At 43.4% G+C, this 144,179-nt stretch overlaps 2 protein-coding genes across 2 annotated transcripts in view; both read left to right on the top strand.

Annotated features, from left to right (window-relative positions):
- LOC124622773 (myrosinase 1-like) overlaps positions 1-46,078 on the top strand; it is a 47,495-nt gene extending 1,417 nt beyond the window's left edge. The window contains exons 2-11 of the mRNA XM_047148565.1: positions 4,121-4,254; positions 17,927-18,061; positions 20,105-20,227; positions 20,308-20,491; positions 23,657-23,751; positions 24,584-24,731; positions 33,482-33,597; positions 41,496-41,630; positions 41,723-41,829; positions 45,940-46,078. Of these exons, the coding sequence (XP_047004521.1) occupies positions 4,121-4,254; positions 17,927-18,061; positions 20,105-20,227; positions 20,308-20,491; positions 23,657-23,751; positions 24,584-24,731; positions 33,482-33,597; positions 41,496-41,630; positions 41,723-41,829; positions 45,940-46,078 (1,316 nt within the window). The remainder of the gene's footprint in view (positions 1-4,120; positions 4,255-17,926; positions 18,062-20,104; positions 20,228-20,307; positions 20,492-23,656; positions 23,752-24,583; positions 24,732-33,481; positions 33,598-41,495; positions 41,631-41,722; positions 41,830-45,939) is intronic.
- Positions 46,079-66,777: 20,699 nt separating this feature from the next.
- On the top strand, positions 66,778-126,861 carry LOC124622772 (myrosinase 1-like). The gene is made up of 11 exons (XM_047148564.1): positions 66,778-66,913; positions 72,442-72,575; positions 87,678-87,812; positions 89,886-90,008; positions 90,089-90,272; positions 94,753-94,847; positions 95,867-96,014; positions 109,367-109,482; positions 116,225-116,359; positions 116,452-116,558; positions 126,723-126,861. The coding sequence occupies exons 1-11, from the start codon at positions 66,778-66,780 to the stop codon at positions 126,859-126,861; spliced, it is 1,452 nt and encodes a 483-aa protein (XP_047004520.1).
- Positions 126,862-144,179: the final 17,318 nt, after the last annotated feature.

Below are 144,179 nucleotides of genomic sequence, written 5' to 3'. Positions count from 1 at the left end.
TTACCCTTCACGCTGCATCACAGACAGGAGCGCGCGCAATGGTGTACTCAATGACGAACCAGGGTGCACGAACGGCAAAACTTCATTTTTTCGGATGAATGCAGGTTCTGTTTACTGCATCATGATGGTCGCATCCGTGTTTGGCGACATCACGGTGAACGCACATTGGAAGCGCGTATTCGTCATCGCCATATTGGCGTATCACCCGGCGTGATGATATGGGGTGCCATTGGTTACACGTCTCGGTCACCTCTCGTGCGCTTTGACGGCAGTTCGAACAGTGGACGTTACATTTCAGATGTGTTACGACCCGTGGCGCTACGCTTCATTCGATCACTGCGAAAACCTACATTTCAGCAGGATAATGCACGACCGCATGTTGCAGGTCCTGTGAGCCTTTATGGATGCAGAAAATGTTCGACTGCTGCCCTGGCCAGTACATTCTCCAGATCTCTCACCAATTGAAAACGTCTGGTCAATGGTGGCCGAGCAACTGGCTCGTCACAATACGCCAGTCACTACTTTTGATGAACTGTGGTACCGTGTTGAAGCTGCATGGGCAGCTGTACCTGTACACGCCATCCAAGCTCTGTTTGACTCCATGCCCAGGCGTATCAAGGCCGTTATTACGGCCAGAAGTGGTTGTTCTGGATACTGATTTATCTATGTACCCAAATGGCGTGAAAATGTAATCACATGTCAGTTCTAGTATAATATATTTGACCAATGAATACCCGTTTAGCATCTGCATTTCTTCTCGGTGTAGCAGTTTTAATGGCCAGTAGTGTAATTTTGCAACGGCCTCACTAGAAATGTATGACAGCGCCATACCTTTAACGCACACCGTGGCGTCATGTGGAGCAGCAGGGTGGTATGTGACGTCAGCATGGATCAGTGCTGTGGACTGCACGGACTGAGCCGTCCGTCGGAGGAACAATGGCAGCATGCGACGTCTGAGGAGCCTACAGTCCGCAGCCGTATCACGAACGAAGCGGTGCATGTCAGGTGTCGACAGCTGAGCGTCGGGGCAGAGAGGGTCCTCGGAAGATGCGTAGTGTGGGGAAGTTTCCAGTCGTTATCACATACCACAGCCCCCACCGTGGTGGGAAGGAAAGGCGCGTGTATGTTACTCCACACTCGCTTCCAGCCAACCGCCGGATGTCGGCGTTTAGTCAGCAAACAGTGCTCGCCGCCGATGAGCTACCCAAGTACGACTCACGACTCTCCTCACAGCTTTACTTCCGCCAGTACTTCGTCTCCTACTTTCCAAACTTCTCAGATTTCCTGTGAAACTTGCAACACCTTCACTCATGGAAGAAAGGATTTTGCGGAGACATGGCTTAGCCATAGTCTGAAGGATGTTTCCGGAATGAAATTTTCACTCTGCAGCGGAGAGTGCGTGAACTTCCTGCCACGCTCCACCAACATACTGACACGCATATGAGTTTATCACTTCAGACAGCTGTCAATATGTCTCACGCCGTTTACGCTTTCGCACATTGGTGTAGTGGACTGTATGTAAGGTATGGAAGATGACAGAAAGGCCCACGCTGGACAAGTCACGTATGTATAACATAATGAGAGAACATGATTTTTTTTCACTTTCAATGTTCCAGTCTGAGCAAGATTTATGTGGTGTACGTACACTGATGAGCAAAAACTTTATGACCACCTTCTTAATTGCTTGTTTGTCCGTCTTTGGACCGAACTACATGACTGATTATGCGTATCACGGATCCGACGGTTCGTTGGTAGGTTTTTGCAGGTATGTGGCATTATATGTCTAAGTAAAAGTCATGTAATTGGCGTAAATAACGGGGCCGCTAATTAGCTTATGCGTGACGGGGTACGATAGCGACCAGTTGGGTTTACACCAGAGGAATTTGGTCGCCGGGACATCAACGTGACTTCACTATAATGCTCCCCAAACCATTGTAGCATGGTTCTGGCTCCGAGATATGGACAATTATACTGCTAAATGATGACATTGCCTTAGGGGAAACATCAAGCATGAAGGGATGAGGGCGCTTTGCAGCTGTTAGCGTTCCTTCGATTACTGCCACAGGCTCCATGCAAGTACAGGAGAATGTCTCCCTTAGCATAATACTGCTGCTACCAACCTGCGTCCGTGGTGCGCTGCACTTTTCGAGCCGTCGTTCACCTCGATGACGGCGTTTGTGGAAACGATCTTCGACCTAGTGTAGCAAAAATGTGATTCACCCAAAGAACCGACACGTTTCCACTGACCGACGGTCGAATTCTGATCGTCCCGTGCTCACTGTAATCGTAATTGACGATGTCGTGTTGATATGTGAACACGTAGGGGCGGTCCGCTGCGGAACTCCATGTTCAACGATGTACGATGAACGATATGCTCCAGAACACTTGTACGTGCACCAGCATTGCGCTCTTTCTGCAGAGCTACCACAGATCACCATCTATCGTACTTTAGAAAGAACACAAGTCCCCTAACTCCGCGTTCTGTGGAGGGTCGTCCAACCACTAGTGTTGTTCACTGTCCTACCTCTTTCCACGACTAAAGCACGTCAACATTAGACCAGCTTCGCCGTTTTCGAGATGCTCGTTCACAGGCTCTGTGTCACAATAATCTGATCTCTCAAATGTTTTTTATTTCAGTCTCTGACCACCATATCAATTCTTTTGACGATGGCCGGTTTCAGTCAGTAATGACCATCCTCAGATCTTTTCTACACCATGTCTGAGGATGGTCATTACTGACTGAAACCGGTCATCGTCAAAAGAAATGATATTGTGATCAAAGACTGGAATAAAAAAAAACATTTGACAGTATTGGATCACTGTTCAATTATGCGACTATGCCGCAGGTGGTGGAACATGAATTCTGTCAAACTCGCTTATCTAAATGGATTTCCCCATTTTCATTCCCACAACTTCGCTAGGGTTCCCTCCCGTCCGTGTCTGCTCCGCTTACAGAATTTTGCTATCGCGCCACATGCTCACAACACCACCAGGCGGTAACCAGCATCGCTGGACTGTGGTCATGTTTTGGCCTACCAGTGTATGTGATTGCGCACTGCAGTATTGTAACTGTAACAGGGTGATTTTGTATGATTTCTGTACTGGAAATGCAATTCCTAACAGTGGCAGATACTACGAAATCCCGCACAGGCTTTGAATTCTGCAGCCAACAGCAACTGTCAACTGAAAATGATAGCGTTAAAGGCTTACACGAAGACTGTGCTGATGTGTTCAGCATCGTTACGCATCTCTAGAAGTAGAGTTGTGTTCTGCATAAAATCCAGTGTTTTATTCCTGATACCTAAAGCATGAGAGTGGCGGCTGACATCGGAGGTGGGAAATTAAGCGCCGTGGACAGTTGCAAATTACTGTTAGTTGTGCTAAAATATAATATGCTGTATATAAGACGACTAATAGACCGTCTTCCTCTACTGCGAGCTCGTTTGCCACCTCGTTCCCCCTCTGAGACACACACTGGCTGCAATATTCGATTTCCATTCGACTGGGTACGAGCCGATAATTCTCCTTTCAGAAATTTGTTTCCTCCTTTTCTTATCACTCAGTTCTTGCTCTCTTTCTTACTGCTGTCTTCTGCAGAAAACTTCTGGACTCCCTCCGCTCTCAAGCAACTGTTCCTCATTTTCTTCTGCTCTGTGTCCATCTACTTTCTCACAGTCAGGTGACAGGCGATGTAGCGAAATGGCGGTGCCAAAACAGTTTCGTCTGCGTGAGGCGACATTTGAGCCACGTGCTAATATCCTAATGTTGCCTAGGCATCGTTCGTGGGGCGTCCGTTGGCCTGTGAAGGTCTTTGGTGACGGGTTCATACTCTGAGGTATCTTGGTGGCCGTCTGATGATAAATTCCTGTACTAATGAATCGTGTGAGAGGCGTGGGATATCAATGGTTGTCTGCTCGCAGATCATTGCAGTATGGACTCAGGTTCCTACAGCGGAGTGGAAGAGAACAGTAGCATCATTACCAAGAGCCTCCATTAGAAACTCTCTTTGTAAAACTGCTTTACACTTAACTGTACCTTAGAAATGACATATATTATAGCAATTGTTCTTTCGCTCACAAGTCTGCTACAGTTCGTGGAATTATAGTTCGTTTGTACGCAGGCAAGGGTGAGAGCATCTGGGACCGCATGCTCCACGAACACCCGGAGTACGGCACGAATGGCGACAACGGCGACGTGGCCTGCGATTCGTACCACAAGTACCAGGAGGACGTGCAGATGCTGAAGGCGATCAACGTGAGTACTCGCTGTTACGTAAATGTGGTATTCAGTGAATCTACATTTCAGTGTCGCGGTAAGCCGTGGCACAATTTGTTGATCTTCTCCCCACATACCAGAACGTACTTCCCTCATACAGTATTTAAGCGATTTAGACTTAGCAACAACGTGTCTATCCTACTTGGTGAATGATTCCTGCTGCCATGGTAGAATACATACAAGATAATGAGTTTAAACCGATGTATCTCCTTTAGGCGTAATTATGCCCTTTGTTTATTTACCTAGAGTAAAAGTAACTTACTGATACCGCGTAAAGATTGCGTGTAGTACTTTAAATGCAATCTGCTCAACAAGTATCACAAAAATGCAGATATTGCGACGGTAAACTAATCTTATCTACCATTTACGATAAATACTTAAACAGGTGATATTGTGATATTAACTCTTCCTGAAAGTTTAAAGTTCACGAAATCTGATCATTTATTCTATCTTTTGTTACTCACGAATTAAGATAACAAAGATACCTAATCGTTTAACGGGGATACTGTGAACAAGACAACGGTTCAAAAATGGTTTAAATGGCTGTGAGCACTATGGGACTTAACTTCTGAGGTCATCAGTCCCCTAGAACTCAGAACTACTTAAACCTAACTAACCTAAGGACATCACACACTTCCATGCCTGAGGCAGGATTCGAACCTGCGACTGTAGCGGTCGCGCGGTTACAGACTGTAGTGCCTAGAACCGCTCGGCTACTAGGGCGGGCAAGACAACGGTCAACTTCAGAGTATCGTTGATAGCTTTCAGAATTCCTGTTTGCATTTTCTATTTATTTTATATATTTTTTTCTTCCATTAAATTATTTTCTATCTTGTTAATAACTTTTACCTACAGTCTGTGTATTAAAACCTATATAAAAAAAGAAACAAATTTTGAATCTTTCGTATGTAAGTACGTGAAGTGTCTTATCTTTCCCTTTGCTTACTTTGTTTGATCTCTGATCCTGGAGAAATAAAAAAGAAAGTTATTTTCTTTTGAAATTAAAGCTTTATCATTCATTAAAGTATGTTCATCGTGTTCACTAATATCAACTGGCTCCTGAATCTTTAAGACAGAATTTTATTCTTTAAGGGCTGTCTGGCAGTTTCACGTTATTGTCACTTAAAATCAATTACATGTGTTGAAATCAAGTAGTGATGTCCTAATTTAGCTTTGCCTACAAAAAAGTTAGTTAGTGCCACCACCACTTGATCTCTAAAAATTTAACAATCAAGAAAATCTCTACCATTCAGACGCTGAAGAATTTGTTACATACTCGATTCTGCTGATCTTGTTGGGCGAAGAGCAAATTAACTCGCTTGAAAAATGAATTTCCCAGTTATGCGGATGTAGTCGCCGCTGCATCAACAAAATTTCCTCTTGAGCATGTACATGCACTTGAGGTAATATATAAACAGATCCTTCACCGTCCGCGAGATCACAAACACTCTCGCTTGAAATGGTTCTGTATAGGACACCCACCCGTATTTCGCACCGGAGCTAATTGGTGCTTACCCCATTCTAATACTATACATGTTATCGATAAATGTTGTGTTTACGACCTTTTGGGGCCTTATCGATCTAACATCCTTTATTATGCAGTATCCTTAAATTGACAAATGAATCGAATTCATTTACCGAATGATAAAGGAACAATATATGCATATTACTCTTTAGAACGGCATGAACTGACTATAGACAGAAAGTTTTAAATTTACTTGACAACCTTTCCGTAGCAACCTAAAGACAACTTCTCCAGTGACTTACCCATTCTCGGTCTGGCAACTTAACTACGGCAGGATCAATATATTACTGTCATCAGAGCCATATTACAGCTCAGGAACGATGAAAATTAGACAAACGCTACTAGTACTCTTAAACAATGTTGTCGCTGCATTCGTTGGCCATGAGTGAAGTGTGCAGCGGCTGACCACACGCTTGCAGTACACCCTTCGCGACCACGGAGCTGCAACATAGGTAGCTACTCTTGGCCCCAACAGTTTGCGTCATCTTTCTCCTTCTTTTTATCTACAATGTATTTGACACAAAATTTGTACATCAAGAAATTTTCAATTTTATACATCAGTTTTATATTCATGGAGCTCATTTCCCACGGTTTATAAACTAAGAATGGCCGTTAAATGTAGTTATTCCATTAGTTTTAAGCTATGTAAATGACTTTTCTCTTGCTAGATATGCAATTTCGAGACCACCACATTAGCAATACTGTAACCATACTTTTAAGCAGATCCAAATGAGGATGGAGCTTTATAACTAGACTTTTTGTGCCGCCTCTAATATAGTAAATGTTGTTGGACTAATCACTTTCTATACGTGCTCTAACATATGGGCATTTGACATTGGTATTTACAATAAAACCTGATATCCTGTATCTATCTCAGTTATGTCCAGAATTTGCCACACATCACACATTGCATTTAAAGAAATCTGTAGCCCTGTCTGCACTTCTTCAATAATTTTTTTTTCCACTAGCAGATCACATTCTTCTCGTGTAGCAACTATTTTCAGCGAATACTCGGATTTGTATTTTGGACTTCCATTTCCGCTTTCTTTTGCGTACAAGTAAGATATTAGCTAGACAGAAAGGCGTCATTTCTACAATAGGAAATTGTTTAAGTCCTTTTAGTATATTTCTCCTTTTCCTTGAGACCTGTGGAATAAGATGGTACCCAATCCTAGTTTGGCAATAAATATGTTTGACAGTATAGTGTGTAACAACGTTCTAGAATGAGAATAATACATCTTTGACTATAATAGGAAAGCTTATATTGTTGTTGTTGGAGCTTGTGTTAACAATTTTCACACAGTTCACAGGTAAATAATTAAAACTGTAGGCAATCAGAACAAAGTTAATTTTTCTCGGTCTTGATTGGAAGATTTACTTGTACACTAGTCAACGCTTATGTATTCTTCTTACCTCAGCAGGAAAATTGCAGAACACTGTTAATCACAGCAACTATTCTGTAAGCTGTCCAACTGTTTGCACCACACAGAAACGATAGTCACAGAATGCAGGGGAGCATAATGGAAATACTCTTTCTTGGCATTTAATACAAACAGACAGTCTTCCACAGAAGCAAGCACACCATCCATTCTATAATTACAAATCGTGGCCTGCAATCTGGTAACAGCATATTCTTTAGCTTAGGAAAATGTAAAAGTTTCTCATGCACACATATAAAGGACACTTCATAAAATAAATAGATGGTTTCTGATATAATTGTTCAGTTCTTGGCTATTGATTTGACGTATTAATATGATATTTATCTTTATTCTATAACTGGAACTCACCCACATTAAACTGTCTATTCAAAATGTCTAATTGTTGCTCACAATCTCACTGCTGTTTCCTTGGTAGTCGTCTTGCACACAGAGGTCATGGTTTGATGTAAGGTAATTACACATCTCCATTTTGTTAAAAATCCCAGAAAAATCTTGCGTTATATCCAGACCCACAAGGAAATAGTCATCTTACCATAATTGCTTCAGAACTGACCACTTAGATATCTCTTAAACGTACCACATATCTCGCTCTTTAACGTTATAGACCGTCCGTTCCCTAATGGTTCTTGGCAGTCCACTTGTACACAGCTGCAGGCCTCTGACAGCAACATGATACATGTGAAGCCCACATCTCCTGTAAAAGGAGACACAAGACATGTGCAAGTTTGAACACAATAACAAGTATCCACTTGCCTGAGAACTACACATCTGACCACCATCCCCTGACGTCACATACAAGAGACTGGGAGGAAGAAGTCTCTTTTGGATTTAACTTGGAGTTATCTGAAATGAGTGTACGCTTGTACGAAAGTGAAATGTGGACGATGAGCCTTTCAGACAAGAAGAAAATGGAAGGTTTTGAAATGTGGTGCTGTAGAAGAGTGTTGGAAATAAGATGGGCAGACCGAATAACTAATGGGTGAATCCAAAAGAGGAAGAATACTTTGCGGCACAACTTGACTATAAGAGCGGACAGGCTGATGAGACACATTCTGCGGGGTCAGAGAATCACCAAGTTGGTAGTGGAAAGAAGTGTGGGAAGTACAAATTACAGAGGAGACGAAAGCTGAATACAGTAGACAGATTCAGAAGAATATACGTCGCAGTAGCTGTCCAGAGATGACCGGGCTCACTCAGAACGAAAAGGAGAAATGGTTCAAATGGCTTTGAGCACTCTGGTACTTAACATCTGAGGTCATCAGTCCCCTAGAACTTAGAACTACTTAAATCTAACTAACCTAAGGACATCACACACATCCATGCCCGAAGCAGGATTCGAACCTGCGACCGTAGTGGTCGCGTGGTTCCAGACTGAAGCGCCTAGAACCGCTCGGCCACAAAGCGAATAGGAGAGCTGCATGAAAGCTTCCTACGTTTTACTTCTCCGGAGTTACAAGAAATTTTTCTGTATGTCACGTCAATTTTTGCTGCAGTTATATCTTATTCAATAAGGTTTCTATACTGTTTCCTCATCCATCCTGATACATTCTACTTTTACTTGCCATTAACTTCGTTCCCTGGCCAGCTATAGTGTTACTTTCTTACCTCATTCATAAGATTCTTGTAATGTTTTTGTTATGTTGTTAAGATTGGGTATTTCTGCGTGATACATAACTCTTTGGAGTTTTGTGTACAAACGATGTTCTGTCGTGCCTTAATTATTTTGCTTTACTACATTTTAATTCTTGTAACTACTTTCATGTCGTTATATAGATCATTGGTCGTTACCTCATATAAATTGCACTACATTTCACACTGTCCTAATTTTGCAGCTTTCTGTTTCGTCGTATACCACCTCTCCTTTATCTTATAGAGATTCAACCTACTGCTTATCGAAGCTGCACTACGTTTTGAGTCTACTTCAGCCCCTTGGCGTGCTCTGCAGTGCAGAAACTCTCTTTTTCTAACGAAGACATACTCAACTTGATATCTTCTGTTCCCTCCTACATATCCAATGTTCTAGTCGATCTATGTTTGCTTTCCAACCACATTGGACTATACTAGTTTTTCATCCCTCTTCACAGTTTCAACAATTTCTCTGCTCATACAGAATATTTTATTAAAGTGTTCGTCATTCTTACAGCGGATAGTTCTGGTAAAAAATAAAAAAATCTTATTAACATATGACCAGAAGAAACATTTTTGAGCTGTGGAACATTTTATCGACTGACAGGCATATGTCTGTTGGCACTAGAGGAGGTGTTCCATGGATTCACTACTTATCGTTACCAGTCCGGCACCCTTGGTTCTCAAAGAATGACAGATTTGTACGAATATCTGGTTGCCTTCGGATTCGGTTACAAGCGTGCCACAGACTTTCCAGTAAGGTGTGCAAGTTGTCAGTGGATCTAGAACATGACGGTGACTTTAATCGTCCTCAGCGTTATAACTGTAAGGGATTAAGATTAGGTGAAAGGGGAGGGGACCTAATCGAGCTATAGACATATCACTACACTTTTGCGTCAGGCACTGTCACACGAGGCGCAGACAGAGCAGTGGTGCACCGTAGTACAGTAAGAGGCTTTATTGCGTGTGTTACGTCTGACAACAGTATTAGTGCTAGAAGCAGAAGTACAGAGGCACACACAAAGAAGTAGAAATGTGTAATGAACGTCAACAAGGAGGCACCCTACACCACTGTGCTTGGGCCGTTCTACGCACAAGTTAAATGGCCCAATATTTGGGCCCAACCATTTGGCCAATATTAACACGCTGAGAATGTGAGGCACTCTTTTCAAATTCCTTGTATATTACTTCTATTTTCTCATCCTCGGCTTGTTTCATGCACATAAAGGCCTGTGCAGTCGTGGCTGGTGCGCTTAGTGTCAGAGCACAAAAGAATCTTTCAGTAATAACGTATCACTTTTGAATTTAAGTGTTTTAAGGCGTCCTTTGCCATGGTGGTTATATTAGAAAGGCCACACAGATATTAATATCTTTTCTGAACCAAAGAAAGCACACGAGATACAGAAAACAGTATATACCAGTACCTAGGATCATGCCGTATTGCTCAGGGAAACGGTTTTGTTAAAAAGATCCGAAGTACCCTTTACCAAAACTGTTTCACTGGGGAAGATCGTGTTGTGGTTCCTCCCTTAAACAGTCGCATGAACTTGAAAATGACAGATATCGGGAATAGTGACCAGGGGATAGAAAGGTAACCGACACCGCTCAACAGAGACAAGGACACTGGACCTAGTGAGACAACCGTACGACATAAGGGTACGCAAAATAAGTCGCTCCTCTTCTAGCGTCTGTAGGTCGCTGGAGGAGCTAAGCGTTCCTAGTAATCGGAAGAAGAGCAGCTCATTCCAGTTTCGAAGAAGGATCGTCGAGTAGACGCACAAAACCACAGGCCTATATCTCTGACGTCGGTCTGTTGCAGAGTTTTGAAACGTGTTTTATGCTCGCGTTTTATGTAATTTCTCGTGACCAAAAGTCTGCCCCGCAGGAATCAACATGAGTACCGGAAACAACGGTCGCGTAAAAACCACCCCCTCTGTTGAACCAGGCGCGCGAGATAGTAAACAACAGGAAATATCGGTGCATCTCGGCAGCGCGGCATAATGAATGAAATACGAGCGTGCGGAATGTCAGACCAGCCATGTGACTGAAGAGTTTCCAGCAAACAGAACACTGTAGGTCATTCTCAACGAAGAGGAATAATCAGACGTAAGAGTAACTTCGGACGTACAGCAACGGACTGTTATAGGACCATTTCTTTTCACAATGTATATGAATGAATTAGTGTACAATGTCGAATGTTCCGTGAGGCTTTTCGCGAACGATGCTGTTGTATACAGGGAAGTCACAATGCTTAGAAAACCCTTGTTCCACCAACACACGAATGTTTCTCATCCGTGTGCGATGTGTACCAGATAGGGTCGATAGAGGAAACTGAGAACATCCGAAGAAGAACGGCGCGTTTCGTTACAGGTTGATTTAGTAAGCGCGGAAGAGTCACTGAGATTCTTAGCTTGTTCTATAGGCGGATGGTGCAGCAGAGGCTTTCTGCATCACAGTATGGTTTACTTTTAGCGTTCCGACAGTGCACGTTCCTGGAAGAGTCAGCCAAGATATTGGTTCCTCCTACGTACGTCTCTCGAAGTCATCGTGAAGGTAAAATTATAAAGACTCCAAATTACACGGAGGCATGCCAGCAATAGTTCTTCCCGCGAACCAATCGTGACTGGAACAGGAAAGGGGGAACTGACTGTAGTGCATAAAGTACCCTACGCCACTCACCGTAAGGTGGCGTGCAAGGTGTAGTTTTTCAATGTAATGTTCTATCACCCATATTTACTCCGACATTCATTCTTTAGGTGGCGTCATTTGACTTTTATGCCTCACAAAATGTTACGATTCTGATCCCCTGCATTGCTTATCCCAGTATTCACGCCTATCCTAACATTTCTTTCAGAAAATTGGACCTCTTTCTGTTTATGAGCTCGTACTGTATACTCATTCAAAATCAGCGTCCCATTAATCTGTCTCACAGACTGGAAGATTTGCAAATCATTAACTGCAAACTGTTAACTTTAATGGCGCGATCTGCATGCAATCCACATAAAATGCATGGTTACTCTGCTATAGCACACAGGGGCGTGGACCCAAAAATAAAGCTTGCAGTTCTGCAGCATTTACTGTAGCTCAACCACCATCACCTGTCGCATGTTCCTACTCAGAGTGACGTCTGCATGTAAATGTGATACATAAATTGCACATTCATTTGAAGATGACAATGAATAAGTTCTGCACTCTATAAGACACATTACTTAAAATACATTACTCGCCATTCAAATTGCTACACCACGAAGATGACGTGCTACAGACGCGAAATTTAACCGACAGGAAGTAGATGCTGTGATATGCAAATGATCAGCTATTCAGAGCATTCACACAGGGTTAGCGCCGGTGGCGATACCTACAACGTGCTGATATGAGGAAAGTTTCCAACCTATTTCTCAAACACAAACAGCAGTTGACCGGCGTTGCCCGGTGAAACGTTGTTGTGATGGCTCCTGCAAGGAGGAGAAAGGCGTACCATCACGTTTCCAACTTTGATAAAGGTCGGATTGTAGCCTATCGCGATTGCGGTTTATCGTATCGCGACATTGCTGCTAGCGTTGGTCGAGATCCAATGACTGCTAGCAGACTAGGTTCAGGAGGGTAATACGGAACGCCGTGCTGGATCCCAACGGCCTCGTATCACTATCAGTCGAGGTGACAGGCATCTTATCCGCATGGCTGTAATGGATCGTGCAGCCACGTCTCGACCCCTGAGTCAACAGATGGGGACGTTTGGAAGACAACAACCATCTGCACGAACAGTTCGACGACGTTTGCAGCAGCATGGACTGTCAGTTCAGTGACTATGGCTGCGGTTACCCTTGACGCTGCATTACAGATAGGTCCGCCTGCAATGATGTACTCAACGACGAACCTGGGTGCACGAATGGCAAAACGTCAATTTTTTCGGATGAATCCAGGTTCTGTTTACAGCGTCGTGATGGTCGTATCCGTGTTTGGGGACATCGCGGTGAACGCACATTGGAAGCGTGTATTCGTCATCGCCATACTAGCATATCACCCGGCATGATGGTATGGGGTGCCAATGGTTACAGGTATCGGTCACCTCTTGTTCGCATTGATGGCACTTTGAACAGTGGACGTTACATTTCAGAAGTGTTACGACCAGTGGCTGTACCCTTCATTCGATCACTGCGAAACCTGACATTTCGGCAGGATAATGCACGACCGCATGTTGCAGGTGCTGTACGGGCCATTCTGGATGCAGAAAATGTTCGACTGGTGCCCTGGCCAGCACATTCTCCAGATATCTCACCAATTGAAAACGTCTGGTCAATGATGGCCGAGCAACTGGCTCGTCACAACACGCCAGTCACTACTCTTGATGAAGTGTGGTGTTGTGTTGAAGCTGCATCGGCAGCTGTACCTGTACACGCCATCCAAGCTCTATTTGACTCAATGCCCAGGCGTATCAAGGCCTTTACTACGGCCAGAGGTGGTTGTTCTGGGTACTGATTTCTCAGGATCAATGCACCCAAATTGCGTGAAAATGTAATCACATGTCAGTTCTAGTATAATATATTTGTCCAATGGATACCCGTTTGTCAGCTGCATTTCTTCTTGGTTTAGCAGTTTTAATGGCCAGTAGTGCATCATACGAAACACCAGTTGCAATCCTGTTGCCTTAAACCCTTTATTGCCATGTCATGTAATATACATTGTAAAGCTATAACGTGAACTACGTTCTCAGCTATCGACCTAGATGCTACCTCGTCGCTACGTATGAAAAATATACGCTACCAGGAAGAAGTCATGTCGCTGCTACCAAAATAGCTCTCCTCTCTCTTTAGAGTACAAACTTGAGATTCGTTTACAGTAGTATGCCATTCCTCTTTTGTCTCTTCCCTCCTCCTCACTTCCGAGTATGTTGTGCAACCCCACACCATTCATAACGTGGTGCATGTGTGACATCCTTGGGCGTCCTCGACTGTTCTTCCCCTCTATAGCTCCTGCTACATAGTTCCACTGATATTATTGTGTTTCAAAATGTGCCCTACCAGGTTGTCTCTTCTTCTTTTGAGGTGTCTCCAGAGAGATCTGGTTTCTTGTACTCTTGTCAGCACCTCTCCACGGGTAACTCGGTCTTTCCAGCTGATCTTTATCAGCCTTCTACAGCACCAGATCTCCAGAGCTTCTGGCTTTCTTCTCTCCTTTGTACATCAATAATATTTTATGAGTCGCCATTGAATGTACCTAACCACATGAACCATGGACCTTGACGTTGGTGGGAAGACTTGCGTGCCTCAGCGATACAGATGGCCGTACCGCAGGTGCAACCACAACGGAGGGGTATCTGTTGAGAGGCCAGGCAAACGTGTGGTTCCTGAAGAGGGGCAACAGCCTTTTCAGTAGTTGAAGGGGCAACAGTCTGGATGATTGACTGATCTGGCCTTGTAACACTAACCAAAACGGCCTTGCTGTGCTGGTACTGCGAACGGCTGAAAGCAAGGGGAAACTAAAGCCGTAATTTTACCCGAGGGCATGCAGCTTTACTGTATGGTTAAATGATGATGGCGTCTTCTTGGGTAAAATATTCCGGAGGTAAAATAGTCCCCCATTCGGATCTCCGGTCGGGGACTACTCAAGAGCACGTCATTATCAGGAGAAAGAAAACTGGCGTTCTACGGATCGGAGCGTGGAATGTCAGATCCCTTAATCGGGCAGGTAGGTTAGAAAATTTAAAAAGGGAAATGGATAGGTTAACGTTAGATATAGTGGGAATTAGTGAAGTTCGGTGGCAGGAGGAACGAGACTTGTGGTCATGTGAATACAGGATTATAAATACAAAATCAAATAGGGGTAATGCAGGAGTAGGTTTAATAATGATTAAAGCAATGGGAATGCGGGTAAGCTACTACAAACAGCACAGCGAACGCATTATTGCGGCCAAGATAGACACGAAGCCCATCCTACTACGGTAGTTCTAGTTTATATGCCAACTGGCTCTGCAGATGATGAAGAAATTGATGAAACGTATGATGAGATAAAAGAAATTATTCAGGTAGTGAAGGGACACGAAAATTTAATAGTCATGGGTGACTGGAATTCGAGAGTAGGAAAAGGGAGAGAAGGAAACATAGTGGGTGAATATGGATTGGGGGAGAGATATGAAAGAGGAAACCGTCTGGTAGAATTTTGCACAGAGCATAACTTAATCATAGCTAATACTTGCTCCAAGAATCATAAAAGAAGGTTGTGTACATGGAAGAATCCTGGAGATACTAGAAGGTATCAGATAGATTATATAATGGTACGACAGAGATTTAGGGACCAGGTTTTAAATTGTAAGACATTTCCAGGGGCAGATGTGGACTCTGACCACAATCTATTGGTTATGAACTGTAGATTAAAACTGAAGAAACTGCAAAAAGTTGGGAATTTAAGGAGATGGGACGTGGATAAACTGAAAGAACCAGAGGTTGTACAGAGTTTCAGGGAGAGCATAAGGGAACAATTGACAGGAATGGGGGAAAGAAATACAGTAGAAGAAGAATGGGTAGCTCTGAGGGATGAAGTAATGAAGGCAGCAGAGGATCAAGTAGGTAAAAAGGGATGGGCTAGTAGAAATCGTTGGTTAACAGAAGAAATATTGAATTTAATTGATGAAAGGAGAAAATATAAAAATGCAGTAAATGAAGCAGGCAAAAAGGAATACAAACGTCTCATAAATGAGATCGATAGGAAGTGCAAAATGGCTAAGCAGGGATGGATAAATGTAAGGATGTGGAGGCTTATCTCACTAGGGGTAAGATAGATACTGCCTACAGGAAAATTAAAGAGAGCTTTGGAGAAAAGAGAACCACTTGTATGAATATCAAGAGCTTTGATGGAAACCCAGTTCTAAGCAAAGAAGGAAAAGGAGAAAGGTGGAAGGAGTATTTAGAGGGTCTATACAAGGGCGATGTACTTGAGGACAATATTATGGGAATGGAAGCGGGTGTAGATGAAGGTGAAATGGGAGATACGATACAGCGTGAAGAGTTTGACAGAGCACTGAAAGACCTGAGTCGAAACAAGGCCCCGGGAGTAGACAACATTCCACTAGAACTACTGACGGTCTTGGGAGAGCCAGTCCTGACAAAACTCTACCATCTGGTGAGCAATATGTATGAGACAGGCGAAATACCCTCAGACTTCAAGAAGAATACAATAATTCCAATCCCAAAGAAACCAGTTGTTGACAGATGTGAAAATTACCGAACTATCAGTTTAACAAGTCACAGCTGCAAAATACTAACGCGAATTCTTTACAGACGAATGGAAAAACTGGTAGAAACCGACCTTGGGTAACATCAGTTTGGATTCCGCAGAAATGTTGGAACATGTGAGGCAATACTGACCCTACGACTTATCTTAGAAAATAGATTAAGGAAAGGCAAACCTACGTTTCTAGCATTTGTAGACTTAGAGAAAGCTTTCGACAATGTTGACTGGAATACTCTCTTTCATATTCTAAAGATGGCAGGGGTAAAATACAGGGAGCGAAAGGCTATTTACAATTTGTACAGAAACCAGATGGCAGTTATAAGAGTCGAGGGGCATGATAGGGAAGCAGCGGTTGGGAAGGGCGTGAGACAGGGTTATAGCCTGTCCCCGATGTTATTCAATCTGTATATTGAGCAAGCAGTAAAGGAAACAAAAGAAATATTCGGAGTAGGTATTAAAATTCATGGAGAAGAAATAAAAACTTTGAGGTTCGCCGATGACATTGTAATTCTGTCAGAGACAGCAAAGGACTTGGAAGAGCAGTTGAACGGAATGGACAGTGTCTTGAAAGGAGGGTATAAGATGAACATCAACAAAAGCAAAACAAGGATAATGGAATGTAGTCGAATTAAGTTGGGTGATGCTGAGGGAATTAGATTAGGAAATGAGACACTTAAAGTGGTAAAGGAGTTTTGCTATTTGGGGAGCAAAATAACTGATGATGGTCGAAGTAGAGAGGGTATAAAATGTAGACCGACAATGGCAAGGAAAGCGTTTCTGAAGAAGAGAAATTTGTTAACATCGAGATAGATTTAAGTGTCAGGAAGTCGTTTCTGAAAGTATTTGTATGGAGTGTAGCCATGTATGGAAGTGAAACATGGATGATAAATAGTTTGGACAAGAAGAGAATAGAAGCTTGTGAAATGTGGTGCTACAGAAGAATGCTGAAGATTAGACGGGTAGATCACATAACTAATGAGGAGGTATTGAACAGAATTGGGGAGAAGAGGAGTTTGTGGTACAACTTGAGAAGAAGAAAGGACCGGTTGGTAGGACATGTTCTGAGGCATCAAGGGATCACAAATTTAGCATTGGAGGGCAGCGTGGAGGGTAAAAATCGTAGAGGGAGACCAAGAGATGAATACACTAAGCAGATTCAGAAGGGTGTAGGTTGCAGTAAGTACTGGGAGATGAAGAAGCTTGCACAGGATAGAGTAGCATGGAGAGCTGCATCAAACCAGTCTCAGGACTGAAGACAACAACAACAACATTGAATGTATGCATAACGTAATCCACGGTAAGCCGTTTAAATTCGCGTACTCTCAGGTAGACGTGCTAGCAGTTCTCTGACAGAGGGTTTATAGCACCCTTTACAGCAAGACGTTTGCTGGAAATAGGGTCGTCGAACGTTTTCGGTTTGTTGATGTAATAATTTTCTCTGACAGAATGTCCGAATAAAAAAAAAATGTAAAAATGCTATTTCTTTCGGGACACTGTTCCTGTTTCGTTATAACATACCTAACCGTGATTTTTGTTATCATTGTCACATGCCTGCTCCATTCTCCATTCTCGTGAAGTGTTTCGTCCCTTTGCTCAAAGATCAAAATGTATTCTCAACTGTACTCGACTCTCACACGTAGTGTACTACACGCTCTTGTTTATTTATCTATGTCATTTGAAATTTATAGCATAACTTTTGAAAGAGACCTAGAGTATGATTAATATATTCGTACATTCTTCCCGTACTCTTAGAATGAATTGGTCAACAAGGACAGCGGAGCTGTTTTCATAAACTTACTTACGTATTTTATTCTGTTTTGTTTACGGACAGGCGGACGTGTACCGTTTCTCCATTGCCTGGACACGCATCCTGCCCACTGGAGACCTCGACGTCATCAACCAACCGGGCATCGACTACTACAACAATCTCATCAACGAGCTGCTCGCGAACGGAATCCAGCCTCTGGTAAGAGAGAAGCATACATGCAGGTGTGACCAAAGAGTCGTTATGCAATTATAGGTTTCCATATGTAGTCGAACGTTGTTATAAAGTGGTTTCTTTGTCTGTCTACACTGGTTCATTTGTCTTGTGCTAGTAATGCAATGGTACATTAGCGCAAATAATACTGGATCTAGTTTACTGGCCATAAGTATGTAAAAATTAGGGGAGAGGTGGAACTTTCGGGCACATTGTTGTCTTAGATTCAAGTGGTTCAAATGGCTCTAATAACTACGGGACTTAACATCTGAGGTCATCAGTCCCCTAGACTTAGAACCAAGTAAACCTAACTAACCTAAGACATCACACACATCCATGTCCGAGGCAGGATTCGAACCTGCGACCGTAGCAGCCGTGTGGTTCCGGACTGAAGCGCCTAGAACCGTTCGGCCACCGCGGCCGGTTTGTTAAGTCATAAGCTCAAAACTTGTCTATATAGGACACAACGTGTTCTTTCGCAATCTCGGTTACGTGCTATGCCCCATTCATGGTTCGAGTAGTGTGAATCACGTGCCCAGATTTTATTAGACGCCAGTAGAAGATGACCGCTAGGCAACATGAAATTAGGTACTCAGTGTTGTTTAGACCACGACCATGCTTGGGGTTACTCTAAAACAGTGTAACGTTCCAAGTGTACGTTACATGCGGGAATTGCTGGTATAAGAACTGATCCACAAGTAATGTAAGACTTTGGTTTCGTCACTTCAAATCACCTTTCGAAGAGTGAATTGAGGATGAGTTGTCAGTGCCATGATTTGAAGGCAGGAGTGACAGCTTCACGATTACAAGTAGTCTGCGTAAACCAGTTACGTTGGCCAGTGATGCGTTGTGTCTACGGATGGTGTTAAGCCCTTCAGCATCACTAAGGAATGAAGATAGTGCATTGTACCGCCGAAACTGCTAGCCAACAATAAATGACGTCATAAAGACGGCTGTAGGTTTTGAAGAAATCAGGTTCAGCATCAAGTTGCAGTCGTTGTAAGTATCGATCGTAGCAGGATTACCACGTGCAGAGACTATAATCAAGAGAAGTCTATAAAATCATATCATATTCTGCAGAAATATGCTCAAGTCAACAAGTAAGGTTAAGATAATGAGGTGAGCCAGCATTTAGACCCATTTCTGATTGTCTGGTCTAGTCCAGATGACTATTTTCTCTGTGAGCGTCCTGACTCAAGCTGCAATCTACACACTGGTAGGCCATACCACCTTTGCTGCGAAATCGTAATTGCTAGTACACAAAGAGAGAAAACGTGAACAACAACCTGTCTCGAAACGACCGGCCGGTGTGGCCGCGCTTCAGTCTGGAACCGCGAGACCGCTACGGTCGCAGGTTCCAATCCTGCCTCGGGCATGGAAGTTAGGTTCAAGTAGTTCGAAGTTCTAGGGGACTGATGACCACAGATGTTAAGTCCCATAGTGCTCAGAGCCAATTAAACCATTTTTTTTGTCTCGAAACATCGCAATTTCGTTGAGTTCCATGGAATGCATTTTGTCCTCCTATAATAGACATATACAAGGTGATTTTGACAAAAAAAGATAAATTGGAAGAAATGATCCTTGATACGATATAGAGCAAAATAGAATATGAACACTTCTGACGGGAAATTCGCACGAAGAGAAGTACACCCAATTGAAGCTAGAGATAAAAATATTTGACTGTGTAGGTTACAAAGACTGAAAACGTACACGACAATACATCACGGAAGTGGAAATGTTCTGTTTGTACTAGTGTTTTGGATCCACTCTCAAATACGCATTATTTCCAACTTCATGAGAGTGTCTCTCCCTTGAAACGCACTTTTGGCCATGTGTCCATATGACTTCTTGTCCTCTCAGCCATAGTTTCCTGCAGTTTGTCTCCAATTAGCAAAGCCACCCGGAACACTGAGGTAAACCTGATTTTGGAATGGACAGGTAACCACTAGATTTAAGACTGAAAAATGTAATCGATGGACAGCAAGTTATGGGATCTGGAATTTAAGTTCACGAAGCAAACTCGTTGTGCAGGTGACAATGTACCACTGGGACCTGCCGCAAGCGCTGCAGTACATCGGTGGATGGCCAAACCCAATTCTCGCTGACTACTTCGTGGAGTATGCCAGAGTGCTGTTTGAAAACTTTGGAGACAGAGTGAGTATCGATGGCTCCAGTGTTTCTCATATCGGTTCCTGCTCACTGTGATTACGCCTCTGACGGCTGTCGTCTCGCAGGTGAAGATGTGGACCACGTTCAACGAGCCGGAAGTGTTCACCATCGGCTACGCTTCCGCGGAATTTCAGGCTCCGTCACAGAACGCTCCGGGCATCGGCGACTACCTGGCTGCACACACCGTCATCAGAGCACATGGACTCGTCTACCGCCTCTATCAAGAACAGTTCAAGGCCAAGCAGAATGGTATGTTTCTCACTGTTGTTAGATCCTGCACGTATCACGCTTTCTCGAATTAATTCAGTCCGTCAACCTGATGATTACTTTTCGTGGATCATTCACGACTGTTTCCGCATCCTACCAATAGCTCATCTTCAGTGACTGTTTTCATATCGCTGGATTCGAGGAAGGCGGCCTTCACCATCACCGAATGGTTCAATAGATTTGACTCCCGTAGTTTCTCTCTGGAAAATTATAAAACTGTTTATAAGGACAAATCTACTATAGTAGATGATGTAAAGGGCCGTATTCCTACTGACTGCGCAGGAACTTCCGCTGAAGTGCTACCGTGCTTACTTCAGGCTTCCAATGACAGACTGGAGCCTTGTAATGAGGCTGGTGGTGGCGTACTGAACACCACACTCGAAGGGCAAACTTCTTTCTTCTTCAGAATCCAAAGTATTTGTTTATTCAGTTTTTTTCGTAAGTTAGTGCTGACACATGGAACAGTATTTACAATTTTCAAACTACAGTTGCTCGTGGACTGCTACCAGAGGAATCCATAACACGAGCACTGACATTCTGTTAATGTCGATGAGCAAGTTCCATTTGAAAATATATACCGTACTGGGTGAACAAGAACTCCACCAAAAAATTTTGGAAGTTGTTAGGAAATATTTTCCAAATATTTTGGTACAAGTTATCTGTGTTCTCCTTACAGGCTAACAACATTTCATTTGCTATCTTAACCGTTGTATCGGTATTATGGTGAAAATTTGCAAGGCAATGCAAATGTCGACGGTATTTCACTCACGGTACTTGCTGTTCACAACAGTAAGGTCTACTTTAATCCTGGTCCTCAGGCTTGCATTCAGTACTCCTCTGTCCAATCTGGGATTTGTTTCTCTGGTAGTGGTAGTTGTACATTAACAGCGGTACATAGCGGCCTGGGCGGGTTTACTGAGGAAGAATAGGCCAATGTGCTTATCTTCTATGGGTTCACTGAATGCAGTGGAAAAGCAGCTATGTCCAGCTGTCCCCACAGTGACAGCAAGCATATCAGAGTAGTTTTGCGTAAATTTTCGCATCCTTTCATGCTACTATGTTTTGCTGATTGTGTATTGTAGGATTTTTCAGTGTTGTGAAAGTATTTTCACGGAAACAAACATAATACTGCTCAGAAAGCTGAATAAATCATAATTATAATATTCTGAACAAGCCATCAGAAACCACAGGTGCGATTTATGTGTGGATGTATGTCCAGCAGAGGGGGTGCATTAGATGGACAGAGGGCGGGGAGGGGGAGTAGGAGATGGAAAGAGAGACAGGGGAGGAAATGTGTTGTATGGATAGTATCGGTTATCGGTATGCTTTGCACGGGCTACACATGCAGATGAGCAAGGCAGAGCAGAGACAGCGGGATTGGGGGAGGGGGGGGGGGTGGAGGAGAAGAGAAGGAGGAGGAGAAGGAGGAGCTAGAAAGTGAGAGAGGGGGAGAATGAGTAGGACAGAGGAGGTGGATAGAGGAGATGAATAGTAAAACAGGGAGGGGGAGAAGATGAACAGAGAGAGAGTGGATGAGAAGATGGACAGGCAGTGAATGAGAGGATAAGATGAACAGAGAAGGCAAGAGGAGATGTGTGTGAGGAGACTGTAAAGAGGGGACAAACAGACAGGGAGAAGGGGAGGAGAGGGAGATGCAGGAGGCAGGTGGAAGGTGTAGTGGGGTAGTGAACAGGGGATAAGAAAGACAGAGAGAAGGATGTAATAGAGTGAGGGGAGAGGGGGAGTTGGACACAATGAGGAAGGAGGAAGATAGGCTTGGAGTGAGGAGCTGAGGAGATGGAGGGGGAGGACATGGAAAGATAGAGAAAATGAAGAGGAGGATATGGACAGATAGAGCTGGGGAAATGAGGTGGACAGAGATGGGGAGAAAGAGGTGGACACAGTAAGAGGGGAGGAGGAGACATGTGAAATTATGTATCAGATGTGTATGTGGCGAGGGCAGAAGGTATACAGGATGTCTCTACCAAGGGTCGTCTTGCAAATTTTCTCAATTTCGTTTTTGCATTGTGTAGTTGGAGTCAGTCCAAACAATTGCTGCTCGTCTCGTCTTTAATACGATGCCCTTTGTCGACGGAAAGCGTCAGTTTGTTTCCCATTACAAAAAAAAATATTTTTAAACCGCAATTTTACGTGCCCGCTAGATCGGGCGCTCCCAAATTAGTCTAGTCGGATACTCGTTTTATCGACATGTATTAAGAAGGCCAGTAAAACTCTAACTGAAAACAGCAATCCAGGAGCGACTCAGTAGAGCTACGTGGTTGGCGGTGGCTGTAAGCGGGTGCCAGGGTTGTGCTGTCGCTGATGGAGAACTGGCTACAACAGCCAGTTGGAGACATGTCTGTCAAATGCCGTTCCTTCAGTTTGGCCAAAGAGGAAAATATCAGTGTCATACTTAAGAAAAATTAGCACTCCGCAATAAGCTTACTCCTTACGTTTAACTGTATTTGTATATAAACTACGAAAGGCTGCAAATTTTGCAATATTAATTTTTTTCATTCAGCAACCATCAAATAACTAGAGAATGTAATATTTTGATACTTTAACCGTTTTTTTGGAGAACCATATACGAAACCATTTTACTGTAAGTACGCTCAAATTCAATGTATAGTGAATTTTGGACTAATGAAAACAATGAAGAAAATCCCTTCACATTGCAGTCATAGTATTGCTATATTAACTTGACCTTCTAAAATACTCAGAATATCAAACTTATTACTTTCATTTGTCATTATCACTTTCTTGTTTGACGAAAGCTGGTTGCTGCGGCTGCAAACCTCTCTTGTATCATCTCCATAGAGTTCCACGTTGAACAGTTGTTCCACTTAGAAGTAATTTGTGTTGCTGTCTTACAGTGCATGCGTTTGACAGGTTATTGATAGCTTGTAGTAGCTGCTATTTAGTAAACCTACAACTGCCACTAGTTTATTTTGGCAACTTAATCCACATTTTTTGTAATTAATGGTACGATACTTGCAAACTTTCTTCACTACACTACGATGAGCTTCATCAATATGACAATGGAATAATGCACTTTACATTCGTGCACTTCTAAATAATGTATAACTTCCTTCATGCTAAGTACAAGTACTGTATTTCATTATTTTACTAAGTGGAAATCTGTTTCAGGCACCGTAGGAATTACGTTAAGTATAACGGGAAGAAAACCAGTCTCAAACTCCAGTGAAGACTTGGAAGCAGCTGAGAGGAAGTATCAGTTTGATGTAAGTATGGTAGTGTGATCGCTCCTGGGAAAAAAAACTTGAACCCTCATATCTAAATATAAATGCATGATTTCTGAAAAACTGAAACTTTTTGTGAGGGCTGCATTTCTCGTGAATAACATCTTTTCCAATCCGAACCAAGAAGAGTGGAAACGGAGCAGAGTAATCCCAGATGAATAATACTTTAAAGAAAATTTATAGCGACTACAAGCTATTGTTCAGCAACAATAAGTGAACCTTTACAATGACGTTCATGTGGGCGCCTCAGATTCTGCAGACTATTTCATATGTCGGGTACTGGCCTACTTCAATAGCTTACAAATATATCAAAAATAGTACAATTCCGAGAGGTGCCGGTATCCTTTTGCGCAGTAATGGAGTAATTTTGTAGAAGGATTTTGAACAGGCTAGTCATCATATTTCTTAATATTAAATTTTAAGTTAATTTATGATTCTTTTAAAAAAAAAACTCCAGTCGACAGTGGTAGGATCCAACCCAACGTGACAAAAACACACAAACTCAGAATAAAGTCTGTACTGGACTCTTGAGAACATTGAAGATGTCAGCCAAGGAGAGGAGTAACACGTATACAGCTCCTAGCATTAGTATATCTTTTCATTTTTCATATAGAACTTTTTGCTATGACTGAAATAGTATCTATGACGTGTAATAAGTTTATAAAACTTCTATATACATTTAAAAACTGTATAGCTACTGCGAGATTATAAGTTCATCAGTCATGTAGTCTATCTACGTTTTATTATGTGCATCAATGATACGTTTGAGGAAAGTGCGCTGGTAGTGACAACCGTTTGTCTTGATATCGACCAGGTTGGTCACTACGCACACCCTATCTTCAGCCAGGAGGGGGATTACCCGGCGGTGGTGCGTCAGAGGGTAGACGCTAACAGCGCAGCAGAGGGGCGTCCCCGCTCACGGTTGCCAACTTTCACTCAGGAAGAGATTGAGTACCTCAGAGGTAAATATGCACCCATTAGCAGCGTCATTTCCTTTAAAGCGGAATGTAGAACAACTCATGCTGTGATTTCTTCCACAGAACATAAAATTTAATGAGATTACTTTTTGCGTGTAGTTGCTCTAAGTTTGCACCTTCTTCTATATCTACATATATACTCCGCTAGCCACCAAGCGGTGTGTGGTGGAGGGTACTATTCACGCCAAAGTCATATTTCCTCCCCTCTGTTCCACTCACGGATCGCTCGAGGGAAAAACAACTGTCCGAACTCCTGAGTACGAGCGCTATTTTCCCTTATCTTTGAATGGTGATCATTGCGCGGTTTGAAAGTTAGAGGTAATAATATATGCTCTACATCCTTGGCGAAGATCGGGGTTTTGGAATTTAGTGAGCAGCCTCTTCCGTTTAACGCGTCGTCTATCTGCAAGTGTGTCCCACTTCAAACTTCCTGTTGTGTTGGCAGAAGAGCCAACACCGTGTTGCTAGAGGAGGCCGAAATGCACGCGTTTTAGCTCACGCCAGCTGGCGTGAGGAGGGAAGGACTATACTGACGTGAGGTCTGGAACAAGACAAGGAATTAGAATTCAGAAAGCGGACGTAATTACTTTGATACTTAACTTTAATCCATTAATGATGAACGTCGCGCTTGACGGCACATGATTCACAATATTATCTGTTAAGAATAGTAACTGAATATGGCGCCTTGCTGGGTCGTAGCAAATGACGTAGCTGATGGCTATGCTAAACTGTCGTCTCGGCAAATGAGAGCATATGTAGACAGTGAACCATCGCTAGCAAAGTTGGCTGTACAACTGGGGCGAGTGCTAGGGAGTCTCTAGACTAGACCTGCCGTGTGGCGGCGCTCGGTCTGCAATCACTGATAGTGACGACACTCAGGTCCGACGTATACTAACGGACCGCGGCCGATTTAAAGGCTACCACCATGGAAGTGTGGTGTCTGGCGGTGACACCACACTTTCTGTGAGATTTGCAGCGCTCTCGCGATGTCTAAATGTACCAGTCACGAATCTTGCCGCTCTTCTTTGGACCTTCTCAATCTCTTAAATCAGACCCAACTGGTAAGGTTCCCATACAGGCGAACAATAAGACTGGACGAACCAACGTATTGTATGCAATTTCCTTCGTTGAAGGACTGCATCGCTTCAGGATTCTACCAATAAACCGCAATCTAGAGTTTGCCTTACCCGTTACTTGTGTAATCTGATCGTTCCATTTGAGATCATTTCGAACAGTCACACCCAGATTCTTGACGGACGTTACCGCTTCCAAAGACTGGGCATTTATTTTGTACTCGTACATTAATGGGGATTTTCGCTTTGTTATACGCATTAGGTCACACTTAATAATATTGAGAGATAACTGCTAGTCATTACACTACGCATTTATTTTCTGCAGATCCTCATTGATTTGTTTATTATTCTTCTTCAACCTCTTCTTCTTTTTCTTCTTCTTCTTTTTCTTCTTCTCCATCTGTCTCTTTGGAATCAATAGCTATGCTTTCTCAGTATGAGTTGTTCTCAACGACAGTGTTCCACATTAATTGACTGTAGTATGACCTAAAGTATCAAAAAATAAAAGCACGTCACTGGACTGAATGTAAAACATACACTGATGAACTCGTCTAACAGCGTTTGGACCGCCTTTGCAACGTACCTCACAGCAGCAGTCCTGTGCGGTTCAAATGGCTCTGAGCACTATGGGACTTAACTTCTTAGGTAATCAGTCCCCTAGACTTAGAACTACTTAAACTTAACTAACCTAAGGACATCACACACATCCATGCCCGAGGCAGGATTCGAACCTGCGACCGTAGCAGTCTCGCGGTTGCGGACTGCAGCGCCTAGAACCGCAAGGCCACCGCGGCCGGCGTCCTGTGCGGCATGGATTGTAAAAGTTCTCCAAAGTTTTCTGGAGGTATGTGGAAGCAGAGGTGGCATGATACCTGCTGGCTCATAGGTACAGAGCTGGCGCCCAATAGCGCCCCAGAAGTGTTCCACGAGGTTCAGACTAGGTGAATTTGTTGGTCAAGACTACCAGTTCACTATCATGCTCCTCAAAACCAGATGAGCATGATTCTGGCTGCTTGTCTGTAACATTTATCCTGCTGCAAGAGGCTGGCGCCCCCTGTGGAGACATCAGGCACGAAGCGATGAAGGTGATCCACAATAATGATCATGTAGTTCACATCTGTCATGGTCCCTTCGATTACTGCTACGAGTACCACGGAAGATCAGGTGAATATCCCCTGTAGCACTAAAGGCTATTTCCCTATATTAAAAATATGGTTCGGATTGTTGTTACTTTGTAATTAAAGGCCAAAAGTCATTAAATTCCAAGACTTGGTCGCATGATCGAAAACGCACTGTTATTGCTGAAGCTCTGGTGACGTCACACGCCAGGAGTAACACGAAGCTCTATTTGTGTTACGAGAGTGTTAGCCGTAGTTACTGGTACACATGTACATGAAATGTCTTCGCAGCTGCGAATATGAACAACCGTCGGCTGCATAGTGGGATGACTTCAATGAAAATTTGAGCCGATATTTCCCACTTATCGCCAAGCGGTCGACCAACCCTCGGGCTACCTGAGCACGACTCACGGTGAGACCCAAACTTCGGTATGTCGTCAACCACACATCTACAACCTGTACTCGTACGTCCATTATGTGTACTCCTGTACAGGGGCGACATTTTACTGGAAAGTCACTTGCTCAGTGTCGGCAGGTAATTACGATACTTGACTGTTTCCCGGAAATCGTCTTAACTGGTTAATTATGTCATCGTATGTTCAGAACACGTTTATGTGATGCCGCTGACGTCACTGTCTAGTACTTCCGCTGCTTATTCACCTGTGTTACTCCGAATTATGATGCAATGTCCCTTGGAACATGCATCGTATGGAAGTTTCTAGTGTTTTTTTTTTTCGTACGTTTTTGCAAACGGTGTAGTTATTTAGTGATGGAAAATGCGTTTCCAACTTCTAAGTAAAAGTGGAAAGGAATTTTGTGAAGACTGACTGCGGAATCCTTCGGAAAGTTGATGCGTTTATGCCCTCTTCGTTCTTCTAAACAACCCAGATAATCAAGTTCCGGAAATAAGAAACATGAAAACTGCATTGCATGGTGACTGGTAAGGAAGTACTGTGACACAGCAATAAGTTGCAGAATTATGTTAAAAGTTTGGGAATCTGGAACTGTGTTATTTGTTCCGACCACGCTAAAGGTTTTCCAAGGCTGCTTGTGAAAGCCTGCTCAATAAGACACGTTGGAAACATTTTCATTCAGAGGCTAGTTCTGGCAGTTAAAATTTGTAGTTGTTGCCAGAACGACTACTGTTTTCCAGGTACCTCTTTTCTCAGTTTTCAAATTTTCTGACAGCGTCCTAACACTCGTGGGGATCCGCAGAGCACCGTCGGCTTACATACTGCCATGTTCTGTTCCTCCGTGTCATTAATTTAAATCACCGGAAAATTAGCTCTACGAAATATGCAGTTTACGCAGTAGAACCTTGAAGTATCCATTATTTTACTGCATATGTAATTGATGCTGAAACACTGCGATCTAAAGCTGCTTAAGCAGGACCGACTTTCACTTTTTTATTACATTTCCTCGTCGGTTCCAAGCAGTGTTCAATTTTTCTCTTTGACAGAATCACACAACTTTACAACAGGTTAAATGAAACCTGTTGTAAGTGACAAATTACTGTCTTCAACGACTTGTTTGGGAAGTATAACGCGGTCGGAAGATGTTAAATGGTGTTCCAGAGTCATCTGAACGAGAGATACCTCACGCACGAAATACGGTTTCTTAACTCCAACTTTGTGATGTATCTCAAACTGACCAGGTGTAAAATGTAGTAAATGACAATTTTACTGAAATGTCATATAGAATTTAAAGTTCCTACATAACTGTATTACGAATAAAGTAAACTTAAAAAGACGTCAGTGAAGAGAAGAGGAGGGGAAAAGAAAAACAAACTTTCTCCGAAGGAGAATCGGTCTTGAAAATATTGCATTAGACTTTCAGCATGCTATTTATTAAGCTACAGGCTATAATGTGTTCATACAGATGATGATGATGTTGATGATTTTTGCTTTGTGGGGCGCCCAACTGCGCGGTCATCAGCGCCCGTGTTCATACAGAGTGTCTACTTACATCAAAATGATGCTTACAGAAATAAACTCACGTACTGAGCATTTGATCTTTATGAGCGAGTTGCTACCAAATTTTACTTATCTTCTCGTTCTTTGGAACGCTCAAAAGCAGTTTTTTTCAGGAGCTTTATACTGTAGATGTATTTGTTCAATGGGGTACTACCAACTCAAAATTCCAAAACAAGGCATCACTGCGAATAAGCAGCGGAAATACTAGAGAGTGACGTCACAGACATCGCATAAGCGTGTTCTGAACGTACGATGACATAAATAACTAACCAGTTAAGACGATTTCCGGGAAACAGTCAAACACCCTATTGTGCCCACAGCGGCCAGTGTCCGTGGTATTTAACACTTTCAGTGCTAGTTTCGATGCTATTCTCAATCATTCCTTTGTAAATGCAAGTAGAGATTCAGGACTTGAGAATGCGCTTCCGACCCTGAAATTAGTCGGAAAACTTTTTGTATATGTGTTTCGTTACTATCGAACAATATGAGGCCACGTACTTCGTCCTTTGACATGCCTTCATTAGGAACGTTATTTGTAGTAGAAGAAAATGGATTCACAACGACATTCAAACTACCGCGTCAGATTTGCCACAGGGCTGAATCTCCTCTCCCCCTAAGAAATGGAAAAATGAAACTGTTAAAATATACATCATGGGAGAGGAAAAACTGGAGGCAGATCGAAGGTATGATTCTGAAGCGTGAGTAAAGTAAGGTGTAGTACTGAACCTTCAAAGAATGATTCAAGAACACAATGAGCTCATCCGTTTTGGTACATTCTTCGTGAATTGAAATGAAGGTTGCTTTCAAAACTCCTCGACTTTTCATTTAAATCCACACTCTTGAGATAATCAAAATTTAAAAATAGAAGTAATGTCAGTGAACGTCAAGAAAAGAAATGAAATACTTACAGCATCCTATTTCGAGTTTAAAAAGTGGTGTTTATTCTATTTTCACATCCAAAAAGTTGAACTATTGCCCACGATTTTTGATTAAACAATATTCAGCCTACACTGCAGTTTTCCACTGCATTCGAATGAACTTTCAGGGGAAAACCAATAAAGATGAAGATGATATATGAGCATAAATATATATGTGAAATATGTATGTCTGTATGCTGCGAAGCCACGGGCAGAAAGCTTGTTTATTCAAGCTCCTTTATATGCCACTGGTGCCCAGTGACCATGACAGGTTCCACCTTGACTGCTTGTCTGATGTAGAAGAATGGTTTGAGAATGGGTCTAAGACCTGGAAACTAGTAGTAAAGAGAGAAATATAAATATAGAAAATAAATACAACAAACTCTAGGAATGGAACTGTTACTTCCAGAAACATGAAACTGCATTTGTCGCCACGAATTCTGTAACTGAGAGTGTTGTGTCTTGGAACACCTTCCACACTTCGTCTCTAGCTAATCTTGTAGTAGAAGCCAAATATCCTTTCCCACTCCATTTTGAAATAATAGCATACAATTTATGTAAGCTATAGCTTTTTTCTGAAATTGCAAAACTTACCTCCTGGAGTAAAGTTTCGTCTAAATGTGAATAACGGATTCAATGTACAACTTGATCGTATGCCTAAGTACAAACATTCTATTTAAATTTAAAAGCGTTGCAACCGAGAAAATCTTCCCAGTACTGTCTTGCATTATTAATCTGTTACGCACCAATAATCACTTGGAGAAATCAAATTGAGGAAAATTATTATCAACATTTTGAAACGGAAGCTATTGGCAGCCAGCACAGACTTCCACTTTCAAGGCAGGAAAAATTGTTAAGACATTAGAAAGACTCATTTCATTTGCAGAAATGTTCCATGATAGTGCACCTTCTGTTTCGAGGTACAAGATGGTGCACGGTCGACGACATGCAGTGTAACAGCCGACGCGTTATTCAACTACTTTCAGAAATGTACAGAATTTTAATCGCCATGAAACTCTGTAAACAAAGAATTAACAGTATCTTCCGAACAGCACTAATACATCATACAACACTTAAACTACCTATGCAAAGGTTGCCCGAAACACAACCTCATGTCTCACAACAGCAGAAACAGTAGAGAGTGTCGGAAGCTTCTTCTGGCTGTTTCAAATGCGCATTTCTTTAACTGGTTTAAAATCAATCAGTGGATTGAAACATGGACGAGAAAACATCACGAGTTGCCTGGTACACTATCCTCCACGTACAACTGTTTCTCCCAACTTCATTTTCAGTGCTGCCTATCTTTGCAATGCGATGTTAACGTAATTATTGTATTTTACAACATTAATAACTGACAATAAAACTGCAGGCTTCATGACAGTGTGAACCATTTCATATTTTTATATGTGGAACAGTTCAAAATCAGGATGTCCAAATCACTGCAAGTGTTATTAAATTATGGCATGCCCCTCGTTCATTTTCTTCAGCGTTTACTCAGCCTATGGGAAGATGCACTAATGACGGATGTTTGGAATTTCCTGCAACTGGAAACTGTTTTCGGATTACATCTTTCGCCAGACGCCCTTCGTGGCGCCACAAACGTCAGTCACCCTAAGATAGGGACGATGTGTGTACCACTACTTTGGAAAATGTACTGATATTGTGAAGTGTGCTTTCATATTACAGCTCTTCCGGTGTCGTGTTTTGGAGGTGCAGTTAATCTTCAGAAAAGTGTGGAAAGCCGCCTGAAATCGACCGTTAGGTTTTTGGGTGTACTGGAGCAACAGCCTTTCATCAAGCGCGTGGAATACCCCTGTCCCACAAGTCAACCTCCTGCGCATTAAGTTCGACAAGGCTCTCGAATTACTCAGGTCCATTTCACAGAGTGCTGTGTGTAGCTGTATTGAGTTTTAATTCCACTGCGTTCATCAATGGAGCATAGGAGGAAAATATATACATGGCTCTGTACGAGCTGTTGTTAATATCATTTTATCTTTACTGTCATTAGGGAAGTTAAACGTTGGGTGTAGAAGATTCTGTTGTTAAATTCTACCCATATTCAAACTGCCCAGTAACTATTCACGAGACACTTTCATACATATGAATACGTTCAGCGCGACGTGTAGGTCCAAACTGGCGTGGGTCCATGACGGCGGCACACCTTCATAGCATAACACCGGCCTCCTAACGTGGACTCTGACAGCATGGAGCTGCTAGCGTGTAGCCCGGAGCGCGCGGTCAAAGTGATGTTTCAGCTTATTACCTGGCGGAATTTTGGCGTGAGAGGTATTTCCAAACGATAATTCGGAAGAGGGTAGAGTTGTGCACCTTCGCAGCAGCTGAATGGTTGCTGGTTCTCAGGATTCAAGGTATTTAGAGGATACTTCTAGCAAGCGTCGAACGGAATTACTTTTCAAAATGGTGGATTACGTTAGAGGATTTAGTGTAGGGTCTCTGTAAGCAGCACTTGAAATTCATTTTAAGACTTTGAGAAGTGATTTGTCTCATGTTGTTTTACACAGAATCAAGTCCAAAATGTGACTGCCATCCACAGTTTTACTTATAATTTAAGACTGTTAACAATTTATTTCGCCTACCAATTGAATGACGTGAGAGCTCAGCCACAAAAACAACCGCGAAACGAGGTGAAAAGTTTTGCGGTAATTTTATGAGGTAACAGCTGCGTTCCTCGTAGATTTGGTAAACTTTCAGCATAGTTTCAGGATATCTTAAAACTATTATCTTACCTCGTTTTAAGAGGGCTGAAAGTGCCATTTCAAAAGTGCTTGCATGATTTACAGAATTAAGTTAGTGTTGTGTACATACTTCCGCATAGTCAGCACGTACACAATTTTCCCACTAGAGCGCGCCCCGCTAAGCACAACAGCGCAGGCGCAGTGCTCATCCGTCTCTGCACTACGAGATGGCGCTGCCGTAGAGACGGACCAAATTCTGCTTCCGCCGATCCGCGTATTAATGTGTAACGCAGCCAATGAGATTGCTGCTAACGTAGAACCTTTTCTCCTCATGGATCACACTCGCGCAGTGATACATGAATGTGCGAGGTATTATAACGGGTGTACAGACCTCCGATTAGTCAGTCGGCATTAGTCTGTACCAGTCTGCATTAGTCTGTACCAGTCTGTAGTCAAGTTTCAGTCTGCGCCTAATAAGATTACCAAATTCCTGTACATAGCCATGAAGATAAATGTATAGACACTTTTGTCAAGTATCAGAGATATATGTGAGAATAAGATTAACGTACCAATACCAAAGGAACTTCAGATTGTCAATTGTAAATAGGGTCCAGAACCAAGTTAAGTAATTTTTATGGTTGTTATTATTTTAATAAATGTGTGGGAAAATTAATCAAGTTCTGTTTAAAGTTGGTCACCGTCAGTCTGCTACTCTAAGCGTGCAAGTGGCATTTCTATCGTCTGACCTAACGGCAGAAGATAAACACGCCACGATAAGACCACGAGACATATTGCTGACACTCACCTACTTCGTTAGAGCGACAAGTCAAATAATCTGATGGTCTGTGTACCGAAGGTCTTACAGTACGCAGACCACAGTTAGTGATTTTATTATTTGTAGATATGTTTAAAAGTCCGGAAAATGTGTTCATCTATCAGAAATGAAACTCTGTTGCAGGTGCATCTGACTTTTTTGGAGTGAATCATTATTTAACGAGCTATGTGAAACCAAGCGACTTTTGGAGTTCTCCATCCAAATGGCACGACGCTGGTGTCGTCAGTGTCAATATTGGGGTAAGTAAGCTGTAGAAGTCCGGCACAGCGTTTCCAGCCGTGGTTTGGGCGATTTGTAATTTTAAGTGGTGTTCGGTGTTGGCTCAGTTGAAATATGTTACGTACTGAAATTTCGTCTTAACACCTGTCGTCGATATGTTACGACGTCACATCTACGGAACAGTACAGACGCTGAACAGACAACACATTATGACCACGTTCTCAATAGTGCGTGGGACCACCTTCGGAACACAAAACAACAGTGGTTCTGGGTCGCCTGCTTTCGACTGGTCCTTGGACGTCTACGTACAAATCACGGAAATATCGTGAACTACGGTTTGTGGGCGCAAAGCTGGCGTCAGAAAACGTCGCAGGCGTCCTCCATTTCGATCAGACGAATTAGACGGCCAAGTTATCGACGTGTGTTGACTGTCTTGCTCCTCGAAGCACTGAAACACTGTTCTGGCCTCATGATATGGACAGTTATCTTACTGGAAGATGCCGTCGCCGTTGGGGGAAGACATCAAACGTGAAGGGATGCAGATTGTCCGCAGTAATGTTCAGGTAGTTTGCAGCAGTGACAATGGAGGAGGAGGAGGAGACTAGTGTTTAACGTCCCGTCGACAACGAGGTCATTAGAGACGGAGCGCAAGCTCGGGTGAGGGAAGGATGGGGAATGAAATCGGCCGTGCCCTTTCAAAGGAACCATCCCGGCATTTGCCTGAAGCGATTTAGGGAAAACACGGAAAACCTAAATCAGGTTGGCCGGAGACGGGATTGAACCGTCGTCCTCCCGAATGCGAGTCCAGTGTGCTAACCACTGCGCCGCCTCGCTCGGTCAGTGACAATGCTTTCGCTTACTACGACATATCGATTTGAAGCCCTGGCTGGTGCTCTCCATATCATAATACACACATCAAGAAAAGTTATACATCACCCTGGTTCCCAGAACTCCTGGAGATAGACGTTGACTGTGGATGTTGTATCACAGACACAGTCCCTTTGACTGTTCAGAATTGTCACTAAACCCGCCCAAAGATGTAAACATCCTTGAATGAGCAGCGCCTATTAGACGGAGGGGGTCCGATAGTCGGTCGGTTCTAGTCATTCCACCAGGAAGATGGTACGCGGCTCGTGTTGTCTGTAGTTCAACCATGCCTAGACGGTCAATACATGGAGGAGATACAGAGAGACAGGAACTGTTGTTGACATGCCTCGTGGAAGGCACCGTAACGGCTGTACGATACGTGAATGCCATCCTCCGACCGATAGTGCAACCATATCAGCAGCATATTAGCGAGGCATTCGTGTTCATGGACGACAATTCGCGCCCCCATCGTGCACATCTTGTGAATGACTTCCTTCAGGATAACAACATCGCTCGACTAGAATGGCCAGCACGTTCTCCAGACATGAACCCTATCAAAAATGCCTGGGATGCATTGAAAAGGCCTGTTTATGGACGACTTGACCCACCAACCACTCTGAGGGATCTACGTCGGATCGACGTTGAGGAGTGGGTCAATCTGGACCAACAGTGCCTTGATGAACTTGTGGATAGTATGCCACGACGAATACAGACATGCATCAATGCAAGAGGACGTGCTACTGGGTATTAGAGGTGCCGGTGTGTACAGCAATCTGGACCACCACCTCTGAAGATCTCGCTGTATGGTGGTACAATATGCAATGTGTGGTTTTCATGAGCAAAAAATATGGCGGAAATGATGGTTATGTTGATCTCTATTCCAATTTTCTGTACAGGTTTCGGAACTCTCGGAACCGAGGTGATGCAAAACTTTTTTTTGATGTGTGTACTACCGAAATCGGCCTACGTTAGTAGGGCGCTGTGTCTTTAGAATAGCCGTTCTCCTGCATGACAGTGAATCCAAATACGAGCGTCAATCTGTAGCCTATGAGTCATCATTTCCATCGATCCACGCTTCACTCCCGACGATACGGTGAACAAAATTTCAGAAAAATGGCTGTTCAAAAAGAAGTAATTAAAGCGCTCCAACCAAATAACATTACGCCAGAGGAAAACGATGAAAACCAGTGCATGAAGCTCACAGTTTTTATCTATTTTATTGAAAGAAAATAACCTATCAGACCGGTAAGATTTTACAGAAATGTAACATCAGATGTCAGGTCAAGCCATCAGATTGGGAAAGGATAAACGTTCTTCCTTGTCGGTATGTGGGGCATGCAAAATTACTTGTAAGTGTGATGAGTCAGCATTGGAATTAAAAAGAGAAGTGTAAATATGCCTTTGAAGTAAAACAAAAGTTTTTGTCTACTAGGGAAAGGAGAAAGATCAGCTGTAGCAGAACACGCTCTTCAGGCTGGAAACCATGATGGTAAATTTTCCGAGACAAAATTTTATCTACATTGACGAACTATAATCGACAGTTATACAAGGTGTTCATAAACTCCCGTTACAAACTTCTAGGACTTGTAGAAGAAACTGAGTACGTAATAAGAGGGTCACTCCAAAAGAAATGCACACTACTTTTTTTTAAATCCATTATTCTACATGTTTGAAAGTTTTACAGTGTGTAGATACATCCTTTAGGAACAATATTTTCATTTTTCCACATAATTTCCATCCCTCTCAACTGCCTTACGCCATCTTGGAACCAGCGCCTGTATATCCACACGGTAAAATTCTGGACCAATTTGTTGGAGCGACTGTTTGGCAGCGTGCACAAGGAAGTCATCATCTTCAAACCTTGTTGCATGAAGAGAGCCTTTCTGTTTCCCAAAGAGATGATAGTCACATGGAGCCAGGTCAGGACTATAAGGCGGGTGTTTCAGTGTTGTCCATCCCAGTTTTGTGATCGCTTCCATGGTTTTTTGACTGATATGTGGCCGTGCATTGTTGTGCAACAGCAAAACATCCTACTTTTGCCGATTTGGTCGAAAATGACTCAGTCGAGCTTGAAGTTTCTACAGTGTCATCACATATGCATCAGAATTTATGGTGGTTCCACTTGGCATGATGTCCACAAGCAAGAGTCCTTCGGAATCGAAAAACATCACAAGCAGGAATGATGTATCTACACACTGTAAAACTTTCACACATGCGGAATGAAAACAGTATTTTTACAAAAGTAGTGTGCATTTCTTTTGGAGTGACCCTCGTATTTAGAATAGGAACCCATGTCGGACACGTTATCCAACTACGCTACGGAGCGTCAAATTTATAAGCACCGGCGCCTGTAAACGTATGTATATAAAGGGTGATTCCGTGATGATGTTAAGACTTATAAGGATGATGTAGACGGATGAATGTATCAATTTGAGTTATGGGTCCCTGTACCGAAAACGAATGAGTCGACAACTACAAGCGAAAATCGTACTGATATCTCTGACAGTGGAATATATGTACCGGTGTTTTTGTTACTAAGACTGTAGGGTAGGGAACTTCCAGAGGTGGTAGTATGGACCAAAACAAGAGAAAATGTCCGTTAAACAAGGGCTCTAAGATGCACAGCTGAGAAGCCATGAGCACTTGTTCATCTTCGCTAGAGCGTAACACATCTCCTCTATAGAACAAATGCTCACAGCTCTCAACGAATGCATTTCAGAGCCCATGTTTACTGCACATTTTTTCTTGTTTTGATCCCTACTGACCCCTCTGGAAGTTGCCTATCCTACAGTCTTGGCAACAACAACACCGGTACATATATTCCACTGTCAGAGGTATCAGTACGGTTTCCGCTTATAGTTGTCGACTCATTCGTTTTCGCTGTAGGGACTCATAACTCAAAGTGATACATATATACTTCTCCCTGATACTGCAAAGCTTGTAACATCATCACGGAAATACCCCTTGTACACATACATACATTTCAAGCGCCGCGCCTGACGCTCTGTAGCGTCGCTGGATGACGTTTCCGGTCAATGGTTCATATGAGAAATACTATGTACGCACTTCCCTTCAAAAGTCCTAGAAGTCTGTAAGGGGAATTTCCGCACACCACGTGTACAGAAGCCCTCTAAAAACAGGGCGCAACGGATATAAGTGCAGATATTTTTATATGCTTTAATATGTACTCACATTATTTTGCTGGTTATTTTTTCTCTGCACCGGACAGTCTTCCCACAAACACGTCACAAACTCTACGACCCGATCTTTTCTGCACCGTCGAAATCGCATCATTAAATGGACTACAGCCGTCAGTACATACTAAAGACTAACAACTGTGCATCCACGCGTCCAACATCTCTTCTGCTGCCCAGGGGAAAATATGCGTTAATGGTCTTCTTGCCACATATACTTGGAGGTACTAACCAGCCTAAAACATAGCTATACTTATTAGTCTGCAAATAAAATAAATACCGATGTAATGTTTTTCAATACCGAGTGCTCAGTGAGCAATAAAAAGTCTGCACTTACATCCATTACACCCTGTATACAAACACGGCGACAACTCAGATTTCACAGAAAGGAAGAAGCCATGAAACTTAGTGATGTATGGACAGCGGATCTCCAGTATCTATTGATAAGTTTTATCTTTGTCAGTCCAAAGTTCCATAATTAAGTTTTATGTTTGACTAGGATTATCTTTGCCTATCATGTGTAAATCTTTACCGCAGCTCCTTCGCGTGATATTCATATAGCTCTCCATTGGCCGACTGGCCAGTCGCCAAGACTCAGGAGAACCAGGAGTACCTCTGATGATGTTCAACGTAGCTCTGTACAAATAGTGTGGAGCGAAAAAGTTTCATGGACGACGATCATACAACCCATAAGACTGCACCAACAACAAAGACAACCGCTCATGAAAGCCTCCATTGTACGGTGTTGATAAATCCAACAAGTTTCACACCGAGCAGTTCACTAGTAGAGGCTGATGCACGTGGTGAAATAGAGCGGCTGTTATTAATATATGAAAAGGTCTAGAGTGTGAGTCAAGCGGCCGGGGATGGTGATGAAGATGGGGGTGCTTGTAGTGAGGCTATGAGCATTACGTACACAAGCACCTGTCTGATATCACACCTGTGGAAAAATTTGAAGCATCCAGTGGCCTTTCCGATAAAGCCAGACGCAGAATGTGAAGGCCGTGTAAAGTTGTAGATCTGGAGGGGGACAGATATCACCCTCATTGGATAACGGAGAAGCAACGAGACACTCCTTCATATAAATTCCGAATGGTTCCCTGATGAACATTCCAGCATTCTTATTAGAATCACGTACCAAAATCATCAAGTAGGTGTATCCACACTGAAGCCCCAAAGAAACTGGTATAGGCTTGCTTATTCAAATACAGAGATATCTACACAGGCAGAATACGGCGCTGCGTTCGGCAGCGCCTATATAAGAAGATAAGTGTCTGGCGCAATTGTTAGATCGGTTACTGCTGCTGCAATGGTAGAATATCAACATTTAAGTGAGTTTGAGCGTGGTGTTATAAACGGCGCTCGAGGTAGCGATGAAGTGGGGATTTTCCCATACGATCATTTCGCGAGTGTACCGTGAATATCAGGAATCCGGGAAAACGTCAAATCTCCGACATCGCTGCGACCGGAAAAAGATCCAGCAAGAATGGGACCAACGACGACTGAAGAGAATCGTTCAACGTGACGGGAGTACAACCCTTCCTCAAACTGCTGCAGATTTCAATGCTGAGCCATCAACCATTCAACGAAACATCATTCATATTGGCTTTCGCAGCCTCTTGCTCCCTTGATGACTGCACGACACAAAGCTTTTCGCCTCGTCTGGGCCCATCAACACAGACATTGGATTGTTAATTACTGGAATCATGTCGCCTGGTCTGACGAGTCTCGTTACAAATTTGACCGAGCGGATGAACGTGTGTGGGTATGGAGGCAACCTCATTAATCCTTGGGCCTTGAATGTCAGAAGGGGACTGTTCAAGCTGGTGGAGGCTATGTAACGGTGTGGGGCGTGTGCAGTTGGAGTGATATGGGACCTCTGATACGTCTAGATACGACCCTGACAGGTGACACGTACGTAACCATCCTGTCTGATGACCTCCATCCATTCATGTCCATTGTGAATTCCGAGGGACTTGGGCAATTTAAGCAGGGCAATGCAACACCCAAACGTTCAGAATTGCTACAGAGTGGCTCCAGCAACACTCTTCTGAGTTTAAACATTGTTGTGTCCCTACACATGGACATTACTGAGCATATCTGGAATGCCTCACAATGTGCTGTTCAGAAGAGATCTCCACCCCCTCATACTCTTACGGATTTATGGACATCTGTGCAATTTCCTCCAGCACTACTTCAGACATTGGTCGAGTTCATCCCACGTCGTGTCACGGCACTTCTACGCGTTCCCGGTGGCCCTACACGATATTAGGCAGGTGTACCAGTTTCATTGGCTCCTCAGTGTATAATGCGCTAGTCGCTCGACAACTCATTAGAATATTCGTCAGCAAAGTCCATGTTCGACCAATGGCTATGGCTATCTTTACAATGGCTTTCGTATGCTATACGTTAATGGCATGTCCAGGTTCATCGCTACAGCCACGATCGCATTCGGTTCAAATCCCTCTCCTGTCACCCAGATTTAGGATCTCCTTGATTTCCCTAAATTGTTTCAGTCAAATATTGGTAGGGTTCCTTTGAAAAGGGCATGGCAGATTTGCTTCCCCATCGTTTCGTGATGTTCTCCATCTTTTATGACCGCACTGTCGACAGGACGTTAAAATCTAATCTTTCTTTCTTCTTTCCTATCTTCTGCTAGTATTTCTTTCAACAATAGTTTCCAAAAGTATTACTTAAAAACAGACAATGGGCATTAAAGGACAAGAGACTCAAGTTTAAAAATTAAGATTATTAGATACGAACTATGTAAATAATCAGACCTCCTGACAACGAAGATGTAACAAAAGAAAAAATAACTGAACTTTTATAGCTCAGGAAATAAAATTTAACAAAGCAATTTACAACACTGGATTATAACGAACTACGCTGGTAAACCGATTGGGCAGATTAACCCTTTGACTACCGCCAGGACGTATGTGTCGCACGATAGATTATCAGAAAGCCAACTGTAATTTGTTGCATGTCATTGCTATTTATGGATGTCCCACAGGTAGAGGAAAGCCTGCCAGTGGTTAGTAGAATTTCTATAATTACAGAGTGCACATGTAGCTTGTTCTGTCCTCAAGTTTCATCGTTAACCCTCGTCACCGTATTGTCACACCGAATTACTCTGCATCTGCAGATAGGCAACCCAGTTACCAGATTCGCAAAGCGGGCCTTTGTGCCTTCCCGGACGCATCGTCTTAACGACTTGCACCCACGATTTGAGGCTTGCCATATCACAAACGAAACGAATATTAAGCACCTTTAGCGTGAGCTACAATCCTGGAGAAATGGTCTGTCCTCTAATGTGTGTCTCTTCTCGGAATGTAGTTTTTGTATAGTCTTCGTCTGAAATCCTGGAGGTATTTATGAACACTGGTGTACATCCTACCCTCTCCCCTCCCCCAACCCCGCCCTCAAACCCCTTGGAAAACGAAACGGTGGGAAATACTCGTTTCATATTGTTGCTTCTGACTAAGACATTAATTAAAATAACGATACATTAATGTTTTGGAAAAAAAAATTGTAATCATAGAGATAAGACGATGATGGATGCCTGATAGTTGTGACATTATAAAATGAAGTGGAAAAACAGTGATGGGGATGTCTTTCATTTAGCCGTGCTTGGGCAGATTATCTGGTTGATTACTTTTAACGTTCCCCTGTGGATACCTGTTTCATTAAAAGGACGTATGATGTCACGGGAATGAGGAAGAGAAATTTCACACTGCGCATTCTGTGATGTTTTCTACATTCCAGTAACTGGTTTGCAAACATGGTTTCTTGTGATGTCCAATTGTTGAAAAACATTTTTCATATAATGCTAAATGTGCCTTCATTTTCTCGTGTTCCAGTACTATCCTTCGGGATTCCGCGACTTACTGAACTGGCTCGTTAAGGAATACCCTGGTTATCCAATCTTTGTGACAGAAAACGGATTGTCAAATACTGGTGGTCTTAATGACACCGACAGAATCGAGTACTTTACGGTGAGTTACGATTTTTACCTTCGGAAACAGTAAACATTAGTAGTTTACTTCCTTAAAATGAACTCCTTAATGGTTTTAAATATTCATTACAGTCGTACCTGACGGCTCTTCTACAAGCTATCCACGTTGACGGTGTTCCTGTGATTGGCTACACCTGCTGGAGTCTCATGGACGACCTCGAGTGGACGGACGGATTTACGTAAGTCCTTGTGCACGTTCAAGTTTCTTTTCGTTTCCTCTTGATCAAGGCTGAAAAATCGATAAAGCCATTAACTGATCATGGAAATGTGTTCTGAAGTTTTAAGTATTGATGACACAAACATACAAGTTATTAAAACCGTCGCCGAATTTATTATGCCATTTATTAAAGAGAACTTCAGTTTAGTTTTCGTTAGCCATAACACTTCGTTTTGACTGGAAGCAAAACCTGATTCAACGTAAGCAGACTAATAATAACCGGAAATTATTATCCTAATTATTAAAAGTTTTATATCATATTACTCATGAACGCCTACTGGAATATCTGAAGATTTATCACATCTACGATAAATGTCAATCAGGCTTCTAGAAAGCTATTAGGATAGCAGATAAATTGATCAAAGTGGCTCATGAGTTCAAACATCCCACAGATTGACGGGAGAGAGTAATTTATCTCCTTGATTTCAGTGAGGTATCTGGCACCGATGATTTTATTATCCTAATTTTGAAAACGACAGAAACGAGTTTCTCAAACACTGACTTCGGAGGTACAACCAGAAGCACAGAAAGAAACATCAAAAAATCGATTGTGGATTGTCAAAGTACGAATGTGCTCTGAGGGGTCTCTTTGGGTACATTCCTTGCCTCGTTTATTTTCCCTCTTCGTGCTACATAGTCTTTGTTATTACCACTTGCCTCCTGTCCTCGTTGGACAATCCGCTCTCAGGAGTACCCTAGAGTTCAGGATTTTCTCCGTTCATTTTGTCCTTGTGAATGAATGATCTTACCTGTTTTAATATGACTCTCCTCCTGCCGATATCCAGTATTATCGAACTGCCAATAATAAATCACCTAATAAGTCACGTTCGACTTATCACGCATGAATGGTATACTGTGTTCACCATCAATACTCCTACAACACATGGTTCTCAAATTAAACCAACTCTGTGTAACAGTGAATGCTTACCACAAACATGTAACTTCCAGCCACTGCAGTCCACCTTATGAATAATTAGCGTGGATACTATCGGAAAAGTCACAAGCATTCTTTTCTTCATTCAAACTTCTTAGTCACTGGACTCTCCCTCACTTGTTGTCGTGTATCAAATACCTACCAACATTCCGTAATTCCAGCATAAGAACTGGTACTTCCAGCATCTGTCTTGAGCGTAGGCATAGCTCCAAATCTTTCTCCATCTACCCTCTCTCATTACCAAAAGGATATAATATCTCCACAACAAAAATGGAAGTAACACTGATATGTAGATTTATTACACCACCTATCATTAACTAGGACAGAGGTGCTCTCCCAGTGAAGTACTGAGGAGAGACTTGTTCCTCGCTCTTTGAGTACACGTACGAGCGCACACGCTCTTGTTACGTGTCCCCGCTCGAAGAGCGACAACGGAACGGCCCCTCTCCACGCCAGACGTGAAGGGGTATATCTTTCAGTCTCTTCCATTACTCCTTCAGCTCAAGGTGTCAGAAACATCGTCTGCCAATCAGCATTGCTCTTCTAAAACGCGAGAATGACGTTTCGTTTAAGGCTACCAATCCAGAAATCTGTAGTATTGGCGTTTGGCGTTTGCTGTCTCCCTCTGAAAATCTCTGAAACTGCATGCTATATTTGTAAAGAATGCATAGGTTGGGCGCTCCCACACAATGTAGCGGAATTTGCTTTTAAGCCAAACACGGGGTCGTTCCCCCTTTCACTCGGGCAAACGCTGTCCGCTCCACGGGTGGCTGCCGGCCGACGTAGATAGCTCCCTGTGAGCTTCGAATAGTTGAACCACGGTGTGCTTACTTGTTATTTGCATATTGTTTACATGAATTCATACAACATTGACTTTATCTTATCGAGTTTGGGTTCGAACGAAGCGTCTTGATGTGCGGAATATGATTGTGAGGGCGGAATATGTAAGCAAGAAGGTCAGGAGACCATGACTTCTTACAAATGTAGTCACTGATCTTTTCTCTGGGACTGGTGCCATCGCATGTGCAATAAATTACAATTAGCTGAGTGCAGCACAAGCCACAGGCAAAATGTGACCAAGCAGTAAAAAAAAAGACGACCGCCAGTGGTCGAGAACGTGAGCGACATGTCGAAAGTGCAAAGTTGTTGGACATACACATAAGCCAGTGGTAGAATTGCCAGAACCAGGAGACTGTTTCTCCCACGTATGTACACGAAGATTTTGTGGGCCTGCTTGCAGTATCCAAAGAGTATCCGTGTACATTTACGTCTGTTGTTGACAGATACACTCTTTGAGTGGAAGCGACGCCAGGCAGTGGTATATCAGCAGAAACAGCAACAGGAACATTTTTAATGACTGGACTAACGGTTGCGACTGTCTAGCTCATGTCACTACGAATGAAGGGCGAAAATTTGAGTGGAGGCTATTTCTCGAACGCCACCATATGACTAGCCACCTTCTTGCAAGCAACACGGCGGTAAAGCGCGGACGTGTCACTTTAAAAGCCGCGCTTAGGCATGCACCGAGGGAACAGCTGGACCGCCGCTGTTCTACACGCCTTACTGGACCTCCGCACAGCTTTCAGATCAGACATCGATACCGGAAATGGTTTATGGGGGACACTGCACTTCCCGTCGGAGTTTTTTCGGTATAACAGCTGTCAGTTGAACCATGGCTACCGTTTTTATGGAAACAAGTCAAGATGCAAATCTCTTAGCTATGCTCTTCGCGAGCACCCAGCCACGGAAATCAGAAAGTTTTCATCCACAACGACCTTAAAACTTGCTCACATGTGATGCTAAGGATAGATGTAGTACGCCCACCGTTACGACCGCCATAATTTAGACCTTCCTTAAATGCGATGAACATATTCTGCAAATAATGTGCAACGACAAACTACTAACGGTATCGCTGGAAGCCAACACCAGACGGGAAACCTGGGACTCAACATCAACGATTTCAAACCAACCCTCCAGTTGGGCTGGTCAGTCAACCCGTGTCACGCATAAATACCCGCACAGTGTGGTCAGGAGGGGGGGGGGGGGGGGGGGGTGCGTAGGGCTACATGGGAAGGAAACATCGACTTTGGATAATAATTTAAAGTGCCGACGTTACATTTTCTCTTTGTACTTTTTGACAGTTCTTTGTTTACTTATGTTACATGCGTATTACTGAGTTATTGCCGCATGATTTACACAGGAATCTTATAAGATGTTGTAGTTCTTATACTAGTGCATATACAGGTACGTGATGCGCAGTACATCAGTTCTTATGTCATACTTCTTTACGAACTTTTTCAAACTATTTGGGTTGTGTGAGTTTTTCGTTAAATGGTTACGCTCATACTTACTACCGTTTGGAACAGAATTTCATTTTTTCTTTCCAGTGAAACCTCTTAAAACGTGGTGTGGAGTCCAATTGTATCTGTTTTTATACCACAGACGCGCTAATAACACTCAAATGAGGGTTCCTCATCATCCGGCTACCACCAAGTTATTCTGTTTTTCTTTCTTTCTTTTTTTTCGTTGTGTTGATTGCTTGGTGGTTCTTGACCGACTGCGTCTCCGTTGTGTGCACACGCGCCCACATTTTACCATACGTCCTTTCCCTCTGGCGCGTCTGCGCCTCTCTAACACAGAGCGACTTTCTCCCTGCTATCCTCGATCTATTGGTACATCATTTTCAGTATACAGGAAACCTAAGCATGGATCCGTAATTTTCTATTCGTAATAGAAGCCAATCCACGCAACTTCCAGCACTTATTAAAAAATCGCATTTACACTGTCATTTAGAAATTTCAGTAAACACAAAAGCATCGAGAAAATTGCCCGCATCTCGTGGTCGTGCGGTAGCGTTCTCGCTTCCCACGCCCGGGTTCCCGGGTTCGATTTCCGGCGGGGTCAGGGATTTTCTCTGCCTCGTGATGGCTGGGTGTTGTGTGCTGTCCTTAGGTTAGTTAGGTTTAAGTAGTTCTAAGTTCTAGGGGACTGATGACCATAGCTGTTAAGTCCCATAGTGCTCAGAGCCATTTGAACCATCGAGAAAATTATCTTATGTAAAAGTAATCTCTCACTATAAGTAGTGCTAGAATCAGTACATTTGTCTGTCAAAGCCTTACCAGTTTTAAACGTTTGCAGCAAGAAACTAGGGCTGTACGAGGTGGATTTCGACAGCCCGAACAGAACCAGGACGCCAAGGGCCTCTGCAGCTTTCATGTCGGAGATCTTCGAGACTAAGGAGCTGCCTCAGGAATACTTGCGCTACAGTCTCCCCTGAACTACAACTTATCTTGGTCTGCTCTTTATATGACCTTATGTACTGCAAAATAAAGAACTTTGGCTAAGTCTTAATCATTGACGTTCTTTCCTTGTGTGGTAGCGAATGCAATCCGCAGAATCACAGCAGTTCGTTATTGAGACCTTCACCTGGCTTTGGCATTTCCGTTTTGAGACTATCTGAATTCTGATTCCATGTTGCTCATCCGCACATAGTTCTTAAAATTTTACTACATGAAATGCTTTAAGATAACGAAATTAGAGTCCATGGGAAACGGAAAGCAGTGGATTACGTCTGTAAAGAAATTAAAATCGATAGTACTAAATTTTCCGTACGTTTACATTTCAAAAATTCCTTAGTAAGCATGAAAACCAGGTAATACATGTAGTAGTAACTGCAAGAAGCTAAACTCCCACATTACTCGTATATACCGTTCTATGTAATGACCTGATACAGGGACAGATGAAGCCTGACATATTAAAATTCCACTAAGGAATAAAACGTAAAACATATTAAACACGAATGGTACGCCACAGATTTTACCAAGAAAGTACGCTGAGAGCGTAAGATAAACTTTTACATTACATTCGTTGTACAAAAATATTCAAATGAGTAAATTTCTAAGAGACCAAACTGCTGAGGTCATCGGTCCCTAGACTTACACACTGCTTAAACTATCTTATGCTAAGAGCAACACACACACCCATGCCCGAGGGAGGACTCGAACCTCCGACGGCAGGAGCCGCGCAGTCAGTGACGTGGCGCCTCTAACCGCGTTCGTTGTACACTGATTGCACATGCATTTCAATATAATTCCATTTGCACGGTTTGTAAAATCCACGTAAACATAAGAAACTACACTAAATTGCAAGATTTCAGTAAACTTAGCACTTCGGGGTAATATTCGGAACAACGCTGATGTTCAACAAACGGACAGTGCAGATAAAGACAAGTGAAACACGAGGACTGAACAAAGCTTAACGACTAAGCGAGAAACACATGTAAACTCGTCAATCGGTATCTAGAAATCAGCTGCAGCTTTAAGCCCGGTGTCACAACTTTGACATTATGAAAGACGGTGACATTATGAAAAACGGTGCGTAACAAAGGCAATACAACAATCACATGTGCTGTGAAGTGGCGTGAGTTGAAGTCGCACATATGTCTCGTCTGCAATGGAAATTCCTTCCAAGCAGATTTTACAGCCGACAAAACATTAAATAACAAGTAAATAATATGGAAGAAGGGAAGAAAAAAAGGAAGCTATTTAGAACGTTGAAACTACATCAGTAATTAAGTAATCAGGTCCTCATGGAAGGTAAGACCGCTTTGAACGTCACAGTCTACAAATCTCACCAGGTATGTTCTGCAGGCACCAGCAGTTCAAAGTAGCTTTCAAGGAACTGTGAAGTTAGAATACTTCACACACAAAGCACGATAACAGCGATAGCAGTGTCATGTGTTAGAAAGTAAGTCGTAGGAGCAACTGGGTACTAAACACAGAAACATTTGTATCTACCACTGACCCACACTCGCACCGAACTACTCGGCCTGAAATAAGTAAAATGGTTCAAATGGCTCTGAGCACTATGGGACTCAACTGCTGAGGTCATTAGTCCCCTAGAACTGAGAACTAGTTAAACCTAACTAACCTAAGGACATCACAAACATCCATGCCCGAAGCAGGATTCGAACCTGCGACCGTAGCGGTCTTGCGGTTCCAGACTGCAGCGCCTTTAACCGCACGGCCACTTCGGCCGGCTTGAAATAAGTAGCAGAGGATCTGAAATGGCGGGAGTTAAAGTATAACGGCTGCAGAAGAATCGCAAGGTCAGAACAGGTAGAAGGCGGCAGCAAATCCTTTTGGAGCAGAAGCCATTATGTGACATAATATCAGTGATGAGCAAGAGAAAGTGTATGGGTTTACCCTAAAATTCCCGGTATAACGTATCTTGTACCAAGAATCACTGTCGCCGGATAAATTAACCCAAGCGAGCTGTTCGGAATGAACAGGAATAGCTCAAAAAACTTTTAATGCTTGTCCATATCTGATTCCATTAAACGCCATTTTCCTCATTCTTACTGGTTAATGTGTGTTGATCGCCTTCACAGGTGAATGTAAGTCAGTTAAGTCAACCACACCAGAAATACTGCAGTTTAATTACTATGTTAAGGTGATAAACATCACTGCCCCCACCCCCCGAGCCATTGACCTTAACGAATTGGGAAGCCTTTCGTGCCTCAACGAAGCAGATAGCCGTACAGTAAGTGCAACCACAGCAGATGGGTGTCTGTGGGGAGGTCAGACTAACCCATCCCTCCTGAAGATTAGCAGCCTTTCAATAGTTGCAGGGGACGTACTCAAGATGGTTGACAGATCTGGCCTTGAATCTATGCCATCAGGCCTTGCTGTGTTGGCACTGCGAAAGCAAGCGAAACTACAGCATTTCTTCTTTTACTGAAGGCATGTAGCTCTACCGTATGACTTAATGATGATGTCTTCCTTTAGCGTTAAATATTTCGGAGGGAAAATAACGCCTCATTTGCATCTCTGGACTGGGAATACTCACGAGAATGTCATCGCGTTAAAACAAACCTGGTATCATACAGGTCGGAGCGTGTAATGTTAGAACCCCCAACTCAATAGGTGCGTTAGAAAATTTAGAACGGGAGGTGGGTAGGTTAGACCTAGTGGGAACTAGTGAAGTGCTGTGCCATGGAGAAGAAGACTTCTGGTCAGGTCAGTACAGGGTTGTCACAAGAAAATTGGTTGTAATGCAGGAGTACTCATAATAGTGAATAACAGAATAAGAACGCGGGAAAGCTACCATGTATAGCATAGTGAACGCATTATCGTAGCCAAGATAGAGAAGAAGCCAAGAAGGAATACGGGTTAATGAGAGAACTAGTTCCGTAGATGCAAAAGAGACTGAAAGAACGTATGATTAGATGAAGAAAATTATTAAATAGTTAAGTGTGACGAAAATTTAATTGTAATGGGGGACTGGAAATCGGTAGTGGGGAAGGAAAGAGAAGGAAACATAGGGGGAGAAGACTGTGGAAAAGGAATGACAGGGGATCCTGCCAGCTGGAAATTTGCACAGAATATAAATTAATCATTACTTACACTTGGTTTAAGAGTCGTGAAAGAAGGTTGTACGCGTGGAAGAGACCAGAAGACACCGGAAGGTTTCTAACTTATTGTACACTAGTGACCATTAAAATTGCTACACCAGGAAGATGACGTGCTACAGACGCGAAATTTAGCAGACAGGGAGAAGGTGCTGTGATATGCAAATGATTAGCTTTTCAGAGCATTCACACAAGGTTGGCGCCGGTGGCGACACTTACAACGTGCTGACATGAGGAAAGATTCCAACCGATTTCTATACACAAACAGCAGTTGACCGGCGTTTCCTGGTGAAACGTTGTTGTGATGCCTCGTGTAAGGAAGAAAAATGCGTACCATCACGTTTCCGACTTTGATAAAGGTCGGATTGTAGCCTATCGCGATTGCAGTTTATCGTATCGTGACATTGCTGCTCGCGTTGGTCGAGATCCAATGACTGTTAGCAGAATATGGAATCGGTGGGTTCAGGAGGGTAATACGGAACGCCGTGCTGGATCCCAGCGGCCTCGTATCACTAGCAGTCGAGATGACAGGCATCTTATCCGCATGGCTGTAACGGATCGTGAAGCCACGTCTCGATCCCTGAGTCAACAGATGGGGATGTTTGCAAGACAACAACCATCTGCACGAACAGTTCGACGACGTTTGCAACAGTATGGACTATCAGCTCGGATACCATGGCTGCGGTTACCCTTGAAGCTGCATCGCAGACAGGAGCGCCTGCGATGGTGTACTCAACGACAAACCTGGGTGCACGAATGGCAAAACGTCATTTTTTCGGATGAATTCAGGTTCTGTTTATAGCATCATGATGGTCGGATCTGTGTTTGGCGACATCGCGGTGAACGCACATTGGAAGAGTGTATTCGTCTTCGCCATACTGGCGTATCACCCGGCGTGATGGTATGGGGTGCCACTTGTTACACGTCTCGGTCACCTCTTGTTCGCATTGACGGCACTTTAGCAGTGGACGTTACATTTAACATGTGTTACGACCCGTGGCTCTACCCTTTATTCGATCCCTGCGAAACCCTACATTTCAGCAGGATAATGCACGACCGCATGTTGCAGATCCTGTACGGGCCTTTCTGGATCCAGAAAATGTTCGACTGCTGTCCTGGCCAGCACATTCTCCAGATCTCTCACCAATTGAAAACGTCTGGTCAATGATGGCCGAGCCACTGGCTCGTCACAATACGCCAGTCACTACTCTTGATGAACTGTGGTATCGCGTTGAAGTTGCGTGGGCAGCTGTACCTGTACACACCATCCAAGCTCTGTTTGACTCAATGCCCAGGCGTATCAAGGCCGTTATTACGGCCAGAAGTGGTTGTTCTGGGTACTGATTTCTCAGGATCTATGCACCCAAATTGCGTGAAAATGTAATCACATGTCAGTTCTAGTGTAATATATTTGTCCAATGAATACCCATTTATCATCTGCATTTCTTCTTGGTGTAGCAATTTTAATGGCCAGTAGTGTATAATGTTAAAATAGATTGTGAAACCAGGTTTTAAACTCGGCGTTCCAGGCGCAGGTGTGAACTCTTTCACTGATTACGAACGGCAGATTAAAAGCAAAGAAGTTGCAGAAAGGTATAGTGATATGGAGTTAGGACTAAGATAAACTGAAGATATTATATTGTTGAGAGTTTTGCGGGACGCATCAGACAACATTGGACTGAAACGGGGTAAAGGAGTACACTGCAAACGAAACAGTAGCTTTAAGAGGAATTAGGAAGGCAACATGACACCACACGGGTAAATAAGCAATGTGCGTCCATCGACCGAATTTAACTGGATAAGTTCTCCAGAGAATGAAAGACTGAGTGAAATTGGAAAAGTCGTGTGATATGACGTGACCTGTTCTGGCGCAGAGCGCCAAAGATTACTATTGCGATCCGATATACTCAAAGGCGGTCAAAGTTATTTCTTAAGCTCGACCGCGGTGAAACAAAATATGAGATACAATGTGAAAACAAAATGTGTACTAAATCATATACCAATTTCGTTTTGTCTCTCTGTATGTGTAGACGCGCGTTATTACAGTTCATTGTAATTTACAATTAAAAATATGTAATGTGAATAGTTTCGATGTGAAATGTCTCAATACATCAAGAAGTACGACATATAAAAAAAGCAATGGATATTTGCCTGTTTCTGAGGAGTTGTAATTATTAGCACAAAGGCTGGTTTATGTGGCATTGTCAGCCACGATAATTTGTGAAAAAATGTTTAAAGTAAGTTTCTCTATAGCTTTTTTTTTTCTTTCGAATAACCCATTTGGAGGGTACGATGAATCAACTTTGGCTATTCTTCATTGTATTAGATTTCTTCAGTTTCCAAATTTCTTTCATCCTTTTAGAGTGTTGTTCCCTTTCCTCTTGAGTCCACTTTCGTCTAGTTATTTTCTTTCTCTCCTGAAATTCTGCCTTTTGAACTTCCTTTCTGAAATGTGTTCTGTTTTCTATTGTGTCTATTGTAACTCCAGCATTTTCAATGTCCTTTTCAGTCTCTATGAACCATGCTGGCTTGGATTTGTAGCTATTGAGTAATGTGAATATCCGCTTGGTTAGTCTGTTGTTATCCATTCTGAATATATGTCCAAAAAACTGTAGTCTCCTCTTCCTCATTACATCAGTTAGTTTCTCCGTTTTCAGATATAGCTCTCTGTTTGGTCTTAACCTGTATTCAGCATTATCGTTTCTTTTAGCTCCCAGTATTTTCCTTAAAATTCTTCTTTCGACCTTCTCTAGTTTCTCAAGATCTCCATTTCTTATTAGTTTAAGTGTTTCTGCCGCATAGAGAGCTTCAGGTCTGGCCACTGTTTGGTAGTGTCTTAATTTCGTGTTCCAGGACAAGGATTTTTTATTATAAACGTTTTTGGTCATATGAAACACTCTTTCCATTTTGTGCACTCTAGTTTCTATAGCTATCTTTTCTTTGGCATTGTATGTAATCCACTCTTCTAGGTATTTAAAGGAATCTGTTTTGTGTATTGTTTTGTTGTCAACTGAAATATTTTGAGGAGCATCACAGATGTTTGTCATAAACTTTGTTTTTTCATAGGATATTTGTAGTCCTACTTTGGCTACTTGTTTTTGTAGTTCTCTTATTTGTTCTTGGGCATTGTCTAGTGAATCTGTAATCAATGCCATGTCATCTGCGAAGGCTAAACAGTCGACAGCGATCTTCAAAAAATGGTTCAAATGGCTCTGAGCACTATGGGACTCAGCATCTTAGGTCATAAGTCCCCTAGAACTTAGAACTACTTAAACCTAACTAACCTAAGGACATCACACACACCCATGCCCGAGGCAGGATTCGAACCTGCGACCGTAGCAGTCCCGTGGCTCCGGACTGCAGCGCCAGAACCGCTCGACTACTACGGCCGGCGACAGTGATCTTGTTTGGATTTCTCTTTAGTTGAATCCCTTTACTATTGATGGCCTTCCTCCATTCTCGAACTACCTCCTCCAAGACACAATTGAAAAGCAGAGGTGACAGACCATCTCCCTGTCGAACACCTCGCACAAAACATCAGGTACCATAGTTAACAGCAAAATACTCTCTCCATTTCCACTCATTCAAATTATTTATAATAATATAAAACACCTGTGTAATATTGGAAATATTGAATTTAGCTGATGAGAGGAGGAAATCCAAAAATGCTGCAAATGGAACAGGCAAAAGGGGAATACAGATGTCTAAAAATGAAGTTGGTAAATAGTCAAAATGTCTAAGTAGGAATGTCTGGAGGATAAATACAAGGTTGTAGAAAAAAATGGCTCTGAGCACTATGGGACTCAACTTCTGAGGTCATTAGTCCCCTAGAACTTAGAACTAGTTAAACCTAACTAACCTAAGGACATCACAAACATCCATGCCCGAGGCAGGATTCGAGCCTGCGACCGCAGCGGTCTTGCGGTTCCAGACTGCAGCGCCTTTAACCGCACGGCCACTTCGGCCGGCCAAGGTTGTAGAAGCATGTATAAACAGGGGAAAGGTAGATGCCACCAACAGGGGAATAAAAAAGACCTTTGAAGAATGGAGAAACGACAGCTGTGTGAATATGAAAAGTTCAGGTAGCAAGCTAGTGGTAAGCAAAGAAAGTAAAGCGAAAAGGTGGATGCAGCGTATAGAGGGCCAATATATAAAGAAAACAAACTGGAGGACAATGTTATAGATGGAAAGAGGAAGTAGCTGAAAGTGAGATGGGTGATGTGACACTGCGTGGATAATTTGACAGAGCACTGAAAGACCTAATTATAAACTGGGACCAAGTAATAGACAATCTTTCAGAATTAGTAAGATCCATGGGAGAGCAAGTTGTGACAACATTATTCAATCTTGTATGCAAGATATACGAGATCTGGGGAATGCCCTCAGACTCCAGGAAGAATGTAATAATTTCGGTTCCAAAGAACGCAAGTACTCGCAAGTGTGAATACCACCGAACCATCCATTTAACAAGTCATGGCTGCAGATTATTAACAACAATTATTTACAGAAGAATGGAAAACTGAAAGAAGCCGGCCTCAGGGAAGATCGATTACAGTTCCAGATAAATATAGGAACAAGTGAGGCAATACTGACACTAAAACTCATTGTAGACGATTTGTCGAAGAGAGGCAAATGTAAGTAGTGAAACAAGGGCGAGGCGGGGGGAGGGTGTTTCTGGGTCAATTTGAATGTCAAATTCATATCAAATTAATTATGTAATTTAACTAATTGATCAATCAATTAACCACACCACTTTATGATGCCAAGGGTTTTCTCCAGCCGCCACGTAGGTCTCCCTCAGGGAACTCCGAGTCCCTTCACCACCCTTACACTCCCCTCTCATCCCCTCCCCCTCCCCATTCCCCTGGAAATGGCAGAAAACTAAAATTTTGACGGTAAATTTTGTGTGTTCACCTTGAGGTCCAGAGACCAAATGACCTACTTCACAATACCACCGCCAGAGGGCACTGTTGACATTGCCACATTCCCCCCTCCATCCCTTCCCCATTCCCATCCCCTTCCTATCCTCTACTACCCTCTTCCACTTGGAAACTGGCGGGAAAAGAACCCTGTCTGTGCTGAGCTGCCACACTGGACTGACATAAGTCTAATATTTTGAACGCAGAGGAGCATATTGCTTATTTAAATAATTTGAGTTGCCATTGATCGAGCACTGGATAGTATCTCCAGCAAGTTTCATCAACAATTGCTAGTCGTGGAGTGGATATTTTCGCTATTAGTCCAGCACTGGAGAGTTGCTCCGGCCAGCCCAGCCGATAGTCCTGTATGGGAAGGATAGGTGATGGTTGTTGCTGTTGTTGTACTCTTCAGTCCAGCTCTCCATGCTACTCTATCCTGTGCAAGCTTCTTCATCTCTCAGTACCCACTGCAACCTACATCCTTCTGAATCTGTTTAGTGTATTCATCTCTTGGTCTCCCTCTACGATTTTTACCCTCCACGCTACCCTCCAGTACTAAATTGGTGATCCCTTGATGCCACAGAATATGTCCTACCAAGCGATCCCTTCTTCTAGTCAAGTTGTGCCACAAATTCCTCTTCTCCCCAATTCTATTCAGTACCTCCTCATTTGTTACGCGATCTACCCATCTAATCTTCCACATTCTTCTGTAGCACCACATTGCAAAAGCTTCTATTCTCTTCTTGTCTAAACTATTTATCGTCCACGTTTCACTTCCATACATGGCTAAACTCCATACAAATACTCTCGGAAACGACTTCCTGACACTTAAATCTATACTCGATGTTAGCAAACTTCTGTTCTTCAGAAACGCTTTCCTTGCCATTGACAGTACATTTTATATCCTCTCTCATTTTTGAGACGTTTTTATTCCTTTTTGCCTGCTTCATTTACTGCATTTCTGTATTTTCTCCTTTCGTCAATTAAATTCAATATCTCTTTTGTTACCCAATGATTTCCAGTAGCCCTTGTGTTTTTACCTACTTGATCGTCTGCTGCCTTCACTATTTCATCTCTCAAAGCTACCCATTCTTCTTCTATTGTATTTCTTTCTCCCATTCTTGTCAATGGTTCCCTAATGCTCTCCCTGAAACACTCTAATATCTCTGGTTCTGTCAGTTTATCCCATCTCCTTAAATTCCCACCTTTCTGCAGTTTCTTCAGTTTTAATCTACAGTTCATAACCAATATATTGTGGTCAGAGTCCACATCTGCCCCCATTCCGTATTCACCTACTACGTTTTCTTCTCTTCCTTTTCCTACTATCGAATTCCAGTCACCTACGACTATTAAATTTTCGTCTCCCTTCACTATCTGTATAAGTTCTTTTATATCATACATTTCATCAATCTCTTAGTCATCTGCGGAGTTAGTTGGCATATAAACTTGTACTACTGTGGTTGGCGTAGGCTTCGTATCTATCTTGGCCACAATAATGCGTTCACTACGCTGTTTGTAGTATTTTACCCACATTCCTATTTTTTATTCATTATTAAACCTACTCCTGCATTACACCTATTTGATTTTGTATTTATGACCCTGTATTCACCTGATCGGAAGTCTTGTTCCTCCTGCCACCGAACTTCACTAATTCCCACTATATCTAACTTTAATCTATCCATTTCCCTTTTTAAATTTTCTAACCTACCTACCCGATTAAGAGACCCGACATTCCACGCTCCGATCCGTGGAACGCCAGTTTTGTTTCTCCTGATCACAATGTCCTCCTGAGTAGTCCCCACCTGGAGATCCGAATGGGGGACTATTTTACCTCCGGACTATTTTACCCAAGGGGACGCTATCATCATTTAACGATCAAGGGCAGGGGCAGGTATGGTTCAAAATGGTTCAAATGGCTCTAAGCAGTATTGCACTTAACATCTGTGGTCATCAGTCCCCTAGAACTTAGAACTACTTAAACCTAACTAACCTAAGGACATCACACACATCCATGCCCAAGGCAGGATTCGAACCTGCGACCATAGCGGTCACGCGGTTCCAGACTGAAGCGCCTAGAACCGCACGGACACACGGGCCGACTGTATCTGCAACAGCATCAATTATTTTGAACGAAGTTGCGTATTTGAGACACCGCACAAACCCTGGCGCAAATTCGAATTGTTTGCAGCAGGTGCTCACAGTATATCGTAAATTTAAGCGAATAAAACATTCAAATCTGAGAAGTGTGGTAGAGAAAATGAGTCCAAAAAATCACGTGTGATCGAGAGAAACAAGAAATGCTGATGTGGGAGTTACACATATTTACAGTCCAGAAAGTGAGTAAAAAGAAGTGGAAGAATGCACTCACAGGGAGACACGAGGTGAGTTGACCGATCCTTCTTCCACACACTCACAAACTGACTTTCACACATATGTTGATATGTAGACACATGTACACAGAGCATTCAGCATACCGGATTTGATCAAGAAGGAACAAACTATCAGTATCAGTTTTGTTTGCAGTCACTCCACAGACACCCATGTGGAAACCGAAGACAGGTGTAAAGCAAAGTGGACGAACCGTTCTGTGTCGCTCTGTACTGCTCGTCGTAGAGGTGCCAGACGCGCGCGTGCGCCTTCACCAGCGTGTGCGTCGCCAGGTAGTCGCCGACGCCCGTCGCCGGAAGGCCGGGCGGCACGCCGGCTATGGCGTAGCCCCAGACGCTCATGACGGGATCGTTGAACGTGATCCACCACTTCACCTGCCCACCCAGAGACACTCGTGAGCTGAGGGCGCCACAGATGAGGTCGGCGGCCAGTTACGAGCGCTGCCTCACTGGAACTTACCCTGTCTCCGTAATTGTCGAAGAGCAGCTTGGCGTAGTCCGCGAAGTAGTCGACCATGATCTCGTTAACCCACCCACCGAGGTACTGCAGCGCTTGGGGAAGGTCCCAGTGGTACATCGTCACCTGTAGCAAAAGTACGTTTCTCCATGTATCAGGCAGAAAGCTCCCTTCACAGTTCATTGTCAGTTATCTTAATGTAATTTCATTTCTGAGATGTTAACACTGTCTCTATTCTGCATTAACGATCACGTCCAATTCCGTAATTTAGGAACACCGTTAATATAACAGTTATTCTCTCTCTCTGTATTGGGATGCATCTATGCGAGAGACTCCTGCAATGGGCAGACATGCACAATACATAAATGTCTCAAATACCATTTTCAAAGCAAAATTACGTTTTTTTTAAAGGGCACAAGTATACTTCTGAGGAAATGAAAACTAGAGATGCAGGTAGCGATGATGGACTTGTTTCCACTGTTCGAAACCTCGTACCTCCTGAAATACATAGACTTTAAAGGATTGTAATGGCACATCTGTTTCTGCCGTGATATGCAGCCCAAGTATGGGCCTACACAAGGCCCCGGGACAGTCCAGGCAACAGTTGTTGGCCGGCCGCGGTGGTCTAGCGGTTCTGGCGCTGCAGTCCGGAACCGCGGGACTGCTACGGTCGCAGGTTCGAATCCTGCCTCGGGCATGGGTGTGTGTGATGTCCTTAGGTTAGTTAGGTTTAAGTAGTTCTAAGTTCTAGGGGACTGATGACCTAAGATGTTGAGTCCCATAGTGCTCAGAGCCATTTGAACCATTTTTGAACAGTTGTTGGTTGTTTTTGGGGAAGGAGACCAGACAGCGTGGTCATCGGTCTCATCGGATTAGGGAAGGATGGGGAAGGAAGTCGGCCGTGCCCTTTCAGAGGAACCATCCCGGCATTTGCCTGGAGTGATTTAGGGAAATCACCGAAAACCTAAATCAGGATGGCCGGACGCGGGATTGAACCGTCGTCCTCCCGAATGCGAGTCCAGTGTCTAACCACCAGGCAACAGTATTACTGCATTACAGCATCACGACAGAAACAGTGGCATCACTTCCATTATTTAGAGTATTTCACGAGATATAAGGTTGAGAGCACTGAAACCAAGTTTGAAATGCCTACTACCTGTACCTCTGATTTTCATTTCGGTAGAAAAAATGAACATGTACCATTTAAAAAAGCATAACTTTTGTGTTGAAAATGATATTTGTTTACTTGTAGAGACTGTGTATTCCTGACGACTGTAAGAGTCCCTAACATGGTTGCATCCCTGGCCAACTGCATTTTTCACATTTATTTCATTTCAGAAATATACTATGACGTGGCAAATTTAGGTGATACACCCTATATATTTGATGTCTCACATAAAACTTGTACCGCAGATATTACGGATTTGGAAAGTGCTATTGATATATCGTTTTCACAAATGGAAATTGGAAATTTGTGGTAAGTTCCCATGAGAGCAAACTGCTGAAGTCATCGGTCCGTAGGCTTACACACTAGTTAATCTAACTGAAACTAACTTATGCTAGAGACAACACATACACCCATGTCCGAAGGGGGACTCGAACCTTCGAAGGAGGCCAAGGCGCCTCACACCGCGCGGCTACCCTGCGCAGCTCACAGAATAGATTGGTAGTCAGGGGCGCTATCTGTCTGAGGTTCACCGAGGACATACCGTGATGGAAAGACCTTGTGGGTGTTCGAGGAGTGCTGTGGTGAATGTCTTCAACACGTGGCAAAACCAAGGTGAAACCATGTCTAGAGGTTGTGCGGCCACTACTCATTACAGATGAAATGAGTCAGGTGGCGAACTGTGGCGGAACTAACACTGGACTTTAATTCTGGGCAGAGTACAAGAGTGTCTGAACGCACAGTGCAGCGAACACACCTGACGGTAGGGCTCCGCAGCCGACGATCGATGCATGTGCCAATGTTAACACCACGACATCAGTAACTACGACTGAAATGTGCACGTGATCATCGAGACTGGTCTTGGCACAGTGGCCGAACGCTGCATGGTCTTCTTCATCATGCCGTTTGGAGGGCGCGAATCCGTCGTCTTCCAGGGGTACAGCTCCTCGACACCTGTACTGCGGAACGGAGACTAGCTGATGGCGGCTCCATTACGCTCCGGTAAACACTGATGTGAGCATTCACGGGTGTAGTGGAGCTCGTGCAAGGCACCATGACGGCCAAGGAGTATCGTACAATGGTTGTAGACCACTACAAGCCTTCATGGCAATCATGTTTCCTGACGGCGTGACATTTTTCAACAAGATAATTCTCCATGTCACAAGACCAGGCGTTTGGTGGAGTCATTCGGGGAACACGGTGGCGGGTTCCAGTTGATGTGCTGGCCCCCAACTCGTCAGATGTGAACCCGATCGAACACATCTGGGATGTGATTGAATGTGACGTGAGGACTCCTAGCCCCTCTCCCCAGATTTTACTGGAATTAAGTGAGTTGTGTGTGTGGATGTGGTGGCAACTTCTTCCAGAGACCTGCCAAGGACCCATTGTTTCCAGGCCACGAGGCGTCGCCGTTTTTATGCGTCCCAAAGGTGGACATACCGGCAGTTAGGTAGGTGAACATAATGTACATAGCGGCCTAAGAAAACACCAATAAACTTTAGGGACAGGTTTCTTAGACAAAAACAATAAATGTCTAGTAAACAAGGGCTCTAAACTGCTTACCTAGAGAACTATGAGAACTATGAGCGCTTGTTCAGGAGAAGAGTCGGTTCACACTAACGACGAGGAGCAAGTGCTCACAGCTCGTAAAGTATGTGTTCTAGACCCGATGTTTACTAGACATTTCCTGTCTTGTTTTGGTCAATACTTGCTGCTCCAAAATATGGAAAGAAAAGACCTTGATGGGGAAAAAGGAGTTGGTAATACACCCTTTTTATATTTTTTATGGTACTTGTTACAGGTTCCTCGTATCTTGATCTATTCTTTTGTGTTGAACTCAAGACAGTTGTTTCTGTTAGAACGCAGACTTCATCTGGTGCAGTGGACTTTATTTGAACACATACCCTTCCCATCAACGTAAGTCATAAAGAAAGATATGTGGATAGCTGACTGTACGGGCTGTACAAATATAAAGAACAGTGTTACAAATTCAATTATCTCTGCAGTGACATACAATGCTGATAACTGAATGTGTTTCGTTTTACGAAGGGCAGTCATAGGGTTTTACTTATCACTTCGAAAAAGTCAAGCTATGAGAGTGAAACTTGGTGTTACGCATTATCTACAAACTCATCCTTCCAGGTGCGACATTTTTCCCAAGGACGGAGGCGTTGGCTGTTGAAGTTTGCATTTTGATTGTTCAAGAAAATAAAAAATCGCTTCGTTATCATTTTGGATATGCCTGCCACGCAACAGTTTCTTCATCCTAGGAAAGAGGAAGAAAGTATTCTGTACCATTTCTTGGGAATACGGACAATGAGGAAAACTTAGCTAGCCCCCAGAACCAGCATGTGCAGAATGCGCCGGGGCGCTTTTGTGGATCACAAACAGCCCAGCGAGTGAGGTGCAGTGGTTAGCTTACTGGACTCGCATTCGCGTCCGACCATCCTGAGTTAGGTTTTCCGCGATGCCGGGATGGTTCCTTTGAAAGAGCACGGCTGAGTTCCTTTCCCATCCTTCCCTAATCGAATGGGACCGGTGACGTCACCGTTCTGTCCCCTCCCCCTGTCCGACCAACCAACCAACAAACACCCCCTTAGAGAGCTTCCCGCGACTTTTGGTGTTAACAGCTTCACGTACCCTCGTCAGGAGATTTAGATAGTACGCGCCTATCACTGTTTGGTATTTACAAGCAAAATCTGTTAGCATCACTCCACGACAGTCCCGAAAGACGCTCAACAGCACCTTGCCGATGATGGTCGGGCATTCACTGCAATGGTGACTCGACTCGAAATGCTTTTACTGTTTGCTTTGTTCGTTGTCCTGAGGATGACAGCAATACAAGCAGGATTCATCCACGGTGATTAGCTGGTTAGATAAGTCAACTGCACTGTCCTGACACAACTGCTGCTTTTCCGGTGCTGTGTCGGGTCTTTTGGCTCTTTGGATAAATGTCTGCGTTTCTCTATTTCACGAGGGCGCGCTCATCAGTAATGGCTCCCAATCTTTTATTCCGTTCTCAGTACCGGCCGAGGTATTACGTCTCATGCATATTTATCGGTCCGGTCGACTTTCTCGCTTCGCTGACACAAGTTGCAACCCTCCGCCGCAAGAGGACTCCGGATTATAGTGTGTTATATAGCGGTGTGTAATGTAACTGCGTCACTGCATCAGAGACAACGTGCTGTAATCGAGCTTCTGAGAGCGGGAAACGTGGCTCGAATGGAAATCTGTAGAAGAATGAAAACTGCGTTCAGTGATGATTGTGTCGACATCAGTAGCGTGCGACGTTGTTTTTTTTTGTTCGTAATGAAGGGAACGACTGTGCTGACCTCAACGTGTGTGATACTGTTCGGAGTGGACGACCGGCTTACGGCAACAGACTAGACTCATCGGAATCGGGTTGATGAATACATCAGAGAAAATCGTTGGACAACACAGACGCGGCTCTCAGGCATCACGTGACAACGTGATGTGTCCTTCTGGTTGGCTTCAGTGGGTTGCCTAGCAATGTTCATCCTCACAAGCAGATGGAGTAAAACTGGTTATGTGTACTGTATGGATGCAATCGCACTTGCATCACTCTCAAATTGCACTATGTGTACACCAAGGTAAAAGTTCGAGGTGAGCGTTGCACTTGATATTTATTATTATGATATGTCTTGTATGGACAGCACAATGATAAAGTCTATTATAGATGAGTGCAGTCCACACGCAAGTTATTCCAATCGACGCAAGGGCTGTCTGGTTTTACAACTGTGGTAAGAGTTGACATCCCAAGCATTGCCTCTTGACTTTGCCATCAGACATCAGTTTTGGATGTTCTAAGGAGGATTACTGGACAGTGATCAGTTGTGCCATGTGGGTGACTGCTCATCACCTTCAGCAGGTACAAATCCCTATTGTATGCAGCCAAATTCTGGTTCTGTGCCACCAACCATAAACACGCGGTGTGGCGCACAGTGCCGAGTGTGGCTGTCCTAGACAGGGGACCCATCGTGGGCCTCCAAGTAGAACTTGGCCCAGTCCCTTCTCATGCTCGCACCGATATGTGGGCCACGATCGCTGCTTTCCTGCTGCTGGCAATGTGGTCAGCTATGCTGTCATTTCATTCGCGCTCCAAAGCCCATCTCAATTTGTCCTCAAACAGAGTTAGGTAGTTGCATGTTAGAAGTACAAGAAATGGTCGTTACAAAGTACTCATGCCACTCAACGTGGGTTACTGATCAGGAAAAATGGTTATCCATTATGAATTAAAAGTGAGAGGTGTTTCCATCATTTAACTTACTGTACAAAAGTTAGTTCCACTATCATTTAAAAATGGACAATCTCAGTTTGTGTGGCACCCATGAGCAGAATGGTGCGTACTAATGTCTAACTTCATAGTCTAATACTGGAAGTGATTGATTTACATGGATGTATATGTGTACAAATTGGTATTTGATGTGTCGACAGAAGTGCCGACAAAGTGCGGTTTGAGGAGACCGAAACGCACGCTATAAGCTCACGCAGACTGGCGTGAGGTCTGAAACAGGATACGTAATGAATGCTATAAAGAAAAGTACGTAGCTTCTGGAATACTTAACTTTAATCCATCATTTGAATACATCGTTCTTGATGAGACATGCTTCATACGATAACTATCAATTGCTATGGCGCCTTGCTAGGTCGTAGCCATTGACTTAGCTGAAGGCTATTCTAACTATCTTCTCTGCAAATAAACGAGGCTTCATCAGTGTGCATCGCTAGCTAAGTCGTCCGTACAACTGGGGCGAGTGCTAGTAAGTCTCTCGAGACCTGCCGTGTGGTGGCGCTTGGCCTGCGATCACTGACAGTGGCGACACGCGGGACCGACATGTACTAATGGACCGCGGCCGATTTAAAGCTACCACCTAGCAAGTGTGGTGTCTGGCGGTGACACCACAGTATTGATGTTTAACACATGCAAACACGGGAACCTTTTCTATTACATAAGTGACGCAAAATTTAAGGTACTTATTGCCACACTGCAAGACTAACTACTCTGCATGCAGCATGTCAGTGTACACACTCTTCTTTAATGACAGAACCTCCGTTTTGTCGTTACATTCATCCGTTTTGTTCCTGGATCATTGAACGTATGATGGTTTCTGTAAATGATGTGTAGTTGCTCTGAAACACACAACACATACCTGAGCAACAAATGGTCGGTAAAGGGAAAGAATGGAAAATGCTCCATAGCGATCCTTTGTATCTGTGAACTCGCAACTTCACCTTTCTATCTCTTAAAATTACATTATTCTTTACTTATTCGTTTCTTCTGTGGACCGTAGATGTCTTTCCCATCACATTTATAATCACAAATATGGATTTCCTCCAGATGATAGTTTTACTATCTGTGAACATTATAATAAGGACTCGAAAAATCCTGCACCTTCACTTCATCTGACTCATGTATCTGTTAGTGAAGTGGCTCGTCGGTGCTCTAACTCTCCCCCTTAATGGTCCAGTGTATCCCACAACTGTCTCCCTTCCCTACTGGCACAGCACTCCATCATGACCTGCAAATCAAGGCTCGCTGTGTCCATGCTATCGGCAAACATGGCACAGTGGATCCCATTGCTGGCTCCTAAAGAAAATTCCACTAGGCAGACAATCTTGATTGGGAACATTCATCCAGTACCTCGTTCGATGCTTTTATCCTTGTCATCTTCCATTCTGCTACTATGATCCAGCTCTCACTGGAGGTCATCCACACGTTAATTTACCAGTGTCTGAGCGACTACAATAAAAGGACTAATGTGGCAAATTGGGCGCTCTCAGTTTTATCAGCATTTAAGTATCTCAACATATTTTAATTTGTTTGAGTGTACCTTTCGCTAAGTATGATGTACCAAAATTCCTCTCCTGTTCAAACACGAGTCAGATTACTCTTCCTTCTCTTCAGGTGTACCTCTGCCCATGGACGTGAGACTTAATGTGAGATCTCAGACTACCTTTTTTCTATAACCATTTGAAGTGGGAAATGTGTTGCCATCCCTTCAGTTTGCAGCTCCTGATGGGTTCGATCACTACAACATTGTCGTGAATAATTCTCCTAACTGGGCACAGTCCAAAGTAGACACAGAAAAATATGTTACTCATGATCTTACTTTTTCGTGATATTTCCTTCATCTTTAACAGAACCTTTCCACCTTCACCAAGCTTAAGCTGTCTTCTCACGCCTTTCTGATTAACTATAAATACACATTTAATTGGCGCAGACATCCACGTTGATATTACTGCCACAAACTAATTTATAGCATATGTTCCCCTATTTCCAGTATTTACCGCCCATTGAGGCCTCATAACTCGAATAGCATTCCCCGTCGGTCGTCCTCATCATTACTGTTCAGTGCTCTTTTTGCTTTCCTCTCCGTCTCAACCACCAGAACAGCTGGATTCGCTGTATCAGTAGCACATATGTCTTCCTGGGGTTTTATCATACATTCTTCGTTCACACTTTGCTACTCAGCTCGAATAAACATCACCTTAAGGTATATCTAGCACCGGTTTATTCATCCTTTTGAATGAAGAAGTGTGTAAAATGTGCTAGCGGCCTTTTCTTAAATAATAAACCATACGTACTCTATCTCATCATCTTCGGAGTCGCTAGCCCAAACACCTTCCCATTTGTCATCATCATCTTCACAACATCCTCTTCTTCTACCGCTAATTCTGTCCTCGCCTCTGTCGTCAGAACATCTGATGAATCTGCTTCATTACCCTCGTTTTATTCTTACAAGGAACCTCTTGACTGCCAGGTCGCAAAAGGCCAGTGATGTGTATGCCACATAATGTCTTCCATGCAAGCAAAATATTGGCTGCTAATAGCAACAGGGGTGGGACTGGAGATATACAATGACAAGAGCGGCATGAGCCGATGGAGAGTAGTTGAATTGTGTAGACAACGAGTAACTCACAACAGTGCTACAGTCTTAATAAAAAGCAGAGCAATGGCAACGATAAGCAAACAAAAATTGCATTACATCAACAACAACAGTTGCCGAACTTGACATTTCTTCAGAACGGAAAGGAATTTCGCAGGGTGAGAAAGAAGTGGCAGGTGGAATATTAGCATTTCTACGAGACGAGTTAGTAGAATATATGGTTTGTATACGCTCGATTCTGTGGACAATATCCTTTAGGAACACAATAATGATGATATGTGCTTAACAAGTGAAAGTGATAGTGAAACATGTCGAGCCGTGTAGTTTATCATCCTTGTCGGATAGGGAGCCACAAATCTGGTGCGATACCATCTGACAACTTCCTTCGTAATTCATAGCAGTCGATAAATAAAACTCCGAGGAGTTGTATACCTCCTAACGGCAAGGTCACAGCCTATCCCATTAGACAAATGCGCTGGGTATTCCCGCCTCCACCATCGTTGCATTGATCAATTGACGGGACAGGACTACGTACTTCCACGTTTTCTGCACCTTCTCTGCGCTGATCTCTTCTTCCTCCTTGGCTGCCTCAGTCATCTAGTTGATATGGAGACACCCAAGATCATTGAGGAGTCTTTCTACGCCACCTATCACCGTTCTTGCAGGGTGGATGCCTCGCACACCAGTTTCACTTGTGGACAGTATACTGCTTCACCTCGAAGTGGATTTGCACAGACATGCTAAGAAAAAAATTAAAAATTAAATTTTTAGGTGCAGTCTTCAGGTCTTTAGAGGGCAAAATCTGTTTAAGACAAAGAGACGGATTATGCCAAAGGCTGTTCAGTTGTATGTTAGGAAAGGTAATCATGGAATGGGGGAAAAGAACAGAAGAAGGAATTAAAAATACCGCAATCTGGACGAAAGGATGTAATCTGAGAACTGATTGTTTGGGTTTTGTAAAAGATTTTGCCATCTTAGCTGAACTTAGAGACGGTGAGCAATGCAGATAAATATCGTACAAGAGAGAGCTTTAAAAGAAGACGCATATATATTTTGAAAAAACAGTATATGGCAGATGGGAAGATGGCATCTAAACACACGGAAACTAGTACAGAAGAATGAAGAAAGGTTCAAAAATGGTTCAAATGGCCCTGAGCACTATGGGACTCAACATCTGAGGTCATCAGTTCCCTAGAACTTATAACTACTTAAACCTAACTAACCTAAGGACATCACACACATCCATGCCCGACACTGGATTCGAACCTGCGACTGTTGTAGTCACGCGGTTCCGGACTGAAGTGGCTAGAATAGCACGCCCACCGCGGCCGGCTAATGAAGAAAGGCTACAAAATTTAAATATCTAGGAAAAATAATGCAGCTGAATGCGCTGGATGAACTTTAAGCTGCATCGTGACATTCATATTACTGATAAAATCTTTGCCAGTGGCGAGTATATCTGATACGAATATCTGTTGTCGAAGTTTTGAGCAATCAGTACTGTTGATACGTCAACGTATTTTCCCATCTCCGTAAATGATAACTCAAACTAAAGATGCTACTTCTTTATGCCTACCGGAAATGGCTATTACACAAGTGATTCGGTTTGGTCGAGTTATAATCAGTGAATCACTTAATCTGTTCAGTGCTGAGTAATGTTACGAAGTAGTTTACAACATGTATGTATATATATCAGCTGGGTTGTCTGCCTGACATTACTGACTTTACGAGATGCTGAAGCTGACCCTGTTGGCTGGCCTGATCGCTGTTGCCGGGGCCCAGACGGCAGTCAACCGGTTCCCGGATGGTTTCCTTTTCGGGGCCGCCACTGCTGCCTTCCAGATCGAAGGAGCGTGGAATGAGGATGGTGAGTATAAACTAACATCTGTGTAAGAGTCTTCTTAATCGTCATGTGTTTTAAATATGAAAGATGCTGGCAGATTAAAACTGTGTGCTGGACCGAGACTCGAAGTCGGGACCTTTGAATTCTGCGGGCAGGTGCTCTATCGAATACTTTTTCTTTTTGTCTGCCGATTTTTTTTTCCGTAGACCCACTTCAGGTATTGGCCCCTAACGCCCTTACTACCCATAAAAACTATCTAACGCACAAACAAAAACAATAGCTAATGCCACTGCCGCTTTCACCCTAAAAACTAAGTACGGGAGATGTATGAAAGAAATGGTACCATGATTTATTTTGTTTTATTATGTTAACTATTTTAAAATCTTCTTCCACGGCTGTCCAGATCGTCTTCTCGTTCATCGAGGGTGAAACACCCTACAATTACCGTTGATCTCTCACATCAGCCCATCCTGTGCTATATCTTCAATCTCACACGCTGTAGCCGGTCGCGGTGGCCGAGCGGTTCTAGGCGCTTCAGTCCGGAACCGCGCGACTGCTACGGTCGCAGGTTCGAATCATACCTCGGGCATGGATGTGTGTGATGTCCTTAGGTTTAAGTAGTCCTAAGTTCTAGGGGACTGATGACCTGAGATGTTAAGTCCCATAGTGCTCAGAGCCATTTGAACCATATGAACACCCTGTGCATCCCAATGCTCTGAAGGGCGCATAAACAACGGACCCATGTAATTAGCAAAGAGCGAACCATTCGACGCTTTGCGCCATAAAACCATGTAGTTGCTCTTTAAATAGAACAAAAAATCTAATACAGCCATTAAAATTGCTACACCACGAAGATGACGTGCTGCAGACGGGAAATTTAAGTGACAGGAAGAAGATGCTGTGATATGCAAATGATTAGCTTTACAGAGCATTCACACAAGGTTAGCGCCGGTGGCGACACCTACAACGTACTGACATGAGGTAAGTTTCCAACCGATTTCTCATACACAAACAGCAGTTGACCGGCGCTGCCTGGTGAAACGTTGTTGTGATGCCTCGTGTAAGGAGGAGAAATGCGTACCATCACGTTTCCGACTTTGATAAAGGGTGGATTCCTATTGCGGTTTATCGTATCGCGACATTGCTGCTCGCGTTGCTCGAGATCCAATGTCTGTTAACAGAATATGGAATCGGTGGGTCCAGAAGGGTAATACGGAACGCCGTGCTCGATCCCAACGGCCTCGTATCACTATCAGTCGAGATGACAGGCATCTTATCCGCATGGCTGTAACGCATCGTGCAGCCACGTCTCCATTCCTGAATCAACAGATGGGGACGTTTGCAAGACAACGACCATCTGCACGAACAGTTCGACGACGCTTGCAGCAGCACGGACTATCAGCTCGAAGACCATGGCTGCAGTTACCCTTCACGCTGCATCACAGACAGGAGCGCCTGCGATGGTGTACTCAACGACGAACCAGGGTGCACGAACGGCAAAACTTCATTTTTTCGGATGAATGCAGGTTCTGTTTACTGCATCATGATGGTTGCATCCGTGTTTGGCGACATCGCGGTGAACGCACATTGGAAGCGCGTATTCCTCATCGCCATACTGGTGTATCACCCGGCGTGATGATATGGGGTGCCATTGGTTAAACGTCTGGGTCACCTCTTGTTCGCATTGACGGCAGTTCGAACAGTGGACGTTACATTTCAGATGTGTTACGACCCGTGGCTCTACGCTTCATTCGATCACTGCGAAAACCTACATTTCAGCAGGATAACGCACGACTGCATGTTGCAGGTTCTGTACGGGCCTTTATGGATACAGAAAATGTTCGACTGCTGCCGTGGCCAGCACATTCTCCAGATCTCTCACCAATTGAAAACGTCTGGTCAATGGTGGCCGAGCAAGTGGCTCGTCACAATACGCCAGTCACTACTTTTGATGAACTGTGGTACCGTGTTGAAGCTGCATGGGCAGCTGTACCTGTACACGCCATCCAAGCTCTGTTTGACTCCATGCCCAGGCGTATCAACGCCGTTATTACGGCCAGAAGTGGTTGTTCTGGATACTGATTTATCTATGTACCCAAATGGCGTGAAAATGTAATCACATATCAGTTCTAGTATAATATATTTGTCCAATGAATACCCGTTTAGCATCTGCATTTCTTCTCGGTGTAGCAGTTTTAATGGCCAGTAGTGTAATTTTGCAACGGCCTCACTAGAAATGTATGACAGCCCCATTCCTTTAACGCACACCGTGGCGTCATGTGGAGCAGCAGGGTGGTATGTGACGTCAGCATGGATCAGTTCTGTGGACTGCACGGACTGAGTCGTCCGTTGGAGCAACAATGGCAGCATGCGACGTCTGAGGAGCCTACAGTCCGCAGCCGTATCACGAACGAAGCGGTGCATGTCAGGTGTCGACAGCTGAGCGTCGGGGCAGAGAGGGTCCTCGGAAGATGCGTAATGTGGGGAAGTTTCCAGTCGCTATCACATACCACAGCCCCCCACCGTGGTGGGAAGGAAAGGCGCGTGTATGTTACTCCACACTCGCTTCCAGCCAACCGCCGGATGTCGGCGTTTAGTCAGTAAACAGTGCCCGCCGCCGATGAGCTACCCAAGTACGACTCACGACTCTCCTCACAGCTTTACTTCCGCCAGTACTTCGTCTCCTACTTTCCAAACTTCTCAGATTTCCTGTGAAACTTGCAAGACCTTCACTCATGGAAGAAAGGATTTTGCGGAGACATGGCTTAGCCATAGTCTGAAGGATGTTTCCGGAATGAAATTTTCACTCTGCAGCGGAGAGTGCGTGAACTTCCTGCCACGCTCCACCAACATACTGACACGCATATGAGTTTATCACTTCAGACAGCTGACAATATGTCTCACGCCGTTTACGCTTTCGCACATTGGTGTAGTGGACTGTACGTAAGGTATGGAAGATGACAGAAAGGCCCACGCTGGACAAGTCACGTATGTATAACATAATGAGAGAACATGATTTTTTTTCACTTTTAATGTTCCAGTCTGAGCAAGATTTATGTGGTGTACGTACACTGATGAGCAAAAACTTTATGACCACCTTCTTAATTGCTTGTTTGTCCGTCTTTGGACCGAACTACATGACTGATTATGCGTATCACGGATTCGACGGTTCGTTGGTAGGTTTGTGAAGGTGTGTGGCATTATATGTCTAAGTAAAAGTCATGTAACTGGCGTAAATAACGGGGCCGCTAATTTGCTTATGCGTGACGGGGTACGATAGCGACCAGTTGGATTTACACTAGAGGAATTTGGTCGCCGGGACATCAACGTGACTTCACTATAATGCTCCCCAAACCATTGTAGCATGGTTCTGGCTCCGAGATATGGACAATTATACTGCTAAATGATGACACTGCCTTAGGGGAAACATCAAGCATGAAGGGATGAGGGCGCTTTGCAGCTGTCAGCGTTCCTTCGATTGCTGCCACAGGCTCCATGCAAGTACAGGAGAATGTCTCCCTTAGCATAATACTGCTGCTACCAACCTGCGTCCGTGGTGCGCTGCACTTTTCGAGCCGTCGTTCACCTCGATGACGGCGTTTGTGGAGACGATCTTCGACCTAGTGTAGCGAAAATGTGATTCACCCAAAGAACCGACACGTTTCCACTGATCGACGGTCGAATTCTGATCGTCCCGTGCTCACTGTAATCGTAATTGACGATGTCGTGTTGACATGTGAATACGTAGGGGCGGTCCGCTGCGGAACTCCATGTTCAACGATGTACGATGAACGATGAACGATATGCTCCAGAACACTTGTACGTGCACCAGCATTGCGCTCTTTCTGCAGAGCTACCACAGATCACCATATATTGTCCTTTAGAGAGAACACAAGTCCCCTAACTCCGCGTTCTGTGGAGGGTCGTCCAACCACTAGTGTTGTTCACTGTCCTACCTCTTTCCACGACTAAAGCACGTCAACATTGGACCAGCTTCGCCGTTTTCGAGATGCTCGTTCACAAGCTCTGTGTCACAATAATCTGATCTCTCAAATGTTTTTTATTCCAGTCTCTGACCACAATATCAATTCTTTTGACGATGGCCGGTTTCAGTCAGTAATGACCATCCTCAGATCTTTTCTACACCATGTCTGAGGATGGTCATTACTGACTGAAACCGGTCATCGTCAAAAGAAATGATATTGTGATCAAAGACTGGAATAAAAAAAAACATTTGACAGTATTGGATCACTGTTCAATTATGCGACTATGCCGCAGGTGGTGGAACATGATCTCTGTCAAACTCGCTTATCTAAATGGATTTCCCCATTTTCATTCCCACAACTTCGCTAGGGTTCCCTCCCGTCCGTGTCTCCTCCGCTTACAGAATTTTGCTATCGCGCCACATGCTCACAACGCCACCAGGCGGTAACCAGCATCGCTGGACTGTGGTCATGTTTTGGCCTACCAGTGTATGTGATTGCGCACTGCAGTATTGTAACTGTAACAGGGTGATTTTGTATGATTTCTGTACTGGAAATGCAATTCCTAACAGTGGGAGATACTACGAAAGCCCGCACAGGCTTTGAATTCTGCAGCCAACAGCAACTGTCAACTGAAAATGATAGCGTTAAAGGCTTACACGAAGACTGTGCTGATGTGTTCAGCATCGTTACGCATCTCTAGAAGTAGAGTTGTGTTCTGCATAAAATCCAGTGTTTTATTCCTGATACCTAAAGCATGAGAGTGGCGGCTGACATCGGAGGAGGGAAATTAAGCGCCGTGGACAGTTGCAAATTACTGTTAGTTGTGCTAAAATATAATATGCTGTATATAAGACGACTAATAGACCGTCTTCCTCTACTGCGAGCTCGTTTGCCACCTCGTTCCCCCTCTGAGACACACACTGGCTGCAATATTCGATTTCCATTCGACTGGGTACGAGCCGATAATTCTCCTTTCAGAAATTTGTTTCCTCCTTTTCTTATCACTCAGTTCTTGCTCTCTTTCTTACTGCTGTCTTCTGCAGAAAACTTCTGGACTCCCTACGCTCTCAAGCAACTGTTCCTCATTTTCTTCTGCTCTGTGTCCATCTACTTTCTCACAGTCAGGTGACAGGCGATGTAGCGAAATGGCGGCACCAAAACAGTTTCATTTGAGTGAGGCGACATTTGAGCCACGTGCTAATATCCTAATGTTGCCTAGGCATCGTTCGTGGGGCGTCCGTTGGCCTGTGAAGGTCTTTGGTGACGGGTTCATACTCTGAGGTATCTTGGTGGCCGTCTGATGATAAATTCCTGTACTAATGAATCGTGTGAGAGGCGTGGGATATCAATGGTTGTCTGCTCGCAGATCATTGCAGTATGGACTCAGGTTCCTACAGCGGAGTGGAAGAGAACAGTAGCATCATTACCAAGAGCCTCCATTAGAAACTCTCTTTGTAAAACTGCTTTCCACTTAACTGTACCTTAGAAATGACATTTATTATAGCAATTGTTCTTTCGCTCACAAGTCTACTACAGTTCGTGGAATTATAATTCGTTTGTACGCAGGCAAGGGTAAGAGCATCTGGGACCGCATGCTCCACGAACACCCGGAGTACGGCACGAATGGCGACAATGGCGACGTGGCCTGCGATTCGTACCACAAGTACCAGGAGGACGTGCAGATGCTGAAGGCGATCAACGTGAGTACTCGCTGTTACATAAATGTGGTATTCAGTGAATCTACATTGTCAGTGTCGCGGTAAGCCGTGGCACAATTTGTTGATCTTCTCCCCACATACCAGAACGTAATTCCCTCATAAGGTATTTAAGCAATTTAGACTTAGCAACAACGTGTCTATCCTACTTGGTGAATGATTCCTGCTGCCATGGTAGGATACATACAAGATAATGAGTTTAAACCGATGTATCTCCTTTAGGCGTAATTATGCCCTTTGCTTACTTACCTAGAGTAAAAGTAACCTACTGATACCACGTAAAGATTGCGTGTAGTACTTTAAATGCAATCTGCTTAACAAGTATCACAAAAATGCAGATATTGCGACGGTAAACTAATCTTATCTACCATTTACGATAAATACTTGAACAGGTGATATTGTGATATTAACTCTTCCTGAAAGTTTAAAGTTCACGAAATCTGATCATTTATTCTATCTTTCGTTACTCACGAATTAAGATAACAAAGATACCTAATCGTTTAACGGGGACACTGTGAACAAGACAACGGTTCAAAAATAGTTTAAATGGCTCTGAGCACTATGGGACTTAACTTCTGAGGTCATCAGTCCCCTAGAACTCAGAACTACTTAAACCTAACCAACCTAAGGACATCACACACTTCCATGCCCGAGGCAGGATTCGAACCTGCGACCGTAGCGGTCGCGTGGTTCCAGACTGTAGCGCCTAGAACCGCTCGGCTACTAGGGCCGGCAAGACAACGGTCAACTTCAGAGATATCGTTGATAGCTTTCAGAATTCCTGTTTGCATTTTCTATTTATTTTATATATTTTTTTCTTCCATTAAATTATTTTCTATCTTGTTAATAACTTTTACCTACAGTCTGTGTATTAAAACCTATATAACAAAAGAAACAAATTTTGAATCTTTCGTATGTAAGTACGTGAAGTGTCTTATCTTTCCCATTGCTCACTTTGTTTGATCTCTGATCCTGGAGAAATAAAAAAGAAAGTTATTTTCTTTTGAAATTAAAGCTTTATCATTCATTAAAGTATGTTCATCGTGTTCACTAATATCAACTGGCTCCTGAATCTTTAAGACAGAATTTTATTCTTTAAGGGCTGTCTGGCAGTTTCACGTTATTGTCACTTAAGATCGATTACATGTGCTGAAATCAAATAGTGATGTCCTAATTTAGCTTTGCCTACAAAAAAGTTAATTAGTGCCACCACCACTTGATCCCTAAAAATTTAACAATCAAGAAAATCTCTACCATTCAGACGCTGAAGAATTTGTTACATACTCGATTCTTCTGATCTTGTTGGGTGAAGAGCAAATTAACTCGCTTGAAAAATGAATTTCCCGGTTATGCGGAAGTAGTCGCCGCTGCATCAACAAAATTTCCTCTTGAGCATGTACATGCACTTGAGGTAATATATAAACAGATCCTTCACCGTCCGCGAGATCACAAACACTCTCGCTTGAAATGTATAGGACACCCACCCGTATTTCGCACCGGAGCTAATTACTGCTTACCCCATTCTAATACTATACATGTTATCGATAAATGTTGTGTTTACGACCTTTTGGGGTCTTATCAATCTAACATCCTTTATTATGCAGTATCCATAAATTGACAAATGAATCGAATTCATTTACCGAATGATAAAGGAACAATATATGCATATTACTCTTTAGAACGGCATGAACTGACTATAGACAGAAAGTTTTAAATTTACTTGACAACCTTTCCGTAGCAACCTAAAGACAACTTCTCCAGTGACTTACCCATTCTCGGTCTGGCAACTTAACTACGCCAGGATCAATATATTACTGTCATCAGAGCCATATTACAGCTCAGGAACGATGAAAATTAGACAAACGCTACTAGTACTCTTAAACAATGTTGTCGCTGCATTCGTTGGCCATGAGTGAAGTGTGCAGCGGCTGACCACACGCTTGCAGTACACCCTTCGCGACCACGGAGCTGCAACATAGGTAGCTACTCTTGGCCCCAACAGTTTGCGCCATCTTTCTCCTTCTTTTTATCTACAATGTATTTGACACAAAATTTGACATCAAGAAATTTTCAAGATTATACATCAGTTTTATATTCATGGAGCTCATTTCCCACGGTTTATAAGCTAAGAATGGCCGTTAAATGTAGTTATTCCATTAGTTTTAAGCTATGTAAATGACTTTTCTCTTGCTAGATATGCAATTTCGAGACCACCACATTAGCAATACTGTAACCATACTTTTAAGCAGATCCAAATGAGGATGGAGCTTTATAACTAAACTTTTTGTGCCGCCTCTAATATAGTAAATATTGTTGGACTAATCACTTTCTATACTTGCTCTAACATATGGGCATTTGACATTGGTATTTACAATAAAACCTGATATCCTGTATCTATCTCAGTTATGTCCAGAATTTGCCACACATCACACATTGCATTTAAAGAAATCTGTAGCCCTGTCTGCACTTCTTCAATAATTTTTTTTTCCACTAGCAGATCACATTCTTCTTGTGTAGCAACTATTTTCAGCGAATACTCGGGTTTGTATTTTGGACTTCCATTTCCGCTTTCTTTTGCATACAAGTAAGATATTAGCTAGACAGAAAGGCGTCATTTCTACAATAGGAAATTGTTTAAGTCCTTTTAGTATATTGCTCCTTTTCCTTGAGACCTGTGGAATAAGATGGTACCCAATCCTAGTTTGGCAATAAATATGTTTGACAGTATAGTGTGTAACAACGTTCTAGAATGAGAATAATACATCTTTGACTATAATAGGAAAGCTTATATTGTTGTTGTTGGAGCTTGTGTTAAAAATTTCACACAGTTTACAGGTAAATAATTAAAACTGTAGGCAATCAGAACAAAGTTAATTTTTCTCGGTCTTGATTGGAAGATTTACTTGTACACTAGTCAACGCTTATGTATTCTTCTTACCTCAGCAGGAAAATTTCAGAACACTCTTAATCACAGCAACTATTCTGTAAGCTGTCCAACTGTTTGCACTACACAGAAACGATAGTCACAGAATGCAGGGGAGCATAATGGAAATACTCTTTCTTGGCATTTAATACAAACAGGCAGTCTTCCACAGAAGCAAGCACACCATCCATTCTATAATTACAAATCGTGGCCTGCAATCTGGTAACAGCATATTCTTTAGCTTAGGAAAATGTAAAAGTTTCTCATGCACACGTATAAAGGACACTTCATAAAATAAATAGATGGTTTCTGATATAATTGTTCAGTTCTTGGCTATTGATTTGACGTATTAATACGATATTTATCTTTATTCTACAACTGGAACTCACCCACATTAAACTGTCTATTCAAAATGTCTTATTGTTGCTCACAATCTCACTGTTGTTTCCTTGGTAGTCGTCTTGCACACAGAGGTCATGGTTTGATGTAAGGTAATTACACATCTCCATTTTGTTAAAAATCCCAGAAAAATCTTGCGTTATATCCAGACCCACAAGGAAATAGTCATCTTACCATAATTGCTTCAGTGTCCAAAACAGCTCATACTAGAGAACTGACCACTTAGATATCTCTTAAACGTACCACATATCTCGCTCTTTAACGTTATAGACCGTCCGTTCCCTAATGGTTCTTGGCAGTCCACTTGTACACAGCTGCAGGCCTCTGACAGCAACATGATACATGTGAAGCCCACATCTCCTATAAAAAGAGACACAAGACATGTGCAAGTTTGAACACAATAACAAACATCCACTTGCCTGAGACCTACACATCTGACCACCATCCCCTGACGTCACATACATGAGACTGGGATTAAGAAGTCTCTTTTGGAGTTATCTGAAATGAGTGTACGCTTGTACGAAAGTGAAATGTGGACGATGAGCCTTTCAGACAAGAAGAAAATGGAAGGTTTTGAAATGTGATGCTGTAGAAGAGTGTTGGAAATAAGGTGGGCAGATCGAATAACTAATGGGTGTATCCAAAAGAGGAAGAATACTTTGTGGCACAACTTGACTATAAGAGCGGACAGGCTGATGAGACACATTCTGCGGGGTCAGGGAATCACCAAGTTGGTAATGGAAAGAAGTGTGGGAAGTACAAATTACAGAGGAGACGAAAGCTGAATACAGTAGACAGGTTCAGAGGAATATACCAGGTCGCAGTAGCTGTCCAGAGATGACCAGGCTCACTCAGAACAAAAAGGAGAAGTGGTTCAAACGGCTTTGAGCACTCTGGTACTTAACATCTGAGGTCATCAGTCCCCTAGAACTTAGAACTACTTAAATCTAACTAACCTAAGGACATCATACACATCCATGCCCGAAGCAGGATTCGAACCTGCGACCGTAGCGGTCGCGTGGTTCCAGACTGAAGCGCCTAGAACCGCTCGGCCACAAAGCGAAAAGGAAAGCTGCATGAAAGTTTCCCACGTTTTATTTCTCCGGAGTTACAAGAAATTTTTCTGTATGTCACGTCAACTTTGTCTGCAGTTATATCTTATTCAATAAGGTTTCTATACTGTTTCTTCATCCATCCTGATACATTCTACTTTTACTTGCCATTAACTTCGTTCCCTGGCCAGCTATAGTGTTATTTTCTTACCTCATTCATAAGATTCTTGTAATGTTTTTCTTATGTTGTTAAGATTGGGTATTTCTGCGTGATACATAACTCTTTGGAGTTTTGTGTACAAACGATGTTCTGTCGTGCCTTAATTATTTTGCTTTACTACATTTTAATTCTTGTAACTACTTTCATGTCGTTATATAGATTGGTCGTTACCTCATATAAATTGCACTCCATTTCATACTGTCCTAATTTTGCAGCTTTCTGTTTCGTCGTATACCACCTCTCCTTTATCTTGTAGAGATTCAACCTACTGCTCATCGAAACTGCACTATGTTTTGAGTCTACTTCAGCCCCTGGGCGTGCTCTGCAGTGCAGAAACTCACTTTTTCTAACGAAGACATACTCAACTTGATATCTTCAGTTCCGTCCTACATATCCAATATTCTAGTCGATCTATGTTTGCTTTCCAACCACATTGGACTATACTAGTTTTTCATCCCTCTTCACAGTTTCAACAATTTCTCTGCTCATACAGAATGTTTTATTAAAGTGTTCGCCATTCTTACAGCGGATATTTCTGGTAAAAAATAAAAAAAATCTTATTAACATATGACCACAAGAAACATTTTTGAGCTATGGGACATTTTATCGACTGACAGGCGTATGTCTGTTGGCACTAGAGGAGGTGTTCCATGGATTCACTACTTATCGTTACCAGTCCGGCAGCCTTGATTCTCAAAGAACGACAGATTTGTGCGAGCGTCTGGTTGCCTTCGGATTCGGTTACAAGCGTGCCACAGACTTTCCAGTAAGGTGTGCAAGTTGTCAGTGGATCTAGAACATGACGGTGACTTTAATCGTCCTCAGCGTTATAACTGTAAGGGATTAAGATTAGGTGAAAGGGGAGGGGACCTAGTCGAGCTATAGACATATCACTACACTTTTGTGTCAGGCACTGTCACGCGAGGCGCAGACAGAGCAGTGCTGCTCCGTAGTACAGTAAGAGGCTTTATTGCGTGCGTTACGTCTGACAACAGTATTAGTGCTAGAAGCAGAAGTACAGAGGCACACACAAAGAAGTAGAAATGTGTAATGAACGTCGACAAGGAGGCACCCTACACCACTGTGCGTGGGCCGTTCTACGCACAAGTAAAATGGCCCAATATTTGGGCCCAACCATTTGTCCAATATTAACACGGTGAGAATGTGAGGCACTCTTTTCAAATTCCTTGTATATTACTTCTATTTTCTCATCGTCGGCTTGTTTCAGGCACATAAAAGCCTGTGCAGTCGTGGCTGGTGCGCTTAGTGTCAGAGCACAAAAGAATCTTTCAGTAATAACGTATCACTTTTGAATTTAAGTGTTTTAAGGCGTCCTTTGCCATGGTGGTTATATTAGAAAGGCCACACAGATATTAACATCTTTTCTGAACCAAAAAAACCACACGAGATACAGAAAACAGTATATACCAGTACCTAGGTTCATGCCGTATTGCTCAGTGAAACGGTTTTGTTAAAAAGATGCGAAGTACCCTTTACCAAAACTGTTTCACTGGGGAAGATCGTGTTGTGGTTCCTCCCTTAAACAGTCACATGAACTTGAAAATGACAGATATCGGGAATAGTGACTAGGGGATAGAAAGGCAACCGACACCGCTCAACAGAGACAAGGACACTGGAGCTAGTGAGACAACCGTACGACATAAGGGTACGCAAAATAAGTCGCTCCTCTTCCAGCGTCTGTAGGTCGCTGGAGGACCTAAGCGTTCCTAGTAATCGGAAGAAGAGCAGCTCATTCCAGTTTCGAAGAAGGGTCGTCGAGTAGACGCACAAAACCACAGGCCTATATCTCTGACGTCGGTCTGTTGCAGAGTTTTGAAACGTGTTTTATACTCGCGTTTTATGTAATTTCTAGTGACCAAAAGTCTGCCCCGCAGGAATTAACATGAGTACCGGAAACAACGGTCGCGTAAAAACCACCCCCTCTGTTGAACCAGGCGCGCGAGATAACAGTAAACAACAGGAAATATCGGTGCATCTCGGCAGCGCGGCATAATGAACAAAATACGAGCGTGCGGAATGTCAGACCAGCCATGTGACTGAAGAGTTTCCAGCAAACAGAACACTGTAGGTCATTCTCAACGAAGAGGAATAATCAGACGTAAGAGTAACTTCGGACGTACAGCAGCGGACTGTTATAGGACCATTTCTTTTCACAATGTATATGAATGAATTAGTGTACAATGTCGAATGTTCCGTGAGGCTTTTCGCGAACGATGCTGTTGTATACAGGGAAGTCACAACGCTTAGAAAACCCTTGTTCCACCAACACACGAATGTTTCTCATCCGTGTGAAATGTGTACCAGATAGGGTCGATAGAGGAAACTGAGAACATCCGAAGAAGAACGGCGCGTTTCGTTACAGGTTGATTTAGTAAGCGCGGAAGAGTCACTGAGATTCTTAGCTTGTTCTATAGGCGGATGGTGCAGCAGAGGCTTTCTGCATCACAGTATGGTTTACTATTAACGTTCCGACAGTGCACGTTCCTGGAAGAGTCAGCCTAGATATTGATTCCTCCTACGTACGTGTCTCGAAGTCATCGTGAAGGTAAAATTATAAAGACTCCAAGTTACACGGAGGCATGCCAGCAATAGTTCTTCCCGCGAAACAATCGTGACTGGAACAGGAAAGGGGGAACTGACTGTAGTGCATAAAGTACCCTACGCCACTCACCGTAAGGTGGCGTGCAAGGTGTAGTTTTTCAATGTAATGTTCTATCACCCATATTTACTCCGACATTTATTCTTTAGGTGGCGTCATTTGACTTTTATGCCTCACAAAATGTTACGATTCTTATCCCCTGCATTGCTTATCCCAATATTCACGCTTATCCTAGCATTTCTTTCAGAAAATTGGACCTCTTTCTGTTTATGAGCTCGTACTGTATAATCATTCAAAATCAGCGTCCCATTAATCTGTCTCACAGACTGGAAGATTTGCAAATCATTAACTGCAAACTGTTAACTTTAATGGCGCGATCTGCATGAAATCCACATAAAATGCATGGTTACTCTGCTATAGCACACAGGGGTGTGGACCCAAAAATAAAGCTTGCAGTTCTGCAGCATTTACTGCAGCTCAACCATCATCACCTCTCGCATGTTCCTACTCAGAGTGACGTCTGCATGTAAATGTGATACATAAATTGCACATTCATTTGAAGATGACAATGAATAAGTTCTGCACTCTATAAGAGACATTACTTAAAATACATTACTCGCCATTCAAATTGCTACACCACGAAGATGACGTGCTACAGACGCCAAATTTAACCGACAGGAAGAAGATGCTGTGATATGCAAATGATCAGCTATTCAGAGCATTCACACAGGGTTAGCGCCGGTGGCGATACCTACAACGTGCTGATATGAGGAAAGTTTCCAACCTATTTCTCAAACACAAACAGCAGTTGACCGGCGTTGCCCGGTGAAACGTTGTTGTGATGGCTCGTGCAAGGAGGAGAAATTCGTACCATCACGTTTCCAACTTTGATAAAGGTCGGATTGTAGCCTATCGCGATTGCGGTTTATCGTATCGCGACATTGCTGCTAGCGTTGGTCGAGATCCAATGACTGCTAGCAGAATAGGTTCAGGAGGGTAATACGGAACGCTGTGCTGGATCCCAACGGCCTCGTATCACTATCAGTCGAGATGACAGGCATCTTATCCGCATGGCTGTAATGGATAGTGCAGCCACGTCTCGACCCCTGAGTCAACAGATGGGGACGTTTGGAAGACAACAACCATCTGCACGAACAGTTCGACGACGTTTGCAGCAGCATGGACTATCAGTTCGGTGACTATGGCTGCGGTTACCCTTGACGCTGCATTACAGATAGGTGCGCCTGCAATGATGTACTCAACGACGAACCTGGGTGCACGAATAGCAAAACGTCATTTTTTCGGATGAATCCAGGTTCTGTTTACAGCGTCGTGATGATCGTATCCGTGTTTGGCGACATCGCGGTGAACGCACATTGGAAGCGTGTATTCGTCATCGCCATACTAACATATCACCCGGCATGATGGTATGGGATGCCAATGGTTACAGGTATCGGTCACCTCTTGTTCGCATTGACGGCACTTTGAACAGTGGACGTTACATTTCAGATGTGTTACGACCAGTGGCTGTACCCTTCATTCGATCACTGCAAAACCTTACATTTCAGCAGGATAATGCACGACCGCATGTTGCAGGTGCTGTACGGGCCATTCTGGATACAGAAAATGTTCGACTGCTGCCCTGGCCAGCACATTCTCCAGATATCTCACCAATTGAAAACGTCTGGTCAATGATGGCCGAGCAACTGCCTCGTCACAACACGCCAGTCACTAATCTTGATGAAGTGTGGTATCGTGTTGAAGCTGCATGGGCAGCTGTACCTGTACACGCCATCCAAGCTCTATTTGACTCAATGCCCAGGCGTATCAAGGCCTTTATTACGGCCAGAGGTGGTTGTTCTGGGTACTGATTTCTCAGGATCAATGCACCCAAATTGCGTGAAAATGTAATCACATGTCAGTTCTAGTATAATATATTTGTCCAATGAATACCCGTTTATCATCTGCATTTCTTCTGGGTTTAGCAGTTTTAATGGCCAGTAGTGCATCATACGAAACACCAGTTGCAATCCTGTTGCCTTAAACCATTTATTGCCATGTCATGTAATATACATTGTAAAGCTATAACGTGAACTACGTTCTCATCTATCGACCTAGATGCTACCTCGTCGCTACATATGAAAAATATACGCTACCAGGAGGAAGTCATGTCGCTGCTTCCAAAACAGCTCTCCTCTCTCTTTAGAGTTCAAACTTGAGATTCGTTTACAGTAGTATGCCATTCCTCTTTTGTCTCTTCCCTCCTCCTCACTTCCGAGTATGTTGTGCAACCCCACACCATTCATAACGTGGTGCATGTGTGACATCCTTGGGCGTCCTCGACGGTTCTTCCCCTCTACAGCTCCTGCTATATAGTTCCACTGATGTTATTGTGTTTCAAAATGTGCCCTACCAGGTTGTCTCTTCTTCTTTTGAGGTGTCTCCAGAGAGATCTGGTTTGTGGTACTCCTGTCAGCACCTCTTCACGGGTAACTCGTTCTTTCCAGCTGATCTTCATCAGCCTTCTACAGCACCAGATCTCCAGAGCTTCTGGCTTTCTTCTCTCCTTTGTACATCAATAATTTTTTATGAATCGTCATTGAATGTACCTACCCACATGAATCATGGACCTTGACGTTGGTGGGGAGGCTTGCGTGCCTCAGCGATACAGATGGCCGTACCGCAGGTGCAACCACAACGGAGGGGTATCTGTTGAGAGGCCAGACAAACGTGTGGTTCCTGAAGAGGGGCAACAGCCTTTTCAGTAGTTGTAGGGGCAACAGTCTGGATGATTGACTGATCTGGCCTTGTAACACTAACCAAAACGCCCTTGCTGTGCTGGTACTGCGAACGGCTGAAAGCAAGGGGAAACTACAGCCGTATTTTTTCCCGAGGGCATGCAGCTTTACTGTATGGTTGAATGATGATGGCGTCTTCTTGGGTAAAATATTCCGGAGGTAAAATAGTCGCCCATTCGGATCTCCGGGCGGGGACTACTCAAGAGGATGTCGTTATCAGGACAAAGAAAACTGGCATTCTACGGATTGGAGCGTAGAATGTCAGATCCCTTAATCGGGCAGGTAGGTTAGAAATTTTAAAAAGGGAAATGGATAGGTTAAAGTTAGATATAGTGCGAATTAGTGAAGTTCGGTGGCAGGAGGAACGAGACTTGTGGTCAGGTGAATACAGGATTATAAATACAAAATCAAATAGGGGGAATGCAGGAGTAGGTTTAATAATGAATAAAGCAATGGGAATGCGGGTAAGCTACTACAAACTGCACAGCGAACGCATTATTGCGGCCAAGATAGACACGAAGCCCATGCCTACTACAGCAGTTCTAGTTTATATGCCAAATGGCTCTGCAGATGATGAAGAAATTGATGAAACGTATGATGAGATAAAAGAAATTATTCAGGTAGTGAAGGGAGACGAAAATTTAATAGTCATGGGTGACTGGAATTCGAGAATAGGAAAAGGGAGAGAAGGAAACATAGTGGGTGAATATGGATTGGGGGAGAGAAATGAAAGAGGAAACCGTCTGGTAGAATTTTGCACAGAGCATAACTTAATCATAGCTAATACTGTCTTCAAGAATCATAAAAGAAGGTTGTATACATGGAAGAATCCTGGAGATACTAGAAGGTATCAGATAGATTATTTAATGGTACGACAGAGATTTAGGAACCAGGTTTTAAATTGTAAGACATTTCCAGGGGCAGATGTGGACTCTGACCACAATCTATTGGTTATGAACTGTAGATTAAAACTAAAGAAACTGCAAAAAGGTGGGAATTTAAGGAGATGGGACCTGGATAAACTGAAAGAACCAGAGGTTGTACAGAGTTTCAGGGAGAGCATGAGGGAAGAATTGACAGGAATGGGGGAAAGAAATACAGTAGAGGAAGAATCGGTAGCTCTGAGGGATGAAGTAGTGAAGGCAGCAGAGGATCAAGTAGGTAAAAAGACAAGGGCTAGTAGAAATCCTTGGGTAACAGAAGAAATATTGAATTTAATTGATGAAAGGAGAAAATATAAAAATGCAGTAAATGAAGCAGGCAAAAAGGAATACAAACGTCTCAAAAATGAGATCGATAGGAAGTGCAAAATGGCTAAGCAGGGATGAATAAATGTAAGGATGTGGAGGCTTATCTCTCTAGGGGTAAGATAGATACTGCCTACAGGATAATTAAAGAGACCTTTGGAGAAAAGAGAACCACTTGTATGAATATCAAGAGCTCAGATGGAAACCCAGTTCTAAGCAAAGAAGGGAAAGCAGAAAGGTGGAAGGAGTATTTAGAGGGTCTATACAAGGGCGATGTACTTGAGCACAATATTATGGGAATGGAAGAGGATGTAGATGAAGGTGAAATGGGAGATACGATACAGCGTGAAGAGTTTGACAGAGCACTGAAAGACCTGAGTCGAAACAAGGCCCCGGGAGTAGACAACATTCCATTAGAACTACTGACGGCCTTGGGAGAGCCAGTCCTGACAAAACTCTACCATCTGGTGAACAATATGAGTGAGACAGGCGAAATACCCTCAGACTTCAAGAAGAATATAATAATTCCAATCCCAAAGAAAGCAGGTGTTGACAGATGTGAAAATTACCGAACTATCAGTTTAATATGTCACAGCTGCAAAATACTAACGCCAATTCTTTACAGGCGAATGGAAAAACTAGTAGAAACCGACCTTGGGTAAGATCAGTTTGGATTCCGCAGAAATGTTGGAACATGTGAGGCAATACTGACCCTACGACTTATCTTAGAAAATACACTCCTGGAAATGGAAAAAAGAACACATTGACACCGGTGTGTCAGACCCACCATACTTGCTCCGGACACTGCGAGAGGGCTGTACAAGCAATGATCACACGCACGGCACAGCGGACACACCAAGAACCACGGTGTTGGCCGTCGAATGGCGCTAGCTGCGCAGCATTTGTGCACCGCCGCCGTCAGTGTCAGCCAGTTTGCCGTGGCATACGGAGCTCCATCGCAGTCTTTAACACTGGTAGCATGCCGCGACAGCGTGGACGTGAACCGTATGTGCAGTTGACGGACTTTGAGCGAGGGCGTATAGTGGGAATGCGGGAGGCCGGGTGGACGTACCGCCGAATTGCTCAACACGTGGGGCGTGAGGTCTCCACAGTACATCGATGTTGTCGCCAGTGATCGGCGGAAGGTGCACGTGCCCGTCGACCTGGGACCGGACCGCAGCGACGCACGGATGCACGCCAAGACCGTAGGATCCTACGCAGTGCCGTAGTGGACCGCACCGCCACTTCCCAGCAAATTAGGGACACTGTTGCTCCTGGGGTATCGGCGAGGACCATTCGCAACCGTCTCCATGAAGCTGGGCTACGGTCCCGCACACCGTTAGGCCGTCTTCCGCTCACGCCCCAACATCGTGCAGCCCGCCTCCAGTGGTGTCGCGACAGGCGTGAATGGAGGGACGAATGGAGACGTGTCGTCTTCAGCGATGAGAGTCGCTTCTGCCTTGGTGCCAATGATGGTCGTATGCGTGTTTGGCGCCGTGCAGGTGAGCGCCACAATCAGGACTGCATACGACCGAGGCACACAGGGCCAACACCCGGCATCATGGTGTGGAGAGCGATCCCCTATACTGGCCGTACACCACTGGTGATCGTCGAGGGGACACTGAATAGTGCACGGTACATCCAAACCGTCATCGAACCCATCGTTCTACCATTCCTAGACCGGCAAGGGAACTTGCTGTTCCAAAAGGACAAAGCACGTCCGCATGTATCCCGTGCCACCCAACGTGCTCTAGAAGGTGTAAGTCAACTACCCTGGCCAGCAAGATCTCCGGATCTGTCCCCCATTGAGCATGTTTGGGACTGGATGAAGCGTCGTCTCACGCGGTCTGCACGTCCAGCACGAACGCTGGTCCAACTGAGGTGCCGGGTGGAAATGACATGGCAAGCCGTTCCACAGGACTACATCCAGCATCTCTACGATCGTCTCCATGGGAGAATAGCAGCCTGCATTGCTGCGAAAGGTGGATATACACTGTACTAGTGCCGACATTGTGCATGCTCTGTTGCCTGTGTCTATGTGCCTGTGGTTCTGTCAGTGTGATCATGTGATGTATCTGACCCCAGGAATGTGTCAATAAAGTTTCCCCTTCCTGGGACAATGAATTCACGGTGTTCTTATTTCAATTTCCAGGAGTGTAGATTAAGGAAAGGCAAACCTACATTTCTAGCATTTGTAGACTTAGAGAAAGCTTTCGACAATGTTGACTGGAATACTCTCTTTCAAATTCTAAAGATGGCAGGGGTAAAATACAGGTAGCGAAAGGCTATTTACAATTTGTACAGAAACCAGATGGCAGTTATAAGAGTCGAGGGGCATGATAGGGAAGCAGCGGTTGGGAAGGGAGTGAGACAGGGTTGTAGCCTGTCCCCGATGTTATTCTATTTGTATATGGAGCAAGCAGTAAAGGAAACAAAAGAAAAATTCGGAGTAGGTATTAAAATCCATGGAGAAGAAATAAAAACTTTGAGGTTCGCCGATGACATTGTAATTCTGTCAGAGACAGCAAAGGACTTGGAAGAGCAGTTGAACGGAATGGACAGTGTCTTGAAAGGAGGGTATAAGATGAACATCAACAAAAGCAAAACAAGGATAATGGAATGTAGTCGATTTAAGCTGGGTGATGCTGAGGGAATTAGATTAGGAAATGAGACACTTAAAGTGGTAAAGGAGTTTTGCTATTTGGGGAGCAAAATAACTGATGATGGTCGAAGTATAGAGGGTATAAAATGTAAACTGACAATGGCAAGGAAAGCGTTTCTGAAGAAGAGAAATTTGTTAACATCGAGATAGATTTAAGTGTCAGGAAGTCGTTTCTGAAAGTATTTGTATGGAGTGTAGCCATGTATGGAAGTGAAACATGGACAATAAATAGTTTGGACAAGAAGAGAATAGAAGCTTTCGAAATGTGGTGCTACAGAAGAATGTTGAAGATTAGATGGGTAGGTCACATAACTAATGAGGAGGTATTGAACAGAATTGGGGAGAAGAGGAGTTTGCGGTACAACTTGAGAAGAAGAAGGGACCGGTTGGTAGGACATGTTCTGAGGCATCAAGGGATCACAAATTTAGCATTGGAGGGCAGCGTGGTGGGTAAAAATCGTAGAGGGAGACCAAGAGATGAATACACTAAGCAGATTCAGAAGGATGTAGGTTGTTGTAAGTACTGGGAGATGAAGAAGCTTGCACAGGATAGAGTAGCATGGAAAGTTGCATCAAACCAGTCTCAGGACTGAAGACAGCAACAACAACATTGAATGTATGCATAACGTAATCCACGGTAAGCCGTTTAAATTCGCGTACTCTCAGGTAGACGTGCTAGCAGTTCTCTGACAGAGGGTTTATTGCACCCTTTACAGCAAGACTTTTGCTGGAAATACGGTCATCGAACGTTTTCGGTTTGTTGATGTAATAATTTTCTCTGACAGAATGTCCGAATAAAAAAAAATTTAAAAATGCTATTTCTTTCCTGACACTGTTCCTGTTTCGTTATAATATACTTAACCGTGATTTTTGTTTTGTCACATGCCTGCTCCATTCTCCATTCTCGTGAAGTGTTTCGTCCCTTTGCTCAAAGATCAAAATGTATTCTCAACTGTACTCGACTCTCACACGTAGTGTACTACACGCTCTTGTTTATTTATCTATGCCATTTAAAATTTATAGCATAACTTTTGAAAGAGGCCTAGAGTATGGTTAATATATTCGTACATTCTTTCCGTACTCTTAGAATGAATTGGTCAACAAGGACAGCGGCGTTGTTTTCATAAACTTACTTACGTATTTTATTCTGTTTTGTTTACGGACAGGCGGACGTGTACCGTTTCTCCATGGCCTGGACACGCATCCTGCCCACTGGAGACCTCGACGTCATCAACCAACCGGGCATCGACTACTACAACAATCTCATCAACGAGCTGCTCGCGAACGGAATCCAGCCTCTGGTAAGAGAGAAGCATACATGCAGGTGTGACCAAAGAGTCGTTATGCAATTATAGGTTTCCATATGTAGTCGAACGTTGTTATAAAGTGGTTTCTTTGTCTGTCTACACTGGTTCATTTGTCTTGTGCTAGTAATGCAATGGTACATTAGCGCAAATAATACTGGATCTAGTTTACTGGCCATAAGTATGTAAAAATTAGGGGAGAGGTGGAACTTTCGGGCACATTGTTGTCTTAGATTCAAGTGGTTCAAATGGCTCTAATAACTACGGGACTTAACATCTGAGGTCATCAGTCCCCTAGACTTAGAACCAAGTAAACCTAACTAACCTAAGACATCACACACATCCATGTCCGAGGCAGGATTCGAACCTGCGACCGTAGCAGCCGTGTGGTTCCGGACTGAAGCGCCTAGAACCGTTCGGCCACCGCGGCCGGTTTGTTAAGTCATAAGCTCAAAACTTGTCTATATAGGACACAACGTGTTCTTTCGCAATCTCGGTTACGTGCTATGCCCCATTCATGGTTCGAGTAGTGTGAATCACGTGCCCAGATTTTATTAGACGCCAGTAGAAGATGACCGCTAGGCAACATGAAATTAGGTACTCAGTGTTGTTTAGACCACGACCATGCTTGGGGTTACTCTAAAACAGTGTAACGTTCCAAGTGTACGTTACATGCGGGAATTGCTGGTATAAGAACTGATCCACAAGTAATGTAAGACTTTGGTTTCGTCACTTCAAATCACCTTTCGAAGAGTGAATTGAGGACGAGTTGTCAGTGCCATGATTTGAAGGCAGGAGTGACAGCTTCACGATTACAAGTAGTCTGCGTAAACCAGTTACGTTGGCCAGTGATGCGTTGTGTCTACGGATGGTGTTAAGCCCTTCAGCATCACTAAGGAATGAAGATAGTGCATTGTACCGCCGAAACTGCTAGCCAACAATAAATGACGTCATAAAGACGGCTGTAGGTTTTGAAGAAATCAGGTTCAGCATCAAGTTGCAGTCGTTGTAAGTATCGATCGTAGCAGGATTACCACGTGCAGAGACTATAATCAAGAGAAGTCTATAAAATCATATCATATTCTGCAGAAATATGCTCAAGTCAACAAGTAAGGTTAAGATAATGAGGTGAGCCAGCATTTAGACCCATTTCTGATTGTCTGGTCTAGTCCAGATGACTATTTTCTCTGTGAGCGTCCTGACTCAAGCTGCAATCTACACACTGGTAGACCATAGCACCTTCGCTGCGAAATCGTAATTGCTAGTACACAAAGAGAGAAAAATAGCTATAACGTGAACAACAACCTGTCTCGAAACGACCGGCCGGTGTGTCCGCACTTCAGTCTGGAACCGCGAGACCGCTACGATCGCAGGTTCCAATCCTGCCTCAGGCATGGAAGTGTGCGCTGTCCTTAGATTAGTTAGGTTTAAGTAGTTCGAAGTTCTAGGGGACTGATGACCTCAGATGTTAAGTCCCATAGTGCTCAGAGCCATTTAAACCATTTTTTTTTGTCTCGAAACATCGCAATTTCGTTGAGTTCCATGGAATGCATTTTTTCCTCCTATAATAGACATATACAAGGTGATTTTGACAAAAAAAGATAAATTGGAAGAAATGATCCTTGATACGATATAGAGCAAAATAGAATATGAACACTACTGACGGGAAATTCGCACGAAGAGGAGTACACCCAATTGAAGCTAGAGATAAAAAATATTTGACTGTGTAGGTTACAAAGACTGAAAACGTACATGACAATACATCACGGAAGTGGAAATCTGTTTGTACTAGTGTTTTGGATCCACTCTCAAATACGCATTATTTCCAACTTCATGAGAGTGTCTCTCCCTTGAAACGCACTTTTAGCCATGTGTCCACATGACTACTTGTCCTCTCAGCCATAGTTTCCTGCAGTTTGTCTCCAATTAGCAAAACCACCCTGAACACTGAGATAAACCTGATTTTGGAATGGACAGGAAACCACTAGATTTAAGACTGAAAAATGTAATTAATGGACAGCAAGTTATGGGATCTGGAATTTAAGTTCACGAAGCAAACTCGTTGTGCAGGTGACAATGTACCACTGGGACCTGCCGCAAGCGCTGCAGTACATCGGTGGATGGCCAAACCCAATTCTCGCTGACTACTTCGTGGAGTATGCCAGAGTGCTGTTTGAAAACTTTGGAGACAGAGTGAGTATCGATGGCTCCAGTGTTTCTCATATCGGTTCCTGCTCACTGTGATTACGCCTCTGACGGCTGTCGTCTCGCAGGTGAAGATGTGGACCACGTTCAACGAGCCGGAAGTGTTCACCATCGGCTACGCTTCCGCGGAATTTCAGGCTCCGTCACAGAACGCTCCGGGCATCGGCGACTACCTGGCTACACACACCGTCATCAGAGCACATGGACTCGTCTACCGCCTCTATCAAGAACAGTTCAAGGCCAAGCAGAATGGTATGTTTCTCACTGTTGTTAGATCCTGCACGTATCACGCTTTCTCGAATTAATTCAGTCCGTCAACCTGATGATTACTTCTCGTGGATGATTCACGACTGTTCCCGCATCCTACCAATAGCTCATCTTCAGTGACTGTTTTCATATCGCTGGATTCGACGAAGGCGGCCTACACCATCACCGAGTGGTTCAATAGATTTGACTCCCGTAGTTTCTCTCTGGAAAGTTATAAAACTGTTTATAAGGACAAATCTACTATAGTAGATGATATAAAAGGCCGTATTCCTACTGACTGCGCAGAAACTTCCCCTGAAGTGCTACTGTGCGTACTTCAGGCTTTCAATGACAGACTGGAGCCTTGTAATGAGGCTGGTGGGTGGCGTACTGAACACCACACTCGAAGGGCAAACGTCTTTCTTCTTCAGAATCCAAAGTATTTGTTTATACAATTTTTTTTCATAAGCTAGAGCTGACACATGGAACAGTATTTACAATTTTCAAACTACAGAGGAATCCATAACACAAGCACTGACATTTTGTTAATGTCGATGAGTAAGTTCCATTTGAAAATGTATACCGTACTGGGTGAACCAGAACTCCACCAACAAAATTTTGGAAGTTGTTAGGAAATATTTTCCAAATATTTTGGTACAAGTTATCTGTGTTCTCCTTACAGGCTAACAACATTTCATTTGCTTTCTTAACCGTTGTACCGGTATTATGGTGAAAATTTGCAAAGCAATGCAAATGTCGATGGCATTTCACTCACGGTATTTGCTGTTCACAACAGTAAGGTCTACTTTAATCCTGGTCCTCAGGCTTGCATTCAGTACTCCTCTAACCAATCTGGGATTTGTTTCTCTGGTAGTGGTAATTGTACATTAACAGCGGTACATGGCGGCCTGGGCGGGTTTACTGAGGGAGAATAGGCCAAGGTGCTAATCGTCTGTGGGTTCACTGAATGCACTGGAAAAGCAGCTATGTCCAGCTGTCCCCACAGTGACAGCAAGCATATCAGAGTAGTTTTGCGTAAATATTCGTATCCTTTCATGCTACTATGTTTTGCTGATTGTGTATTGCAGGATTTTTTCAGTGTTGTGAAAGTATTTTCACGGAAACAAACATAATACTGGTCAGAAAGCTGAATAAATCATAATTATAATATTCTGAACTAGCCATCAGAGACCACAGGTGGGATTTATGTGTGAATGTATGTCCAGCAGAGGGAGAGGATGAGATGGACAGAGTGGGGAGGGGGGTAGGAGATGGAAAGAGGGAGACAGGGGAGGAAATGTGTTGTGCAGGTAGTATCGGTACGCTTTGCACGGGCTACACATACAGATGAGTAAGGCAGAGCAGAGACAGTGGGGTAGGGGGAGGGGGAAGAGAAGAGAAGGAGGAGCTAGAAAGTAAGAGAGGGGGAGAATGAGGAGGACAAAGAAAGTGGGTAGAGGATATGAATGGAAAAAGACGGAGGGAGTGGATGAGAAGATGGAGAGACAGTGAGTGAGAGGATGAGATGAACAGAGAAGGCAGGAGGAGGCGATCAGAGTCTGAGGGGAGGACAAACATACAGATGGGGAAGGGGTGATCGACAGGCAGAAGGGGAGGAAGGGGTGATGCAGGAGGGAAGTGGAGGGTGTAGGGGGGTAGTGAACAGGGGTCAAGGAAGACATAAAGGATGGGACAGAGTGAAGGGAGAGGGAGAGCTGGACACAATGAGGAAGGAGGGAGATCGGCTCGGAGTGAGGAGCAGAGGAGGACATGGAAAGGCAGAGACAACGAAGAGAAGGATATGGACTTACAGAGGGAGGGAAATGAGGTGAACAGAGAGGGGGAGAAAGAAGTGGACACAGTAAGGGGGGAGGAGGAGGCATGTGAAATATACTACTGGCCATTAAAATTGCTACACCACGAAGACGACGTGCTACAGACGCGAAATTTAACCGACAGGAAGAAGATGCTGTGATATGCAAATGATTTGCTTTTCAGAGCATTCACACAAGATTGGAGCCGGTGGCGACACCTACAACGTGCTGACATGAGGAAAGTTTCCAACCGATTTCTCATACACAAACAGCAGTTGACCGGCGTTGCCTCGTGAAACGTTGTTGTGATGCCTCGTGTAAGGAGGAGAAATGCGTACCATTACGTTTCCGACTTTGATAAAGGTCAGATTGTAGCCTATCGCAATTGCGGTTTATCGTATCGCGACATTGCTGCTCACGTTGGTTGAGATCAAATGACTGTTAGCAGAATATGGAATCGGTGGGTTCATGAGGGTAATACGGAACGCCGTGCTGGATCCCAATGGCCTCGTATCACTAGCAGTCGAGATGACAGGCATCTTATCTGCATGGCTGTAATGGATCGTGCAGCCACGTCTCGATCCATGAGTCAACAGATGGGGACGCTTGCAAGACAACAACCATCTGCACGAACAGTTCGACGACGTTTGCAGCAGCTTGGGCTATCAGCTCAGAGACCATGGCTCCGGTTACCCTTGACGCTGTGTCACAGACAGGAGCGCCTACGATGCTGTACTCAACGACGAACCTGGGTGCACGAATGGCAAAACGTCATTTTTTCGGATGAATCCAGGTTCTGTTTACAGCATCATGATGGTCGCATCCGTGTTTGGCGACATCGCGTTGAACGCACATTGGAAGCATGTATTCGTCATCGCCATAGTGGCGTATCACCCGCCGTGATGGTATGGGTTGCCATTGGTTACACGTCTCGGTCACCACTTTGGACAGTGGACGTTACATTTCAGATGTGTTACGACCCGAGGCTCTACCCTACATTCGATTCCTGCGATACCCTACATTTCAGCAGGATAATGCATGACCGCATGTTGCCGGTCCTGTACGGGCCTTTCTGGATGCTGAAAACGTTCGACTGCTGCCCTGGCCAGCACATTCTGAGCAACTGGCTCGTCACAATACGCCGGTCAGTAGTCTTGAAGAACTGTGGTATCGTGTTGAAGTTGCATGGGCAGATGTACCTGTACACGCTATCCAAGCTCTGTTTGACTCAATGCCCAGGCGTATCAAGGTCGCTATTACGGCCAGAGGTGGTTGTTCTGGGTACTGATTTCTCAGGATCTATGCACCCAAATTGCGTGAAAATGTAATCACATGTCAGTTCTAGTATAATATATTTGTCCAATGGATACCCGTTTATCATCTGCATTTCTTCTTGGTGTAGCAATTTTAATGGCCAGTAGGGTATATGCGTCAGATGTGTATGTGGCGTGGGCAGAAGGTATACAGGGTGTCTCTCCCAAGGGTCGTCTGGCGAATTATCTTTTGTGCTTCGACAAATATTTTCAATTTCATTTTTGCTTTGTGTAGTTGGAGTGAGCCCAAGTAATTGCTGCTCGTCTCGTCTTTCATACGCTGCCCTTTGTCGACGGAAAGCGCCGGTTTGTTTGCCATTACAAAAAATTTTTTTTTAAACCGGAATTTTACGTGCCTGCTAGATCGAGCGCTGCCAAATTAGTCTAGTCCGATACTCGTTTTATTGACATGTACTAAGAACGACAGTAATACTCTAACGGAAAACAGCAATCCAGAAGCGACTCAGTAGCGTTACGTGGTTGGCGGTGGCTGTAAGCGGGGGCCAGGGTTGTGCTGTCGCTGATGGAGAACTGGCTACAACAGCCAGTTGGAGACATGTCTGTCAAATGCTGTTCCTTCACTTTGGCCAAAGAGGAAAACATCAGTGAAATGCTTAAGAAAAATTAGCACTCCGCAATAAGCTTACCCCTTACGTTTAACTGTACTTCTTTATAAATTACGAAAGGCTGCACATTTTGCAATATTATTTATTTCATTCAGCTACCGTGAACTAACCAGAGAATGTAATATTTTGATACTTTAAACGTTTTTTGGAGAACCATGTATGAAACCATTTTACTGCAAGTACGCTCAAATTCAATGTATACTGAATTTTGGACTATTGAAAACAATAAAGAAAATTTCTTCACACTGCAGTCATAGTATTGCTATCAAAATAAGTAAATATGTTGAAGCACCATTAACTTTTATTAACCTGACCGTCTAAAATACTCAGAATATCAAACTTATTACTTTCATTTATCATTATCACTTTTACGTTTGAAGAATGCTGGTTGCTACGACTGCAGGCCTCTGTTGTATCATCTCGACAGGGTTCCACGTTGAATCGTTGTTCCACTTAGCAGTAATTATTGTTGCTGTCTTATTGATAGTTGTAGTAGCTGCTATTTAATAAGCCTACAACTGCCACTAGTTTATGGTGGCAACTTAATCCACATTGTTTGTAATTAATGGTACGATACTTGCAAACTTGCTTCACTACACTACAATGAGCTTCATCAATACGATAATGGAATAATGCACATTACATTCGTGCAGTTCTAAATAATGTAAAACTTTCTTCATGCTAAGTACAAGTACTGTATTTTATTAAATTACTAAGTGGAAATCTGTTTCAGGCACCGTAGGAATTACGTTAAATATAACGGGAAGAAAACCAGCCTCAAACTCCAGTGAAGACTTGGAAGCAGTTGAGAGGAAGTATCAGTTTGATGTAAGTATGGTAAATGCTACGATAACAGACCTTCTGCGATTGTTCTAGTTAGAAAATTAATTTTGCCTTGTTCCAGCGAACTTACTTCAGTACGTTATCATCAGATACCTTCTTAGCTAACAATTCCGTTAGCGCCATTCAGTTATGTCTATGCTTGAGTATAATACCACAGGATTTGCAGTGTGATCGCTCTTGGGAAAACAACTAACAACTTGAACCCTCATATCTAAATATAAATGCGTGATTTCTGAAAAACTGAAACTTTTTGTGAGGGCTGTATTTCTTGTGTCGTTACTTTTCAAGAATTACATCTTTTCCAATCCGAACCAAGAAGAGAGGAAATGGAGCAGTGTAATCCCAGATGAATAATACGTCAAAGAAAATTTATAGCGACTACAAGTTTTTGTGCAATAACAATAAGTGAACCTTTACAATGAAGTTCATGTGGGAGCCTCAGATCCTGCAGACTATTTCATATGTCGTGTACTGGCCTACTTCAATAGCTTATAAATATATCAGAAACAGCAAAATTCCGAGAGGTGCCGGTATCCTTTTGCACAGTAATGGAGTAATTTTGTAGAAGGAGTTTGAAAAGACTAGTCAGTATATTTCTTAATATTAAATTTTAAGTTAATTTATGATTCTTTTTAAATACCTCCAGTTGACAGTGGTAGGATCCAACCCCACGTGTCAAAAACACACAAACTACGAATAAAGTCTGTACTGGACTCTTGAGAACATTAGAGATGACTGCCGAGGAGAGGAGTAACAAGTATAAAGCTCCTGGCATTAATATATCTTTTATTTTTCATACAGAACTTTTTGCTATAACTCAAATAATATGTGATGACGTGTAATAAGTTTACAAAACTTCTAGATATATTTAAAAAACAGTATAGGTACTGCGAGATTATAAGTTCATTAGTCATGCAGTCTATCTACGTTTTATTGTGTGCATCAGTGATACGTTTGAGGAAAGTGCGCTGGTAGTGAGAAACGTTTGTCTTGATATTGACCAGGTTGGGCTCTACGCACACCCTATCTTCAGCCAGGAGGGGGATTACCCGGCGGTGGTACGTCAGAGGGTAGACGCTAACAGCGCAGCAGAGGGGCGTCCCCGCTCACGGTTGCCAACTTTCACTCAGGAAGAGATTGAGTACCTCAGAGGTAAATATGCACCTATTAGCAGCGTCATTTCCTTTAAAGCGGAATATAGAACAACTCATGCTGTGATTTCTTCCACAGAACATAAAATTTAATGAGATTACTTTTTGCCTGTAGTTGCTCTAACTTTGCAACTTCTTCTACATCTACATATATACTCCGCTAGGCACAAAGCGGTGTGTGGTGAAGGTTACTATTCACGCCAAAGTCCTATTTACTCCCCTCTGTTCCACTCTCAGATCGCTTGAGGGAAAAAAAAACGACTGTCTGAACGCGTCAGACGAGGGCTAATTTCCATTATCTTTGAATGGTGATCACTGCGCGATTTGAAAGTTGGTGGTAATGATATATGCTCTACATTCTCGGCAAAGATCGGATTTTGGAATTTAGTGAGCAGCCTCTTCCGTTTAGCGCGTCGTCCATCTGCAAATGTGTCCCACTTCAAACTTTCTATGAGATTTGACACGCTCTCGCGATGACTAAATGTACCAGTCACGAATCTTGCCGCTCTTCTTTGGACCTTCTGAATTTCTTAAATCAGACCCAACTGGTAAGGGTCCCATACAGACGAGCAATACTCAAAGACTCGACGAACTAACGTATTGTAAGCAATTTCCTTTGTTGATGGACTGCATCGCTTCAGGATTCTATCAATAAACCGCACTCTAGAGTACTTGTGTAATCTGATCGTTCCATTTAAGATCATTTCGAATAGTCACACAGGGATACTTGATGGATGTTACCGCTTCCAAAGACTGGGCATTTATTTTGTACTCGTACTTTAATGGGGACTTTCGCTTTGTTATACGCAGTAGGTCACACTTACTAATATTGAGAGATAACTGCCAGTCATTACACCACGCATTTATTTTCTGCAAATCCTCATTGATTTGTTTCTTCTTCATGTTCTTCTTGTTCAACCACTTCTTCTTTTCCTTCTTCTTCTTCTTCTTCTTCTCCATCCGTCTCTTTGGAATCAATAGCTATGCTTTCTCAGTATGAGATGTTCTCAACGACAGTGTTCCACATTAATTGACCCTAGTATGACCTAAAGAATCAAAAAATAAAAGCACTTCACTGGACTGAATGTAAAACATACGCTGATGAACTCGTCTAACAGCGTTTGGACCGCCTTTGGAACGTACCTCACAGCAGCAGTCCTGTGCGGTTCAAATGGTTCAAATGGCTCTGAGCACTGTGGGACTTAACATCTTAGGTCATCAGTTCCCTAGACTTAGAAATACTTAAACCTAACTAACCTAAGAACATCACACACATCCATGCCCGAGGCAGGATTCGAACTTGCGACCGTAGCAGTCCCGCGGTTGCGGACTGCAGCGCCTAGAACCGCAAGGCCACCGCGGCCGGCGTCCTGTGCGGCATGGATTGTAAAAGTTCTCCGCAGTTTTCTGGAGGTATGTGGAAGCAGAGGTGGCATGATCCCTGCTAGCTCGTAGGTACAGAGCTGGCGCCCAATAGCGCCCCAGAAGTGTTCCACGAGGTTCAGACTAGGTGAATTTGTTGGTCAAGACATCTACCAGTTCACTATCATGCTCCTCAAAACCAGATGAGCATGATTCTGGCTACTTGCCTGTAACATTTATCCTGCTGGAAGAGGCTGGTGCCCCCTGTGGAGACATCAAGCACGAAGCGATGAAGGTGATGCACTATAGTGATCATATACACTCCTGGAAATTGAAATAAGAACACCGTGAATTCATTGTCCCAGGAAGGGGAAACTTTATTGACACATTCCTGGGGTCAGATACATCACATGATCACACTGACAGAACCACAGGCACATAGACACAGGCAACAGAGCATGCACAATATCGGCACTAGTACAGTGTATATCCACCTTTCGCAGCAATGCAGGCTGCTATTCTCCCATGGAGACGATCGTAGAGATGCTGGATGTAGTCCTGTGGAACGGCTTGCCATGCCATTTCCACCTGGCACCTCAGTTGGACCAGCGTTAGTGCTGGACGTGCAGACCGCGTGAGACGACGCTTCATCCAGTCCCAAACATGCTCAATGGGGGACAGATCCGGAGATCTTGCTGGCCAGGGTAGTTGACTTACACCTTCTAGAGCACGTTGGGTGGCACGGGATACATGCGGACGTGCATTGTCCTGTTGGAACTGCAAGTTCCCTTGCCAGTCTAGGAATGGTAGAACGATGGGTTCGATGACGGTTTGGATGTACCGTGCACTATTCAGTGTCCCCTCGACGATCACCAGTGGTGTACGGCCAGTGTAGGAGATCGCTCCCCACACCATGATGCCGGGTGTTGGCCCTGTGTGCCTCGGTCGTATGCAGTCCTGATTGTGGCGCTCACCTGCACGGCGCCAAACACGCATACGACCATCATTGGCACCAAGGCAGAAGCGACTCTCATCGCTGAAGACGACACGTCTCCATTCGTCCCTCCATTCACGCCTGTCGCGACACCACTGGAGGCGGGCTGCACGATGTTGGGGCGTGAGCGGAAGACGGCCTAACGGTGTGCGGGACCGTAGCCCAGCTTCATGGAGACGGTTGCGAATGGTCCTCGCCGATACCCCAGGAGCAACAGTGTCCCTAATTTGCTGGGAAGTGGCGGTGCGGTCCCCTACGGCACTGCGTAGGATCCTACGGTCTTGGTGTGCATCCGTGCGTCGCTGCGGTCCGGTCCCAGGTCGACGGGCACGTGCACCTTCCGCCGACCACTGGCGACAACATCGATGTACTGTGGAGACCTCACGCCCCACGTGTTGAGCAATTCGGCGGTACGTCCACCCGGCCTCCCGCATGCCCACTATACGCCCTCGCTCAAAGTCCGTCAACTGCACATACGGTTCACGTCCACGCTGTCGCGGCATGCTACCAGTGTTAAAGACTGCGATGGAGCTCCGTATGCCACGGCAGACTGGCTGACACTGACGGCGGCGGTGCACAAATGCTGCTCAGCTAGCGCCATTCGACGGCCAACACCGCGGTTCCTGGTGTGTCCGCTGTGCCGTGCGTGTGATCATTGCTTGTACAGCCCTCTCGCAGTGTCCGGAGCAAGTATGGTGGGTCTGACACACCGGTGTCAATGTGTTCTTTTTTCCATTTCCAGGAGTGTAGTTCACACCTGTCATGGCTCCTTCGATTACTGCTACGAGTACCACGGAAGATCAGGTGAATATCCCCTGTAGCACTAAAGGCTATTTCCCTATATTAAAAATATGGTTCGGATTGTTGTTATTTTGTAATTAAAGGCCAAAAGTTATTAAATTCCAAGGTTTGGTCACATGATCGAAAACGCACTGTTATTGCTGAAGCTCTGGTGACGTCACACGCCAGGAGTAACACGAAGCTCTATTTGTGTTACGAGAGTGTTAGCCGTAGTTACTGGTACACATGTACATGAAATGTCTTCGCAGCTGCGAATATGAACAACCGTCGGCTGCATAGTGGGATGACTTCAATGAAAATTTGAGCCGATATTTCCCACTTATCGCCAAGCGGTCGACCAACCCTCGGGCTACCTGAGCACGACTCACGGTGAGACCCAAACTTCGGTATGTCGTCAACCACACATCTACAACCTGTACTCGTACGTCCATTATGTGTACTCCTGTACAGGGGCGACATTTTACTGGAAAGTCACTTGCTCAGTGTCGGCAGGTAATTACGATACTTGACTGTTTCCCGGAAATCGTCTTAACTGGTTAATTATGTCATCGTATGTTCAGAACACGTTTATGTGATGCCGCTGACGTCACTGTCTAGTACTTCCGCTGCTTATTCACCTGTGTTACTCCGAATTATGGTGCAATGTTCCTTGGAACATGCGTCGTATGGAAGTTTCTAGTGTTTTTTTTTCGTACATTTTTGCAAACGGTGTAGTTATTTAGTGATGGAAAATGCGTTTCCAACTTCTAAGTAAAAGTGGAAAGGAATTTTGTGAAGACTGACTGCGAAATCCTTCGGAAAGTTGATGCGATTATGTTCTCTTCGTTCTTCGAAACAACCCAGATAATCAAGTTCCGGAAATAAGAAACATGAAAACTGCACTGCATGGTGACTGGGAAGGAAGTACTGTGACACAGCAATAAGTTGTAGAATTATGTTAAAAGTGAGGGAATCTGGAACTGTGTTATTTGTTCGGACCATGCTAAAGGTTTTCCAAGGCTGCTTGTGAAAGCCTACTCAATAAGAAACGTTGGAAACATTTTCATTCAGAGGATAGTTCTGGCAGTTAATATCTGTAGCTGTTGCCAGAACTACTACTGTTTTCCAGATTCCTCTTTTTTCAGTTTTCAAATTATCAGACAGCGTCCTAACACTTGTGGGGATCTGCAGAGCACCGTCGGCTTACATACTGCCATGTTCTGTTCCTCCGTGTCATTAATTTAAATCACCGGAAAATTAGCTCTACGAAATATGCGGTTTACGCAGTAGAACCTTAAAGTATCCATTATTTTACTGCATATGTAAGTGATGCTGAAACACTGCGATCTAAAAGTGCTTAAGCAGGACCGACTTTCACTTTCTTATTACATTTCCTCGTGGGTTCCAAGCAGTGTTCAATTTTTCTCTTTGTCAGAATCACACAGCTTTACATCAGGTTGAATGGAAACAGTTGTAACTGACAAATTATTGTCTTCGATGACTTGTTTGGGGAGTATAATGCGGTCGGAAGATGTTAAATGGTGTTCCAGAGTCATCGGAATAAGAGCTACCGCACGCATTAAATACAGTTTCTTCACTCCAACTTTGTGATGTATCTCGAACTGACCAAGTGTAAAATGAAGTTACTAAATGGCAATTTTATTGAAATGTCATATCATATAGAATTTAAAGCTACTACATAACTGTATTACGAATAAAGTAAACTTAAAAAGACACCAGTATTAAGTGAAGAGAAGAGGAGGGGAAAAGAAAAACAAACTTCCACCGAATGAGAATCGGTCTTGCAAATATTGCATTAGACGTTCAGCATGCTATCTACTACGCTACAGGCTATAATGTGTTCATAGAGATGATGATGATGATGATTTCTGCTTTGTGGGGCGCCCAACTGCGCGGTCATCAGCGCCCGTGTTCATACAGTGTCTACTTACATCAAAATGATGCTTACAGAAATAAACTCACGTATTGGGCTTTTGATCTTTATGAGCGAGTTGCTACCAAATTTTACTTACCTTCTCATTCTTTGGAACGCTCAAAAACAATTTTTTTCCGGAGTTTCATACTGTAGATTTATTTGTTCAATGGGGTACTACCAGCCCATTTTCCGAAAAGTAAATTCCAAAACAAGGCATCACTGCGAAAAAGCAGCGGAAGTACTAAACAGTGACGGCACAGGCATCACATAAGCGTGTTCTGAACGTACGATGACATAATTAACCAGTCAAGACGATTTCCGGGAAACAAATACCCTATTGTGCCTACAGCAGCCTGTGTCCGTTGTATGGTGCTTGTTAAGTTTAGCCGTACGTTTGGATGATGGCGTATGTAGTCACGACCGCTGACTTAGTGTAAAAAAAAAAAAAAAAAAGAAAAAAAAAAGAGAACACGACTTGTGAGACCAGGTGAGACGTTTCCATTGATCCATGGTCCATTCTCGACGACCTAGTGCTCGATGTCGTTGGGTCGTCATGGTAACACCGAGCGGTCGTCTGCTGCGAACTGCTGTGTTAACAATGTGCGTCGAGCCGTGTGCTCCGAAACACTTGCGCCTGTACCAGCAGCACTGTACGCCGTCGTTAAATCTGCCCCCTACTGCCGCCTACCCTCCTATGCAGAGGGAGCGAGGCTTCGACTTCCATGTCCTGCGATGAGGAGTGGGCATCCAACACCTTTGTCTGCTCGCGGTGTCATAAACCCTTCAACACATGAATTCTCATGACAGTAACACGCCATCAGCCGACCAGGTTCGCCGTTTCCGGGATCCACGTTCCCAGATGCGGTATCATAATAACCGGTCCTAGGTCAAAGTTTGTTTCCCCCATTTGGGCCCCCTTGTCGTCGCTGGAAAGATAGCCCAGCGTCTTTTCGTCGCCTGTTGATTTTCCTTGGCGCGCTCGCAGCACCACGAGGAGGCATTCGGCCCCGCAATGGGGGTTGTTTGGGGGAGGAGACCAGCCAGCGAGGTCATCGGTCTAACCGGATTAAGGAGGGGTAGTCAGCCGTGCCCTTTGAAAGGAACCATTCCGGTATTTACCTGAAGCGATTTAGGAAATCACGGAAAACCTAAATCAGGATGGCCGGATGCGGGATCGAACCGTCGTCCTCCCGAATGCGAGTCCAGTGTGCTAACCCTGCGCCACCTCGCTCGCTGCCCCGCAGCGGCCAGTGGCCGTTACACTCTGCACCCGAATCTGTCTTGGACTAGATATTCCACAAATTAACTATGTTCTTGTGTTAACCGCTAATATTTAACTCTTTCGTTGCTAGTTCCGATGCTGTAGCGCTATTCTAAAAATGGTTCAAATAGCTCTGAGCACTATGGGGCTCAACTGCTGAGGTCATTAGTGCCCTAGATCTTAGAACTAGTTAAACCTAACTAACCTAAGGACATCACAAACATCCATGCCCGAGACAGGATTCGAACCTGCGACCGTAGCGGTTCCAGACTGCAGCGCCTTTAACCGCACGGCCACTTCGGCCGGCAGCGCTATTCTCAATCATTCCTTTGTAAACGTAAGTAGAGCTTCAGGAATTTCGACCCAGAAATTAGTCCCTTTTTGTATATGTATTTTGTTACTATTGAACAATATGAGGCCACGTAATTCATCCTTTCACATGCCTTCATTAGGAACGTTATTTGAAGTAGAAGAAAATGGATTAGCGACCATGTCAAATTTACCACAGGCCTGAATCTCTTCTTCCCGCAAGAAATGGAGAAATGAAACTGTTAAGATATACTTTATAGGAGATGAAAAACTGGAGGTAGATCGAAGATATGATTCTGTAGCGTGAGTAAAGTATGGTATAGTACTGAACCTTCAAAGAATGATTCACGAACACAACGAACTCATCCGTTTTGGTGCACTGTTGCTGAATTGAAATGAAGGTTGCTCTCAAAACTCCTCGACGTTTCATTTAAATCCACACACTTGAGATAATCAAAATTTAAAAATAAAAGTAATGTCAGTGAACGTCAAGAAAAGAAACGAAATACTTACAGCGTCCTATTTCGAGTTTGAAAAGTGGTGTTTATTCCATTTTCACATCCAAAAAGTTGAACTATTGTCCACGATTTTTGATCAAACCGTATTGAGCCTACACTACAGTTTTCCACTGCATTCGAATGAAATTTCAGGGGAAATTCAATGAAGATGGTATATGTGCATAAATATATATGTGAAATATGTATGTCTGTAAGCTGCGAAGCCACGGGCAGAAAGCTTGTTTATTCAAGCTCCTTTATATGCCACTGGTGCCCAGTGACCATGTCAGGTTCCACCTTGACTGCTTGTCTGATATAGAAGAATGGTTTGAGAATGAGTCTAAGACCTGGAAACTAGCAGTAAAGAGAGAAATATAAATCATCGTCATCATCATCATCATTTAAGACTGATTATGTCTTTCAGCGTTCAGTCTGGAGCATAGTCCCCCTTATAAAATTCCTCCATGATCCCCTATTCAGTGCTAACATTGGTGCGTCTTCTGATGTTAAGCCTATTACTTTAAAATCATTCTTAACCGAATCCAGGTACCTTCTCCTTGGTCTACCCCGACTCCTCCTACCCTCTAGTGCTGAACCCATGAGTCTCTTGGGTAACCTTGCTTCTCCCATGCGTGTAACATGACATCACCATCTAAGCCTGTTCGCCCTGACTGCTACATCTATAGAGTTCATTCCCAGTTTGTCTTTGATTTCCTCATTGTGGACACCCTCCTGCCATTGTTCCCATCTACTAGTGCCTGCAATCATCCTAGCTACTTTCATATCCGTAACCTCAATCTTATTGATAAGGTAACCTGAATCCACCCAGCTTTCGCTCCCATTCAACAAAGTTGGTCGAAAGATCGAACGGTGCACAGATAACTTAGTCTTGGTAGTGACTTCCTTCTTGCAGAAGAGAGTAGATCGTAGCTGAGCGCTCACTGCATTAGCTTTGCTACACCTCGCTTCCAGTTCTTTCACTATTTTGCCATCCTGTGAGAATATGCATCCTAAGTACTTGATACCGTCCACCTGTTCTAACTTTGTTCCTCCTATTTGGCACTCAATCCGTTTATATCTCTTTCCCACTGACATTACTTTCGTTTCGGAGATGCTAATTTTCATACCATAGTCCTTACATTTCTGGTCTAGCTCTGAAATATTACTTTGCAAACTTTCAATCAAATCTGCCATCACAACTAAGTCATCCGCATATGCGAGACTGCTTATTTTATGTTCACATATCTTAATCTCACCCAGCCAGTCTATTGTTTTCAACATATGATCCATAGGTTGCAGCCTTGTCTTACCCCTGAAACTACTCTGAACCATTAACTCAATTTACCGTCAACTCTAACTGCTACCTATCTATGTAAAGACCTTTAATTGCTTGCAAAAGTTTGCCTCCTATTCCATAATCTCGTAGAACAGACAATAACTTCCTCCTAGGAACCCGGTCATATGCCTTTTCTAGATCTATAAAGCATAGATACAATTCCCTGTTCCACTCGTAACACTTCTCCATTATTTGCCGTAAGCTAAAGATCTGGTCCTGACAACCTTTAAGAGGCCTAAACGCACACTGATTTTCATCCAGTTTGTCCTCAACTAATACTCGCACTTTCCTTTCAACAATACCTAAGAAGATTTTTCCCACAATGCTGATTAAAGAGATACCTCTGTAGTTGTTACAATCTTTTATGTTTACATGTTTAAAGATTGGTGTGATTACTGTTTTCGTCCAGTCTGATGGAACCTGTCCCGACTCCCACGCCATTTCAATAATCCTGTGTAACCATTTAAGACCTGACATTCCACTGTATTTGATGAGTTCCGACTTAATTTCATCCACCCCAGCCGCTTTATTGCACTGCAGTCTATTGACCATTTTCTCCATTTCCTCAAACGTGATCCTATTTCCATCATCATTCCTATCCCATTGTACATCGAAATCTGAAACATTACTGATCCTATTTTCACCTACATTGAGCAACTCTTCAAAATATTCCCTCCATCTGCCCAAGACATCAACAGGATTCACCAGCAGTTTTCCTGACCTGTCCAAAATACTTGTCATTTACTTCTTAACTCCCTTTCGAAGACTGCTAATTACACTCCAGAATGGTTTTCCAGTAGCTTGACCCGAAGTCTCCAACCTGTTTCCAAAGTCTTCTCAAGATTTCTTCTTGGATACTGCAGTTATCTGTTTGGCTTTGTTTCTTTCTTCAACATAACTTTCTCTGTCTACCTGAGTTCTAGTATGTAACCATTTTTGGTACGCCTTCTTTGTCCTTTTACAGGCTGCTTTGACTGTATCATTCCACCAAGCTGTTTGCTTCATCCTACCTTTACACACAACTATTCCAAGACATTCTTTAGCCATTTCTGGTACTGTGTCCCTGTACCTTGTCCATTCCTTTTCCAATGACTGTAATTGACGACATTCAACTAACTGGTACCTTTCTGAGATCACTGTTATTTACTTGTGCCTGATTTCCTTATCCTGAAGTTTCTCCACTCTTGTCCTCCTACATATGGACCTGACTTCCTGCACTTTCGGCCTCACGATATCAATTTCATTGCAGATTAAATAGTGATCATTGTCATCAAAGAATCCCCTGAATACACGTGTGTCCCTCACAGTCTTCCTGAATTCCTGATCTGTTATTATATAGTCAACGACAGATCTGGTTCCCCTGCCTTCCCAAGTATACCGGTGAATGTCCTTATATTTAAAAAAGGAGTTTGTGATTACTAAGCCCATACTTGCACAGAAATCCAAGAGTTGTTTCCCGTTCTTGTTGGCCTCCATATCCTCTCCAAATTTACCCATAACCTTTTCATACCCTTCTGTTCGATTTCAAATCCTGGCATTAAAATCACCCATGAGCAGAACACTGTCCTTGTCCTTTAACAACTACATCACTGAGTGCGTCATAAAAATTATCCATCTTATCTAGATCTGTCCCTTCACAATGCGAATGTACTGACACAATCCTAATTTTCTTGTTAGACGCTGTCAAATCTATCCACATCAGTCGTTCGTTTACATACCTTATTGCAACTACGCTGGGTTACATTTCTTTCCCGATGTAAAGCCCTACAACCTATTGTGCTATTCCTGCTTTGACTCCTGACAGGTAGACCTTGTATTCTCCCACTTCCTCTTCTTTCTCACCCCTTACCGGAATGTCACTAACAGCTAAAACGCCCAACCCCATCTTACTTGCAGCCTCTGCCAGCTCTAACTTCGTCCCAGAGTGGCCCCCATTGATATTAATAGCTCCCCATCTCGTTACCGTTCGTTTGCCGAGTCCTATCTTAGGGGTCCCTGGTTTGTTAATTAGAGGTGGGACTCCGTCACCTCCAAAGGTCCGAGGCAATTTGCTCTGATTGTTGCCAGCATCATATTTAAAGTACCAGGGAAGCAGGTTGCTAGCCTTACTTGCCCCGGGTCCTGTTGAGTTTTACCCCTAACGGTTGAGGGACTAACCGGAGGATTTGGTAGTCTTTGCCATCTGAGCACAAAGGTGACCACGACTCAGAATATGTCCGAGATGCCCAACCTTATTTCAAAGTAACTGGTATCCCGACTGTCAGGACCACTTACTTGGCCACTCATACGTTGCCCGTGGTTCATGAACTAGGACATGACAACAGGAACCCACACCGTGAACCACAGAAATAAAAATATAGGAAATAAATACAACAAACTCTAGCAATTGAACTGTTACTTCCAGAAACATGAAACTGCATTTGTGGTCACACATTTTGTAACTGAGAGTGTTGTGTCCTGGAACACCTTCCAGACTTCATCTCTAGTTAATCTTGTAGTAGAAGTCAAATATACTTCCCTACTCCATTTTGAAATAATAGCATACAATTTATGTAAGCTGTAGCTTTTTTCTGAAATTGCAAACCTTACCTCCTGGAGTAAAGTTTCGTCTAAATGTGAATAACGGATTCAATGTACAACTTGATCGTATGCCGAAGTACAAATATTCTATCTAAATTTAAAAGCGTTGCAACCGAGAAAATCTTCCCAGTACTATCTTACACTACTAAGCGGTTACACACCAATTATCACTTGGAGAAATCAAATTGAGGAAAATTATTATCAAACACCGGCTTCAAGTTAAAAACATTTTGAAACGGAAGCTATTGGCAGCCAGCACAGACTTCCACTTTCAAGGCAGGAAAACTTGTTAAGACATTAGAAAGACTCATTTCATTTGCAGAAATGTTCCATGATAGCGCACCTTCTGTTTCGAGGTACAAGATGGTGCACGGTCGACGACATGCAATGTAACAGCCCACACGTTATCCAACTACTTTCAGAAATGCACAGAATTTTAATCGCCATGAAACTCTGTAAGTAAAGAATTAACAGTATCTTCCAAATAGCACTAATACATCATACAACACCTAAACTACCTATGCAAACGTTGCACGAAACATAACCTCACGTCTCACAACAACAGAAACAGTAGAGAGTGTCGGAAGCTTCTTCTGGCGGTTTCAAGTGCGCATTTCTTTAACTGGTTTAAAATCAATCAGTAGATTGGAACATGGACGAGAAAACATCACGAGTTGCTAGGTACACTATCCTCCACGTACAACTGTTTCCCCCAACTTCGTTTTCAGTGCCGCCTAACTTTGTAATGCGATGTGAACGTAATTATTGTATTTTACAACATTAATAACTGACAAACTGCACGCTTCATGACAGTGTGAACCATTTTATATGTGTAACAGTTCAGAATCAGGATGTCCAAATCACTGCAAGTGTTATTAAATTATGGCATGCCCCTCGTTCGTTTTCTTCAACGTTTACTCAGCCTATGGGAAGATGCACTAATGACGGATATTTGGGATTTCCTGCAACTGGAAATTGTTTTTGGATTACTTCTTTGGCCAGACGCCCTTCGTGACGCCACAAAAGTCAGTCACCCTAAGAGAGGGACGATGTGTGTACCACTACTTTGGAAAATGTACTGATATTGTGAAGTATGCTTTCATATTTCAGCCCTTTGGGTGTCGTGATTTGGAGGTGCAGTTAATCTTCAGAGAAGTGTGGAAAGCCGCCTGAAATCGACCGTTAGGTTTTTGGGTGTGAATTTTCATCAAGCGCGTGGAATACCCCTGTCCCACAAGTCAGCCTCCTGCGCATTAAGTTCGACAAGACTGTCAAATTACTCAGGTCCATTTCACAGAGTGCTGTGTGTAGCTGTATTGAGTTTTAATTCCACTGCGTTCATCAATGGAGCATTGGAGGAAAATATATACATGGCTCCGTAAGAGCTGTTGTTAATATCATTTTATCTTTACTATCATTAGGGAAGTTAAACGTTGGGCGTCGAAGATTCTGTTGTTAAATTCTACCCATATTCAAACTGCCCAGTAACTATTCACGAGACACTTTCATACATATGAATACGTTCAGCGCGACGTGTTAGTCCAAACTGGCGTGGGTCCATGACGGCGGCACACCTTCACAGCATAACACCGGCCTCCTAAAGCGGACTCTGACCGTATGGAGCTGCTAGCGTGTAACCCGGAGCGCGAGGTCAAAGTGATGTTTCAGCTTATTACCTGGCTTAATTTTGGCGTGAGAGATATTTCCAAACGATAATTCGGAAGAGGGTAGAGTTGTGCACCTTCGCGGCAGCTGAGTGGTTGCTAGTTCTGAGGATTCAAGGTATTTAGAGGATACTTCTAGCAAGCGTTGAACGGAATTACTTTTCAAAATGGTGGATTATGTTGGAGAATTTAGTGTAGGTCTCTGTAAACAGCTCTTTACATTGATTTTAAGGTTTTGAGAAGCGATTTGTCTCATGTTGTTTCACATAGAATCAAGTCCAAAATGTGACTGTGATACACAGTTTTACTTATAATTTAAGACTTTTAACAATTTATTTCGCCTACCAAACGAATGACGTGAGAGAACAGCCAGAAAAACAACCGCGAAATGAGGTGAAAAGTTTTTCGGTAATTTTATGAGGTAACAGCGGCGTTCCTCGTAGATTTGGTAAACTTTCAGCATAGTTTCAGGACATCATAAAACTATTATCTTACCTCATTTTAAGAGAGCTGAAAGTGCCGTTTCAAAAATGCTTACATGATTTGTAGAATTAAGTTAGTGATTTTATTATTTGTAGATATGTTTAACAGTCCAGAAAAGTGTTCATTTAACAGAAATGAAACTCTGTTGCAGGTGCGTCTGACTTTCTTGGAGTGAATCATTATTTAACGAGCTATGTGAAACCAAGCGACTTTTGGAGTTCTCCGTCCAAACGGCACGACTCTGGTGTCGTCAGTGTCAATATTGGGGTAAGTAAGCTGTAGAAGTGCGGCACAGCGTTTCCAGCCGTGCTTTGGGCGGTTTGTAATTTTAAGCGGTGTTCGGTGTTGGATCAGTTGAAATATGTTACGTACTGAAATTTCGTCTTAACACCTGTCGTCGATATGTTATGACGTCACAGCTACGGAACAGTGCAGACACTGAACAGACAACACATTATGACCACGTTCTCAATAGTGCGTGGGCTCACCTTCGGAACACAAAACAACAGTGGTTCTGGGTCGCCTGCTTTCGACTGGTCCTTGGACGTCTACGTACAAATCACGGAAATATCGTGAAGTACGGTTTGTGGGCGCAAAGCTGGCGTCAGAAAACGTCGCAGGCGTGCTCCACTTCGATCAGGCGAATTAGACGGCCAAGTTATCGACGTGTGTTCACTGTCGCGCTCCTCGAAGCACTGAAACACTGTTCTGGCCTCATGATAGGGACAGCTATCTTACTGGAAGATGCCGTCGCCGTTGGGGGAAGACATCAAACGTGAAGGGATGCAGATTGTCCGCAGTAATGCTCACGTAGTTTGCAGCAGTGACAGTGGTTTCGCTTACTACGACAGGTCGATTTGAAGCCCTGGTGGGTGCCCTCCGTATCTTTCTTCTTCTTCTTCGCGGATGGATCACTTAGGACCACGCGTAATCAACATTTGTTGCCTTCCTTTTCGCCTAGTATTCCTTCATAAACAACGAATGGGCTAGATTTCGTTACATAGACCACGTATGTCAGTTACTTTTTCTCTCTTCTTCCTCAAAACCCCGTGTGTTTGTGACTTTTCTGATTTCATTTCTATCTTGTATATTTGGGGACCCTAATTCTCTCAGGTCTTTTTCCGTCTGTTTGTACCAGTTCGGTCTTGTAGTTCTGTTCTTTAAAAATGTATGGATTTTGTGCGTTAACCTATTTGAGTCCATTCTTTCTAAATGCCCCATGAATTGGATTCTTCTCATGCGCATTGTGTCTGTTATTTTGGAGATATTTTCATATATTTATGCATTGGGTTTTGGATAATGCACACCATCTTTAGTTCTTGGTCCTAGGATTTTCCTGATTATTTTACGTTCTTTCACTTCTAATTCCTCTTTTAGTGTTCTGTGTTGACGGTTTAGGGTCTCAGATGCGAAGAGAGCTTCGAGTTTAATTACTGTTGTGTAGTGTTGTATTTTGCAGTTCCACGACAGACTCTTTTTGTTGTAAATGATTTTTGTTAATTGAAACGCCGTCTCCATTTTCTGGACTCTTGATTTGACAGATTTCTTTTCATTACAATTTTCTGTAATCCAGTCACCTAAATATTTAAATTCTTTTACTCAAGAGATGTAGTTATTACCAATCTTGAGATCAGAAGGCGCATCTTTGATGTCAGTCATAAATTTTGTTTTTTCAAATGAAATTTGTAATCCTATTTTTGCTGCCTGCTCTTGTAATAATTCTAGCTGTTTCTGTGCATCGGTAATGTCTTGTGCGATCAGTGCCACGTCATCAGCAAATGCTAAACAGTCTAATTCTATGCCCTTACGTCTTGGTCCCAGTCTGTGTGCTAGTGCACCTGCTTTTCTCCATTCTCTAACAACTTTTTCAAGAGCACAATTGAAGAGCACTGGGGACAGTACATTCCCTTGTCGTACTCCTTTGTCTATTTCAAATTCTGTGCTCAATTTTCCCATAAATTTTACTTTGGATTTGGTCTCCGTGAGTGTTTCTTTTATGATGTTTGTTGTCTTTTGATCTAGTCCAAATTCTACTAATACTTCAAAAAGGGATTCTCGGGCTGTACTGTCAAATGCTTTTTTAAAGTCGACAAACGTGATGACATAACTTTTGTTTGAGGTACTATGCAAATATTTCATTGTGTTTTCCAAGTTAAGGATTTGTTCTACGCATGCTCGACCTTTTCTGAATCCACCTTGGTATTCGCCTAGTTTTGAATCCAGCTGAGGTTCTGCTCGGTTTAGTAGCGCTTTAGACAGAATTTTGTATGTTATTGTCAGTAAAGAGATTCCACGATAGTTGTTGGGGTCTGTTTTACTTCCTTTTTTGTACAGAGGCTGTCTTCCAATCTTTGGGGATTTTTTCAGTTTTCCAGATTTCGTGTGTAATTTCTTTGAGTTTTGCAATAAGATTTTCTCCTGCATTTTTCCATAATTCTGCGATCATAATACACACATCAAGAAAAGTTTTGCATGACCCTGGTTCCCAGAACTCCTGAAGATAGTCGTTGACTGTGAATGTTGTATCACAGACACAGTCCCTTTGACCAGAGATGTCACTAAACCCGCACAAAGATATAAACAACCTTGAAGGAGCAGCGTCTATTGAACGGAGGGGTCCAATAGCCGGTCAGTTCCAGTCATTCCACCAGGAAGGAGGTACACGGCTCGTGTTGTCTGTAGTTCAACCATGCCTAGACAGTAAATACTGTGGTTCGATCGCGTCCGCATTGTTACTTTGTGCCAGGAAGGGCTCTCAATAAGGGAAGTGTTCAGGCATCTCGGAGAGATCCAAAGCGATGTTGTTCGGACATGGAGGAGATACAGAGAGACGAGAACTGTCGTTGGCATGACTCGTGGAAGGCATCGTAATGGCAGTACGATACGTGAATGCCATCCTCCGACCGATAGTGCAACCATATCAGCAGCATATTAGCGAGGCATTCGTCTTCATGGACGACAATTCGCGCCACCATCGTGCACATCTTGTGAATGACTTCCTTCAGGATAACAACATCGCTCGACTAGAGTGGCCAGCACGTTCTCCAGACATGAACCCTATCAAAAATGCCTGGGATGCATTGAAAAGGCCTGTTTATGGACGACTTGACCCACCAACCACTCTGAGGGATCTACGCCGGATCGACGTTGAGGAGTGGGTCAATCTGGACCAACAGTGCCTTGATGAACTTGTGGATAGTATGCCACGACGAATACAGACATGCATCAATGCAAGAGGACGTGCTACTGGGTATTAGAGGTGCCGGTGTGTACAGCAATCTGGACCACCACCTCTGAAGATCTCGCTGTATGGTGGTACAATATGCAATGTGTGGTTTTCATGAGCAACAAAAATGGCAGAAATGATGGTTATGTTGATCTCTATTCCAATTTTCTGTGCAGGTTTCGGAACTCTCGGAACCGAGGTGATGCAAAACCTTTTTTTGATGTGTGTACTACCGAAAGCGGCCTTCGTTAGAATAGGCGTTCTCCTGCATGACAGTGAATCCAAATACGAGAATCAATCTGGAGTCCATGGGTCATCATTTCCATCGATCCACGCTTCACTCCCGACGATACGGTGAAAAAAATTTCAGAAAAATGGCTGTTCAAAAAGAAGTAATTAAAGCGCTCCAATCAAATAACATTACGCCAGAGGAAAATATGAAAATCAGCGGATGAAGTTCACACTTTCTATCTGTTTTATTGAAAGAAAATAACCTATCAGACCGGTAAGATTTTACGGAAACGTAACATCAGATGTCAGGTCAAGCCATAAGATTGGTAAAGGATAGACGTTCTTCCCTGTCGGTATGCGGGGCATGCAAAATTATTTGTAAGTGTGGTGGGTCAGCATTGGCACTAAAAAGAGAAGTATAAATACGCCTTTGAAGTAAAATAAATGTTTTTGTCTACTAGGGAAAGGAGAAAAATCAGCTGTAGCAGAACACGCTCCTCAGGCTGGAAACGATGATGGTAAATTTTCCGAGACAAAATTTTATCTACATTGACGAACTATAATCGACAGTTATACAGGGTGTTCATAAACTCCCGTTACAAACTTCTAGGACTTATAGAAGGGAGTGAGTACGTAATACGAGGGTCACTCCAAAAGAAATGCACACTATTTTTTTTAATCCATCTTTTATTCTACATGTTTGAAAGTTTTACAGTGTGTAGATACATCCTTTAGGAACAACATTTTAATTTCTCCACATAATTTCCATCCCTCTCAACTGCCTTACGCCATCTTGGAACCAGCGCCTGTATGCCCGCACGGTAAAATGCTGGACCAACTTGTTGGAGCCACTGTTTGGCAGCATGCACAAGGGTGTCATCATCTTCAAACCTTGTTCCACGAAGAGAGTCTTTCAGTTTCCCAAAGAGATGATTGTCACATGGAGCCAGGTCAGGACTATAAGGCGGGTGTTTCAGTGTTGTCCATCCGAGTTTTGTGATCGCTTTCATGGTTTTTTGACTGACATGTGGCCGTGCATTGTCGTGCAACAGCAAAACATCCTGATTTTGCCGATGTGGTCGAACATGACTCAGTCGAGCTTGAAGTTTCTACAGTGTCATCACATATGCATCAGAATTTATGGTGGTTCCACTTGGCATGATGTCCACAAGCAAGAGTCCTTCGGAATCGAAAAACATCACAGCCATAATTTTTCCAGTAGAAAGTGCGGTTTTGAATTTTTTTCTTGGATGAATTTGAATGATGCCACTGCATTGATTGCTCCTTCGTCTCTGGTGAAAAATGATGGAGCCATGTTTCATCACCTGTCACAATTCTTCCAAGAAATTCATCTCTACCATTCTCGCACTGTTCCAAAAGTTCACTGCATACCGTTTTTGTTGTTTCTTTGTGAGCCACTGTCAGCATCCTGGGAACCCACCTGACACAAACCTTTTTTAACACCAACAATTTCAGTATTCTGCAAACACTTCCTTACCTTATCCCAACGTAGCGTGATAATTCGTTCACTGTGATGCGTCTGTCAGCAGTCACCAATTGTTAACTCTGTGCATATTGTCTGGAGTGTGTGCAGTACGAGGCCTGCCGCTGCGAGGACAATCCTCAATATTGCCGTGCCCGCTTTCATGACGTAACCTGCTTTCCCACTGACTAACTGTACTGCGATCGACAGCAGCATCTCCATATACCTTTTTCCACCTCTTGTGTATGTTTCCCACTGCCTCGTTTTCACAGCACAGGAATTCTATGACTGCACGTTGCTTCTGACGAACGTCAAGTGTAGCAGCCATCTCGAAGACATGCTGTGACGGTGTCACTCACGGGAACAGGTTGAACTAAGTTTGAAAACAAGCGGGAAGGATGTATCTACACACTGTAAAACTTTCACACTTGCAGAATGAAAACGGTATTTTTACAAAAATAGTGTGCATTTCTTTTGGAGTGATCCTCGTATTTAGAATAGGAACCCATGTCGGACACGTTATCCAACTACGCTACGGGGCGTCAAATTTATAAGCACCGGCGCCTGTAAACGTATGTACATAAAGGGTGATTCCGTGATGATGTTAAGACTTTCAAGGATGATGTAGACATGAATGAATCTATTTGAGTTATGTATCCCTCTAACGAAAACGAATGAGTCGACAACTATAAGCGAAAACCGTACTGATACCTCTGACAGTGGAATATATGTACCGGTGTTGTTGTTAGTAAGACTGCAGGGTAGGCACCTTCCAGAGGTATGGACCAAAACAAGAGAAAATGTCCGGTAAACAAGGGCTCTAAGATGCACAGCTGAGAAGCCATGAGCACTTGTTCATCTTCGCTAGAGCGTAACACACATCTCCTCTATAGAACAAATGCTTATAGCTTTCAACGAATGCATTTCAGAGCCCACGTTTACTGCACATTTTCTCTTGTTTTGGTCCATACTGCCACCTCTGAAAGTTGCCTATCCTACAGTCTTAGCAAAAACAACACCGGTACATATATTCCACTATCAGAGGTATCAGTACGGTTTTGGCTTACAGTTGTCGACTCATTCGTTTTCGCTATAGGGACTCATAACTCAAAGTGATACATTTATCCTCCTCCCTCACACTACAAAGTTTGTAACATCATCACGGAATTACCCCTTGTACACATACACATACATTTCAGGCGCCGGCGCGCAAAACACAGGCGCTCTGTAGCGTCGCTGGATGACGTTTCCGGTCAATGGTTCCTATCAAAAATGCTATGTACTCACTTCCTTCCAAAAGTCCTAGAAGTCTGTAAGGGGAATTTCCGCACACCCTGTATACAGAAGCCCTCGAAATACGGGGCATAATGGATATAAGTGCAGATATTTTTATATGTGGTGCCTTAATATGTATACACATTGTACCCATGATTTGACTCTTGCCATATCACAAACGAAACGAATAGTGATCACTTTTAGCGTGAGCTACAATCTCGGAGAAATGCTCTATCCTCTGATGTGTGTCTCTTCTTGGAATGGAGTTTTTGTATAGTCTTCGTCTGAAATCCTGGAGATATTTATGAACAATGGTGTAAATCCTACCCTCTCCCCTCCGCCAACCCCGCCATCAAACCCCTTGGAAAACGAAACGGTGGGAAATATTCTTTTCATATTGATGCTTCTGACTAAGACATTAATTAAAATAACGATACATTAATGTTTTTGAAATAAAATTTGTAATCAAAGAGATAAGACGATGATGGATGCCTGATAGTTGTGACATTATAAAATGAAGTGGAAAAACAGTGATGGGGATGTCTCTGATTTAGCCGTGCTTGGGCATATTATCTGGTTGATTACTTTTAACGTTCCTCTGTGGATACCTGTGTCATTAAAAGGACGTATGGTGTCACGGCAATGAGGAAGAGAAATTCCACACTGCGCATTCTGTGATGTTTTCTACATTCGAATAACTGGTTTGCAGACACGGTTCCTTGTGATGTCCAATTCTTGAAAAGCACTTTTCAGGTAAATTATGTTAAATGTGCCTTCATTTTCTCGTGTTCCAGTACTATCCTTCGGGATTCCGCGACTTACTGAACTGGCTCGTTAAAGAATACCCTGGTTATCCAATCTTTGTGACAGAAAACGGGTGGTCAAATACTGGTGGTCTTAATGACACCGACAGAATCGAGTACTTTACGGTGAGTTACGATAATTATCTTTGGAAACAGCAAACATTAGTAGTTTACCTCCTTAAAATGAACTCCTTAATGGTTTTAAATATTCATTACAGTCGTACCTGACGGCTCTTCTACAAGCTATCCACGTTGACGGTGTTCCTGTGATTGGCTACACCTGCTGGAGTCTCATGGACGACCTCGAGTGGATCGACGGATTCACGTAAGTCCTTGTGCACGTTCAAGTTTCTTTTCGTTTCCTCTTGATCAAGGCTGAAAAATCGATAAAGCCATTAACTGATCATGGAAATGTGTTCTGAAGTTTTAAGTACTGATGACACGAACATACAAATTATTAAAACCGTCGCCGAAATTATTATGCCATTTCTTAAAGAGAACTTCAGTTTCGTTTTCGTTAGCCATAACACTTCGTTCTGACTGGAAACAAAACCTAATTCAACGTAAGCAGAATAATAATAACTGGAAATTATTATCCTAATTATTAGAAGTTTTAGATCACATTGCTCATGAACGTTAACTGGAATATCTGAAGATTTATCGCATCCATGATAAATTCTTGAAAAATTTTTTTCAGATAAGTTATCTTAAATGTGCTTTCATTTTCTCGTGTTCCACTACTAGCCTTCGGTATTCCGCGACTTACTGAACTGGTTCGCTTCTAGATAGCTATTAGGATAGCAGATAAATTGATCAAAGTGACTCATAAGCTCAGACACCCCACAGATTGACGCGAAAGAACAATTTCTCTCCTTGATTTCAGTGAGGTATCTGGCAGCGATGATTTTATTATCCTAATGTTGAAAACGACACAAATGAGTTTCTCAGACACTGACTTCGGAGGTACAGCCAGAAGAGCAGAAAGAAACATAAAATAATCGATTGTCGATTGTCAAAGTAGGAATGTGCTCTGAGGCGTGTCTTTGGGTACATTCCTTGCCTCGTTTATTTTCTCTCTTTATACAAATGCTACGTGGTCTTTGTTATTACCACTTGCTTCTCGTCGTCGTTGGACAATCCGCTCTCAGGCGTGCCCTAGAGTTCAGGATTTTCTCCGTTCATTTTGCCCTTGTGAATCAATGATCTTACCTGTTTTAATAAGACTCTCTTAATGCTGATACCCAGTATTATCGAACTGCCAGTAATAAATCACCTAATAAGTCACGTTCGACGTATCACGCATGAATGGTACACTGTGTTCACCATCAATACACCTGCAACGCATGGGTCTCAACTTAAACCAGCTCCGTGTAACAGTGAATGCTTACCACAAACATGTAACTTCCAGTCACTTTAGTCCATCTTATGAATAATTAGCATGGATGTGATCGGAAAAGTGACGTGAATTTTCATAAGCACCCCTTTTTTTTCATTCAAGCTTCGTAGTCACTGGACTCTCCCTCACTTGTAGTCGCGTATGAAATACCTACCATCATTACGTAATTCCAGAACTGGTACTTCTAGTATCTGCCTTGAACGTAGGTATAGTTCCAAATCTTTCTCCATTTCCCTCTCTCATTACCAAAAGAATATAATATCTCCACAACAAAAATGGAAATAACACTGATATGTAGTTTCATTAACTAGGAATAACACGCGTGTCTTTCCTTACAAATGCGCTTGTTCTGGTTAGTGGACAACTCGTGGCAGCTGTTTGCAGGGATCCACACCCCACATCATTCCATTTTCTTCTTTTCTGTGAAAATAGCCTACACACTTGATAGGTTTTCTTACCCGTGCTGGTTTCTAGTCGAAACTGGCTGCATATGACTAGCAAATAACGCTAATCCTTCTGGCACAGAGTGTTCACAAGACTGCTGTCTGTATGCTAAACTACAGTACAGTGGCATGTACTTGGCCATACGCTCTCTGCTGACTACACGTGTGCTTCAATCTGGCGTCATCAATATTGATACAGTGACGTCTGGGGGTTCATGAAAGATGGACCACTGACTGAGTACATTGATAAAGGTGTACATTTAACTTACTAAACAGCCGTTTCAATACATAGGCTGGAAAGCACACAATATTGATATTGTACGAGAATAGCGCTTTTCAGTTCAGAAGGAGTAATGATGAACATAATTACTATATCAGAAGGAAATACTACATTCATTATTCCACATTAAGCCCAAAAAAGGCTGCACAAAGCAAAATTCTTCAATGATTTAAAATGTCTGACAGACTGCAAAGTTTAATTCGAGAACAAAGTGAAAAAATTTCTCCTTGACAAATCTGTTTCGTAGAAGACTTTCTATTTACATAATATGTAAGGTGTCACTGATTGGAAACTACTAATTTCCATTTTCATTAAAACAGAACAAACTGTAAATGGTCAGCATGTAGCCATTATTACATGTGAATGTATAATATGAATGTAAAGTGACACATCATTACTTTTAACCATACAAATGTTGTATGGAACATGAAAGTAACTCATCGAGTCCTAGACTGTAATAACATTGTGAAATGCCTGCAGGCATACACTGTAGGTGTGGCTCTCACACCTTTCTGCGTCACCGACGTGGATCATCTTCGTATGCTGCTAAATGGCAAATACGAAGGCCGTTTTTCGCTCACTCACCTAATTTTACACGTATCAAATAACAAAATAACATCGGTCGTTACATTTTGTGACCTGTAGATAATGTCCTCATAGATAAACACTCATATCTAACTAAAAGAAAGTATAAAGTTGTATTGAATAATTCAAACAATGTAAGCAGTTAGTGTGGGTGTGCAACAACGTAAGCGAAGAAATTACACGTATACTTTTATACCGACATCTGAGCAGTTTCATCGTTAGCTGTTTGTTTAGTAGCACACTGTTTCAGGATTCTGTCGCAATTGTAGCTCATTAGCATGTTTGTGAGGTGAAGCTTCTTATATTCTCTTTGTTTTGGCAATTGAAGTAAATTTTACCGTGGCAACAACAAAACTGTAGGTTCACTGCAGACTCAACGCTCATAACGCTTCTCTGAAAAAAAAAAGGAAAAAAGTTCAGTCCGGGGAAAATAAATCAAGACTACTGCAGCAATTTAGGGGTATTCTGTAACCCAGTGTATTTTTAAAAACGAACGACTGCGACTAAAATTTGCCAAAGGCAGCAGGCAAATTTCGGTCCTAAAGTGTCACAGTTAAAGAATTTTTTCCCCAGTTACCAACGTCACCATATTCAACGATTACAAATCCACTATGGATTCTCATACAATCGACGTTTCCAAGTGACGACCTCACGAATAGCCTGCTAGTGCTCGCTTCTCTACGCAGACGGGTTGGGAAGCGCCAACTCTCATAATCGTGTTTGCTTTCTCTAAATGGATTTGTCAACACAACATAAATAGTTAATAATATCCCGTAATCATAAACTGCAAAGAAGATCTGTATATGAATCATTTATTTAGTTGAAAGACAACACAAATGATGAAACAGTTTACACCGTACATAACCTGTACCAGGCAATTTCAGTTTCGTAACAACAATGAAGCTGTATAATGCGCGGCAAATACGAGAATGGCGCAGAAATTTCCCGCAGTAAACGAACATCAACGTCTGCAGTTCCAAATTGACGCTTTCTAGAAACATTTGTTGTCACTGACGGCGGACAAGCGGACCCGCAGCAGATAAAGTAAAGAAGAAAGTCACTCATTCCACCGGCAGATCAAAACGCCACGGAAATGGAAATGAGCGTTTGGCGTCATTGGCCGGGAGGCCCCTTGCGGGGCAGGTCCTGCCGCCCTGGTGCAGGTCTTACTACAGTCGACGCCACATTGGGTAATCTGGGCACCGGATGGGGATGAAATGATACTGAAGACAGCACAACACCCAGTTCCTGAGCGGAGAAAATCCCCGACCCAGTCGGGAATCGAACCCGGGCCCGTAGGACGGTAATCCGTCACGCTGACCACTCGGCTATCGGGGCGGACAGCAAAACGCCATCACCAGATGCCACAAGAGAATTGCCACCATCCTGTGCCCTACTGTGCAAGTGTTTTGGCGGTAAGGCGGTCCATGTGTCCATGGGCGTTCCCAAACGGTCTCAGCGGTGGCAAATCGACCAAGGCCACACAAGCAGCGAATCGAGGCTGATTGTTTACATTATCACGCTGTTTGTATGTACGTGACGCACGAGCGAGCAAACCGTCGTTACATTAACAGTACATATGCAAGTGTGCTGCCGCACAGAGAGAACGATACTGTGCCAGTGGGTGCACCTCACCTTACTGCAGCCAGCAGGTTTCACATTAAAACATACATTAAAAGTGAAATAATAACTGACTTGGGTTTCAGTCTAAAGTTAAGATAGAGGCTTGTACTAGCAAACGTCATTGAGTCGATCTTGAGAGCGGCTTTCATTCACCATCAATGACTGGAAATAAACCTCCTTAACTGTGGAATAGATCATGATGGGTTTTATGTCTGCCTGGAGTGGCAAACGTAAGTTGGAATTGGTAGCAGGAGGTGACCGGGGTGAGACGCAAGATCTGATGGCCGAGAAAAGATTAGTATCAAAGTAAGGCAGCAGCGATCAGGAAGATACTTATCTTTATTCTCCACGCTGAAGCAGGTACCGTCTATTGCTCTCATAGAAAGTAGCTACCTAATTAAGTTCACAATACCATTCACAAATCCACAGTGTAATCCAAATCGTAACTAAGTTCTAAGCCCAAGGTTGTCATATGAAATTACACAATAACACTTCGATATTAACACAGCTAGCGAGCAAGAGCGATGGCCGTGGCGTCAGGTCTGTGCTCCCGTTACATGTTGTGGGCATGGAGGGAGCTGCCGGCAAGAACCATCGAATGGCGCGACGTCATCAGCCGGAGGTAACGCCATGTACCTCCGGCGGCCGCGACGTGAAGCTAAGGTCGACCGCCGCGCGTGTGCGTCCGAGCTGCAGGGCGCGCGTGATTCGGTTAGGTCCGCGGACATAGCAATGGGCAATGATGTGTCCGCCTCCATAGCTGAGCGCTCAGTGCGGCAGAATGCCATGCGAGGGGCCGTGTTCGAGTTCCCCTCGGAGACTGGTTGTTGTGTTGTCTCCGTCATCATTTTACCCTCAGCGACTAAGTTTCCGAGGTGGCATCGCCTAAAAGGACTTTCCACCAGGCTACCAGTCTACCTTTTGGGATGCCCTAACCACAATCATTTAACTTTCCGTTTCAGGTGGTCACACGTAATATAGGCAAAATACCATCGCGTCACGCTATAGTTGTGTTATACCAGCGTGCAGACAGGAAGTTATCGGTCGCTTAGCACGGTGCACCATAATAAGACAACACCTTGTCAATCAGTCTTCCAGTAGCCACGGAAATTGGCACCGACCGGTTTTCCGCAGTAAAAGCAGAATTTGAAGTAATGTTACGAACGGATAGCATGCGCAGAACCAACATCCCGTAGGCATCACTAGTAAATCTAGTGAAGAATAAAGACGGCATCTGGAGCCCCTGAGGAGATTACGGCGGTTTGACTGCACGTACCATCCCAGACTGCTGCCCCGTCCATGATATGTATTAGCTGTAGCTGCAATTTTTAGCGTCATTGTCTGTAAGAAGGCTCATAACCATATTTCTGTGGCTGATGAAGGCATCCCTCAGACGGCAGTGATAACACATTTCGGTCTTTATGAGTATCCAGTCACGCCATCTGGAGTAAACGGTGCCGCCCAGTTATAACAGCGCTTTGTAGATGAAGTGCAGTTGGGACAGAATTTCTGTTTCACCCATTTAGGTAATACTTTGGTATTTTTCCAGTCAACAGCATTACACAAGAAACACTTCAATGCAGTGTTCAACGGGATACGAAAATATGCTTCTGTAGTGAATACAACAAAGTGTGTTCTGCGCAAAAAACAGGTATAATTCCTCGGCCACATGGCTTCTGTTGTCACTATTTGTCCACTCAGGGAGAAGAGAGAGCTCCTTAAAAACACCCGACGTCCAACAGATTTTCTGCAACTAAGAACATTCCTAGGAATCGTTGACTTCAGCTGATGACACCTGCCAAGAGTAGCAGAGGCACAAGCACCTCTCACTTCATCACTGACGGATAACAACGCTATGGGCAGACGTCGCCTGCCATGGACGCCGGAAATGGAACATGCACTTGAAAAAGTAGAAGAAAACTTACAAAACGCAGTGCTCTTGTCTCATCCGGTCCATAATGCGACATTAGCAGCAGGGCAGGTAGGTGCTAATCAGCATGCGATAGCCGCAGCACCATCAATACGCTAACAAGTGTGGAAATCCTTAGATTTATTTCTCACAGAAATTGATAGAGCTACAAACTAACTGGAATGCATAATGTTGCTTAGACGCATGTACGAATTTTCCAAAATCCATAACACTGCTGCATGTCGTAATGTTATTTATTCTGCTTAATTCTTAAACCATCATCCACGGCAGAAAAAGTATCACAGATGTATCACATGCCATATATCCTTTGACATACGTAACTACTGAAAACGATAATTGCCAATAAAAATGAAAGATTGTAGCAAGATTAAAAATGATGCCCCACTGACAAAAGGACAACACGTGGTGTATAGCAATACAAGTCAAAGAAAAATGGAGTGCATACGACTGACACACGCTGGCCATCTATGAAGCTATGTGGCACTTCCGCCGTTACACAAAAGACAGACCATTTCCAGTCTATATAAACGATAAACCAATGTGTTCGCTTGTAAGGTATTCAAGGAGGGTTCTTGTCGTCGATAACTTCGTCAACTAGAGTTAATTGGTCAATTCAGGAAAGACGTAAGTCACATAAGTGGGGCCCAAAATGTGTGAGCATGGTTGGTTGCTATTCCGTCATTCTGCGCAACGGATTAATCTGAGATGTACCCTTTACCCTGTGGCTCCTGCAAGACGCAATTTCCACCCCCACACTACTACAGAAGTCAGACAGACGCCCCTAACGTTTTAAAGAGAAATGTCTGAAAAACTTTCAGCAAGAAATATCTTCTGGAGTCGTCCGCTGTAAGGAAATGACACAAAAATGCACAAAACTTCTTACGTAACTAGTGGGATATTTGGGTACTGGAGAAGTGCTAGTTAGTGTAAGAAAAACATGAAACTAACGAAAATTATTATTTATTTTGCTAAAATTCAAAGAAAACACAATGGCACCTTTAGTTATGACCTGAACGATGTCCGGGTTCTTTTCGGAATGTGAAGTTACCACTCAAGGATAGGATTCACTAATGAAATTACTATACAAAGTTTAAGGTTGTTATTGACTTGGCAGAATGGCTGAGAGCCGCGCCTACTCAACTTCAATAGAATGTTGCTAGGTACGGTCAAGGCTGTCGCGTGTCAAATGCAATGAAGTGTACTGTTGTGGAGGAAATATGGGGCTAGCAATAGCTGTAGCGCACAGTACCGTAAGCTGCGATGACTGCTGTCTGCGCCACTCGCTGCTGACAAATAAGATAACTCTCTTTCTATCTGGATTGACCTTCGCCAATCAAACTCTCCCTACACCTTGATGAAGTACTCCTATTCGCCCCTAGTCTAACTATTGGCGTGGTACACCAGTCAGATAACCAGTCCACCGCGATGCCACTCAAAATTTCGCTGGCAGGCGTTTAACTATAACTCTGTCCGTTCACACCGCACAATAAGTGTGGCGGCCAACACAGTGAACAACACTTAATCACAAGGACTCAATATAGAGTCGCACTCCGATTCGCTCTCGACATAGGTGCTCTCCCAGTGAAGTACAGAGGAGAGACTTGTTCCTCGCTCTCTCGAGTACACGTACCAGCGCACTCGCTCTCGTTGCGTGTCCCCGCTCCAAGAGCGACAACGGAGCGGCCCCTCTCCACGCCAGACGTGAAGGGGTATATCTTTCAGTCTCTTCCATTACTCCTTCAGCTCAAGGCGTCAGAAACATCGTCTGCCAATCAGCATTGCTCTTCTAAAACGCGAGAATGACGTTTCGGTTAAGGCTACCAATCCAGAAATCTGTAGTATTGGCGTTTGGCGTTTGCTGTCTCCCTGTGAAAATCTCTGAAACTGCATGCTATGTTTGTAAAGAATGCATAGGTTGGGCGCTCCCACACAATGTAGCGGAATTTGCTTTTAAGCCGAACACGGGGTCGTTCCCCCTTTCACTCGGGCAAACGCTGTCCGCTCCACGGGCGGCTGCCGGCCGACGTAGATAGCTCCCTGTGAAAACCTCTGAAGGGACCGGCGTCCTGCCGTGTGGTGTTTTCCCCTCCCGAACTAAAAGCTTTTGTGACCGTCGTGTCTTGAATGTGTGTGTGTACTCCAGCTTCGAGTATTTCAACCACGATGCACTTACTTGTTATTTGCATATTGTTTACATGAATTCATACAACATTGACTTTATCTTATCGAGTTTGGGTTCGAACGAAGCGTCTTGATGTGCGGAATATGATTGTGAGGGCGGAATATGTAAGCAATGAAGGTCAGGAGACCACGACTTCTTACAAATGTAGTCACTGATTTTTTCTCTGGGATTGGTGCCATCGCTTGTGCAATAAATTACAATTAGCTGAGTGCAGCACAAGCCACAGGCAAAATGTGACCCAGCAGTAAAAAAAAAGACGACCGCCAGTGGTCGAGAACGTGAGCGACATGTCGAAAGTGCAAAGTTGTTGGACATACACATAAGCCAGTGGTAGAATTGCCAGAACCAGGAGACTGTTTCTCCCACGTACGTACACGAAGATTTTGTGGGCCTGCTTGCAGTATCCAAAGAGTATCGGTGTACATTTACGTCTGTTGTTGACAGATACACTCTTTGAGTGGAAGCGACGCCAGGCAGTGGTATCTCAGCGGAAACAGCAACAGGAACATTTTTTATGACTGGACTAACGGTTGCGACTGTCTAGCTCATGTCACTACGAATGAAGGGCGAAAATTTGAGTGGAGGCTATTTCTCGAACGCCACCATATGACTAGCCACCTTCTTGCAAGCAACACGGCGGTAAAGCGCGGACGTGTCACTTTAAAAGCCGCGCTTAGGCATGCACCAAGGGAACAGCTGGACCGCCGCTGTTCCACATGCCTTACTGGACCTCCGCACAGCTTTCAGATCAGACATCGATACCGGAAATGGTTTTGGGGGACATTGCACTTCCCGTCGGCGTTTTTTCGGTATAACAGCTGTCAGTTGAACCATGGCTACCGTTTTTATGGAAGCAAGTCAAGATGCAAATCTTTAAGCTATGCTCTTCGCGAGCACCCAGCCACGGAAATCAGAAAGTTTTCATCCACAACGACCTTAAAACTTGCTCACATGTGATGCTAAGGATAGATGTAGTACGCCCACCGTTACGACCGCCATAATTTAGACCTTCCTTAAATGCGATGAACATATTCTGCAAATAATGTGCAACGACAAACTACTAACGGTATCGCTGGAAGCCAACACCAGACGGGAAACCTGGGACTCAACATCAACGATTTCAAACCAACCCTCCAGTTGGGCTGGTCACTCAGAAATACTCGCACAGTGTGGGCTGGAGAGGGGGGGGGGGGGGGCTAAGGCTACATGGGAAACATCGACTTTGGATAATAAAGTGCCGCGACATTACATTTTCTCTTTGTACTTTTTGCCAGATCTTTGTTTACTTACGTTACGAGCGTATTACTGAGTTATTACCGCATGTTTTACGCAGGAATCTTATAAGATCTTGTATTTCTTATACTAGTGCATATACAGGTACGTGATGCTCAGTACATCAGTTCTTATGTCTAGGTGATCCGTATCATACTTCTTTACGAACTTTTTCAAACTATTTGGGTTGTGTGAGTTTTTCGTTAAAATGGTTGCGCTCATACGTACTACCGTTTGGAACAAGATTTCATTTCTTCATTCCAGTGGAACCTCTTAAAATTGTCCAATTGTATCTGTTATTTATACCACAGACGTGCTAATAGCATTGAAATGAGGGTTCCTCATCATTCGGCTACTACCAACTTATTCTGTTTTTCTGTTTTTTTCGTTGTGTTGATTGCTTGGTGGTTCTTGACCAACTGCGTCTGTGTTGTGTGCACAAGCGCCTACACTTTACCATTCGTTCTTTCCCTCTGGCGCGTCTGCGCCTCTCTAACACAGAGCGACTTTCTCCCTGCTATCCTCGATTTATTGGTACATCATTTTCAGTATACAGGAAACCTAAGCATGGACCCGTCATTTTCTATTCGTAATACAACCCTACCCACGTAACTCCCACCACTTATTAAAAAATCGCGTTTACACTGTCATTTAGAAAATTCAGTATACACAAAAGCATCGAGAAAATTATGTTATGTAACAGTAATCTGTCACTGTAAGTAGTGCTAGAATCAGTACACTTGTCTGTCAAAGCCTTACCAGTTTTAAACGTTTGCAGCAAGAAATTTGGGCTGTACGAGGTGGATTTCGACAGCCCGAACAGAACCAGGACGCCAAGGGTCTCTGCAGCTTTCATGTCGGAGATCTTCGAGACTAAGGAGCTGCCTCAGGAATACTTCCGCCACAGTCTCCCCTGAACTACAACTTATCTTGGTCTGCTCTTTATGTACTGCAAAATAAAGAACTTTGGCTAAGTCTTAATCATTGACGTTCTTTCCTTGTGTGGTAGCGAATGCAATCCGCAGAATCACAGCAGTTCGTTATTGAGACCTTCATCTGGCAGTGGCATTTCTGTTTTAAGACAATCTGAGTTCTGATCCCATGTTGCTTATGTGCACATAGTTCTTAAAATTTCACTACATGAAATGCTTTAAGATAACGAAATTAGGCTCCATGGGAAACGGACAGCATTGGATTACGCCTGTCAAGACATTAAAATCGAAAGTACTAAATTTTCCGTACGTTTACATTAAAAAAATTCCTTAGTAAGCATGAAAAGAAGGTAACACATGTAGTAGTAACTGTAAGAAGCTGAACTCCCACATTAATCGTATATACCGTTCTATGCAATGACCTGATACAGGGACAGATGAAGCCTGACATATCATTATTCCACTAAGGAATCAAACGTAAAACATATTAAACACGAATGGTACGCCACAGATTTAACCAAGAAAGTACGCTGAGAGCGTAAGATAAACTTTTACATTACATTCGTTGTACAAAAATGTTCAGATGTGTGAATTCCTAAGGGACCAAACTGCTGAGGTCATCGGTCCCTAGACTTACACACTACTTAAACTAACTTATGCGAAGAACAACACACACACCCATGCCCGAGGGAGGACTCGAACCTCCGGCGGGAGGGGCCACGCAGTCCGTGACATGGCGCCTCTAACTGCGTTCGTTGTACACTGATTGCACATGCATTTCAATATAATTCCATTTGCAGAGTTTGTAAAATCCACGTAAACATAAGAAACTACACTGAATTGCAAGATTTCACTAAACTTAGCACTTCGGGGTAATATTCGGAACAACGCTAATGTTCAACAAACGGACAGTGCAGATAAAGACAAGTGAAGCACGAGGATAGAAAAAAGCTTGACTAAGCGAGAAACACATGAACACTCGTCACTCAGTATCTAGAAATCAGCTGTAGCTTTAAGCCCGGCGTCATAGCTTTGAAGTAACATATTATGAAAAACGGTGCGTAACGAAAGTAATACAGCAATCACATGTGCAATGAAGTGGCGTGAGTAGAAGTCGCACATATGTCTCGTCTGCAATGGAAATTCCTTCCAAACAGATTTTACAGCCGAAAAAACATTAAATTACAAGTAAATAATGTGGAAGAGAGAAAGAAAAAAAAGGAAGCTACTTAGCAAGTTGAAACTACATCAGTAATTAAGTAATCAGGCGCTCATGGAAGGTGAGACCGCTTTGAACGTCACACTCTACAAATCTCACCGGGTATGTTCTGTAGGCACCAGCAGTTCAGAGTAGCTTTCAAGGAATTGTGAAGTTAGAATACTTCACGCACAAAGCACGATAACAGCGATAGTCGTGTCATGTGCTAGAAAGTAAGTCTTAGGAGCAACTGGGTACTAAACACAGAACCATTTGTATCTACCACTGACCCACACTCGCACCGAACTACTCGGCCTGAAATAAGTAAAATGGTTCAAATGGCTCTGAGCACTATGGGACTCAACTTCTGAGGTCATTAGTCCCCTAGAACTGAGAACTAGTTAAACCTAACTAACCTAAGGACATCACAAACATCCATGCCCGAAGCAGGATTCGAACCTGCGACCGTAGCGGTCTTGCGGTTCCAGACTGCAGCGCCTTTAACCGCACGGCCACTTCGGCCGGCTTGAAATAAGTAGCAGAGGATCTGAAATGGCGGGAGTTAAAGTATAACGGCTGCAGAAGAATCGCAAGGTCAGAACAGGTAGAAGGCGGCAGCAAATCCTTTTGGAGCTGAAGCCATTATGGACATAATATCAGTGATGAGCAAGCGAAAGTGTGTGATTTACCCTAAAATTCTCGGTATAACATATCTGGTACCAAGAATCACTGTCGCCGGATAAATTAACCCAAGCGAGCTGTTCGAAATGAACAGGAATAGCTCAAAAACTTTAAATTCTTGTCCACACCTAATTCCGTTAAACGCCATTTGTCTCATTCTTACTGGTTAATGTGTGTTGATTGCCTTCACAGATAAATGTAAGTAAATTAAATCAACCACACAAGAAATACTGCAGTTTCATTACTATTTTAAGGTAATAAACTTCGCTGCCTCCTCCCCCCCCCCCCCCACGCCCGGAACTATTGACCTTAACGAATTGGGAAGCCTTTCGTGCTTCAACGATACAGACAGTCGTACCGTAAGTGCAACCACAACAGATGGGTGTCTTTGGGGAGGTTAGACTAACCCATCGTTTCTGAAGATGAGTGGCAGTCTTTTCAGTATTGCAGGAGACATACTCAGGATGATTGACTGATCTGGCCTTGAACATCTGCCATCTGGCCTTGCTGTGTTGGTACTACGAATGACTGGAAGTAAGGCAAACTACAGCATTTCTTTTTTTACTGAAGGCATGTAGCTATACCGTATGGCTTAATGATGATGTCTTCCTTTAGGGTTAAATATTTCGAAGGGAAAATAACGCCTCATTTGCATCTCTGGACGGGAACTACTCACGGGAATGTCATCGCGTTAAAACAAAACTGATATTCTACAGGTCGGAGCGTGTGATGTTAGAGCCCCCAACTCAATAGGTACGTTAGAAAATTTAAAAGGGGAGGAGGATAGGTTAGACCTAGTGGGAACTAGTGAAGTGCTGTGGCATGGAGAACAAAACTTCTGGTCTGGTCAGTACAGAGTTGTCCAAAGAAAATTGGTGGTATTGCAGGAGTACCCGTAATAATGCCTAAGAGAATAGGAATGCGGGAAAGCTACCATGCATAGCATAGTGAACGCAATATCGTAACCAAGATAGATAATAAGCCAAGAAGGAATATGGGTTAATGACAGAACTAGTTCCGCAAATGATAAAGAGACTGAAAGAACTTATGATTAGATGAAGCAAATTATTAAATAGTTAAGGGAGACGAAAATTTAATCGTGATGGGGGACTGGAAAACGGTAGCAGGAAAAGGAAGAGAAGGAAACATAGAGGGAGAATGTGGACTGTATAAAAGGAATGACAGGGGAACCTGCCAACTAGAATTTTGCACAGAGTATAACTTAATTATCGCTTACACTTGGTTTAGGAGTCATGAAAAAAGGTTGTACGCGTGGAAGAGACCTGAAGACACCGGAAGGTTTCTGACGTATTGTATAATGCTAAAATACATTTTGAAACCAGATTTTAAACTGGAAGTTCCAGGGGCAGATGTGGACTCTGACGATAGGTTACTGATTACGAACGGCAGATTAAAAGCAAAGAAATTGCATAAAGAGACAGTAGCTTTAAGAGGAATTAGGAAGTCAACAGAAGACCACACGGGTAAATAAGCACTGTGTACTGGAAATCCCTGTGTAATACAGGAAATATTGAATGTAACTGACGAAAGGAGGAAATACAAAAATGCAGCAAATGAAACAGGCAAAAGGGGAATACAGACGTCTAAAAATGAAACTGGTAAATGGCGCAAAATGGCTAAGCAAGAATGTCTGGAGGATAAATACAAGGTTGTAGAAGTATGTATAAGTAGGGGAAAGGTAAATGCCACCAACATGAGAATAAAAAAGACCTTTGAAGAATGGAGAAACGACAGCTGTACGAATACGAAAAGTTCAGGTAGCAAGCTAGCAGTAAGCAAAGAAAGGAAAGCGAAAAGTTGGATGCAGCGTATATAGGGCCTATATAAGGAAAACAAACTGGAGGACAATGTTATAGATGGAGAAGAGGAAGTAGCTGAATGTGAGATGGGTGATATGACACTGCGAGGACAATTTGACAGAGCACTGAAAGACCTAATTATAAGCAGGGACCAAGTAATAGACAATCCTTAAGAATTAGTAAGATCCATGTGAGAGAAAGTTGTGACAACATTATTCAATCCTGTGTGCAAGATATACGAGATCTGGGGAATACCCTCAGACTCCAGGAAGAATGTTATAATTTCAGTTTCAAAGAAGGCACGTTCTCGCAAGTGTGAATACCACCGAACCATCCGTTTAACAAGTCATGGCTGCAAACTATTAACATCAATTATTTACAGAAGAATGGAAAACTGAAAGAAGCCGGCCTCAGGGAAGATCAATTTCAGTTCCAGATAAATAGTATCTCAAGACGAAAAATAAAACGGACCAGTCGTCTCCAATCTAGCCCGGCGCCATAGACCGTGTGTGTAGTGTACCGAGTGTATTGTGTACGTGAAGAGCCAGCCAGCCGGGAAGCTGTGGTTCACGACAGCCTTCTTAAGGATGTACTTCCGGCCGCCCCTACTGCTGACCATAGCACATTGCAGTGAGACTCGTTACAACTGTAGCTCCACCCCTGAAATAGACTCCTCAGTTTAAAAAATCCTGACTGGGGATGTTCTTCTGACAATACACCTTGAAACAATCAAAGGTATAATACAGGAGACAGCTGAAACTGTACTGGATAGAAAGAAGCAATTGAGAACCCAGGTCTGGGTTGATGAAGATTGTAGGAGGAAGACAGAAGAAAGTAATGAGGCAAGAAAAAAAATGCTGTAGAGGAGAACAAGAATAACCGCAGGAGAATGCCAGGAGAAGAGAAAGGAAGCTGATAAGGAAAGTAAGAGGATAAAGAGAGAATTTGAAAAATGGTGGATTGATGCATTTAGAGAAGAGACAGACTGCTCAGGAAACAAGGAAATTATATTTGTGGGCGAAACATACGAAGAAAGGATGCCAATCCAGAGCAGTGTTCTGTAAAGATTCTAGGAAAAGATCAGATTTAAACAGATGTGTGGAGTATTTTAGTGAGCTATTGAATACAGAAACGGAGAAGAAGGTGAAGTGGATGCTGTTATGGTAGAAGAAGTAGAGCAGGAAGTAAACAGAGAACAAGAGAATCAGGAAAGCCTCAAGAAACCTACACTGGAGGAAGTTAAAGCAATTATCAAGACTCTTAAAAACAATAAAGTTCCTGCCACACCCCCCTGGCAGGAAGTTCAAATCCCATCAGGACAATGCAACCTCTACTAACCTAAGAAAATGGTGGGAAGATAGGTCACTGGGGCTACCTCCACTAACCTAAGTCACCCACCTCCTCCTAGGGATTGGCAGGGAAGGACTCAACCTGTGCTGGACATAAGTCTTTATTTTGCATGCACCAGTCTTTATCTAGCGTTTTCGCCATGAGGTCTGGACTTCAACTGACCTAGTACATGGTACTGCCACCAGAGGGCGCTGTCGTCCTTTCTGTGATGCAATCCAAGATGGCAGGGAAAATGGTGGGAAACGGTGTGATTACCATCGGCTCTGGAGTCCAACTGACCTAGTACACAGTGGAGCCACCAGAGTGTGCTGTCGTCTCTTCCATGACGTAATCCAAGATGGTGGTCTCGAGGTGGAGAGGAAAGGTCTCAACAGGAAATTCAAGGGTATATTGTTTATTTATAAAAAAATCAGTTTGTGGGGGTTGGATTTCTCTTCAACATTCTCTACTGTCTGGCAACATGTAGGTCTTGTAAGAAGGAATTACATGGAGCAAACATGTTGCATAACCTACCGTTCAGCGCTGTACTCTGGGTGTCTTGACCTAATGTTCTGTTAAGTGGTTTTCCATATCACCCCCCATTTCCTTAAACTATTGTACAGCCTTTCATACCAAATTAAGTAATTAGTTATGTCCTCCCACCATTTTCTGGTACACTTTTCGAATTTCACATGCTTTTGAACGCCATTTCTGTCGCATTCTTCTTTGTCACCCACCCCCTTAAACTGTTGTACTGCATTTACACAAAAATTATGCAAATTAACCTATTGTTCTGCACTTAACCTGCTATTCTGCTCCATTTCACCCACTCACGCGCTCCTTCCCCTTAACTATTGTACTGCTAACACCATGCTGATATAAAAAATTCATACAAATTAATTAAATCGATATTCTTCATATGTATGGGGTCGTTTTTCTTAATTCGCAGCATCCTATTGGTTGGTGAAATCGATGGAATACAGTTTAAAAAAAGACGCTAGTAAAAAACAAACACATCCTGCCACTCGACGCCCGACGTCGCACCCCCCCCCCTCCCCCCCCTCCCCCCCCCCCCCCCCCCCCCCCCGCCGCAGCCACGGCCTCCACAACAGCAGCATCGCTGTGGCGTCCATGGACCGCCCTCCCTCAAGCTAGCAGGTTAGGGCTGCAGCAACCAGGCTGCTCGCAGTGACCCCATTCTGCAGCATCTCCTCCTCTGCCGTCATGTCCTCGCCAAGCACGTGAGGTGCAGCACACATCCCTGTCCACCTTGACACAGAACTCCAAGGCACGCTCTGACCGATCCCATACGCGAAACGCCTCCAGGCAGTTCGTGTGTTTACCGTTGCTGACGCTATACCTATGGATACTGACGTGAGAGACCGCGCTATTAAACCTGTTCCAGGATAGCACAGGCTGCTTTCTCCCTAGCAATCCTAACGGAACATACTGACACCTCGCCGCGAAACGTTCGCGTGGTGTCTCACCATCTAAATGGTGCTCAATGTTATTCTGACGTCACATGGCTATGTAAAAAATAAGAACCGAGTCGACCTCCCGAAAATTATATAGTGTCCCAGAAATAATTAACGCTCGCTTTCTTGATGTCTCGGCTTGTATGCACGGAAATTCTTGCCCCAACACAACCTGTTTACGAAAATAGCGCGGAATAACGCCGAATGCACTCTTCCTCGCGGTCCTAACGTGGCACCCCGTCCATCACGTTGTAACCTCCCAAGAGTTAATTTCCGTAACCTCGTAATAAAAATGGTGACTAACTTCTCAATAAAACTGTGACTCATAAAACCTTTCAATAGTTAACTGACTGTGAATCTAAACTGGTAAGTCTGGACGTCAGCAATGCTGCGTTATGGCCCTGAAAAGTCAGCCTGAATAAACTGAAAATTCTTACCTCAATTATGTCGCCGGATTATCTGCTCCTATAAGAAATTTTTCTAGCACAGCCCAGTGCAATGCTGGCCACTAGATTTTGTTATATATATATATATATATATATATATATATATATATATATATATATATATATATATAAAACTGATTTTTCTTTACGATAATTGACATGACTGTGGATAGGAGAAATTAGTAAAAACTTTAAAGTCAGATGAATGACTGTCAAAAGTTATCTTTATAAGAAAGATTATTATTGAAAAATTATTGAAAAAGATTTACATGTGACTTTGATATGACAATAGTACAACATGAATTGTTGCAAATTTTTGCTTTTACCTTATAGTACATTGCTCAGGCACCGCCACCGTTCTTCACGACTGGCCTTGGTAATTCCATACAGGACACAAGTGCTCTCTGTGAGCTATACAACTCGACAACTGCTCTCTGACACAACCGCGAGACTGCGAGCTAATACTCCTACTGCTGACAACACTGCTCTCTGGTCTGAGATTCTCTTATAGCTTACATATCGCAGGCAGCGCGTGAGAAATCCACCGCAATTACATCTTTTCGAGTGCACTAGCAATAAATTCCTTAGTCATGGGCCTCTTACAACGTGTTACCCTTCCTGCTTTCAACATACGCTAACGTTCTCACTGCTAAAAGCCAGTGCACACTCTCTAAAACACCATTACTCATAAAAGCATTCTTGTTGTTTGGAAAGAGAGCACTCTCTAAGCACAGACGGGGGCGATTCAGAACAATTAAGCAAACAGAATTCGAAACCCTGTCATACAGAATAGAAAAAAATGGCCGGAATTTTCGGTATCCTACAGCTGCAGGTCTGCAGATGTCTTAATGCCACAGTGGCGGATGAGTGACGGCATCCCTGCCAAAGATGGATGGTCTGCTTCATCCTGTCTTTGAACACTTGCTTTCTCAGAACTTTCCATACGTACTTTGCCCCCCCCCCTCCCCCCATCTTGTTCGAATCAGTATGTACATGCCCCTACATCCCGATACAAAGGATGTCTTGTGAATGAATAGAGCATTATGATTGTACAGGGTGATTCAAAAAGAATACCACAACTTTAGGAATTTAAAACTCTGCAACGACAAAAGGCAGAGCTAAGCACTATCTGTTGGCGAATTGAGGGAGCTATAAAGTTTCATTTAGTTGTACATTTGTTCGCTTGAGGCGCTGTTGACTAGGCGTCAGCGTCAGTTGATGCTAAGATGGCGACCGCTCAACAGAAAGCTTTTTGTGTTATTCAGTACGGCAGAAGTGAATCGACGACAGTTGTTCAGCGTGCATTTCGAACGAAGTATGGTGTTAAACCTCCTGATAGGTGGTGTATTAAACGTTGGTATAAACAGTTTACAGAGGATGGGTGTTTGTGCAAAGGGAAAAGTTCTGGACGGCCGAGAACGAGTGATGAAAATGTAGCACGCATCCAGCAAGCATTTGTTTGCAGCCCAGGAAAATCGACTCGCAGAGCTAGCAGAGAGCTGCAAATTCCACAATCAACTGTATGGAGAGTCCTACGAAAAAGGTTAGTTATGAAACCTTATCGTCTGAAATTGGTTCAAGCACTGTCTGCAGCTGATAAGATTAAAAGAATCGATTTCTGTGATTTTATCCTTGCTCAAATGGAAACAGATGAATCTTTCGTTTCAAAGATTGTGTTTAGTGATGAAGCAACTTTCCACACTAACGGACTAGTCAACCGTCACAATGTCTGTATATGGGGCACTGAGAATCCGCGGGAAACAACTCAGTATGAACGTGACTAGCCTAAGGTGAACGTTTTCTGTGCCATTTCAGCCAATAAAGTTTTTGGTCCCTTTTTCTTCGAAGGTGCTACTGTAACTGGACTACAGTATCTGGAGATGTTAGAGAATTGGCTGTTCCCTCAGCTCGAACAAGAAGCACAACAATTCATATTTCAGCAGGATGGAGCGCCACCACATTGGCACTTATCTGTCCGTAACTACCTGAACGTCAACTACCCAAGGCGATGGATCGGCCGCCAGGCAGCGCGTGACAGAGCACTTCATTACTGGCCTCCAAGAAGCCCTGATCTTACCCCCTGCGATTTTTTTTTATGGGGGTATGTTAAGGATATGGTGTTTCGGCCACCTCTCCCAGCCACCATTGATGATTTGAAACGAGAAATAACAGCAGCTATCCAAACTGTTATGCCTGATATGCTACAGAGAGTGTGGAACGAGTTGGAGTATCGGGTTGATATTGCTCGAGTGTCTGGAGGGGGCCATATTGAACATCTCTGAACTTGTTTTTGAGTGAAAAAAAAACCTTTTTAAATACTCTTTGTAATGATGTATAACAGAAGGTTATATTATGTTTCTTTCATTAAATACACATTTTTAAAGTTGTGGTATTCTTTTTGAATCACCCTGTATTTTGCACAGATCACCATATTGCACATGCTATTAAACCCTGCAATGTGCCCCACATACAGTCAAATACAGAAAGACTTACTCAACTACACTGCTCGCCCACTGAGGGCAGGAGCTTGAATATTAGAGTGTGAAACCAATTTTCAGACCAGCAATATATCACCACGTACCGTCTCGATGTAGTAAACATACAAAATCGCCCCTTTTACATCATTCATACATATACCACGTAGACAGACGGCATCGTGTACACTCCTCGCAGCATTAGATATCCCCCTGCGAGTTCGGTGGTCATCCATACCGGGTGGGTGACCAGAGCGCCCTCAGCGGACCGAGTCACTCTCAGAACTGTTCTACAAATTCTGGCTCGTCCCCCCCCCCCCCCCCCCCCCCCACCCTCCCAGCACAAACGCGTTACCGCGTTACTCTTTCTGGTCCGGACATGATTCTCTGCTTGCTTGCTTTTCTACACCCATCTCAAGACTCTCGGATTACAAGAACAAATATATTTTCGTATGGTTCGCACACAGCTGTATCCTGCCGATCACTCGCACAACATAATTCCAAGATATAGACTGGAAATTATTTCTGTTCAAACCTGAAACTTTAGCGAGGTGGAGCGTGCTCTAGACCACTGACTAACTAGAAACTTGTCCCTCCTGCGAAAACCTTTACGTGATAGCTCGAAACAAACAGAGGAAACTGATGTTTCCACTCGCGAATACCGACGTTGGTGATGTAGCAGATTCAAAATCATCCCTATTAGCAAGGTCAGCTAAGGTGTTTCTCATGTCTAGATAACCAGCCAACGTGTTTTTCACCTGCTAGATGCACACACCACAATCGATCTTCTCTCAACTAAATAAAGGCGCGAAATGTACAGAAGCAGTCAACCAAACAATCTGAATAAGAGGGAATAATGCCCTGTGTAAATGCACCTCAGTATTCAATCTTCTCAAATTTCCACGTGATAACAAAAGCCATCCAACACATACTAAGTATTAGTTCGCCATTCGGTCGTCTAGAGGACAACATGGTTAAGTCATCTACATTCCTACACTCCAACAGCCCTCTCCAGTCTGACAGCTCCTAACGTTAATGGGAGACGTGGATGATTCACGCATAGGACACTTACACTGCATGCATAGGCAGAATCATCATCCTAAGAAACCACCCTCATATATATTTTATGCCTTTACTTACAACTAAATGTTAGGATTGCGGTCTCAATTGAATGACATTCGACAATAGGGCGAAGTATCGGATATACACCCTACTGAGGGCATGGGCTCTGGAAATAGAAATATGTGCAACATCGTTATCACTTTAGATACTCCTCCGTCTGCTATCACAGTATTCCAAAGTCATCTCCTTTGCACATGTCGGAACACAAACACGTACTTTATAAGCCTCATACTCAAGGTGAACCTATCACGCATCCCCTACAACTACCAAGTGTAGTACTTGACCAGTAAGTGATTCCAGACGATACAAAATAATACTGAGAGAAAATCAGCTATGGGTGGACATGTCTCATAAGTTTTTCTTGCGAGTGTTACCACTGTGTCTTAGAAAGAAAGGCGTAATCGGCCAGATGTTAAAAAACCCGATCGCAACAACTACTGTATGTTACTGTCACAAGCGGTCTTCGTTCTACAGGTGCACACAAGTATCCATGTTAAAAGCTATACTGGCTTTATAAATCGAGGTATGGCATTACCTCCGAATGAATTGGTTTTCCCGGACAAATACTGAGACGGTGATCGTAGGAGCGTGTATTATAACAGCAGTGTGGTTATACATAGCCCACGATGCACCCTCGTAATAAAATTATCAGATTTTGAAAGTGATTTGGCTAAGGAGCCTGGTATGGAACAGGTATTTGCAACCCCCTCACGCCGCCGTCACAGCCGGCCGAAGTGGCCGTGCGGTTAAAGGCGCTGCAGTCTGGAACCGCAAGACCGCTACGGTCGCAGGTTCGAATCCTGCCTCGGGCATGGATGTTTGTGATGTCCTTAGGTTAGTTAGGTTTAACTAGTTCTAAGTTCTAGGGGACTAATGACCTCAGCAGTTGAGCCCCATAGTTCTCAGAGCCATTTGAACCACTTGAACAGCCGCCGTCACTAGATATTTCTCCAGTATTTGTAACGCATTCTGTCCCTATACCTTTCTCGAACCTATCTGTTACAGTAAAATTCCAACGTGATTTTAGTCAGTCCTTACGCATCCTGCAACTGCTCCCATTCCTGCAGCTTTGCGCACGTGATCGAGCTCTACATTTAAACTCGTCTGTCATAGTCATGCAATAGCTGAAGACTCTATGCTCCGTTTCGACTGATTCATCAAATTGCAGTCACGTACGCGATCACTGTTTCGGTGCTATCCACCCCAGAAAGTGTTGTCCATCCACCAAAACTCTTTCTCCGACTCAAACAAGCGATGCTGGTCAATCATTATGTGGTAACCAACAGCGTGCCAGTGCACGGATCGGATGGAAAAGACTCCATCGATGTACTCTAATAGTAAGCATCACAGTTGATAGTGCGAACAATTTTAGCAATTTTACAGTAATTTCAACACCGACCAATTATGGGACAGCATGTTTCCCAGTTTCAGTATCATAGCTAAACCACCCCTTCTCCACTTTGAATCATTGCAAACGTGGATAGATGACTGTGCAGTACATCCATTCATTGTTAATTCTCGAACACATGCACCATCAAAGTGTATCAGGCAGCGCTCTACATATTTCTAACACCTCGAGCATAGTGCTTAATTTACGATCTATCTCTCTGCGTATGGGAGTCACAGAGCATTCTCGCTGTCTTAGGGTAAAATTAGAAAGTGAAAGACCCTCCTCACACTGTCACTGACCAACACGCCCTGCAGCACCGTTACCGATTTAATCTGCAACCGACCAGAAGTAGGCCGCTACATCCCACGTCACGTGAATGAATGGAGCTAGCCGAGTCCTCACCCATCCAAGTACACAAGATTTATCAAGATGAACCCATGTCGAGGAGGTTAGCACCCCTCATAGGTGTATAGTAACAGATTTGAAAGTGTCGTGATGTAGTAGGAGACGGTTAAGAAGAACAAGAATCGGATTGTTTTTATGCGCGATGGAGCTCCAGATGGATGGAGTTCTACACATTTTTACGTAAATCAACCTAGCTATCAACTCTAAAGTATTGTTCTAGAGTCTAGGATCATTACCTGGAAGGCATTGGTAAGAGAGCACATAAACACACGTACTCCTAAGGGTACAACTTTCTGCACCTACAACGGGCTATAATGTTACATCGCTTGCGTTTCCAACCTATCAATCGTATGGAATGTAGCGCTGTTAATATCCAAATATAAGAAATATATTTCAAGCGGATGACATACATCCTTCTTGTAGGTTTCTCTACGATAAACTATGGTAACAAACTATAAAGCGAAAAAACTACTTCCTTAAAACAGTAGCTGTGTGTGATACATGCACAATATAGTTTTCCAGATATGTATAGCGTCCACTGCCCACACCCGATCACGGTTCAGAAATTACACTATGCCCACATCAGTCCTATATAAAATGATCCTTAGTAACGGAGAATACCTCTTATAAGGAAACAGATAAACGCGTAGCAGCGGCGTCCGACATGTGAGATCACAAGTAATACCGCCACTAACTCTGTAAACTGCGTTATCTGTCAAGCAGATTGCAGTGTCTCATAAGCACCTATCGCTAACTTAGTTATGAAACTCAAGTCTCGAGTTTACACCCAAGATGTGACAGGGGCATGGAGTACATCGCATAAATCAAACTTCGTTTAGAGGAATGTGCCACGTTTCATCACACATGAGATGACCAACATGTTTACCATTAACGATCGAAAATAGACAGTGTTTTAAATCACATACAGAACACGTGACTGCATACGAGTCGAACGCAGGCTATGTCATGTGACAGATGCATGCTGACAGAACAGTGGAAAAATGGGCCTTCAGCAACCTCCCCCTCTCTAGAATGCATCATCAGTCTACCATTAAATCGTACCTCGTTACAGCTCCATCTCAATCGATCACCCCGTCCACTCTCTATTATCCTTTAACGCAGATGCAAGTAAGTTTAGAGGTGAATGGTTCTCTGTCTTCCTGAAAAGCGTCAAATACAGTAGTCAACTCGCGTGTGTCACTGGTACCTCTATACAATGCTGCCTCAATCGGCAAAAACTGACTGCTTGCCTCATTCCGTTCGCTTCCATGGCGACGTTTTCTCAGATTCCTCTTGCTGCAGCATACTTTCTCCCATGTACATATTGTTCTGCACCAACCAGAAGATAAGCAAGTACTTGCACAATTTCGTGGAATTTATATTAGGTCAATTTATACCTACCCCCCACCCCCATCATTTTTCGCAATTCTACCTATTTTATGGCATTTCTATCCATGTGATCGTATAATAACCTCTCGTTCTGTTTTCTGAAGTATTTTAAATATAGTACAGCTACCAACACGTAGCCCAAATACACTGATCAGGGGGCGGCTTAGTATAGCACAGTACTCGATTTATCCAGTCAGCCACACATTTGGAGAGCGTTTGCCCTGTTTTCTGAATGTCTGTGTATGTGCATGTGTCGTGGAAGGTCCCCAGGACCCACAGTAGAGCGTTCGAGTGTGGACCCGCTGCGTGTTGTATCCGGAACGATGTTGGGGTGCGGATTCACAGTATGGGTTTGAAGGTGGATCCGAGATATTTCTATTTCCAGAGCCTTCAGCATGGTGTATTTCGGTGTAAATTGTTCGGTCGAGTGCTTCTTCGCATTTGAGTTCTTTATTTGGTTGAGAGGAGATCGATTGTGGTGTGTGTATCTAGCTAACAGGTGGAAGACACGTTTGCCGGTTGTCTAGATATGAGAAAGACGTTATTTGACTTTGTAAATTATAGGGCGTGATTTGGAATCTGCTAAATCACAGAAATCTGTATTCGTGAGTGGAAATATCGGTTTGGACGTAAATGTGTTCGCAGAGGTGATGTTTCTAAGTCGAACGTGAAAAATTATATAAAGTTTTGTTCATAAAACTGGACTTTGTCTATTTTCGTGAAAAATAGGAGATTTATTGTGATCGGAAATGTTTGCTTTATTATAGGAGCGAAGTTGATGTTAAATAATAATCGAACGTTGAACGGTGGCTCTCGTCCGGCCCTGCTCGAGCGTACTACGTGACGTAAAAACAATGTGAACGCGAGGCTTTGTGGGGCTCTGACAGCGGTGCTTCGTAGCGATCAGGATCTGTACACTTTTAGAGGAACAGGATGCCTTTGGAGGGAAAGTGGGACATTCACGGAGAGGCATCTCAGCGAGGCAGGTGCCGCGAGACTGTTGACGTAGTAGCTTGATCTCGTATTTTGTATATGGATGAGAAGGCAGTCTTTTAGGACAAGGATTTCCCCCGGCTTCGGTTAGAGGAATTGTTTAGTAGGCGTGTGTAGTGAACACTGACGTCAAACAGGGATAGATGGTATATGTTTGGAGCTAATAGACTTTTTTGAACTCATATCTGTCCAACAGCTGGATCTAGTGAGTTGCACGCCCCCCCCCCCCCCCTCCTAGCTTGTAGGTGTAGGGTAGAGTTTGAGTGTTTCTGTCGCTGTCGCTGGTAAAAAAACATATTCAGGTGACAAGTCGTAAGTTTAAATAAAGAAAATCAACAATGTAACACTGGAATTTGCTTAATTTTTTAGCTCTTCCAGGAGCTCCTCGACAGAATAGAAGGAGTGAGCCATGAGGAAACTCTTAAGATTAGACTTAAAAGAGTTTGGGCTACTGCTAAGATTTTTGAGTTCTTGTGGTAGCTTATTGAAAATGGATGCAGCAGAATACTGCACTCCTTTCTGCACAAGAGTCAAGGAAGTGCATTCCACATGCAGATTTGATTTCTGCCTAGCATTAACTGAGTGAAAGCTGCTAACTCTTGGGAATAGGCTAATATTGCTAACAACAAACGACATTAAAGAAAATATATACTGTGAGGACAATGTCAGAATTCCCAGACTATTGAGTAGGGGTCGACAAGAGGTCCTCGAACTTACACCACATATAGCTCGAACAGCCCGTTTTTGAGCCAATTATACCCTCTTTGAATCAGAAGAATTACCCCAAAAAATAATACCATACGACATAAGGGTATGAAAATATGCGAAGTAGACTACTTTTCGTGTTGAATGGTCACTTATTTCAGATACTGTTCTAACGGTAAATAAAGCAGCATTTAGTTTCTGAGCAAGATCCTGGACATGGGTTTTCCACAACAGCTTACTATCTATCCGAACGCCTAGGAACTTGAACTGTTCTGTCTCACTTATAATATGCCCATTCTGTCTGATCAAAATATCGGTTCTTGTTGAATTGTGAGTTAGAAACTGTAAAAACTGAGTCTTACTAAGATTTAGCATCAAATTATTTTCCACAAGCCACGAACTTATTTAATGAACTACATTATTTGTTACTGTTTCAATATTACACACAAGATCCTTCACTATCAAGTTGGTGTCATCAGCAAACAGAAATATTTTTGAATCACCTGTAATACTAGAACGCATATCATTTACATAAATAAGAAACAGCAGTGGCCCCAGCACCGACCCTTGGGGAACGCCCCACTTAACAGTGCCCCATTGGGACTGAACATCACTACCACTCTCAACATTACGGGGAATTACCTTCTGCTTTCTGTTCTTAAAGTAAGAGGCGAACCAATTGTAAGCTACTCCCCTTACTCCATAATGGTCCAACTTCTGCAGTAATATTTTGTGGTCAACACAGTCAAAAGCCTTCGTTAAATCAAAGAAAACCCCTAGCGTTCGCAACCTTTTATTTAATCCATCCAAAACCTCACAGATAAAAGAGAATATAGCATTTCAGTTGTTAAACCATTTCTAAAACCAAACTGAACATTTGACAGCAAATTATGTGAATTTAAATGCTCCAGTAACCTTGTATATACAACCTTCTCGATAACTTTAGCAAACACCGATGGCATAGAAATAGGTCTAAAATTGTCAACATTATCAATGGCTCCCTTTTTATAAAGTGGCTTCACTACCGAGTACTTTAATCGGTCAGGAAACCGACCACTCCTAAAGGAAAGGTTACAGATATGGCTAAGTACTGGGCTAACATACATAGAACAATACTTCAGTATTCTGCTAGATACCCCATCATATCTATGAGAGTTCTTGGTCTTTAGTGATTTAATTATTAACTCAATCTCCCTCTTGTCAGTATCATGGAGGAGCATTTCAGGTAACAGTCTCGGAACACTTTTTTCTAAGAGTTTCTATTTAGTTCACCTGCTATTTTCAGAAAGTGATTATTAAATAGTGTACATACATGCGACTTATCAGTAACACGGACATTCCCACTACGCACTGATTCTACATCCTCGACCTTTCTCTGCAGACCAGCCACTTCCTTTACGACTGACCATATGGTTTTAATTTTATCCTGATACTTAGCTATTCTATCTGCATACCACATACTTTTTGCCTTCCTAATAACATTTTTAAGCACCTTACAATACTGTTTGTAATGGGCTGCTGCATTTAGATTTTGACTGTTTCTAACGTTTTGATATAATTGCCACTTTGTTCTACAATATATTCTTATCCCTCTAGTCAGCCACCCAGGCTGCCTGTTTGTGCTAGTACCCTGTTTTGAACGTTCTAAATGGTTCAAATGGCTCTGAGCACTATGGGACTTAACATCAGTGGTCATCAGTCCCCTAGAACTTAGAACTACTTAAACCTAACTAACCTAAGGACATCACACATATCCATGCCCGAGGCAGGATTCGAACCTGCGACCATAGCAGTCGCGCGGTTCCAAACTGAGCGCCTAGAACCGCTAGACCACCGCGGCCGGAGTTTGAACGTTCTAACGGAAAGCAACTTTCAG

Source organism: Schistocerca americana, chromosome 7, assembly GCF_021461395.2.
Source record: "Schistocerca americana isolate TAMUIC-IGC-003095 chromosome 7, iqSchAmer2.1, whole genome shotgun sequence".
Classification (NCBI taxonomy): domain Eukaryota; kingdom Metazoa; phylum Arthropoda; class Insecta; order Orthoptera; family Acrididae; genus Schistocerca; species Schistocerca americana.
Note: the sequence above shows the minus strand (reverse complement) of the source record. Positions and strands in the feature narration are given on the sequence as shown.

What these genes read in the sequence shown, in the direction of transcription:
- LOC124622772 (XM_047148564.1), top strand. Translation starts at nt 66,778, where the DNA reads ATGCTGAAGCTGACCCTGTTGGCTGGCCTGATCGCTGTTGCCGGGGCC. An exon ending in AGATGCTGAAGGCGATCAAC is followed by an intron (nt 72,576 to 87,677) that starts GTGAGTACTCGC and finishes GTTTACGGACAG; the next exon opens with GCGGACGTGTACCGTTTCTC. An exon ending in AGAGATTGAGTACCTCAGAG is followed by an intron (nt 96,015 to 109,366) that starts GTAAATATGCAC and finishes ACTCTGTTGCAG; the next exon opens with GTGCGTCTGACTTTCTTGGA.